This window comes from Moschus berezovskii, chromosome 5 (genome assembly GCF_049115385.1).
Source record: "Moschus berezovskii isolate FMDL1 chromosome 5, NW_MosBer_1.0, whole genome shotgun sequence".
In the NCBI taxonomy this organism is placed as follows: domain Eukaryota; kingdom Metazoa; phylum Chordata; class Mammalia; order Artiodactyla; family Moschidae; genus Moschus; species Moschus berezovskii.
In genome coordinates, this window is record NC_142464.1 from 17,436,519 (window position 1) to 17,580,697 (window position 144,179).

The window sequence follows — 144,179 nt, forward strand, 5'->3', positions numbered from 1 at the left end:
CCATTTCCTCCAACAGAGGATCTTCCCAGCCCAGGGAGCGATCCCACCTCTCCTATGTCTCCTGCTTGGCAGGCAGATTCTTTACCACTAAGTCACCTGGGAAGCCCATATTTTTGTATATTTATCTCTAAAATAACTCTAGGGCTATGGATGACAAGTATAATTTCTTCATTTTGTCGCACAGTGCTATTCTGTGTAGTTTATTCTTTAAAATAAAAGCAAAAATTATGTGAATTTAAATGATTAGTGACTATTATCCAAATTTTACAAGCATAAAATGAAGCCACAGAAAGACTATGAATGAAATTTGTCCAAGTATAAAAACTTCTGATGAATTCTATATTTTCTAGATATTTATGAGTAACCTGTTACTATTAATTCATGAAAAGATAAAGCCTTCCAACATGGGGGAAATGATGATTAAAGAACTTAAAATGCCTGTAGGTTGCCTGCTTTTGACATGGCTGAAATTGTTATTATTTTATTTTAAGCTTTGCACTTGGGTTAAAATAATATATTTGCATGATTTTTTTTAAAAAACAGCATCTTTATTGAGATATAACTCATATGCCACATACTACAACACATAATTATATATACAATGTATAAAATCATGGTCACAATATGTTTATTTCATGTTTTCCACTGAGCATGGAAAGTCAGTGAGTTTAGATGTTAATTTGTAACATCTATAAGTTAATCAGGGCAATAAGAAAGAAAGGCAAATACTACGAAAATAGATAGTGTCGAAAATAAGGCTATGTTTACAGGATCAAGAATGATGTGGACTCAAGAAAGAAGCAGAGCCTCTCCCACTCCTCCCTAAACTTCCTCCTGAAGGGAATTGATTAATTAGTTAATCCCACAACCTCTGTTGAGAAACTGTGCTGTGTAAGGCACAAGCTGGACATCCATGAACAAGACAGAAGTAGTTCTTGTGGTGAAGGAACTCAAAGCTCAGAAGGGGAAAGGAAAATATTGTGATTAGTGGTACAACACAGCTAGGAAGGCGGTCTACCTGATTCACAGTGTAACAAGGTAATAAAAATTATTTTGTCTCATCATACATAAATGCAGCCCTACTCCCATCCTAAGTTCTCATCCTGTCTCCTAACATACGGGTATGGAAGCAGTGGGACAAAAAACAGAAGCAGAACGCTCCCTCATTCACTGTGTACACTTTATGTGTGCTTCCCAGGTCTCAGGTCTGTGCTGGGTGCTGGGGGTACAGGTATCAACGTCTCGAACACCGCGTCTGTGGCGGAGGCGCATGTGAACAGTTATGACGAGCAGTTATGAATTCAGAAAATCAGAAGAGAAGCTGAGGGAAAGGGGCATAACTCACATTGAGGTCTTGATCCAAGAGATAATATCTGAGCGGAGGTTTGAAGAGGTAATGTCAAGGAAAGGCTGAGGACAGAACTGGAACGAAGAGAAAGAAATACTAACACTCACATTTACTGCTGCTGCTGCTGTGTCACTTCAGTCGTGTCCGACTCTGTGTGACCCCATAGACAGAAGCCCACCAGGGTCCCCCGTCCCTGGGATTCTCCAGGCAAGAACACTGGAGTGGGTTGCCATTTCCTTCGCCAATGTGTGAAAGTGAAAAGTGAAAGTGAAGTCGCTCAGTCGTGTCCGACCCTTAGCGACCCCACGGACTGCAGCCTACCAGGCTCCTCCATCCATGGGATTTTCTAGGCAATAGTACTGGAGTGGCCTGCCATTGCCTTCTCCGTCACATTTACTAGAGAGAGGATAATGTAGGAGAAACTACCAGTAGTCCCAGCTGGCTGATGAGATGGTATAATAGGTGGCAAGAGGGAACTCGGGATGGTGTCAAACAGCAAGTGATGAAAGGGCTAATGTTCCAGTCTAGGCTTTACCTTATTTTAAATAGGGAGCTATTGAAAGACTGAGTAAGAAGAAGAAGTGTGACCAAACGTGCATGTTTAGACACATCATTCTTTAAGGAGAAGGGAGAGAGTTCGTCGAGAAGGAAATCCAGAAGCAGGAAGAACAATTGACAGATATGTGGCAATAAGTCAAAGAGGTGACCCTCTGAGGTTAAGACTGTCGTGAAAGAGTGAAGATCCAAGATATACTAGGGACATAGAATTAGCAAGACTGTTTTATGGGAGGGAAGCAGTAAATGCGGAAGAAGTCCAAAATGATCCAGAGTTCATGGCTGGGGAGATTTATTTAATAACAATGTAAATAATTGTCAATAAGAGAAGTAATAAGGAAGAGCAAGTGATTAGGGAAATGGGAACAAGAAACAGCTGATACTGACGGCATTCTATGTGCTAGGGACTTTTCCTCTGCCACAAATTCAGGTGTTGTTTGCTGCTGAATCCTATGTATCTCTCTCCAGCTAAGCTTTCTTTCCTGAGTTCCAGATCTGTATATTCAAATGTCTCCTAGATATTTTCACTTGCATATATTGATGCCATGACGAAACCGAAGAATTCCTAAGTGAAGTCTAGATAATGAAATTAAAGACACTAAGAGAAAAATGTGTGTGAATTTTGTTATTTGTTTAGTTAGGTTTGTTATAGTTTTCACTGAAACTACAGAAAGGAAAAAAAAAGGAAGACATGGGTACAATGAGTTAGGAGAAATGGCAGGATGTGAAGGAGCAGTGGATTATGAACACCAAATTTTTTCAGTAAAGTAAAAGCAAGACCATCCACCAGAACCAATGGGGGTAAATTAGAAAGCTAAAATACTTGAAGGCAAAATGATGAAAGTTTGAAATAACTGCAGAGATGCAGGGAGTTGAGACGGAACAAATAGAATGATGAGCAGCTATCACTGACAGCCCAACTAAAATGAAGAGCCTCCTTTTTCAGTAGCATCGACCTATGTGGCTGTTTTATTTTTGCCCATGTTGCTTACCAGTCCAGGTACAGGGAGAGCGAACACAGGTGGTTGGGTTGATACAGGACTGGACTTTGCTACATGGATGCAGCAGGAAGGTAAAGGCGAAAGTCTGTCAGTATAGGCAACAGGAATTTTAAGTTAGGGATCAAAGTCCCAGACTTATTGTTGAAGAAAATACTCCAGGAAGAACCTTTTAAATTGAGAGAAAATAAAGAGGAACAGTTATGGAACTGGATACCAATAAAGTATAGTAAAATGGGTACTGGAAAAACAGGGAGCTAAGTAGAGTAGAATGCCTCAGAAGTGGAGATTTTCTGCGAGGGTAACAGGCAGGAAGGCCGGGGCCTCCGAACAGAGGAAACAGGCTGCACGGGTCAGACATTTTTAATCTCTTCCTTAAGCAGCAGGAGGAAACAACCACAAGTGTCAGACTTTTCTTCCGTCTCTATACAAAATTAAATGGAGGTTTCTCTTAAAATTCTGTGTTGCTATGACGACACCTGGTTCTGGTTCCACCTGAACTTAACTTTTCTCAAACCTTGAGCTAACCAATGCGTTTTTCTTATGGAAATGTTTTTCTTAAGCTATGTTAATGAAACTATGTGTTTCCTTTGGAATTTGCCTTTCTTCAAAAGGGCTCCACCGAAGACTAACTTTTTTTCTTTTTTCAAATCTTGGGCTGATTATAGCTCAACAAACCAGTATTCACATCAACTGTTTTATGACTGGTAGATGACACACCTCATGCCATCCTATCTCAAATATGCATATTGTGGGAGAGGGGCCTGGTGAAACTCCCTCAGCCTTGAGGTGTCTCTCTATTCTGATTAATAGCTTTCTGCTGTTGCTGCTGCTAAGTCACTTCAGTCATGTCCGGCTCTGTGTGACCCCATAGATGGCAGCCCATCAGGCTCCCCCGTCCCTGGGATTCTCTAACAGACATAAAACATTTGGCTAAAGACTAGCAGGGGGGCACTGTTTCTGCCTCCTTCTGATGTCTATGTCAGAAGCTTTGTCTAGCTCTTTTATACTTAATAAAACTTTATTGCACAAAAGCTCTGAGCAACTGAGACTTGTCACTGGCCCCAGATTGAATTCCTCTCCTCTGGAGGCCAAGAATCCTGGTGTATTTCACAGCTCAGCAACAACATTTCGTTTCCATGATAAAAAGCCCGGATCTGGCTGGAGGTGATGACTGAAGGGGAAGGGATGAAATGGTCAGCTGCTTTGACAACACCAAGCAAATATGATACTCTTTTGTTAGATGGTCTGCACAATATCTGAAAAAGCCTTACTACTAATCCAACCTTCTTAAACAGAAATTCATATTAAGCATGTTGTTGTTATTGTTTAGTGGCTAAGCCATGTCTGAATCTTTTGCAACTCCAAGGACCATTTTTCCAGGCTCCTCTGTCCATGGAATTACCCAGGTAAGAATACTGGAGAGGGTTGCCATTTCCCTCTCCAGGAGATCTTCCTGCCTCAGGAAATCAAACCCACGTCTCCTGCTTGGCAGGTGGATTCTTTACTACTGAGCCACCAGGGAAGCCCGTACTAATGCATGCTGCTGCTAAGTCACTTCAGTCGTGTCCGACTCTGTGTGACCCCATAGATTGAAGCCCACCAGGCTCCCCCGTCCCTGGGATTCTCCAGGCAAGAACACTGGAGTGGGTTGCCATATCCTTCTCCAATGTGTGAAAGTGAAAAGTGAAAGTGAAGTCGCTCAGTTGTGTCCAACCCCTAGCGACCCCATGGACTGCAGCCCACCAGGCTCCTCCATCCATGGGATTTTCCAGGCAAGAGTACTGGAGTGGCTTGCCATTACCTGTACTAATGCATAACCTTCAATAAATCTAGGCCAAGTAGCTGTCATCCTAAGCATAAAGCAATGTCCCAAGATACAACATCCTCTAGGAATGATTTCACTCACATTCTTTAAAATGAGTGTAAAATAAAATCAGTGATACTTTTTGTGTGGTTAAAATTAATGATTTGCATACGGTAGTTAGTATTTTTTACTTTATTTTCAGAAAAAATCTTTGCCATGATGTGGAAAGAAGGAACTTTTGGTTCCCTCTGAATCAAAAGCACTTAAACGAAACTTCTAGTGGGAGAAGCAGTCAAGGATGTAACTAAGGTTCTCTGTGAGTTGACATTTAAATTACTTATGCACAGGCATGAAGCCAGTCTCAGTTTTCCCAGCCCACTCCCTGTTGTTCAGGAAGTTCTATTATCTTAAATACTCAGTTTTGGCCATATATCAGACCGCTAAATCCTATTTTTTTAACCTTTATATAAATGCATCCCTGGATTCAATATAGAACTAAACATAATTCAAAATATCAATACTTATCCTTGGAGTTTTAAATCTACTAAAAGATTCTACCACTATCAGCCTCTATAGAAAGAAAACTTAAGCCTTCCCCAGGCTCTTTTTCACATTTTCTTTCCAAAAATGAGTCAAGATCAAAAAAAAAAGTTTAGTTCCCCTTCCTCCCTGAGGAGGAGTGCTGCTTTTTGCCAGCTGCAAGGCTGAATAAGGCTTGTTGAGTTAAAATGAGCTAATCAAACTTGAGTAAGAACTGGGCTTCCCAGGTGGTGCTAGTGGTAAAGAACCCACCCGCCTGCCAGTGAAGGAGACACTAGAGATGTGAGTTCGATCCCTGGGTCAGGAAGATGTTCTGAAGGAGGCCATGGAAACCCACTCCAGTATTCTTGCCTAGAGAATTCCCATGGATAGAGGAGCCTGGTGGGCTATAGGCCATAGGGTGTCAAAGAGTCTAACATGACTGAAGTGACAGAGCATGCATGCAAGAAGAAACAGTAGATATGTGCAGATGCTTCATAAAATTTTTCTGAAACCTTTATTAATCTTATGGTTTAACTATCTTCATCCATTGGAAGAGAAAAGTTATTGAATCTGAGAAGAGACCTAACTATTGAATTGAGTCAGATGCCACAATTGCTTCATTTGCCACACGTGGTTCCTTCAACTGTCCTGGAGTGGGGTTTAGCCATCCTTCCCTTCCACACTTTTAGGAAGCTTTAGAAGCCACAGCTGATCTGATTCTGGGACCTGAGTTTGGTGTCTGGAATACAAGCTTTTCTGAAATGGAGACTGATAAAAACAGTAGTAACTGCTCAAACCAAGCCCAAAACTGTAGGAAAAAAATCCAAGTGCTATTTGGATAAAACGCACGGCTAGATTTAACCGCTCTAAGAATTGTAGCGTATGACATTCAGTGGTCACATTTCTTGCGTTTTCCTGTAGGGCCTACAGCGGTTTCTCTTTTGCTCTCATGCGCATTATGTCACCATTGCCACAGTCACATTTAACCTACGAGTCGCCGAGATCATCATAGCGCTCACTGTGTTACCGTCATTCTCGAGCACTGCCAGGTCTTTATTTTTCTTCACCAAGTCAAGTAAAACACAATTTATAAACTGTTACTTTTGCTGAAGACTTTCCTTACCAGAACATATTCTTCCCTATTTTAAGATGAAAAAATTCCCATTTCTTTTCCTTCAGACTAGTTAAGAAGCTGGACTTATTACAACTATTTTGCAGATTGCCTAAGCACACAGGTAAACTTAAGAGTGTTAGAGTTTGGTCTTCTACAATTTAGCAGAATAGAATGGCCTCTGCACGCCTGCATGCTAGGTTGCTTCAGTTGTGTCTGACTCTCTGCGACCCTATGGACTGTAGCCCAACAGGCTCCTCTGTCCATGGGATTATCCAGCAGTGGGTTGCCATGACCTCCCTCAGGGGATCTTCCCAACCCAGGAATTGAACCCAAGTCTCCTGCATTGGCAGGTGGGTTCTTTATCACTAGCGCCACCTGGGACACAGAATGACCTTGACATTAGGTGAAGTTAAGTGTCTAATACAAGAAACTTGGCAACAACAGTGGTGAAACTGTGCCGTAAAACCAGGTATTCAGCACGCAGGCACAGACACAGGCTTCTGGGGGAAGTTGCTTGCCTAGCTAATGCAATGCAGATTATATTTGAGAGTGATTAACTGAAGGTCCAAAGGGAAGAGTGTTGTCAGAAAGTAATCTTCCTCAGTATGGTGGTCCTCCCTTCTTCAGAACTTCCCAGGTGTCTCAGTGGTAAAAAAGTCCACCCGCCAATGCAAGAGACAGAGGTTCAATCCCTGGGGTAGGAAGATCCCCTGGAGAAGGGAACGGCTACCCACTCCAGTATTCTCGCCTGGAGAATCCCACAGACAGAGGAGCCAGGCGGGCTACAGTCCATGGGGTCACGCAGAGTCGGACACCACCGAGCAAACACACAGCTCCCTTCTTCACCACACAGCCTTCTGTTAGAACTAACTACTTGTAGCTTCTCTCTGTGCCACACTCCTCCATAACTCATGACTCACCATAGAATCATGCCCTCCAAAAATTCTCTCTACTCACTTCTCTGCCTCTTGAATGTCTATTCATTCTTTGTAATTCAACTAAAGCAAGCCTAGGTGGGACGTTCCTTCACCCTTCTCTATGTCTCAGCAGCACATTCTCCGTGTGTAGATCACAATATATATTCCACTGCTGACTAAAGCTGCTTGCTTGTGGGCTTTGTCTCCTGCAAGTCCGGGACTGGGGCCTCTTCATCCTTCTATTCCCAGGGGCGCACACAGTGCCTGGCACTTTAGAAACACAGAAAACAATGTTTGATTGTGTTTTAATAAAGGCGGTACTTAGAGCAGTGAGATGGAGAGGATAATAAGAATACTGACAAAGGAATGTTATTCTGTGGTGTTGTAAATGAAGATACAACCTTTGACTATGTGTAAATTAAATGTTATAGATCACATCCAACTTAGCATTAGAGATGTCAGTATGGTCAGAATCGACAGCAAAAAAAGTAGGCTACCTGTGATGGACAGGGAGGCCTGGCGTGCTGTGATTCATGGGGTCGCGGAGAGTCGGACACGACTGAGCGACTGAACTGAACTGAACTGAACTGAACCTGTGATGTGACATTAAGAAGTGTTAGAAAAATAGGAGGTAGAAAGTGAATATAAGTAAATAAGTCAAGGATTTTGGATAAAAAGATAATTAATTACAATGTAGTCAGATGGATGTTTTTCATAACAGCTTTAGTAAAGATCTAATAGATATATCAAATGTTCTAGTACACATGAAGCAGAATATTTCATTGTTTATATTAATGAATGAAGCAAATAGAAAACTAAAAACATTGAGGTTTATGATTTAATTATAAAACAGTATGAGAACACAGATATCAGAAAGGAAGCATTAATGTAAATGAACAGATATTTCAGCAGAATGAAGAGAAGCGATAAGCTGGTGTTAAAAGGAATGTAAAGAACAACTGATTTATTAAAGCGATGTATGGCAAAAGCCCAGGTAAGGGGTAAAAATGCATAGATATATCTGGGAAACAGAAACACCAGCCCAAAGACGACAAAGCACTGTTCTGATGGGTGGCAGATGTTTGAGTTAACACCAAAAATCTGTGCTGGAATATATGAAATCTTTCTTCTCCACAGATCTTCAAATCTTTTTCTATGGCACTAACCACGAAGCCAATGGATTTTTGACTTAAAATGAAATAGAGAGTCTACTAGGAGAAGAAGCACCAGAACAAGAGCTGCTGCTACTAAGTCACTTTAGTAGTGTCCGACTCTGTGTGACCCCATAGATGGCAGCCCACCAGGCTCCCCCGTCCCTGGGATTCTCCAGGCAAGAACACAGGAGTGGGTTGCCATTTCCTTCTCCAATGTGTGAAAGTGAAAAGTGAAAGTGAAGTCGCTCAGTCGTGTCCGACCCTTAGCGACCCCATGGACTACAGCCTACCAGGCTCCTCCATCCATGGGATTTTCTAGGCAATAGTACTGGAGTGGCTTGCCATTGCCTTCTCCGAGAACAAGAGCAATTGGAGCTCTTTGATGCTGAGAACAAGGTGTTCTCCTATGCTGAACCAATAAGAGACTTTGGACCGACTGGTAAAGGGGCTTCAAGGGCTGGGACATAGATGAAGTCCAAGGGACAGGTAGCCTTGAACAGTGTTGTGTATTATAGCCCAAAACTAAGCCACCTGCAACTTAAAATTTTTAGTTTACAGTTGAATCCAAAAGCAAAGATTATAAGAAAACCTTGGCATTAACAAATAAACATGTCATCCCATGCCAAACACAGTGATAATGTAACAAATCAGTCAATCTAATTGCATGAGTAGAGGGTTTATATCTTCTGGAGGTGAAGGAAAAGCATAGTAATGCCTTCCTCAGTACTTGCTTAAAGGATTTTAGAACGACACTTTTAAGACTAGAACTTAAAGCTGAGTAGTATAAAGTGATGAGGTAAAAAAACTAGAAGGCTACTATTCATTTTATAGAATAAAATGTTAAGGCAATATGTTACTACGTATGAAATACTACAGAATCTAAAACACCTTTTAAAATTAGACGACTTCCCTCATCTGCTTCTTTTCTATTTAGTTTTCACAGATTCTGTGGTGTAAGGAATTTTAAAATGCAGTAAATATCTAGGGGTAGTTTCTTAACCAGTGACATGAGCAACAGCAGAAGGAAACACAGATGGCTATGGAAAAGAAGTATTTGATCAATTAAATGGAGGAAATTCTGATGTGAAAAAAGGAGACTTTTTGAGGTATTAATTCTTTTGAAGACATGTTAAAGCAGACATTTGAAGCTGGGAGATTAATACAACATACTTGGCCATGAAACAAAATTCTATGTAATCAAACGCTGAACTTATTTACTTTTAAATTATGTGTGTGTATGCTCAGTTGCTCAGTTGTGTCCAAATCTATGCAACCACATGGCTTGTGGTCCACCAGGCTTCTCTGTCCACGAGATCCTCCAGGCAAGAATATTGGAATGGGCTGCCCTTTCTTCCTCCAGGAGATCTGCCCGACCCAGGGATCAAACTCGATTCTCTTGCGTCTCCTGTATTGACAGATGGATTCTTTACCACTGTGTGTCCACCTGAGAAGCCCACTTTCAAAACTGGAAAATAATAATTATTAAATTGTGGTCATCTCCCTCGTTTGAGAAAATAATAACCAGCAGAGAGACGCGTTGTACCTCCCCATCTCGGCACGGACACACAGTTGACTCCCAGTGCTGTCACCCCACTCTCAAGGATCACATCTGCTGCACGTGGACACATCTATGAAATAACAGGACCCGCATGGCTGCAGATGCCTGGATACTGCACAGTCCTGTACTGTTGGCCAAATCCCCTTGACTTCCCTGGGTCCTATATTCAAGACTTTAAAGATCTTTGCTTGATTTTGCCCCTTCCCAGCTTCATTTTTGTGAAGGAAAAAACAAACAAGATAGGCTAGCATTCCAAAATATAAACTGCATGGGTTGGAGGAACAATTCACCCAAAGCATGAGCGCCACTCTAGGTGGATTTGGATCTGAAAATGCTGCCTCCTTCCCAGGTCACCCGTGCTTCACTCTCACACCTCCTATTGCTCCAGGGAAGATGAGCACGTTGCCATCCTAGGCTAAGTTCTTGAATGACTGCCTCCTATCAGGCCTGGGCCTCTCTCTGTCTCTAACCTGACAGCTGGTTGCAGTTCCAGCATCTTCTGTTAATATCAGTGACACGAGTGATGCTAAATAAGTGAGAGTTAAAGAATCAGAGATAAAATGCATCCTGGTGCAGATGATCCTTTTAGAAGTTCCAGTAATGAAATGAGGCAGGCTCTCGCTGGAGAAAGGTCAGGTCTCTATTTGTACAAACCAGTTGTATTAAAATGTTGATTACCAAGTAGGAGGTAAAAAAGGAAATACATGTCTTGACAGTTTAAAAGATCACTAATCTATGTCCCAAACCGGTTCAAAGGGCCCCCCGGCTGTCCCCTGCTCAGTGCAGCCTTCCTCCCAATTCCTCCCAAACCTAAGAGGAAGCACCATCTGTACATTCATCGTTTTTGATAGAAACTACATCCTAAAGGACATTCAGCTAGTGCATGCAAAATATTTTGTAACACAGTTGAACATTTTCTCAATTTGGCCTTCAGTAATGTGGAATGCTTGAACTTCCAATTGGATTTCCATACTCTGTTGAAAAACAAAGACATTATTATACACATAAGCACAACCTATGCACCATAAGCCGGGAACTGTTAAGGCAACTTAGAAACATTGACCAGCAGACAATCCAAGAGAGGAAACTGAAAGCTTGGAAGCAAGAAGATGGGAAGCAGGAAAGGGAAGAAGGCAGACTGTATAATATGTAGTATGAAATCTGTAACTGGAAACCAACACACTCCACTCAAAAGTTAATCATGCTTTCACAAACAGCAAAGCTAACTTATCCATATTCTGGATCTATGAAATGGATTCAGAAGTACATGAGTAAACTTCTTTCTCGTCCTCATCTCCTTGAGATCCCAAATGAAAACTTGTCTGTGTCCAGTGAATTCATTGTAAGAGAAAACGTTATAACTAGGATCCAATTTAAATTTCTAAATCTCAAAATATATTTATTCTAGAATAAATAATAAGATGGAAGTTCCAGAAAGAAGACTATATTCAGAGCAGTAGCTTGATTTAATTTTATAACTATTTCATCCTATTTTTTGCAATATTTTAGCCATAAGTTTTACAGAGGTACATCTGACTTAGTTGCTAAAACGCACTACTTCTTTTGACTATCATTCAGTTTCAAAGAAGTTTTTGTTTTTTAAAATAAAATTTGTTTAAAATACTGCCTTTATTTAAAAAAACAGATGAATAATTATTGCTTTGAGTTAATTTTTATATAATCTAAAAATTTGTTTAGTATAATTTAAATGCTAACTACACACACGCACAGAGTCTTATATATTTTTCCATGTATATAGGCATTTGTTTCTGCCTTTTTTCTATTGACGAAACTTTAACGAGTTGTTCACAGTGGCATATTTAAGCATCTAGAACCACCTTCTTATTCATAAGGTAAACTTATTATGTCCAGAGGGCAGAATCAGAATTGGAAGCAGAATTGACGGTTTTTATATCATAGCCTTGGGCTTTTCTTAATGCCTGGTCTCTAACTAGCAGCTCTTTCGATTCGAGAAAAAAATGTATAGACATCACTCAGAAATATAACCACACATCATCATCAACTTGAAATTTGGATGTTACATTCAATTTACCTAATATGTTTATATCCAAAGTCACCATTTTCTGCTAAAAGGAATACTCATGAACTTCAGTTACAGTCCCATGAGGGTAACTAAAGCAAAATTATCATAAATACATAAATTTTTCCTTTCTAACGTATTAGTAATTTACATTCTAATGCAGCACTGTGCTAAGACTAATATATCCTTCAAATGCTTTGCAATACCTGAGATATTTAATGTTGGTGCTGGGAGAAATATCAATAACCTCAGATATGCAGATGACACTACCCTTATGGCAGAAAGTGAAGAGGAACTCAAAAGCCTCTTGATGAAAATGAAAGAGGAGAGTGAAAAGGTTGGCTTGAAGCTCAACATTCAGAAAACAAAGATCATGGCATCTGGTCCCATCACTTCATGGGAAATAGATGGAAAAACAGTGGAAACAGTGTCAGACTTTGTTTTTTTGGGCTCCAAAATCACTGCAGATGCTGGTTGCAGCCATGAAATTAAAAGACGCTTGCTCCCTGGAAGGAAAGTTATGACCAACCTTGATAGTATATTAAAAAGCAGAGACATTACTTTGCCAACCAAGGTCCGTCTAGTCAAGGCAATGGTTTTTCCCGTGGTCATGTATGGATGTGAGAGTTGGACTGTGAAGAAAGCTGATCGCCGAAGAATCGATGCTTTTGAACTGTGGTGTTGGAGAAGACTCTTGAGAGTCCCTTGTACTGCAAGGAGATCCAACCAGTCCATTCTAAAGGAGATCAATCCTGGATGTTCATTGGAGGGACTGATGCTAAAGCTGAAACTGCAATACTTTGGCCACATCATGCGACGAGTTGACTCACTGGAAAAGACTCTGATGCTGGGAAAGGTTGGGGGCGGGAGGAGAAGGGGACGACGGAGAATAAGATGGCTGGATGGCATCACCGACTCTGTGGACATGAGTTTGAGTGTACTCCTGGAGTTGGTGATGGACAGGGAGGCCTGGCGTGCTGTGATTCATGGGGTCGCGGAGAGTCGGACACGACTGAGCGACTGAACTGAACTGAACAGAACTGAAGACTTCTTAGAGTAGATTTACACTATAATTGGGGGCTCTCTTGGTGGCTCTCTTGGTAAAGAATCTGCATGCAATGCAGGAGACCAGGAGACACACGTTCGATCCCTGGGTCAGGAAGATCCCCTGGAGGAGGAAAATGACAACCTACTCCAGTGTTCTTGCCTGGAGAATTCCATGGACAGAGGAGCCTAGTGGACTATAGTCCATGGGGTTGTAAAGAGTCGAACACAACTGAGTGACTAACACACATGCACACAAATTAGTGCTTTGACTTAGTAATAAATATGTGAGACCTTTTGTTGGGAAAAATAGCTGGCTAAAAATTATGCTCTCTCAGAAGTAAGAAAGAAGCTCTTTAACAAAATTCATATAATTCTTAAACTTTGTCATATAAGATTTAAAAACTTTGTTTCAAATTGTTTTTGATAATATCAATTGCAAATAAGCATTCTCCAATGTGATTTTATATTTACAAACCAGCTGAATTAGAAACTAGAATGAAAAATAACACTTTCAATAATAAAACAGATGACTTGAAGTTGTTTTGTCACTTCAATTTGTTTTTCTCATGTTTAAACCTTGTCAAAGTGGAGTCATTCCATTTCAGTAGCACTTTGGAATCTGGTGCAGAGTTGAGCTATGAAGAGACAGGATACGATGTAACTGTGATGGCCAAATGCACATCTGAAATACCAGTGGGTGAACAGACTCCTTAATAAAAGGTTGGTGGGTGAATGAATAAAACATACTTTCTTAAACAATAACTTTCAAAAACTGAAGGTACAATAATATGAAAGAATATTCATATTCTATTCTATTCACATTCTATTCAGTATGTGTGTGTGTGTATTTGTTAGTCACTCAGTCATATCCAACTCTTTGTGACCGCATGGACTGTGGCCCATCAGGCTCCTCTGTCCATGGAATTCTCCAGGCAAGAACACTGGAGTGGGTTGCCATGTACTTCTCCAGGGCTATTCAGTACATCCATGACTAACACTGTGGATTTGAGGGCCCATTCTGTGCTGGCCATTATGCTAAACGCTTTCAACACACAGTGTTTTAAACACTTAGTATAGTGGGCAGATGGAGAAGGAAATGGCAACCCACTCCATTGTTCTTGCCTGGAGAATCCCAGGGACGGGGGAGCCTGGTGGGCTTCCGTCTATGGGGTCACACAGAGTCGGACACGACTGAAGTGACTTAGCAGCAGCAGCAGCATAGTGGGCAGAACAGAGCATATATAGGTGTGTGTGATATATGTATTCAAGATAAGCCCATGAGGTAACCATTATCATACAAATAAGAAATTAAAAAGTTAAAATTAGTAGATGTTGGGGTAAGTGTTCAAAGTCAGGACCCTCAGACAATTAGAGCTTGATTCCAATACATGATTCAAAAGCTAAATAAATTCACGAGGATGTTCCCGAGGAGGCAATTCATGGACACGCTGTATTATAAGACAAGCAGTAGTGAGTGAAGTCTCTGGTGCACACAAAAGCTTTTTTGACACATACTCTTGCCCTCTGAGTGTCCCCACAGAACCCTGCACATATATTGACTATAGGTGCCAGTACTTATAGTTACTTATATGTCCATGTCTCCCAATAGACCACAAGCTCCTTGAAGGACAGACTGTCCTTATCATCTGTAAATTCCCCTGATATCTAGCTTATTGTCTGGAACAAGGTAGCAACCACAGAATATCAAACAATTTCTACCCCTATCCCTTCATGGAAGCTCCTAAGTTCTGGTGGATAAATATTCTTTCAATTCATTACAGTTGTGTATTTCAAAGGAAGTACTTACCGTTTATAAATAACAATGGTCCACAAAATTTTTAGAACAAGCAGCTGAACTTTTTTTATGTGAATTTCATTATGTTCCACAATGTTTAAATATAATGTCTAATGTACTTAGTTACTGGGCTTCCCAGGAGGCTGGGTAGTAAAAAAAATATCTGCCTGTCAATGCCGGAGACAAGACATAAGAGAGGTGGGTTTAATCTGTGAGTCAGGAAGATCCCCTGGAGGAGGGAATGTCAACCTACTCCAGTATTCTTGCCTCAGAAATCCCACGGACAGAGGAGCCTGGTGAGCTACAGTCCATGGGGTGGACACAACTTAGCGACTGAGCACGCAGGCACGCGTATCTAATAACAGGCAAAGCTGGGAGTACGGCCCTGAAGCAGGTCATCTGGGCGTAAATATTGTCATAGTTTTGGCAGAAACAGGATATGGGTGGGGAAAAAACAAGAGGTTCGTCCTGTCTCAGCAGCACCTCACCACTACGGTTCTGAGTAGGGCAGGATGGCAGGGACAGGTGCCAGACCACATGAAGAGGGTTTGTTTGCTTGTTTTTTAATTGGAGTCCTCAGAGGATCCAGTGTGGTGGATTCCAGTACAGCTGGAGAAGGCTGTTGCATATCACAATATGGAGAGGGGGAGGTGGTAAACATGTGGTTGGGTAGGAGAAGTTCAGAGGGGACTCTTGTAAGGACAATACTTTCAAATCTAAGTTGATAAACATCAGTGGAAACTTTACCAGAAAATACCAACCTTGTACTCAGGAATCTGAGAATGTCCCCAGATTGTAATACAAAGTGTCTACATCCTCAAGAAAGAATCTCCAGCTTTCTTCAATCTTAATCATAAACCGCGGCTTTAACCCAAACATTGCTTCCCTCCAATCCTGGACATCCAAACTCTGCTTCTATGTCTATGTGGAGGGATATTGAGACTTATGGCTCTAGAGGAAAAACGATTAATGTCTTAATTCTCATTTGCATTTGACAATGACCAGTTATAGAAACACTTGCAGAAGTTTTTCTAAAAATAAAATGAATAAATACCTTCATGAAAACTTTACTTTATTAGAGAATCTAGCCCAAGTGTGGAAAATTTAAAATCACTCTATTTACCAAAACTGGCTAACAATAAGCTTACTAAAAAAAATAACAACAACAATGATCAGTAAATAACTACACTTAACATTCTTAATTATGGGACAATTTTATGATCCATGTTGATGTATCTGTAAGGCAAATCCCTCTGTTTAATAAAAATTAAAAAAAAAAAACATTCTCACATGTAACACACTGTTTTCACACTCATATACACATATAAAAGATGGGAGACCTGTCTCAGAAACATGTTTATAAGGGATATACATAATATTGTGAAATAAAATCTGAATAAAAATTTTATTCCAACAACATTTCTCTATTTTTAAATCATGTTTATTGTTTAAGTTCTTATCACAGTGGAGATTAACTTATGCTTAATCATCCAGTGAATGCCTACTGTCAACTTCATCCAGTTCCAAAAAAGCAAAATCAACTCCGTCATACACTCTAAGCCCTGTTGCCACCCCACCACTCATTGCCTGTGTTTTTCTTTCCCTTCAACGGCAATATTACAAGATTGTGAAAAGGTATAACTAAAAGGCTTATACACGTAATACCATTTCTTCAAGTATTCAGAGAGCAGTATATTTGCCTGCATTGTACCTTACAAAACTACTTGCGACATTATTTCTAAGTACAGGAGAGTGGCTCCTGGTGGGAGTGTGATGAAGTTGTATGTCATAGTGTACGACAAGGATTTACAGCATTCTAGAATTTTCACAACTCTTCCCATGTTAGTGAAAGTCATTAGGTAAATGCTGTAGTTTTCTACTTTCAGCTGTCAGACATAAGATTTCGAACTACAAATAAATAAAGCATACACTCAACATGTGTAGTGCAAATGCTAAGTAAACAGAATGACATGGAATGAACTCCTAGATGCCAGTGAGTGTATGGTTCAGTGGGGAGGTCCTGATTTTATGATGTCTGTGACTTGCACCCCATTCTCAAATGAATACTGTCACTGTCCCACGTCAGCCACAATGGATCAAAGAGCCAGAGCAGATTGAAGTGAGGTGAAGGGAGTGATAAGGAAGTGGGAACTCATTTTCACCAATAAGTGGTACAGTTTCTCTGTCACTTCTGTACGTCATGGAAAGTTTGATTTGGTAACCAGATCTCAAACCTCTCAGACAAAGCAGGTACCAATATGGAGAAAAGCAAATTATCCAATGAAAAGAATTATCTCTTGGCACCTATATAAGAGATTGTGTGGCCCAGACACCAAGAGGGGATGAAGAAGGTGGTTTTTTAGTTAAAACTTTGGAAATATCACATCTGAACATTCAAAAATTACATTATAGACAAGTCATCAAACAACGGCCCTGTTTAAAGATGCTATATAAGCAATAGTCTTCAGTACTTTGAACAAAAATCAGAGCTTTGTTGCTTTGTCTGAATTAGATAGTTAAGATAATGTTATTTATTAAAATGAAATAGAAAAAAACTATAAAATTCTCCTAGAGGCAAATTATTGGTAGGGGGGAAATAAAAATAAACTATGACAACCAATTTATACATTTACTTAATTGTATGTTTTTTCCCCCAGAAGAATCCACAGTCTTTAAAAAAAAAAAATTAAAAAACCCCAAAATACAAAAACAGGTGCCATTTATCTTTTGCATTTTCTTCCTCTGCATTCACTTTTAAGGAAAAAAAGTGTTCTTTTGTGGTACTGTTTCTGAGTTCCCACATATGAAGTTCTAAAAGAGAAACATCTGGATCCTAACTGCCTTTCTGTTTCATTCTTAGATGCATTGTACCGTCAACAAATATAACAAGCAGCTGGCTAAAAGTCTCTCATTGGGGAAACATACAAACACACAGACATACACACATACACACACAAACAAACCTTTCTAAGAGAAAATAAACCATTCCTCATCTGGGACACACATATATCAAGACTAAAAACTAAAGTCTGACACAGTCACTTAATTGATTTAAATAATTAAGGCTTCTAAAAGGTTCAGTGCCAAAACTACCTGTATCAGTATTCGAATAAAATACATTTTTGCATTTTAGGTTTGTGCTTTTTACAGCCATCTTACTTCCACAGAATTTCATTAATAAGATCAGATAAGGGAGTGTTAGAATTGTTTACTGATATTTTTAATTTAGTAGTTGTTAGACTAATTTGTAGCAATAAAAATTCAATGGCTGAATAGATTTGTTACTACCAGGTGGGCGGTTGGCTCATTTCACCTTCTTTTCGTGTTTAATGTGGCCATTTCTTTTATACTTGCCATTGAGGATACCATTATGGTAATGTCCATTCACTGTGCTGTGCTTACTGCTTGACCACAGACTTTTGATTCTTCTGCAGATAAATTTTGTCACCCATGACAAGAGGAAGTAAAACAAGGCAGCACCAAGCAAAAGCACGAAGACAATATCCAGTAAAAAATACTGACAGAAAGAGATCTGATGGACGGCGGCACGTAGGTGATGGGCTCCATCATGACGGAGAATGTAATCGATCCAATAAATAGTCCGGTTGACGGGGTGACCAGGTTGATCCTTGTGGATTTCCGAAAGCTTCTGAGCCCTCTGACGGTAGCTACGGAGTGGAGGCAAGACACACATGTCATTTTCCATAAGAACATCACATTTTGAAAAACATTATACTTTTAAAGCCTTGATGTACTCCAATACTTTGGCTACCTGATGCAAAGAACTGAGTCTTTGGAAAAGACCCTGATGCTGGGCAAAATTGAAGGCAGGAGAAGGGGACGCAGAGTATGAGATGGTTGGAAGGCATCACAAACTCGATGGACATGAGTTTGATCAAGCTCTGGGAGTTGGTGATGGGCAGGAAAGTGTGGTGTGCTACAGTCCATGAGGTCACAAAGAGTTGGACACGACTGAGCGACTGAACTGAACTGATATTTTAAAGGACTTCCCAGATGGTGCTAGCAGTAAGGAATACGCCTGCTAAAGCAGGTAGATGCAAGACATGTGGGTTCCATCCCTGGGTCAGGAAGATCCCCTGGAGAAGGAAATGGCAAGCCACTCCAGTATTCTTGCCTTAAGAATACCATGGACAGAGGAGCTGGGTGGGCTAAGTCCACGGGGTTACAAAGAGTTGGACTGAGCATCTGAGCACAGTTTAAAAAGGAAAGCTATAGAACACAGACGAAGGGGTCCCCTACTCTGACACCTTGGATGATCAAACATACTGCTCCAAGTGCCAAGAATTACAGCCAAGACCCTGGATCCTCTAAGGGGTCAGTGCATAAAGGCTGCCTCTGAGCCCACACATGGCAGCATATAGAACCCTAGGGCACTTTTCCAGTCTTTTACATAAAAGAAACATTATTTTATACGAAAGAGTTTTTCTTTATTGTGTGTTCTTAGAATATGGCAATGTTTCTCAATCCAGTGTTATGCTATATATCCTGGGTATTAAGAGGAAAAGCTCACACATTTCCAGATTAATGCCACTTGAAATGCAGGATCAATTAAATGTCACATAAAAATGGGAAAACCTATATTTTGTTTTAAAACTATGCAGGCCAACTCTCAACCATTTGAGGCTCAGTTGTGAACTGGGTTAACTCAAGACACATCAAGAATTTAAGAAACAAGATAAAAGATTCTGACCAAGTCATTCACCTGAGTAAATATATCTTGGCATTTCATAGCTGCCCAGTGCTAGGGAAACCCAGCACCCGGCAGTATCAAGAGCACCCGTTTTGAAATCAGACAGCCTTGGTTTAAGTTCCTACTCCAAAGCTGTATAACTAGGGGTGTATTACTTAAGCTCTCTGAGTTTTAAGTGTCTCATCTCTATAATGGAAACAAGGAACATGGTGATATAAAGTTTTATGAGCATTAAAATGAGATAAAGGACACAACAATTGACAAACTCTAGGGAGCCAAAGGTTCCCATGGTAGTTTCTTCCCCATTTTGGCAGATTGTGGTGGAATATTACTCGAGGTCATACATGGCTGGCCAAATGATTGCTATTTTTATTTTTCAAATGACATTACACACAGGAATCTAAAGGATATTTCTATATTTAGCTTATTGACGACCTACTGGCAATTACCAGCTATTGACAGTATGCTGTGGTAAATATAGCTCACCTGCATTACTATTAGCTGAAAGCTTACCTGGGATTATTGATGACTTTCACTAGTGCTTCATACAGCTCTCCTTCAGTCACCGTCTTCCATTCCAGCAGTATCCCCATGCCTTTTGCCTGTACCCGGGTCATAGTGTCATAATGGTCTCCAAAGAGTGGGATTCCCACCACAGGCACACCATGATACATAGTTTCAAAAATACTATTCAAACCACCATGGCTCAAGAAGGCTTTAATATTGGAATGCCCTAAAGAAGGATTAAAAAAGAAAACCACTTGGGATATTGTATACTATTCTAGGAAGATGTTTTCCAGACCTTTCTTAAGAGTTGGCATTATAATAAACATGCATTTCAGATATAAGATTTTCAAAGACACAGTTTCACTGATTCCTGCTCTGCGCCAATTACAATGTTTATTATAAGCATAATTATCAGATTTGTATAGATCAATTAAAAGCCATTTTAAGTAGTTAACATGTATAGTTTTAAGAAGTATATTACAATATCTTCTCCCAAAACACAAATACCAACTGCATTCAGATAGCCAGTAATTAATAAAAGGTCAATGAACGTAAGGAATGACCAAAAATACCAGAGTATAACCACATTCTACTAAACGCAGACACCCACTTCTGGCTACTCAAGCATTTATCTATATTAAAGTCAAACACACTCTGTAAAAAAACAAAAATGTAAAAATGTGAGGCTGGACTCCAGATGTCCAAGAAACGTTCCTGTGCTTATCCAAGGAGGAACACTGCACAGTGCTCAGTATTCACAACATTCAAGTCATGTCTGCAATATCTGCACTTCTCAATCTTAGGGTCCAATTCTACATTTCAGGAATAAAAACAAACAGGGACAGATAAATACAAAAATTAGTTCTAAGAGATAGGACATCTTGTAACATCTGGTTGTCATGGAGATAAAAGAGATAATTTATCAAAGTTAGTGAGGTATTTCAAACTCCAGATCTCCTTGTAAGCAGAGAGACTTGCATAAAAAACGTAAGACAAAAAAACACGGCACTTGAGATGGGTGTTAGATGGCCAGAAAGAAATTACCGCTTGCAAAAACAGGAGCATTTAAAATAAACACATGTCACGTATGAACCTAGGTCTCAGTGGGGCTCCAGGACTCTCCGCCCCCAACATCTAGCAGGCTGGTCTCTCAGGGTCTCTTGCCCTGACCCACAAGGGGCTTCTCAACTCAGCCCAACTAAGGAATCGGCCCTCGCAGTGGATTTCAAACTTTCTTTTCAGCAGTAGAACTCTTTTTCTTTGAGTGAACCCTGACCACCAGCAAGGCCAGTTGTGAAAAAGTAAAGAGAATTGGTGAGTGGAGAGCAAGGGGAATGCGCTGAGAGAGGAGGGGACAGCGATTTGGTTCCTGCTTCTGTTCCTGGAGGAATCTTCTGAACAGAGTTAGAAACCAACAGAGGATCCACAGAGGTCTAGGCTGGAGTTGAAAAGGATGCTAATCTCAGCAAAAGGCAGAGAGCTGAGATTCTGAGGAACCTGGAGGAGCTGCGAACTTGTGAGGCTCTCTGGGTGCAGCTACACCTTGCTGTATAGCCTCAGAGAAAAAATGGCATGAGACCAATTCCGATTATCCCAGATAGCAGTGTCTGCTGTTGCAGTGAGATGGCTGAGGGTCAAGATACGGAGATATTTAAATTTCATGCTTCCTTCCTACTTTCTACAGCATCTGACATCATAACAGTAAAGATAAGAAACAGAAAAAATGCAAATATCAAAAAAGGTAAATTGTCTTTTTTCCATCATTTTTATAATCTATAGAATAATATTTATAATAAACTAGATGAAAAGGAATTATTTATATTCACTGTTTTATAGTTACAAAATTCAATTTGCAGGGTTTGAGAGGGTCCATTTAGCTTCTAAAAGATACTCTCTAAAAGTCTGTTTTTAAGAATATAACTTTCATCTACTTTCACATAATCTGTTAAGATTAGTACTGTTGAACAAATAAATGAGTTGATATTGCCAAAATCAATAACATTTTTATAATTTCCTTAGGAAGTAATATCTTAAAGGATAACATGGCATTACAGTTTCATAGAGATTTAATGAATAAAGCAACTTACATTTTACTATCTCTGTTTATCAAAGAGAATTAAATTGTTTATATTCAAATCTTGAGATATGCATATAATTGGCATTTTAATTTTGAGTTGAGGATCAGAACCCCAATAAATAAATAAATCAAAAGAAATAAAGTGTTCAAAATTGCCCAGTGATTTAGGGGTAAATTTAGTCAGAAATATTGAGTGCAGCTGGCATATTGAGTGCCAGCAAATTTGGAAAACTCAGCAGTGGCCACAGGACTGGAAAAGGTCAGTCTCCATTCCAATCCCAAAGAAAGGCAATGCCAAAGAATGCTCAAACTACCACACAATTGCACTCATCTCACACGCTAGTAAAGTCATGCTCAAAATTCTCCAAGCCAGGCTTCAGCAATATGTGAATAGTGAACTCCCAGATGTTCAAGCAGGTTTTAGAAAAGGCAGAGGCACCAGAGATCAAATTGCCAACATCCGCTGGATCATGGAGAAAGCAACAGAGTTCCAGAAAAACATCTATTTCTGCTTCATTGACTATGCCAACGCCTTTGACTGTGTGGATCACAATAAACTGTGGAAAATTCTGAAAGAGATGGGAATACCAGACCACCTGACCTGCCTCTTGAGAAACCTGTATGCAGGTCAGGAAGCAACAGTCAGAACTGTACATGGAACAACAGACTGGTTCAAAATAGGAAAAGGAGTACATCATGGTTGTATATTTTCACCTTGCTTACTTAACTTATATGCAGAGTACATCATGAGGAACGCTGGGCTGGAAGAAGCACAAGCTGGAATCAAGATTGCTGGGAGAAATATCAATAATCTCAGATATGCAGATGACATTACCCTTATGGCAGAAAGTGCAGAGGAACTCAAAAGCCTCTTGATGAAAGTGAAAGAGGAGAGTGAAAAGGTTGGCTTGAAGCTCAACATTCAGAAAACAAAGATCATGGCATCTGGTCCCATCACTTCATGGGAAATAGATGGGGAAACAGTGGAAACAGTGTCAGACTTTATTTTTTTGGGCTCCAAAATCACTGCGGATGCTGATTGCAGCCATGAAATTAAAAGACGCTTACTCCTTGGAAGGAAAGTTATGACCAACCTTGATAGTATACTAAAAAGCAGAGACATTACTTTGCCAACCAAGGTCCGTCTAGTCAAGGCAATGGTTTTTCCCGTGGTCATGTATGGATGTGAGAGTTGGACTGTGAAGAAAGCTGAGCGCTGAAGAATTGATGCTTTTGAACTGTGGTGTTGGAGAAGACTCTTGAGAGTCCCTTGGACTGCAAGGTGATCCAACCAGCCCATTCTAAAGGAGATCAATCCTGGGTGTTCATTGGAAGGACTAATGCTAAAGCTGAAACTGCAGTACTCTGGCCACCTCATGCGACGAGTTGACTCACTGGAAAAGACTCTGATGCTGGGAAAGGTTGGGGGCGGGAGGAGAAGGGGACGACCGAGAATGAGATGGCTGGATGGCATCACCGACTCTGTGGACATGAGTTTGAGTGAACTCCGGGAGTTGGTAATGGACAGGGAGGCCTGGCGTGCTGTGATTCATGGGGTCACGGAGAGTCGGACACGACTGAGCGACTGAACTGAACCGAACTGAACTTAGTCAGACAATTCAAACAAAGTTGAAATAAACTGACGGTTTTTTGGCTTTCTGTTTGCCTATGGTTTCCAACAAATGAGTAACTTCAACTTTCTCTGGTTTCTTAGATAAAAGTATAATAAAAGTATACTTTCTTAGGTAAAATATAACACAAATCTAAATTTTCACTGTTTTTAACTTGACTACTTTTAGCTGATCAGTCTAACTAGGTATATCTTTACTCCTACTAGTTTATGCAGTGTTAAGTATATTTTTCAGAAAATCAAAATTTGCGACTGGTCTAAAATTTATAGGCCTAAATGATTACACTTTAAAATGATTTGCCAATAACTGAAGATCTGACTTGTTGATCCGAAATCTAGAACTTAGTACTCAAGATAATATAATGAATCTATTATAAACCACCCATATAAGACACTCAAGTGTAAAATTCACGTTTACACAATTAAAATCAAAAAGCCAAGTAAGCACCCATGGGTCACTGACTTACCAAGCAGGTCATTTTGTGGTAACCATTCTATGAGCCTGGTGTTGTTTCCCAGATTCTTTGGTTTGGTTCCAGAAAACCTGAAATGTACACCAGACAACGAATGTTTCAAAGAATCAAACTTGACTCTTGGCATGAACTATGTGGTTAAACTTTTAGGTTTAAAATAAATGTTACATGATCTTTTGTTGACATTCTTAAGAGAGAAGCATGCTTCAAAACAACAAAAATTTTAGTTACTTTTTCACATTTTCATTGATTGAGGGCCAAATATGAAACATTCTGGATTATATTGAGATCCATGTTCCTTCAGCAATTCTCACAGAGCTGGGGAAAATAGCAACCACATGAACCTCTGCTAGAAAGAACTTTCTACCAGCATCCAGAAGGTGAAAGAGGAAGGCAGGGAGGGCCAGCACTGGGCAGTCACCACTTCCCATCTGGACACCCAGAACCCGAGGAAAGGCTCGAGAACTAGAAGAAAGCAGGAAGTACTCTCCAGCTGGGCCCCAGAGATGGTACTGTGGAGTAAAGATGCAGGCTGTTTCCGGCCTCGGTCTTTGAAACACAAACCATAAAGTGCTCATCAACTGAGAGAATGGCAAGAGCCTGCAATGAGCAGATATAAACTGGCCCAGATAATTAACAGAAGGGGCACTTTCTGGGTTAAGCCTAACACAGGAAACCCAACATCCACTTCATGGCTTAGCCAGGAGAAAATTAAAGGTGTTAGCCCCTCAGTCGTATCAACTCTTTCTAACCCCATAGACTGTAGCCTCTGTCCATGGGATTCTCCAAGCAAGAATAGTGGGGTGGGTTGCCATGCCCTTCTCCAGGGAATCTTCCTGATCTAGGGATTGAACCCAGGTCTCCCACATTGTAGGCAGATTCTTTCCCATCCAAGCCACACCAGAAGAAGTGGGAACTAATTTTCCCACAGTCTGTACAAGGGAGAAAACCATACTCCTTACAGCATACTTGTAAAGGCTTGACACTGTGGGGCTGACCTTGTACACCTCTGTATCCATAACGCTCAATGGCGGGGGCAGGTACTAAATAAACACGCACTAAGTAAGTGTTCAGGGCCAAGTTTAGACACTGGGTTAGAAATTAAAGAGACCGGACTTCCCCGGTGGTACAGTGGATCAAGAATCCGCTTGCCAATGTCGGGGACATGGGTTCAATCCCTGGTCCGGGAAGACTCTACACACCACGGAGCAACTAAGCCTGTTCGCCACAACTGCTGAGCCTATGCTCTCAAGCCCGGGAACCACATGTACTGAGCCCAAGTGCCACAACCACTGAAGCCCGTGTGCCCGAGAGCCCATGGGCGCTCCCCAAAAACAGAAGCCCCCACAATGAGAAGCCTAAACACCACAATGAAGAGTTGCCCCCACTCGCTGCAACTAGAGAATGCCGGAGGGCAGCAATGAAGACCCAGCAAAACCAAAAATAAAAATAGGTAAATAATTTAAAAAAAAAAATTCTAGAGACAGACACGTGTTGGCAGTGCCTCCCAAAAGAAGTGGGGTCTGTTTTGACCAGCACTAACTAGCAAGTCACTGTATTTTTAAAGGCCTGGTCTCTTGAATGAAAGGAATTGAAAGCATTTATAAACAAAGTGGGAGCCCCAAAGGTTCCATGAAATATTTCACCTATTTAATCATTCACCTATCAGTTTTTAATCTCATTCCAACACTGATTTGAAGGAATATAAAGAAATGGCTTCTCTGGTGGCTCAGACAGTAAAGAATCTGCCTGCAATGCAGATCTGGGTTCGATCCCTGGGTCGGGAAGATCCTCTGAAGAAAAGAATGGCAACCCACTCCACTATTCTTGACTGGACAACCCCATGGACAGGGGAGCCTTGTGGGCTACAGTCCATGGGGGTGCAAAGAGGTGGACACAACTGAGCGACTAACCCACACACACATAGAAATGCACGCAATTGTACATTTTTAAATGATAATAAATAACAGAAGGGTCCATGGGGCCACAGAGTCAGACACGACTGAGCAACTGAACAACAACAAAATGAGGGTAACATAAAAATGCACATCAACAAGGACACATCACTATGCACTGTATCTTCTTTTTGTGCTATAGACTAGATGTCCCCATCCATCACAGAGTATTATATAAATTAATCCCTAGATTTCAACACATTAAGAAACAAAATGAAAAGTCAGAGCATTCTGCTAATGTTGCCAGGGTATCAGTGTGTTGTGGTTATTTACACCTGCAGACTAAGACAGAGGATACGGAAAACCAGTGGTGAAGAAGCAATCTATGTTATTACTTTACCTCCAAATCACTTTTTGGGGCAATCTCCCCAGAGCTCCGGCCAGTTTGGTAGCAATGTCTTCTGACAGATACTTGACGCCAGCTCCAAAAGACACCAGGACAAAACCATGCTCATTAGCACCATTTACCCACCTTTGGAGATCCTGCAATTCAAAACACGGCAGTTAATTTTATGAAGGAGTAATACAGTTTAAAATCAGTGTCATCACAGCTCTGTTTTTAAAAAGCACTCAGATAATTTTCTTAAACAATTAGAACCTGAAGAGGATATAATATTTTCTTTTGAATGCTTTTCTTTCAAATATTTCACCTGCCAATGCTAATTAAAATAAGGACAGACAGTTAATTTGGTAAGATTAATAAACAACAACAAAATATCAGTAATTAATGGCCTAAGATCTCAGACAGAAGTAAAAAAAAAAATTGAAACATGTTTAAAATATGGCTAGAGATAAATCTGTATGAGGATACACTTAAAAGATTAGACATATGACAAAAATAAAAGCTACTACCGCAACACCCATCCAGGGAGAAGCTCCAATACTCTGGTCACCTGATGCAAAGAGCTGACTCATTGGAAAAGATGCTGATGCTGGGTAAGATTGAAGGCAGGAGGAGAGGGTATGACAGAGGATGAGATGGTTGGATGGCATCACCGACTCGATGGACATGAGTCTGAGCAAGCTCCAGGAGTTGGTGACAGGGAAACCTGGCATGGTGCAGTCCATGGGGTCTCAAAGAATCGGACACGACTGAGGAACTGAACTGAACTGAGGCTGATTTTATCTTGGTCTAAGCTCTGATGCTGGGAAAGGTTGGGGGCGGGAGGAGAAGGGGACGACAGAGAGTGAGATGGCTGGATGGCATCACCGACTCTGTGGACATGAGTTTGAGTGAACTCCGGGAGTTGGTGATGGACAGAGAGGCCTGGCGTGCTGTGGTTCATGGGGTCGCGGAGAGTCGGACACAACTGAGCGACTGAACTGAACTGAAGCTTGATAATTTTCATTTCTGGAAAGCATACTGTATTATATGCTGATAGGGACACAGAACCATAGGCCTAACAAGTTTTACTGTTTCTCTAATTATTTCTTCAACTTCCACTCACACAGAACAGAAATCATACGTACTGTATAGAGAGGCATCCCAGGGTTCTGGAAATCTCTGAGCAGAAGCTTTCCCTCGTGTGGAAAAACACTAAATTCTCAAACATGTCCATCTACAGCTAATAGATCCAGGGCCACAGCAAATCTGATATTAACTAAGGAAACTGTCAAACTGCAGGAGTTACTCATTTCATAGGAAAACACATTAACGCCCTTCTGCCAGTGCCACTGATTTGTGCTAAAGATGAAGGCAGTTCGTTTTAAGGAACACTACCCTGGCAGCATTTTATTCTGTAGGCACCTGCTTGTTTTTAAGGTAACTCATCCCTCTGACTAAGTCTTTTGTCAAAGTCACTGAGCTTCTGTTTCCCATATGAAAATTCACAAAGCCACAGTGCTTTGAAGAACACGCAATCCCTCTGTAAGGAAAACAAATGCACTGTCCACTGGCAATGCCTATGCCCTATTACAGTCATGGACACGGGACAGCCCCACGCTGCAGTCACAACAGGCAGAGTGCGCTGTCCCGGTTACATCTGGCAGACCTGGGAGGGCTCTGGTTCAGAAAGTTATTGAGATGACTGTGTTGTCTGTGCTTTTTCACGGCACACCACTTTCTGGCATAATTTGAGTTGCAGCTGAGAGGTAAGAAATACAGCATGAAGTGCCATCACAATGGCATCACCCTGTAGCTCAATACGAAGTATTTATATGGAATGTTAGGCCTCTTTATGTCTTGATTTTCTCTGCTTTCTTTCCTGCCTCTCACTTAATGAGATCTGTGTTAGCTGGCTCTATTACACTTTCTCTTAGCAGGGAAGAGGGGACTACATTTTATGCCCCAAATGAATTAGTGAATAGTGTCATTATATGACCAAGAATGAAGATGGAAAGGAAGTACATCCTTCCAGCTACTGAATGAGTAAAATAGGCTATCATTATTTGGGAGGGAAGAAAATGTTATCAAAATACCTCATTTTCCAGGAAACTCTACTTATTAATGAATATATAAAAGAAACAGAATATATCAACTATAGATTAAAGCTTTTAACTTATATGCTACCACATTTATCAAGAATATCACATGTGCTAAAAATTTAACAGTGAAATTTAAAGATTCAAAGTAAGATACACAGCAAACTGATTCAGAATTTTCATTTTATATACAGTCTTAAGATAGGTGTACTTAGAACAAATATAAACATAGCACAGTAGAATGATCTGAAAACATATGGTATTTTCTCCCTATGGTTTGTCTTCAAATAATTTATCACCAACTATCCAATTCTCTAAAGCCAAAAATTTCAGGGCCAATGCTATTTACAAAATTTTTATTTTCAAAAATACTAAACCTTATAGGAAATATAATGCAAAAAAATAGAGGAAAACAACAGAATGGGGAAGACTAGAGATCTCTTCAAGAAAATTAGAGATATCAAGGGAACATTTCATGCAAAGATGGGTACAAAAAAGGAGAGAAATGATATGGACCCAACAGAAGAGATATTAGGAAGAGGTGGCAAGAATACACAGAAGAACTATAGAAAAAAGATCTTCATGACCCAGATAACCACAATGGTGTGATAACTATGAACAAAGACAGTGGAGGTGATGGAATTCCAGTTGAGCTATTTCAAATCCTAAAAGATGATGCTGTGAAAGTGCTGAACTCAATATGCCACCAAATTTGGAAAACTCAGCAGTGGCCACAGGACTGGAAAAGGTCAGTTTTCATTCCAATCCCAAAGAAAGGCAATGCCAAAGAATGTTCAAGTGAAGTGAAGTGTTAGTCATTCAGTCGTGTCCGACTTTTGTGACCCCAATGGACTGTAGCCCACCAGGCTCCTCTGTCCATGGAATTCACTCATCTCACACACTAGCAAAGTAATGCTCAAAATTCTCCAAGCTGGGCTTCAACAGTACGTGAACTGTGAACTTCCAGGTGTTCAAACTGGATTTAGAAAAGCCAGAGGAACCAGAGATCAAATTACCAATATTTGTTAGATCATAGAAAAAGCAACGGAGTTAGAGGAAAATATCTACTTACTGACTACTCCAAAGCCTTTGACTGAAGATCAAACAACAAAGTGGTGTATCACAACAGTTTGTGTGGATCACAACAAACTGTGGAAAATTCTGAAACAGGTGGGACTACCTTACCTGTCTCCTGAGAAATCTGTATACAGGTAAAGAAGCAAGTTAGACCTGGATAGGGAACAATAGACTGATTCCAAATTGAGAAAGTAGTGCATCAAGGCTGTATGTTGTCACTCAGCTTATTTAACTTAAATGCAGAATACATCATGTGAAACGCCAAACTGCATGAAGCACAAGCTGGAATCAAGATTGCCAGGAAAAATATCAATAACCTCAGATACACAGATGACACCACCCTTGTGGCAGAAAGCAAAGAGGAACTAAAGAAACTCTTGATGAAAGTGGAAAAGGAGAGTGAAAAAGGTGGCTTAAAACTCAACATTCAGAAAACCAAGATCATGGGATCCAGTCTCATCACTTCGTGGCAAATAGATGGGGAAACAATGGAAACACTGAGAGACTTTATTTTGGGGGGCTCCAAAATTACTGTAGATGGTGACTGCAGCCATAAAATTAAAAGACACTTGCTCCTTGAAAGAAAAGCTATGCCCCACCTAGACAGCATATTAAAAGCAGAGACATTACTTTGCCAACAAAGGTCCGTCTAACCTATCTAGGTTTTTCCAGCAGTCATGTATGGATGTGAGAGTTGGACTATAAAGAAAGCTGAGTGTGGAAGAATTGATGCTTTTTAACTGTGGTGTTGAAGAAGACTCTTGAGAGTCCCTTGGACTGCAAGGAGATCCAACCTGTCAATCCTAAAGGAAATGAGTCCTGAATATTCACTGGAAGGACTGATGCTGAAGCTGAAACTCCAATACTTTGGCCACCTGATGCGAAGAACTGACTCGTTGGAAAAGACCCTGATGCTGGGAAAGATTGAAGGCAGGAAGAGAAGGGGACAACAGAGGATGAGATAGTCGTATGGCATCACCGACTCAATGGACATGAGCCTGAACAATCTCCAGGAGTTTGTGATGGACAAGGAAGCCTGGCATGCTGCAGTCCATGGGGCTGCAAAAAGCTGGACACAATGGAGCAACTAAACTGATGGGAATAACATTATATGGTCTCACAAGGACTTAGAAGGTCTTTCAGTTTCAGCTGACTCTATGGATACATATAGAAGTACAGATACTTCTTCAGTTGTTTGTTCTCTGTTTTGCTTGATACACAATGAAATCATAAACGTATTTTTCCAGCTTTTCCTATCATAGTCATTAGCCATAAGCAGAATATATTCAAGTATATTGTCTTTATTGGTATATAAGGGACTAGAAATACTTTTATTCATTATGGTTCACTGCCTCCAGGGGAAATACTCAGCATTTTTAGAAGGTAATACTGCACTTGGCTTGCGATTTCCAGGAGGCATTAGTGGTACAGAACACTCTCGTCAAAACGGGAAACAAGAGACACAGGTTCAGTCCCTGGTCAGGAAGATCCCCTGGAGGAGGGTGTGGCAACCCACTCCAGTATTCCTGCTGGAGAATCCCACGGACAGAGGAGCCTGGCCGGCTACAGTCCATGGGACTGCAAACAGTCAGACCCAACTGAAGCGATTTGGCATGTACATGCACCGCACTTGGCTTAATGTGGGGACAGAGGCCAAGGTGATTTCCCAACTCTGTCCTGAGCTGGAGGCAGACGCGGGGAGTGAGAGACTGTTGTGGCCAGAGGGAGGGGCAGGGGCCACCTGGCCACGAGGGGATGGAACCGCTCCCCGCGGTCTCCAATCTGCCGCAAAGGTTCAGAAAAGGTCTGGTGTGACTGATGTCCTGCAAGTACACAGAAGCGGCTGGGTTTGGGGTTTGACTGGTTCAGTGACCCTCAGGTAATATGAGTAGATGCAGGAGCTAGATGCCGAGGGGGTCTAGAATTTGCTCAACTCATGGTGAAGACTCTGCAACTGAAACTTCACTGAAAAGGTTGCCAAAGAGCTAGGAGGCCAGGCATCATCTCAGGTCTAGGCACATGTACTGTATTTTCTAGAGTTTAAGATCCTGTTGGTTACGAAGTGTAAATTGTTTTAATAACAGTTCTTCACAAAACCCTCTCCACCCTTCATAATAAATGCAATTAATATAAAAAAATTCTCCCAATTCCAGAAATTTATCATTATTAAAATTATAGACACTTTAGAATCCCCCTCCCCTGTGGCAAACACTAACTTAAAAATTTGGACCGAGAAAAATAAAACCCTCAAGATATCAACAAAGATAATACACATTTAAGAGCTAGAGTGAACTTATTAATAAAATATACAAGATCCACAGAAAGAAAACAAGAAAACTTTACTGAAGGAGAAAAAAGAAAATCTATTCAAATGGAGAGATGTAACATGGGCTGGGAAGAAAACATCAATGTTATTTAGATGCTGATTATTTTATAAAATTTAGTTCAATGAATTCTCAGCCTACATTTCAAAAGGATTGTTACAGAACTTAAAAATCTGAGCTTACAATTTTTCTAGAAAAGAAAATGTATAAGAAAGGCCAAAAAACCTTTGAAAAAACAAGAGTTTACCCTTCAAGATATTAAAATGCACTCTAGAATCTTAAAGCATCACAATGCATGTCTTCAGTATTAGGAGAAGAGAGAGCCATGAAGTGGCAGACAAGATGGACTGCCATGTGGACAGGAAGTCAGGATCTTTCTATCAGTACAGAAATGAGGCCTTCAGCCACGGGTTCAGAAAAAAGAGTGAGCTAGATCCTTCCGCTAACAAATCAGAGAAGGATTAAAAAGTTAAACAACTAAATTAAAATGGATGAAGTACTTAAAAAAACCCCAAAGATAATTTTATTGCATTTGGGTGGGGAAGACCTTCCTGAGCCAGTCACATACCCTAGAAGTCATAAAGAAAAGGCAGACAGACATGACCACAGAACAATATACATCTAGAGAATGGAAGACGTTTTATCAATAAAAAGCAACAGAACCATAAGTTGATGCAGAGTATTTGTAACACACAAAATAAAGAATTAATATGTAGAACAAAATAATGAGGAAATGGGTAACCCACAAGAACCCACTGTACAGCACAGGGAACTCTGCCAGTGTTCTGTGGCAGAAGGGAGTCTGGGGGCAAATGGACACATGTATATGTGCGGCTGAGCCCCTCTGCTGTACAATGGAAACGATCACAACTTTGTTCACTGGCTATACTTCAAAACAGAAGGAAAAAATTTTAAAAGTACTTAAAACAAATAATGGGGAGCACCCCTGTGCCAAACAACTTGAGAAAATACCTATTTCATGGAAGGAAAGCAGACGACATAACATAGAAGCTGTTTGGCCGCAGATGGATAATCAGAGAAACACAAATTCAAATTGTTTTTATCTCCTGTTCTCCAGCAGTCTGTATAGTGCTCTGTCAGATGCTGTCAGTGCAGTACCACCTGAGTCCCTTTACCTTCAGAATTGAATGCGGCATTTCCCTTTAGGTATTGCTGCTTTATAATTTTCTGTCAACTATATATATATTTTTTGGCCAGAAGGATAAATGTCTTTTCCTAAGTTGTCTCTGAGTTTATTCTCAAATTACTTAGCAAACATTTCCCACTTTAAGATTATCTTTTAAATAGTTCTACTTCATTTTATATTGTTTCTTTAATTTTTAACCTTTCCTCATCTAGACCTTTTTTTTCTTTTTTTGAGGAGAGAATGAGACTGGGATTCGTTTAAACCAAATATCCAGCCTTTGCAACACTCATAGGTATTTCATCTGGTCCTCATTTATTTGAAATGTCACCCTCTCAGTCAATTTTTAAATTCTATTTTTTTTTTTTTTGGCCATGCCTCATGGCTTGTGGGATCTTAGTTCCCTGATCAGGGATTGAACCCATGACCTCCACAATGAGAGTGCGAAGTCTTAACCACTGGACTGCCAGAGAATTCTCTCTAAATTCTATTCTGTTTCACTGAGCTATCCATCCGTTTCTGTGCCTGGTACAAAACATTTTAATATTTGCACTACTAAATATCTCACTACTTTCCATTTATGGACTTTGCTTTTTTAACACATCAATGCATGCAATGCAGGAGACCCCAGTTTGATTCCTGGGTCAGGAAGATCTGCTGGAGAAGGGATAGGCTACTACCCACTCCAGTATTCTTGGGCTTCCCTTGTGGCTCAGCTGGTAAAGAATCTGCCTGCAATGTGGGAGACCTGGGTTTGATCCCTGGGTTGGGAAGACCCCTGGAGAACAGAAAGGCTACTCACTCCAGTATTCTGGCCTGGACAAATCCATGGACTGTCACATGGAGTCCATGGGGTCTCAAAGAGTGAGCAACTTTCACTTTCACCATTTATTAGCAGTACCATTTTTCTTATGTATGTTATTGATATTGATGCATTATGCACAGCATAAACACATCATTTCACATATCATATGAGTTTAGAAATGCATTTGGTCCTTTATACTAAATTGAACTGCACTGGGCTTCCCATGTGGCACTAATGGTAAAGAATCCCCTTGCCAATGCAGGAGATGTAGGAGACTCAGGTTTGATCCTTGGGTCAGGAAGATCCCCTGGAAGAAGAAATGGCCACCCACTCCAGTGTTCTTACCTGGAGAACCCATGGACGGAGGAGCCTGATGGGCTAAGGTCCACAGAGTCACAGAAAGTTGGGCATGACTGAAACGACTTAGCAAATGCAGGACCAGTACTGCATGCATGCTGCCCCACTAGATGGCAGGGCAGAACAAAGCATGGATGTCTGGGCTCTGCAAAGTTTCCCAGACTCTTGGCCATCATCACAGGCCCAAACCACAGCCTATTTCTATGGTTCTTCATGCTTATTGTCCAGGGGAAGAACTCTGTGATTGCCACCATGTAAGTAAAAGCAAAATCCTCACAGTACTATGTCAAATACTCAGCAGAAAAAGGCAACAACAGTCATAGGTCTCACTATATTAGCCTGTGATGGTTTAGTCACTCAGTCGTGTCCAACTCTCACAACTCCAGGGACTGCAGCCAGCCAGACTCTTCTGTCCATGGGATGCTCTAGGCAAGAATACTGGAGTGGGTTGCCGTTTCCTTCTCCAGCTACATTACCATGAATAATTACATTTCTATGCAATTTAACCCATTTAGATACATACTTATATTTTCCTATAATTATAATAATATATTAGCTTTTGAAAAGACAACCTTATAATAAGAATAATCATGTTATCTTCCTGTAGTATTAAATAGAGAAGCTGTCTTAAACTCTTTGTGGAAAAGGGTAGCACAATATGGAAATGTGGATAATATATTTATCATATTCAAGTGCTATATACTTACATATTTGCTTTTTTTAATAAAAGACCATTACGCTACGCATGACGTGTTTTCTGGAATGGCCAGATTCCTTTCCTGAGAGTAATTACACACCACATGCCTTGATTTGGTTGTCAGAAGAATAAGGCAAACAAAGTATATTGCCCTCCGCCTCCCCACTTCCCTCCATGGTGTGCTGGTCAGGACGGGCGGGTACACAGCCTGGCCCTGTGAGTCGGCAGATGCATGTACACGAGAAGTACCAGCGTTACACTGAGGCAGCAAATGGGCCCAGAGTGTAAAAAGTCCAATAACTTTACGTAATGTCTTGACATGGTGAATGTCGAGAAATGGAAGACAGTGGACCAATGGAACACTCAAAGAAGGAGCAGAAAGCAGACTCTGAGACTTCTAGAGAAGACAGTCATTGAGTGACTCCTTTTTTCATACGGTCAGGCCTCCTATCCAAAAACAACGAGAAACTACCTCTTAATTGTACGTATGTAAAGCACACACACCCCAGTTTCAGAAATGTAAATCTTTAAAAGACAGTCACTTCAGAATCAACAGAAGACTATCCAGCGAAAAGGTGGATGGTGCAGGCCCTGCTCTGTCCTGGCTCAGCTTCATCATAGGGATGCAGGATATGGAGAGACCCCCCTCTTCCCCAGAGAAGTCATAAACTGTTTCGAGCCTGGGGACAGATGGGGCTGCCGAGGTTAGGACCAGATCTGTCCTGACGGCAGCCTATGACCCAAACCTACTCCCTTCTCCCCACAAAATAGGAGCCTTGAGAGGGGGCCAGCGCAGTGGAGACACCAGAAACACTGCAGCCTTTGTCAGCCCCATGCGTTCTGAGGCAAAGAATGCCTGGACTGTGAGAGAATCCCACACAGAGACGGGGATGGGAGAAGAGGCGGGTGGGTGTTGGGACCTCTCTTCTTGTTTCCAACACCAGTATCAATAGCTCTCTTTTCCCATTTTAAAGGGCCTGATACAAAGAATGTTCCGATTTGGTCAGGTGGGCTGCACAGAATTGAAATATTCATTCTGCAAAATCCAGTACAAATAAGATAATACTGAACATTTCTGATATAAAACGTTTTAGAAACACCATGAGACATCAAACGTGATCTTGACTACTGCTAAGATAGTTAACCAAGACGTAGTAAACAAAAAACAAAAAAAAAAATGCCACTGAGAATACAGAAGATACCATTCAAACTGGAAATGCACCAATCATTGCTGTCACTGAGTTAACTGGAAAAGCATTTGGTTTAAACCTCCGATTCCATGGTTTGCTGTGTAATCTCCATCAAGTGCCCATTCTCTCTGAGACCCAGCTCTCTCTTCTCTAGAAATTCTGATAATACTTCATAGGGACATTGTGAACATTAGATGAGATCAAAAATATACAAGTGTTTTGTCACATAAAAATTAGAGTGTCATTTTCCCAGAGCAGGAAGTCTGAAAAACAATATACAGATGATGGACTGAAATGATTAGCTACACTGAGAAAAGGAAGAAAAAAAGTCATCTGCACGAACATATTTTCTCTCCATTATAGCATCTCTCTTCTTCATGTTTTTATTCTTCAGAATAAAGCTGATTAAAACAAATACATAAATGAGAAATAACACAGAAATGTTTTATATATAACTGTCAGTTTTTCAGAATATTCAAATGATTTCTAAGATGATCCGAAAGGGTTATGGCACAACTAACCTGAAGAATGACCAGTGTCAGTGACCAATGTCAAGGTGATGGTTCTACTTAAAAAAAAAAAAAAAAACAACTCTCAGAAGATGCCTTCATTAACACAGTGTACATCCAGGAGAATGAAACAGGTACCTAGAAGGGTGTACTCATTTCCACTGAGATTCTGCAGTATCTTTTTTCTTTCTCATAAGGCTTTTAAATTTTTGCCATTACAGTTACAATGAAAAGAAAATTTGAAAACCTGATTTGACTCTGAAGAGAGTTACGTTTCCAAGGTTCTTAAGACCTTCAAGAAACAGCACACAGTCAGGACGTCCCAAGGATGTGATTATGGCAAGGGACTCAGGCACTGTGGAGAGTACTGCGTGTACTTTTTACTGAATGTAAAAAGATGAAAATCTCACCCGAAAAAAAAAATCAGTCCCCAAAAATGACATCTAAATCTTTCTTACGTTACCAAAGGAAATTAAGAATGCAGAGGTTTGGGGAGAATGAGAGAGATCTGAGCATGCTGATCTGCAACAGACAGGAGGATGCGGATGTGGGCAGGGGGATAAAGACGCGGGAAGAGGAGACACTTTTCCTTGCACGTGTGAGTGTAGTGTCCAGATCTGTGATCCCGGAACATTCTTTCCAAAACAATCTGCTGTCAACTAAATATTCACATTTCTGCTGAAAAACAAGGGGTGGGGTGCAAGGCTATCAAATACTTGTTTATTAAACAGTGTCCCAGCAAGTGAGGAGGGTTTCAGAGTCTATTCATGGATTCAGTAAATATTATTGAGGACCTGCTGTGTACCATACCTGGCATTCCTCCAGATATTTGAGACATATCAAAGAATAAATTTATGACCAAAAATTCCCACATAGAGAGTTTACATTCTTAACAACATGGCCATAACCTAACTTTCTACCCTCACCTCCATCAGGTTTCCAAACCTCATCTACTCTTCACTCCTCAGATACAGCCTGCCGTGGGGTGCCTGCCACTTCCTCCTAAGCCCACAGATACTCGTCAAAGTCATGACAAAGGATGGGTTTCCCAGGAGGCACCAGTGGTAAAGAACCCACCTGCCCATGCAGGAGGCGTAGGAGATGTGGGTTCGATCCCTGGGTCGGGAAGATCCCCTGGAGGAGGGCACGGCAACCTACTCGAGTATTCTAGCCTGGAGAAACCCATGGACAGAGGAGCCTGCGGGCTATAGCCCATGGGGTCACAAAGAGTCAGACATGACTGAAGTAACTCTGTGCTATCTCTTCTGTGAGATGTGCTATCTCCCAGGACACAAGGCGCCCACCCTGCCGTGTGTGAGTTCAGGCGCAGGGTTTTCTGTTTTCCTGGGCTGTGAGACAAAGTAGGTGCTCACTACTTACATCTTTGAATAAATCAAGAAAACCAAGAGTAACCTAAGCCTTCAAAGGGTAAGCAATAAATAGCTTTATTTCTTTCATTCAGTAACATTGTCCCTCCCCTAGAATTTGAGCTAACAGAATGTCAGGTATTTTTTTTTTTTAGAAAAGTAACATATTATTTTATTTATTTATTTTTCTTTCTTTTTTTTTTTAAATTTCATTTTTATTTTGAATGTCAGGTATTTTAAAATTAAGTTTAACTATACGTCCTGCCTCGAGAAAATAAAGGGGGGCTTGCCAGCCAGTGTACCTGTTTGCCTTCTTTTCTTCTTGGAAAAACACAGTGAAACTTTCTTTGTCATAATCATAATGCTATGCCACAAAAATCATGAACTCCTTATTGCCAAAATCAGACTTAAATTGAAGAAAGTAGGGAAAACCACTAGACCATTCAGATATAACCTAAATCAAATCCCTTACAATTACACAGTGGAAGTGACAAATAGATTCAAGGGATTAGATCTGATAGACAGTGTGCCTGAAGAACTATGGACATAGGTTCGTGACATTGTACAGGAGGCAGGGATCATGACCATCCTCAAGAAAAAGAAATGCAAAAAAGGCAAAATTGTTCTCTGAGGAGGCCTTACAAATAGCCATGAAAAGAAGAGAAATGAAAGGCAAAGGAGAAAAGGAAATATATACCCATTTGACTGAAGAGTTCCAAACAAGAGCAAGGAAAGAGAAGAAAGCCTTCCTAAGTGATCAATGTAAAGAAATAGAGGAAAACAATAGAATGGGAAAGACGAGAAACCTCTTCAAGAAAATTAGAGACACCAAGGGAACATTTCATTCAAAGATGGGCATAATAAAAGACAGAAATGGTATGTACCTAACAAAAGCAGAAGATATTAAGAGGAGGTAGCAAGAATACACAGAAGAACTGTACAAAAAAGATCTTCACAACCCAGATAATCACTATGGTGTGATCACTCACCTAGAGCCAGACATCCTGGAATGCGAGGTCAAGTGGGCCTTATGAAGCATCACTACAAATAAAGCTAGTGCAGGTGATGGAATTCCAGTTGAGCTATTTCAAATCCTGAAAGATGATGCTGTGAAAGTGCTGCACTCAGTATGCCAGCAAATTTGGAAAACTCAGCAGTGGCCACAGGACTGGAAGCGGTCAACTTTCATTCCAATCCCAAAGAAAGGCAATGCCAAAGAATGCTCAAACTACAGTTTAATTGCAGTCATCTCACACACTAGCAAAGTAATGATTAAAATTTCCCACGGCAGGCTTCAACAGTATGTGAACCGTTAACTTCCAGATGTTCAAGCTGGATTTAGAAAAGGCAGAGGGACCAGAGACCAAATTGCCAATATCTGTTGGATCATCAATAAAGCAAGAGAGTTCCAGAAAAACACCTACTTCTGCTTTATTGACTACACCAAGCCTTTGTCTGTGTGGATCACAACAAACTATGGAAAAATTCTGAAAGAGATAGGAATATCAGACCACCTGATGACCACCTGACCTGCTTCTTGAGAAATCTGTATGCAGGTCAGGAAACAACAGTTAGAACTGGACCTGGAACAACAGACTGGTTCCAAATAGGGAAAGAAGTATGTCAAGGCTGTATATTGTCACCCTGCTTATTTAACTTATATGCAGAGTACATCATGAGGAACGCTGGGCTGGAAGAAGCACAAGCTGGAATCAAGATTGCCAGGAGAAATATCGATAACCTCAGATATGCAGATGACACCAACCTTATGGCAGAAACTGAAGAAGAACCAAAAAGTCTCTTGATGAAAGTGAAAGAGGAGAGTGAAAAAGTCATGTACGGATGTGAGAGTTGGGACTATAAAGAAAGCTGAGCACTGAATAATTATGCTTTTGAAACGTGCTGTTGAAGAGGACTCTTGAGAATCCCTTGGACAACAAGGAGATCCAACCAGTCCATCCTAAAGGAAATCAGTCCTGAATATTCACTGGAAGGACTGATGCTGAAACTCCAATCTTTTGGCCACCTGATGTGAAGAACTGACTCACTGGAAAAGACCCTGATGCTGGGAAAGATTGAAGGCAGAAGGAGAAGGGGATGACAGAGGATGGGATGGTTGGATGGCATCACTGACTCAATGGACATGGGTTTGAGTAAACTCCAGAAGTTCGTGATGGACAGGGAGGCCTGGCATGCTGCAGACCATGGTGTTGCAAAAATTCAGACATGACTAAGCGACTAAACTTAACTGACTGATGCCACAAAGACACAGGAAGGAGGCAAAATTCATGTCTAGTGTGAAGGCCAAGAATACTGGAGTGGGCAGCCTATTCCTTCTCCAGCAGATCTTGCCGACCCACGAATCAAACTGGGGTCTCTTGCATTGCAGGCAGATTCTTCCCAACTGAGCCATCAGGGAAGCCCCGAGTGCGAAGGCAGAGAAGGGAAATGGCTATTGTAAAGTGAGATTCATACAGGAGAAGATTATCCCAGGACATTTCAGAGGAGATGGGAGACAACGGTGAGAAGACTGGGAGGGGACAAGGTGAGGGTCTAAGGCTGAGAAGAGGAAGGAGTGGGTGCAGGTGGGTGTTTATCAGAACCAAAGACTTAGTGAGGGGTTGGGAGAATGTGGGGTTAGCATGATTTTCAAGTTTCTGGCTTGGAATAACTTTATAATCCACCAAGAGAAGTAACCTAAAAGGAGAGGCAGATCTGGGGGTGAGGGGGAAGAGGAGTTTTTATCTGGACATAATGAATCTGAGATGCCCGTGTAATATACATGTGGAGCTATACAGAAAGCAGGGGGAAACAGAAAATTGGGGGAAGAAAACTGGGCTGCAGATACAGCTTTGGAGAGCACTTAACTACCTCAGGGGAAACATATCACCATTATGGACACGTGGTGACCAGTGGCCTCTTTACAGAGAAGTGAGAAAAAGACAGTCTGGGTCTTGAATACGGACAGAATAAATTAGTTACATTTCTGTTTAGAGCACGAGTCAGAATGCGGTCCCCTATTTCAGTGAGCAGGAGGCAGAGAATCCATAGCACCGCACCCAGGGAACCCCACAAGAGGGAAGCTGGGCCCTGTAGTCAATCTGGTTCCTTCAGGGAGGATCCCAAAGCAAATTAAGGACATGGAATAACCATTACTCCGAGAATGAGTCTCCTTAATCTGCTGGCTTTAATTCTCTGGAGGTCCCTGCTAGGCTCCCCATAACCTCTTCAAGCTGAGCAGCAACTGGGCTTCCCTCTAAGTTACTGAATTCGGTGCTGGTAAGGAAGGAAACAACAATGACTTCCTGTTGAACAAAACTAGCACCTGGACTAAAAGGAGACGACATAAAACAAAATAAGGAAGTTTGAGAAAGGGAGTCCCTATCTACTTTTATTTTTCTTAGAATGATTTTCCATTGAAAAATTCCTGAATGAGATATCTGTATAATTCCCTGTGCTATCACTAAATATAGCTTAGGACCATAAAGAAACAGACATGGTGGCTCACTGACAAGTACGTCTTTGCTATATACCTGAATTTAGATAAAACTGATTAACATTCAATGCAAGAGAAAAGTGAAATAGCATGCAGCAAAAAGAAATGGGAAAAAGTTACCTAGAAGCTGAGTATTCATTATTTACTTGTGCAAGAGAAGGATGGGATAATTTTATTCCTTTTACAATCAAATTTTGTTATAAATCCTAACTGCTCTCCAAAGTATTAACAAACCTGTAACTGCCTCACTGGGAAATACAAAACAAAAATTCTAGATAATCTAGTCATTTTTAACTTTAAACTTCCCTCCATCAATTTCAGTATCTGATCAACACGTGCATGCGTGCTAGATTGCTTTAGTCGTGTCCAGCTCTTTGCAACCCTATGGACTGACTGTGAGCTGTCAGTCTCCTTTATCCATGGGATTTCCCAGGCAAGAATACTGGAATGGGTTGCCATTTCATATTCCAGGGGATCTTCCCAACCCAGGGATCGAACCCACGTCTCTTGGGTCTCCTGCACTGGCAGGCAGATTCTCTACCGTTGTGCTAACTTGGAAGCTCACGTGCTTTCTGAACCTCACTACTCCCCATCACAATGGAGCTGCATCCACACCCCTTAAACTTGGGCAAGCTTGTGACTCTCCTGATCATCTGATATAGTTGAAGGTCAAAAAAAGGATACAGATGCCACCTGCTTCTCTCTTGGGACATGCAACCTTGATACCCAATCAACATTCTACAATAAATCCCCACCACATGGAGAGGCCACAAGTAGCTGTTCTAATTAACAGCCTCAAGTACGATCTCAACCACTCATCAGTACCAACAGCCAAACATGTGACTGTCTGTACCTACAACGATTCCAGCTTCTAGTTTTCAAGGTGTCCAGCTGAGGCCTCAGACAACGGAAGCATGGAAAGCCCTTCCCACTATGTCCTTCCTGAATCCTTCATCTACAGGTTCTGCGGGCCAAATGAATGGTTGTTTAACTGTCACTAAGGCTGCCCTTACACCTCCAATAACTAGAATGACTCAACAGATCTTCATTTGGTTAGCTTCTCAAGAGTCACAGGTAGATTCTAAAAATAGGGCTAAGAGATCCACATGAAGTTCCTGGCATAGAATTTTTTTTTTTCCCAGAAAAGACTGGGAGAATAGGAATTAACCGTCCTTCACTGAATACCTACTCCATGATTATCAACCCATCTAAAATTATTTCTCAGAAAAAGAGACAATGAATAAAGTTAAGGCCCAATAATAACAAAAGAACCTGATTCTGAGCCATGGACTTGTGGTACTCATCAACAGTTCAACTGAAAAAAAATGTATTAACCTTGTATTTTTCCACAAGAACACAAAAGAGCAAGATATGGTTCTCTGCCCAGAACATCACAGTCCAGGGCAGACTCGTGGACTTCACTCACTATCGCTACATGATGGTGTCCATTCATTACATGAATACGGCCTTTGCCCCATGTACTCCTTCCATGCGGGGGAAATGGAGACTCAAGAAGTAACTTCAAAACGTTCTTTTACATTAAGTTTCTGTAAATTATAAGTCAGTTTTCTCTTCATTTTAGAGTTGACTTTCCAATGGAAGAGTGTGGCAACAAGCAATGAAAAGCTGTATGCTAACAGTTTCAGTAGAATGGGAAAGAGGAGAGATCTCTTCAAGAAAATCAGAGATACCCAGGGAACATTTCATGCAAAGATGGGCACAATAAAGGAGAGAAATGGTATGCACCTAACAGAAGCAGAAGATATTAAGGAGAGGTGGCAAAAATACACAGAAGAACTATACAAAAAAGATCATAGCCCATATAATCACGATGGTGTGATCACTCACCTAGAGCCAGACATCCTGAAATGTGATGTCAAGTGGGCTTTAGGAAGCATCACTACGAACAAAATGAGTGGAGGTGATGGAATTCCAGTGGAGCTATTTCAAATCTTAAAAGAATATGTCGTCGAAGTGCTGCACTCAATATGCCAGCAAATTTGGAAAACTCAGCAGTGGCCACAGGACTGGAAAAGGTTGGTTTTCATCCCAATCCCAAACAATCGCCAGTCCAGCTTCGATGTATAATACAGGGTGCTCGGGGCTGGTGCACTGGGATGAACCAGAGGGATGGGATGGGGAGGGAGGTGGGAGAGGGGTTCAGGATGGGGAACACATGTACAGCCAAGGACAGATTCATGTCAAAGTATGGCAAAACCAATACAATAATGTAAAGTAATTAGCCTCCAATTAAAATAAAAAAAAAGAAAGGCAATGTCAAAGAATTCTCAAACTACAGTATAATGCACTCATCTCACACACTAGCAAAGTAGTAATTAAAGTTTCCCAAGGAAGGCTTCAATAGTACGTGAACCATGAACTTCCAGATGTTCAAGCTGGATTTAGAAAAGGCAGAGGAACCAGAGATCAAATTGCCAATACTGTTGGATCATCAATAAAGCAAGAGAGTTCCAGAGAAACATCTACTTCTGCTTTATTGACTATGCCAAAGCCTTTGTCTGTGTGGATCACAATAAACTGTGGAAAATTCTGAAAGAGATGGGAATATCAGACCACCTGACCTGCCTCTTGAGAAATCTGTATGCAGGTTAGGAAACAACAGTTAGAACTGGACCTAGAACAACAGACTGGTTCCAAATAGGGAAAGAAGTATGTCAAGACTGTATATTGTCACCCTGCTTATTTAACTTATATGCAGAGTATATCATGAGGAATGCTGGGCTGGATGAAGAACAAGCTGGAATCAAGATTGCCAGGAGAAATATCAAGAACCTCAGATATGCAGATCTGCAGATTCTACCACCCTTATGGCAGAAAACGAAGAAGAACTAAAGAGCCTCTTGAGGAAAGTGGAAGAGAAGAGTGTAAAAGTTGGCTTAAAACTCAACATTCAGAAAACTAAGATCATGGCATCCGGTCCCATCATTTCACGGCAAATAGATGGGGAAACAGTGGCTGATTTTATTTTATTGGGCTCTAGAATCACTGCAGATGGTGACTGCAGCCATGAAATTAAAAGACACTTGCTCCTTGAAAGAAAAGCTATGACCAACCTAGACAGCATATTAAAAAGCAGAGACATTAATTTGCCAACAAAGGTCTGTCTAGTCAAAGCTATGGTTTTTCCAATAGTCATGTATGGATGTGAGAGTTGGAATATAAAGAAAGCTGACCTAGATGTCTATCTGGAGACGAATGGATAAGAAAGCTGTGGTACATATACACAATGGAGTATTACTCAGCCATTAAAAAGAATGCATTTGAATCAGTTCTAATGAGGTGGATGAAACTGGAGCCTATTATACAGAGTGAAGTAAGCCAGAAAGAAAAACACCAATACAGTATACTAACTCATATATATGGAATTTAGAAAGATGGTAATGATAACGCTGTATACGAGACAGCAAAAGAGACACAGATGTATAGAACAGTCTTTTGGACTCTGTGGGAGAGGGCGAGGGTGGCATGATTTTGGAGAATGCCATTGAAACACGTATGTTGTCACATGTGAAACAAATCACCAGTCTAGGTTAGACGCATGATACAGGATGCTTGGGGCTGGTGCACGGGGATGACCCAGAGGGAGGATAAGGGGAGGAGGGAGGTGGGAGGGGGGTTCAGGAAGGGGAACTCATGTACACCCGGGGCAGCAAAACCAACCAATGTAATGTTGTAAAATAATTAGCCTCCAATAAAAAAAGAAAAGAAAGCTGAGTGCTGAAGAATTGATGCTTTTGAACTGTGGTGTTGAAGAACACTCTTGTGAGTCCATTGGACTGCAAGGAGATCCAACCAGTCCATCCTAAAGGAAATCAGTCCTGAATATTCACTGGAAGGACTGATGCTGAAGCTGAAACTCCAATACTTTGGCCACCTGATGCGAAGAACTGACTCACTGGAAAAGACCCTGATGCTGGGAAAGATTAAAGGCAGGAGGAGAAGGAGATGACAGAGGATGAAATGGTTGGATGGCATCACCGACTCAATGGACATGAGTTTGAGTAAACTCTGAGAGTTGGTGATGGACAGGGAAGCCTGGTGTGCTGCAGTCCATGGGGACACAAAGAGTCGGACACGACTGAGCAACTGAACTGAACAGTTTTAAAACCGATTGGAAATACATTGATAGTTCAATAAAATACTATGTCAAAAAATTCCTTGGAAACTAAAGAATCCCTTCCTAAATAAAAGAAAAAAAATCTACCTTTTTCTATTTTAATACTGATATTAGTTTCCAGATTATAAACCTAATAAAAGAACAGTAAATGCAAAAACTAGCTAAAACCAGTCTAGTTCATTTCACTTTCAGCATAAATCAGTCAATTAGATCCTTCCAGGTCAACGGCAGTATCAGAGTGCACTGCAGTCAGCTCCTCCCAAATGCTGAAAAAATACATAAGACGCTAGACAAAGACCGACACATGCAATAAGCTGCAAGCAGTACCTCGGGGGTGTTTCCATTAACTCCTGTGTCTTTCCATGCTGACCATAAATGGAGTGCATGGCCAGAAAGAAGGCAGGAGAAGTTTTCGGTTTACTTTTGCTGTCAGCTTGGGGTAAGAGACTATACAGACGAGAAAACGAAAAACTGACCCACCGCTTTCCCTCCATCTCTCACCCCCTGTAGATAATCTGTTTCCATAACTCGCCAGGAAGTACATCTCCCCCTGTGCAACAAAGCCAATGACCCAGAAGGGCCTGGGCTACAGTGCACTGATCCTTGGATGAGGAGGTGAGTCATCCCAGGAAAAGCATTTCTACCTGGGGCAAAAGCATGCAGGGCCGTGGAAACAGTGCCTGCTAGACTGTGTAATCTTCCACACACTTCCAGGTACTACCCTACATAAAGACAGTTTACAAAATAAACCTCACTCTCTGCTTGGATAGAGAAAAGGAAGATCAGAATAAGATGAAAATCCTAGCTGGGCCCAGGAAAGGCTACACCAAAGAAGGAAAATCAAGAGAAAGTTGAGTGGGGTTGCTCTGCCTCTCAGCCTCCCTCCAGGCACTGCTCTGACAGAAGCACTCCCCCAGGTCAACCCAATACTTGGATTGATCTGTTTGTCTAATTCACCAATGTCATGAGTTCCTTCCACTGATACAGTTAACTACTGGGCTTCTAGAGAAGCCTGCAGTGGAAATCTCTGAACAAACAACTCCAAATTCCCTTTCTCACCAATTTTCTTTTTATGCTAATGCCTGGGCCTTCTCAAAAGTTTTCTGCCCAACCTGAACCAGTATATTTTAAAAGTCTTATACAAGTACTCTCCATTCAGGGCTCAAGTTCTCACTTTCTCTTAACTTTACCCAGGAGAAAAATCTTAAAATTGTCATTGACAATGCAAGGCCAATCTATTTCGCACTTCTAACATTGAACCACATCAGATCATTCCACATTTTCTTAGCCTCTTCCAGCCTGCCATGGAAGGCTGGTAACTGGGTTTTCTGTTCTTGCTGCATCAGGGTACTTTCATTTTTCCAAATTCAGCATATGTTTAAGGGTCAGAACAAACGTTATCTTCTACATCAACCTTTGATCTTGCTAAGTTTAAGAATTTATTCTTTATCTTCTTTGATAGTGCTTTATATCTTTGGTATGGTACCGTCCACATCTGAACTTGTTATAAAATTATTTGTATACTTATGTCATATCCTTTAATAGACTATAAATTCCTTAAATACTAAAGTACCCAAAATAGTGTATTTCTCATAACTCATCTAAACTCAATAAACATTCACTGAATATATATCCATCTGATGAATTACATTATATTTTCATTACTGTTTTGCTAAATCAAACCCATGCAAACATCCATTGGCTTATAAATGGGTTTATTCTTAAGGCTCCTTTACAAATCTTTTTCTGAAATCTATTGATTTTCACAAAATGCTATTGTTATAGGCAGTAATTTAGGATAATTGAAGTTGACTTCAGTATTCAAAGATATTATGGATCAATTATTAATTTAAAAGACAGTTGGGAGATACTGAAAGAACCTAGCTGTGATGGATATCATTTTCCAGTGGGAATTTTGAGACAACAAATTTACCTTCTCTACTCCTATTCTGGGGATCAGTGACTGATGAACTTGCTGTATCTATTTAAAAAAATCATCTCTATGTATATTTTAAAACTAAGTATATTAAAGAGTTTATGAATCTGAAATATGATTGTAAAGAGGGGACATGAAGGAAAACCATAACAGCATCTCAGCAGAGAGCAGAAATGACATATATATGGAAAATCAGCCAGTTCTTATTTATAATTTTGGAACTGTCTCAAATTTTACATAAAATTAAAAGATGTGATACTTTTATCTTATAAAAGAAAAGCACAGCTAAAGAAAAGAGGTTAAGTAATACTTCTCTTAGACGTAGGTTCTTCTAAGCATTCTCAACTAAGAAAAAATGGAAAGAATAAAGACTTGCCAAATCTTTTAAGGCAAATTGTTCACATATTTTCCTGATACACATGATTTTGTTCACTATGTGACTTCTAAAGAAAACTTGTATGATGATTATCTACTAGAGTAAAATTAGAAAAGGGATAAACAACTTTTTCCTCTAAGTTAACAGCTTCAAGAGAGTTTGTTGGCAGAGATCTCAACTGTCTCTTAAGTCTAAGACTGGGCAAACAGAACAAAAGTACAGAAGAAATGCTGAATAAAGCAGAGATCAGATCAATTTTTCCAGGATCAATCAAATCATATTATGATGAGTTTATCCTGGATTCCTGTTACCTGACAGTTGATTCTGACTGAATAACCCTCAAAATAAACGAAAAACCAACAACCAAACATCACAAAACATAACAAACCAAACAAAAACACCAAGAAAGAAACTATTTTAATGGAACTGGAAATCACAGCCATAATATTAGACTAAGTATGACAAAAAAATGAGAATATACATATATTAATTTTGTACACCCATGGCTGATTCATGTCAATGTAGGCAGAAACCACTACAATATTGCAAAGTAATTAGCCTCCAAGTAAAATAAATAAATAAATTTTTAAAAATTACAACAAACTTAGGAAAGAAAAAGGACGAATTAACTGTAATTATAGGTAGTAGCTGTATACAGACAGCTTCAAAGCATAGCATCCTTAATATAAAGTAGCTCATACATAAGAGAAATGTGAATGTGGGGATATTACCAACAATTGTCATTTTGTAATACTGCGATCTGTTCCAGGAGAAGACGTAGATAAGGTGATAAGAAAAAGGATTCCAAGGTTGGCCAAGTGCCAGTCATTTGGAAATAATACAACTCCAGAGGTAACAAACATGACCATATAGCTGGGTCACAGTGAAGAATTCAGCACCTGGGAGAAGAGGAACCAGTGGTCCCTACGCACATCAGGTCCTCAGGGCAAATGCAATCTCCAGCTCAGCCTGGGAAAGATCTTTGTGTGCCAACCCAGTGAGGTTAAAACAACAACAACCAAACACAAGACCCACTGGTCCAAAACACCGCTGCTTTTAATTCACAGTTCACATACCACTGTAAGTCAGTGTTTATTGAATTTAAATACTCACATATAAAAATCTGTACTTCTCAAAGTGAGGAAACACCCAAGTGTAGGAAGGAATACACACACCATAGAGTCATAAAATAAATACAACATCCTGTAATGTTAATTTTAATAACAAATAATATTAATTTTTTTAAATAATAAAACAAATGAAGGTATAAGATTGTAGGAGAGACTGCTAGTTGCCTCAGTTCAGTCGCTCAGTCGTGTCCGACTCTCCGCGACTCCATGAATCACAGCACGCCAGGCCTCCCTGTCCATCACCAACTCCCGGAGTTCACTCAAACTCATGTCCACAGAGTCGGTGATGCCAGCCAGCCATCTCATTCTCTGTCGTCCCCTTCTTCTCCTAGCAATATCTATTTTCTCAACTTCCTTAGTAACAATTCCCAGCTTTTAGCTGGGCATATTGTAGCCCAAGTAAAGAGGACACTTTTCAGCCTTAGGTGAAGCTGAGCATGAACAGGTAAGCAGCCAGTGTTCTGGACAACGAGATGCCTGTGCAAGTAATGGGTCTGCAAATGGCTGGCATAAGGCAGCTGTCTGGATCATGAGGACCAGAGCTGCACTCCAGGATGGCAGAACGATGGCTGGATCCCTGCTGACCTCTCACAGTTGCCAACTTCGAGATTCCTTTTTGTGACACAAAAATAAACTTCCATTGGGTCTATTTATTTGTTTTCTGCTTTTGCATTAAACTATAATTAAAATATAATTCTTAAGTAATATAATTATGAAAAAGGATGCAAAATAGGAGACTTCAAATAAACGTCCATGCTTCTGACTTACTGCATGCGCTTTCCCAGCATCACCAAGGTGCACAAACTCATGACTGCAGCGTAGATCTGAGAAACAGTGCAGTACAAATTATTATAGAATGCTAATTTCTGGATCATTGGGTTGCTTTAACACTAGAATGCTCTACCTGTACTATATTATCAGTCTCTAATACCACAGTGACCAGGAGTTGTACCCAAAAATCAAACATCATGCCAGCATCATAAATTCTGAACAGCTAAAACTCATATTGTCCTACTAAGCCATCTGCCAGCTGAAGAAACTAAAGAAAGACGTAAACCAATGGCATGAAATCAGAAGCAAGCTGGCACTGAGTCCCAGCCTTAAGTTCCAGTGCTCTCTATTACAAAACTGCAGTCTATGAGACAATGCAAAGACTACTGTAAAATCCTCAGAAGAATAATGCTATGTAAATCAAAGGTATTAATCCAGGTAATCCATAAAGAATTTTTTTTACTTGCTCAATGAAAAGACACAATGCTGTACTATGTCCTACAAAACCGCATTTTACCTCCCCTTCTGCAGTACACTGGAAGGCAGTGAAAAACAGGAAATGAAAAAAAAATCAACTTTCATTTTGCTCCTGGTAAACACTGTGTTTCCTATTTTTCCCTTTTAATTATTTTTTTTCTTTAATTTTTTTTTGGCTTTTGTGCATATGTATTAATCCACCTGAAGCACAGTCAATGAAGCTTTTTAAAATGTGCCAACTGCTTCCTCTTCATAAGAAAGGCAATTCCAAAGAATGCTCAAACTACCACACAACTGCACTCATCTCACATGCTAGCAAAGCAATGCTCAAAATTCTCCAAGTGAGACTCCAACATATGTGAACCAAGAACTTGCAGATGTTCAGCTGGATTTAGAAAAGTCAGAGGAACCAGAGATCAAATTGCCAACATCTGTTGGATCACAGAAAAAGCAAGAGAGTTCCAGAAAAACATCTACTTCTGCTTTATTGACTATGCCAAAGCCTTTGACTGTGTGGATCACAACTAACTGTGGAAAATTCTTCAAGAGGTGGGATTATCAGACCATTTTACCTGCCTCCTGAGAAAACGGTATGTAGGTCAAGAAGCAATAGTTAAAACCAGACAGGGAACAATAGAGTGGTTCCAAATCGGCAAAGGAGTACATCAAGGCTGTGTATTGTCACCCTGCTTAGTTAACTTATATGTAGAGTACATCATATGAAATGCCGGACCCGATGAAGCACAAGGTGGAATCAAGATTGCCGGGAGAAATATCACTAACCTCAGATAAGCAGATGACACCACCCTTATGGCAGAAAGCAAAGAGAACTAAAGAGCCTCTTGTTGAAAGTGAAAGAGCAGAGTGAAAAAGCTGGTTTAAAACTCAACATTCAAAAAATAAGATCATGGCATCTGGTCCCATCACTCCATGGCAACTAGATGGGAAAACAATGGAAACTGTGACAGACTTTACTTTCTTGGCCTCCAAAATCACTGCAGATCATGACTGCAGCCATGAAATTAAAAGACGCTTGCTCCTGGAAGAAAAGCTATGACAAACCTAGACAGCATATTAAAAAGCAGAGACATTACTTGGCCAGCAAAGGTCCTTCTAGTCAAAGTTATGGTTTTTCCAGTAGCCATGTATGGGTGTGAGAATTGGACTATAAAGAAACCTGAGTGCTGAAGAATCGATGCTTTTGAATTGCAGTTGTTGGAGAAGACTCTTGAGAGTCCCTTGGTCTGCAAGGAAATCCATCCAGTCCATCCTAACGAAAATGAGTCCTGAATATTCTCTGGAAGGAACGATGCTGAAGCTGAAGCTCCAGTACTTTGGCTACCTGATGCGAATAATGGACTCATTGGAAAAGACTCTGATGCTGAGAAAGATTGAAGGAGGGAAGAGAAGGGGATGACAGAGGATGAGATGGTTGGATGGCATCACAACTCAATGGACATGAGTCTGAGTAAACTCCGGGAGTTGGTGATGGACAGGGAAGCCTGGTGTGCTGCAGTTCATGGGGTTGCAAAGAGTTGGACACAACTTAGGGACTGAAGTGAACTGAACTTCATGACAAAATTGGACTAAATACATGACAAAATTGGACTAAAAGTACACATATGTCAAATCTCATTCTAGTGTCATAATGGAAGGATTAAAAGAAGACCTTTCCCCAAAACTGTTACATACAGCCTAAGTATTACCTTGGATTTGATTTGACTGAAAAGTATAAAGAATGCAAAACAGGCCATCTGTGTGCCTGAAGATACGTGTAGGTGATGCTACTAAGCATTCACGTTCATGATGCCATCCTGTCTCCTCACCACAGATATGAAGTGCATACCCTTCCTTTTCATATCCTGTCTTATATAATGAAGATAAAAGGAATCAAACCAAGAAATATTCTGTTCTAAATGCCCAGGTATCGAACAGGCAAGGGACTTTGGAAGAATAGTTAAATTCATTGTATTTTAGATTTTTGATGGTAGAAAACGTCCCCAGTTGGCAAATCAGTGACGCAGAACTGACAAAACTGGAATTGTAGTAAGTAAGAACGTTATGCTCTTCATGACCTGGGCTATCTGCTTGTTTTCATTTGTCTCCACAGTTCTGTCCTGTAATAAGCATGAAGATGAAATGAAATGGTGCCTGTAAGTCACTCAGCACCATGTCTCTTCATAGGAAGCCCACACCAAGTGACATCGACCGGTATTATTTTCAAGGAAACTTGGTAGTGTTGATGTTTATTCCCATTCAAGAAGTTCTACAATGGTTTTCCTAATACTTTTGACTAATTCACAGACTTGTTACTTTAACTGCTTTTTAAATTTAATTTAATTACTCATTAAGTTTTTTTCCTCTATACAGTCTGAATTCCTCCCACAAAGTCTCCTTTTTCACTTTCAATTTTTAAACATGGTTAGGAAGCCTGTATCTCTGAGTCTTGTGTATTCCGCTCAGTTGCTCAGTCCAGTCTGACTCTTTGTGACCCCACAATCTGTAGCCCACCAGGCTCCTCTGTCTATGGGATTTCCCAGGCAAGAATACTGGAGTGGGTTGCCTCTTTCTTCTCCAGAGACTTGTATATAGTGGGTGTTTTATAAATGCTTAGTTAGAGTAGAAGCTGAACATGACTTTAATGAGCTAATAACCACATTAGCAATATTAATATGTAAATATGTGTTAGTTGCTCAATCATTTCCAACTCTTTGTGACCTCATGGACTATAGCCCACCAGGCTCCTCTGTCCATAGAATTCCCCAGCAAGAATACTGGAGGGGGTTGCCATTCCCTTCTCCAGGGGATCTTCCTGACCCAGGGATTGAACATGAGTCTCCTACATCGCAGGCAAATTCTTTACCATCTGAGCCACCAGGAAAGCCCATATGTATTATGTGTTAAGTCTCAACAACTAGTTGTTTTCATCTAAACAACTAACATAGAAGTTACAAATGCATTCACACACCCAACAGAGATTCACTGGGGACCTACTATGGGTATGCCAAATACTGAGCTGTCAGAAGGAAATAAATTTGAATGATTGATTTGTTTCTGAAATGGTGCATTATTCTACAATAATGTCACAAAGAAGCTATTTAAAGGTCAAGAAATATTAAACTCACTCAGGAAAATCTGATAACATTTTTTTCTAATCCCTATAAGTACCTTTATATCAGTACCGAATGGAATACCACAAAACTACTTCTACCTGTTATGATATGGCTTAGGACTTTCTTTTGCCCCCAAGAATTTTCCCATCTAATTGTACCAACTGTAGTTAGGTGTCACCTCCCTTACCTAGGTGCTTTATCACTCACCAGTACCGTGTAACTATTAAAATTTAAACTTAACGTTTACAGTATTTGTTTCCATCCTCCGGAACACAAGTGCCTAATGGCCTCGAAGCTGCTCTCAGTGCCACTGCCATCGTCTTGCATCCAAAACTGTTTTTACAACTTAATGCTTAAACCAAACAGTCAGAGCGAATGTGACTGCGCATCTTAAGCACTGGCTCCTGCCATTTCACAGTTTTTACCTTGGACCTTCAGCCACAATTTCACAAACCAAAACACCATTTAAAGAGAAAGAATGAAACCCAAGCTTCTTTGTTTTCCTTTTAAGCACCCCCACCTCAAACTGATTTTCCATTTTGGAGGAAAAATAACCCTTTAAAGGGCTAGTTGCTTCTAATTTTATTCTGATTAAAGCATGATGCTTATCAGAGATCACAATCTCATCTTAGAGGCACACATGTAATATACAAAAGAAAAGCATGATATTTTTCATTAAAAATAATTTCTCTAAATGCAAGGGGAAAAATAGTGATTTTAGAGAATTTCATTCTATTAATTTTTTCTATAAGTTATCTTTTTGTGGGATTTAAAACAGCATAAGCTGTTTTTTTTTAAATAAATACATTTTTCTCTTACACCAACAGAAAGTCAAACAGCAAGCTTAGAGTCTGTTGCTTACAAACTAAAGTAGCTTTGAGAAAAAGAAAAGAGAAATAAATGAAATGATTTTTTATTTACTGACTTGTTGAGTGCTAGTTTATTCAGCTGTCCATACTGGGTGAGTCATTACAGCTGCTCATTCAACTGAAAATAGAAGGGTGGATTCAGGAAGCAAAATATTCATAGTCTAATAAATTGGTAAAAAGAATAGGTTTAATAAAAGAATCTCATATTGAAATTCTAACAATACAATTCTAACTAAAAATATAACAGAATATTTTCCTTACTATGACTTTAAATAATGTGCTTTACTTACTCTACTGCCCTATTTAAACTGCAAAACCTAACTGTAAGGCAGACAGTTTCCCCTTTTTACAGACGAAATACGTGCTGGCTCAAAGTCCCAATATCTCGAAGATACAAATGGCTTAAACAATTCCAACAAAGTAAGTTTTAAAGTAAGTTTTGAAAAAGTTCATGAATATTCTGCCAGCCATCAGTGTACCTGATCTCACAATTCTATTTAAATCCACGGGGTCATGCTAACAATTGACTACTACTCAGTGTAAAGGTACCAGTAACTTCATATAGACTACCTTATAAGACATAATAAGTCTATTTCCTCCTCTTATTGATGTTCATTTCCCTTTAATAAAATTACCATATACTGCAAAACTATTAAATTTAATCTGATAACATTTCAAATTCCCTTTTTAAATTATTAGTCATGTTGTAATATCTTTCAGCACACAGATGGATGGAAAATGACTATGAATTTTTACTTTTACTGTCAAATGCAAATGAAGATGAAAAGATTGATTTAGGCAATGGAGAAATGGAGACCCTATGATTTCTTCAAGTTTAACTGCATCTATTTTAACTTCCAAAAATCTAATAAAATTCCAGGTATGCAAGGCTGGTTCAAGATTAAGAAATAAAATAATCCATCACATCAACAGGCTAAAATTTTTAAAAAAAATCACAATGAGGATATCAATATATGCAGTAAAAGACATTTGATAAAATTTAACACCCATTCATGATAAAATTAGAAATAGAGAAGTAAATAGAGAAATATAGAAGTACCTTCTCAACTTGAAAAAGAATAGCTATAAAACTCCATACAGTTAATATCATACTTAATTGAAAGAAACTAGAAACTTTCCAACTAAGATCAGGAACAAGACAAGGATGTCCCCTCTCACCTCTCCCTTTCCACACTGTATGGGAATGCAGTGTGCTAAGATAAGAAAAGGAAATAATCATATTGATTGGGAAGGAAGAAATAAAACTGTCTTTGTTCATAGATGACATCATGATTAGAAAATCCAAAAGAGCCAGTAACAACAAAAAAATAAAAACTCCTTGGAACTAATAAGTAACTATATCAAGGTTTCAGGATACAAGGGTAATACACAAAAGTCAATCACTTTCCCATATACCAGCAATGAACAAGGGGAATTTGAAATTAAAAACACAATATTTTTAAATTAGCATCTCCAAAAAATTCTTTGGTATAAATTTATACAAATATATATTTGTATTATACATATATACATATTTGTATTATACATATATATATTTGTATTATAAATATATATATTTATATGTATATATATTTATATATTTGTGTATATATAATATATATATACAAATATATATATATTATACAAATATATATACAAAAATACATACAAGATTTAAATGAGAGAAAGTACACACCTGTGATGAATGAAATCAAAAAACTACAGAAATAGAGTGGTACTGCATGTTCACAGACAGACACAATATTTTCAAAATGTTAGCTATTCCCAACTTAATCTAGATTCAGCGAAATCCAATCAAAATTCCAGCAAGTTCTCTTGTGGACAGCAACAAACTGATTCTAAAGCTTATGCTGTTGCTGCTGTTTAGTTGCTAAGTCATGTCTGAATCTTCCCAACTCCATGGAGTATAGCCTGCCAGGCTCCTCTGTCCATGGGATTTTTCCAGGCAAGAATACTGGAGTGGGTTGCCATTTCTTTCTCTAGGGCATCTTCCCAACCCAGAGATCGAACCCAAGTCTCCTGCTTTGCAGGCGGATTCTTTACCACTGGTGCCACCTGGTCTTTATTCTGTTAAAAGACCCAGAATAGCCAACATATTAATAATATTAAGAAGAGGAACAAAATTGGAAAACTGGTTTCCAAGTTACTGGGAGCTTTCTAATGTAAGTTCCCAAGACTTACTTTAAAAGCTATAGTAATCAAGACAGTATGGTATTAGCAAAGGAACAGACCAATAGGTCACTGTGACAGAACAGGCAACCCAAAAATAGACGCACAAACTGCCCTTTGACAGAGGAGCAAAGGCAGTACAATGGAGCAAAAACATTCTCTTTAACAAATGGTGCTGGAGCAGCTGTATATCCACATGCAACAAGATGAATCTAGATATAGACCTTATACCATTGGCAAGAATTAATTTAAAAATGGATCACAAGCATAAATGTAAAGCATTTATCCTATTATCCTAGATGATAATTTATCCTATATTATCCTAGATGATAATATAGAAGAAAACCTAGACAATCTTTTGGTATATTGATTTTTAGATACAACAACAAAAATATGATCCATGAAAGAAAGAACTGATAAGCTGGGCTTCATTTAAAATTAAAATCTTACAGTTCTGTGAAAAACAGTTTCAAGAGAATGAGAGGACAAGCTGCAGCCTAAGAGAAAAAAGAAAAGACACATCTGATAAAGAACTGTTATCCAAAATACACAAAGAATTCTTAAAACTCAGTAATACAATGAACAATGTGATTTTAAAATGTGACAAAGACCTGAACAGACACCCTACTAAAGAAGATATACAGATAGCAAAGAAGCGTATGAAAAGACACTCCACTTTACTCTATTGAGGAACTACAAATTAAATGATGAAATACCACTATGTGCTTATCACAAGCCTCCTCCAGGGGATCTTCCCAGCCCAGGGATTGAACACAGGTCTGCCACATTGCAAGCAGATTCTTTACCATCTGAGCCACCAAAAGCCAGACACTGACAGTACCAAATCCTGACAAGGATGTGGAACAAAAGGAACTCACATTCATTGCTGGTGAGAATGCAAAATGGTACAGCCACTTCGGAAGACAGTTTGGCAGTTTCTTATAAAACTTAAAATATTCCTACAACTGAATCCAGCCACTGAACTCCGTGGTATTTACCTAAAAGAGCTGAAAACTTATAACTACACAAAAATCTGCACATAAGCATTTATAGTAGCTTAATCATAATTCCCAGACTTGGAATCAAACAAGCTGTCTTTCAGTAGGTAAGTGGATAAACAAATGGTGGTACATCCAGACAAGGGAATATTACTCAGCATTAAAAAAGAAATTAGCTGTCAAGTCATGAAAAGACATAAAAGAATATTAAATAAATATTCTCAAGTGAAAGAAGCCAATTTGAAAAGGCTACATACTACACGATTCCAACTATATGCCATTCTGGAAAAGGCACAGTGGCAGAGACAGCAAAAAATGATCAGTGGCTGCTAGGACTTGGTGGGGAAGTGTGACTAGGTGGAATGCACAGGATTTAGGGCAGTGAAACTATTCCATGTAACACTACAGTGATGAACACACTTCATTATACATTCGTCAAAACCCACAGAATGTGCAGCACCAGGAGTCACCCCTAACGTGAACTGTGACTGTGTGTGATTATGACTGTCGAGGTGACACAAGCTTCATCAGCGGATACAGATGTGATACTCTGGTGGGGGATGTTGACAACGAGAGAGCAAGGGGCTCACGAAAATTCTCAATTTTGCCGTGAACCTAAAACTGCTCTTCAAAACTGTCTTTAAAAAAGGGAATAATTTTTTTCTCCATCCTCCTCTCTCATTTTCTATGAATTTACTTCAGTGATTAATCTCTCATTTTATAAATCAGTAAATACTGTCAAAACACTTGAGGTCTTCCTCTCATTGTAACACCAAACATACAAATGGCCAGCAAGATCAAACCAGTCCATCCTAAAGGAAATCGACCCTGAATATTCATTGGAAGGAATGATACTGAAGCTGAAGCTCCAATAATCTGGGCACCTGATGTGAAGAGCTGACTCATTAGGAAACACCTTGATGCTGGGAAAGACTGAGGGCAGGAGAAGCGGGCAACACACAGTGAGATGGTTGGTGGCATCATGGGCTCAATGGACACGAGTGTGAGCACACTCTGGGAGACAGTGAAGGACAGGGAAGCCTGGTGTGCTGCAGTCCATAAGGTCACAAAGAGTAGGACAAGACTCAGGGACTGAACACGTGAATAAAGCTATAACTAACCTCCACTGGGGGCTTCCCTAGCGGCTCAGTAGTAAAGAATCTGCTCGCCAGTGAGTAGACTTGGGTCCTATACCTGGATCGGGATGATCCTCTGGAGAAGGAAATGGCAACCCGCTCCAGTATTCTTGCCTGGAGAATCCCATGGACAGAGGAGCCTGGTGGGCTACAGGCCACAGGGTCACAAAGAGTCAGACACAACTTAGTGACTAAACAATCACAACAATATCCATTGAGGTTTGTACACACCAAAATATTACTTTTTTCTTCTTTTTAACTAATATTACATTATGAAAATTTTCTATACCAAATAGTTTAGATAAGACATAGCTTTTTCATCACTCATATGAATTGGAATCCATGACTGGGTCACGGAGAACAGTCACTAGACCAAAATTTAATATAATCCAAATTCAAGTTTGTTTATAGCAATAGAAATAAAGTGAGATTGAACAAAGAGGGAAAGGTTTTTTACATGATCAGAAGAAAGGGAAGGAATAAACTAAAAATGATGCTGTATTTTAAAGAAACATTATTATCTATGAATACAATCCGACTAACAGTGGGGTTTTGTGGTTCCTTTTTTAGTAACTAATTATCACTTGACAATGATTCATTGCAAATTTTTAGCTCAAACTTCATCCTTAGCTCTCTCAAAGGTTATTAACTTAGCTTTTAAATTTAGAATTTTGCCTGTCGTGTTTGAACATAGTGACAGTCAAACGTTTACCAGAATTTCTCCACAGAAATTACTCTAAGATTGACAACAATGATTAAAGTGCCAGAAAAATCAGGGCTTCATTTTGAAGGTAAGATTATCCTGTTCTTTTGGTGATATTTTCTAAAATATATCTTTGAATTAAACATAATCAAGAAATATATGACTCTAAGATATTGTACAGATAAATATATTTATATAATAAATAATCATTTTAACTTTAAAATTATTTTGAAAAATATTTTCTAATTTATTTGGGATGGCAGCTAGCAGTGACTGGAGTAAATAAATATAAATGTATTCATCCTGAAGAACGTTACAGATGTAGAAACCTGAGGAAAGTTTCTCATCTAAGGAACACTCTTAGGAAATTTTCTAATATCTCTTTACATGAAAATGATCAATCTATGAGATCAAAACAGTGAAAACCAAAGGGCAGCAAATGCCACATGAAAGCATAGTCAACAACGTGTTTCATGCATCCAGTAAAGCACCTGTCACCTCCCTTCCAGCTCACTGCTTACCTGTGATCCCCTTTTCTTCCCACCAGCTCTGAAGACAGTGCTAGGCAACCAAGGAAAAATAAGTCTACATGTGCCAGGTATTAACAACTTATCATGCTTATTTTTATAACGGAATTATTTTTCCTATTTCATAGATAAAAATGTTGAGGTTCAGAGAAATGAAATAACCTGCCCAATAAGCTAAGACTAGCAATAGTGAATCCGTGATTAAAAAATAGATTTGCCTAGCCTTAAAGCCTGTGTCCATTCCAGTACTGGTGGGCTCCTTACATCAGGTTCTATCAAGATGGTTTCCAAAAGGAAGGGTACTTGGATCTTATGGGGAAAGTCAAGGGACAATAAAATTTTCAAAAAAGGGAAAGCAAAGAGATGGTAAAGACTACAGGGCACACATTCTTCACTCCATATTAACAAGAGGCAGGCAGCCTTTCCTGGCACTACTTTCTGGCTGTACACCTTGGCATGACAGGGATCTGAAAGTCCTCATTCAACAAGAAAGCCAAGACATCAGAATGCCCAGAGGTCAGGTTTGGAGATCAGTGTCTTCCAGGTTCCTTTGACGCAGGCCATGGTTCACACACTACTTGCCTACGACATTTAGAATGACATCTAACTCAATAAATATCTGCAGACAGAACTGATGAATGATGGATGATATAAGAGAATGGAGTTGACACGGAAGGTGGCAGAGAGCTAGAGACTGCTGTCCTTTACTTCCACTTAGGGTTTTCTTTCACAAGTGGAACAAGCATGGAAATCCCAATGGGCAATAAAACTGAGCGATTACATGTAAGACCCTTTGGAGATTTAGGGACTATGTTGTTTTACTCTGAATCCTTAGCATCCTAAAGGAGTACCCTGCACAAGGTAGGAGCTCAACAAGCACCGCTCAGGAAGTGAGTGAACAAGGGCACAGGCATGAAGGACGGGGTGTTTTCTTTCACAGGGATGACGGGTGTTCTCAGCTGAGATGCCCATCAGGTTAGGCAAGTCTATGAGCCCTAGAAATCCTGGGTGAGCTCAGGATGGAAGTTTAGGAAGATCTTCTGCAATGAGAGATGTCAAAGAATGGCAGCTGGACCCGGGCATGGCTGTGCTGGTGGCAGCCAACCTGTAAAGCTTAGTGAAACCGAAAAATGACAGACAAGCAGCCAGTGGGACGGAGTAGCTCTCCAATCAGCAGAGAGCACTCAGCATGAACCAGAGGTCAGAATGACCTAAAGTGTCAGGCACAGTGGTGTCAGGAGGAGGTCCTTGCTCCCTGCCAAATGAGATGAGTTTTAAAATGTGCCTCGCACACGGCGACCTTCAACAAATTACTATGGAAAGAATGCCAGAGGAAGGAAAAGAGCTGCAGAAGGAAGGAGGGAGGGAGGGGAGGAGGGAAGGAGAAATGAATGCCCCCAGATTTGCTACTCCTTAGAAAAAGCCTTAGCTCTGGGTTCCCGGAGGGTCTTATTAAAGTCAGTGGTCTTACCCTGTAAGCATTTCCATAGCACAGATCTAGAAAAAGGGCAGCGGACTATCCTTGGGACTTCCAATTAAAAAGCTCTTAATGGACACTATCTGCAATTCCTAGGTTCTAATGCCACACTCTTTGGGTCCCTACCCATGTTTTCCATCATAGCACTTCCAAATGTCATTTAAGGTGATTAGAAGTTTAGTATCTGTCTTCCCGTGACACTTAGGTGCCCTGAGGGCACAAGCTCACTTTGTTAAATCTTCTATTCCCAGGAGCTGACAAGGTCTCTGGATTTAAGAAAGTGCTTCATGTATATTTGTTAAATAAATGAATATTTATAACGTAATTTCTAAGTGCTGAGATCTTAAAGATAAATGCTTTTTTAGTGGCTTTACATGAATAAAGCAAGTACCGCATGTCATCCCCTATGTCTTTTATCAGATATATTCTGTGGAAAAACTGATTTCAAGAAATGTGGGTATTTTAAAATGCACAGTATTATTCTGATAGAAGAGATGTATGAAGCTACATATTTTAGCCTTTAATTTTAAAGATTAGTTTAGCCCAGGCTCTGCATTTTGCAAACAAATGTGCATGCTAAGTTGCTTTAGTTCTGTCTGACTCTGTGACACCCTACTGGACGGCAGCCTGCCAGGTTCCTGTGTTCACTGGATTCTCCAGGCAGGAGTACTGGGGTGGGTTGCCATGCCCTCCTCCAGGGGATCTTCCCAAGCCAGGGATCGAACCCACATCTCTTCATCTCCTGCATTGGCAGGCAGGTTCTTTACCACTACTGCCACCTGGGAAGCCCCTGCAAATGAATACACTGGGCCTATCTTGATGAAGTAGTTCTGGATCCCTTAACTTAAATTAAAATAGAAACTATCTGAAGCCTGTTGTGAATTTGCATCTTTCTGAGTGTTTTCATTTACATGACAGCGAAAGCATACTGCTGATGGACGGGCTCATAAACGGTGCTAGGCGCACTTACTCTTTGCTTATACAGAGACTTCTATAACATATGAGCTCAATTATGTCTTCGCGTCACTGTAACACATGACGTCCTGGATCTGCAACACTAACAGCCAAAGGGCTGTGCTCTTGGAGTTATTCATATTCTTCTTCTAGCTGTTTGGAAGGGTATCCTTTTTCTATCAGATTATTTAACTGCTACTTTTCATGATTTTTGGCATGCCAACATGAAAAACTTACTTGCTTTTTTAATATTCCAGAGTCTTAGAAATAAAATAACTAAGCTGTTTCAAAGGTATATAATTAGAATGAATTCACTGTGAGGGAAGAAGGTCTAAGGGCATCTACTGTGAGTCGAATACATGAATTTTAGTTCCTGGACATTTTGGCATTTATCGTGGCTTCCCAAATGTCTTTTTGACTGAGATTTTAGCTCCTGGTTTTCATCCAGATAAGCAATACTGCCAGAAAAAAGCCTGTTTGTTACCGCAGTTGGTAGGAAAAACGCACTAAAACTCTGATCTTTGGGTCTCCACTAAATGTTCTCTGAAAAATGCAGCTCATCTTAATATGTTTTTTTTTAATTCATAATGTATACTTCCCATATAATATCTCAATTATCTTTTACTTTTATATAATACTCTGTCATTTGTAGAAAACAAATACTATTTCAACAGATCTTCAATGAACATTTTTTGATATAGACAAAAACATCATTATCCCTCTCCTTTTGCAAACAAGATAAGTGCAACTGGCAAGTCTGGGTGACAAGCCCCAAGATGACAAAGTTAGTAAGTGGCAGACATGGGACACTTCAGTCTCTCGAATCCCAGAAGTTTTCCGTTACTACAAGGACACAGGTTTAATAATGTGAATTACTGGAGTAGCGCTGGTCTACACCAGCTCAAAGCAAACAACCACAAAAAACTAAGAAGTCGGTGTTTGCTGAACTTCAGAAAATCACTACTTCAGTACTCTCCCACATGCATGGACATGTTTTCCACAAAATCTGTGCCATTTAAACATTTTCAATGCATTTAAATATTTTCTGCACATCTTAACTTCTCCACATATTATTTGTCTGGCTTACTTAATCCATGGAATCTACAAGACTGTTAAGCACCCACTATATAAGCTACATGTCAGACCCCACAACATTCCTATTACCTCTTAACTCATAAGGACTGTGAGATCTGATGCCATAAAAAGCTAAAATTGCTGCACTGCCAGGGTAAGTTAGACCCTTTGAGAGTATAATCACCCATGGGAGTGGGTAATAAGAACTGGTATTAGGGACACCCAGAGTGTACCCTCTCGTTGTCTGGAACCATTATCTTCCCCTTTTCCTAACCAAACTAATTATGCTGCTGATATTGATTCTTCTGATGTATGCCTTACTGCCACTAGACCTTCGATATCAGTATAAAATATTCACCACTCCCAGAAAGGTAATACGCTAAATTGCTATCAGCCATTAACACAGCACTGCATAAATTAGTCCTCCTCTACACTACAGCTAACTAACTGCACCTAAGGTCTGGAAACAAGGTGGCTTTAACAAAAGAAAAAGAGAAGGGGACTTGGGAGCACTGGGCAACCTGAGCCTGAGGAAGGCTGACTGAAGGGGCTGCAGCGAAATTCAAATTAAGGCAAAAGGGCAAAGGGGAGCACGGAGAAGGTCTGCGTCTTTAGTGCAATGCGGGTGGATGTCAGGTTGGGAGGGGGTGCTCCTGAAAGGGAACAAAGTAAGGAAAGTGAAGAATTGAAAGAGGAGTCAAAAAGCCACACGTAAGCTTGACAGTCCTGACTAAGGCTGGCCATATTCTACAGAGATTACAGAGTACTGTGAAAGGGTGACATTGATAAAGCATTCCCAGCGGGTTAAAACATTTTGCTAAAGATCACCTACTTTCCATACTCAGCACAAATGCTTATTAATGAAAAGACTACTGCGTAAAGATCATTTATTTATGTTTCTCAAACAAAAATGGTATTGTCTCAACTCCACTGGGATCGCTTTGTCCAGTGCGATGCTCTAATTAGCGATTCTTAGCATGATTAAATGCTAAACACACAGCTGTGTGAGGCTTCAGCTGGCAGTAACCAGTAGTGCCTAATACTGACTTTTAAAAGAGAAAAACAAAAGTACTCAAATACTGAATATAAAACTTTTGAGGCCCTATTCAGCTGAAAGAAGTAAAGTTATCAATAAAGGCAGTGATTATGTACAACATGTGCAGAAAGCTAACAGCTATGTAGTATTTTTCATGTCTGTTAAAAAGCTATTTGGACTAGAAAAAAAATTAAACCTAGGCTAGGTAGCTGGTTTGTTTTAACCCATAAATAACATACTATATATGATTTCCATTAAATCATCACAGTTTAAAAAATATTTTATTCCTAAGTAATCCTAGAGGGATAAACTATCTATATTCAAAAATTATTACAGGCAGCCCATACATTTTTTGATAAAAAATGAACTTTTCAGTGTTCAACTAAAAATAAGTTGCACATAATAAACTAGTAGATCAATAGCTTCACTTTTTATCTTTACCCAACTTTAATTCTCGTAACATCTAACACTTCTCTGCTGCTGCTAAGTCGCTTCAGTCATGTCCGACTCTGTGCGACCCCATAGACGGCAGCCGACCAGGCTCCGCCGTCCCTGGGATTCTCCAGGCAAGAACACTGGAGTGGGTTGCCATTTCCTTCTCCAATGTGTGAAAGTGAAAAGTGAAAGTGAAGTCGCTCAGTCGTGTCCGACTAGTAGCGACCCCATGGACTGCAGCCTACCAGGCTCCTCCATCCATGGGATTTTCTAGGCAAGAGTACTGGAGCGGCTTGCCATTGCCTTCTCCAAAAGAGTTTAAAACAATGGAGACTTTTCTATAAGAGAAAAGTGATCCAAACTGCATGTCAGCATAAATTTCTACCCTTTAAATCTGTAAAGATGCATTAAATAAGCTTCATTTGAAGTTTCAGTCATGAAGTAAGTTACTTTTAAAAATTCAACTGAAATAAGTTGTAAAAAAAATAATAACTTATTTGGTGAGGCATTTTTAACAGAACATAAGTTTGTGTTTGAACTCCGGGAGTTGGTGATGGACAGGGAGGCCTGGCATGCTGTGATTCATGGGGTCGCGGAGAGTCGGACACGACTGAGCGACTGAACTGAACTGAACTGAACTGAAGTTTGTGTTTAGTGCCTCAGATGACTGATTATTAATCTTATATGTATGTCTACATATAACTAACCCAAGTTTTCCTGCATCTAAGTTTTGGCAGCAAAATGGCCAAATTCCCTCATTTTACTACTCTACATAATATTCAACTAAGTATGAACTTTACCAAAATGAAATCAAGTTGCAAAGGCCTGCAGCATTTTCCTACGATTTCAATCTTTGCCTTTGAGAAGAGTATTTTACAAAATCCATTCACAAATTTTCATAAAAAAGCTAGAAGATATAATCTTTGAAGAAAGAATAAAAACAAATTATGTGCATGGTTTGAGGCACATAAAATTCTCCTTAAGATTCCAGTACAGGAAAGTATTCTTCAATAAAAGTGGTAATTCAATTATATTCCCAAGGGAAAAATGCATCTTGTGTATTATACAAAATAAAACCAAATGATGATTTGAATTTTATCAGTTTTTTAATTTTAAAAATTTAATCAGTGTTGAAAAACACAAAAATTATTTCTCTTAATAACTATTCTTTATGATTTACCAGAAAAGTAAAGGTTCACCGTATGTAAATTGTAAATTCAATCCTCTTCTGTACCTATGCCTCGTCCATTCTCTACAAGCCTCCACTTTAATGAACTAAGACTTAAAATACACCTACAGAGAGGTATGCTTGACTTTGATTCTGTCAACATTAATTCCACCAAAAATAAAAATGTTTTAAGTTAAGAATATAAGTCTGGATTTTAACGTACGTATGGTGCTCAAAATGTTCTATTTCCCACCATCAGTGAAGTGGAAGAAGACTTTAAAGACCAGTTCAGCCCTCATCCACTCACCCACCCACAGCTTGGAGACAAAGGAAGGGGAGCCCACTATGAGAAAGTGATCTCCCCAGGGCCTAGCTGGACACTGAATATTCACCTGACCTCTGACGTGGAGGCTAGGGGTGCCAAACATCCCCACTGTCAATAAGACCAGTATAATTTATAGTTAGCTCTCTGTAATTCTGATTCCTCCATACGGGCCATAAGAGGAGCCACCCAGTTCAAACTCCTATTGTTCAAGGGTCAACTGTATATATTCGTCTGATTCCGAGAGGTGCCCTTTCAACTGTACCAGTGGAATGATGTAGCAGACGCGAGGCTGATTGTTAAAGATAATCACATAAGGACTTTGCTGCTATCATCTACTTGTTATTGCTGTTGTTTAGTCACTAAGTTAGTCCGACTCTTTGCGACCCCATGGACTGTAGCCCTCCAAGGCTCCTCTGTCTGTGGGATTTCCCAGGCAAGGATACTGGAGTGGGTTGCCATCTCCTTCTCCAGAGGATCTTCCCGACCAGGGACTGAACCCACATCTCCTGCATTGGCAGGCAGATTCTTTACTACTGAGCCACTGGGGAAACCCCAAAGAGATCACAGGTTCTTGCATATTGATTAAGCAATTATCTACTTAGCAACAACTGAAGCTGTCCAGTGATATAAACGACCACATATATATGCCGCCCACTAACACATGGAACGCCTGATTCGGTAGCAGTGATAACTGATGGACTTCCCTTCCAGAAACACCCATTCCTTGGATCCTAAAACATGACTTTTCCCTGGTTATGCTTCACATCTCAGGTGATGACACTTCCCAGAGTTCTTGGAGGCTCCACTGCCTTTAACCAACCACCTGGTAGAGGCCCGGGGACTCAGACCTAAGTCCTCTGCTCTTTCTATACGTCTCTGTTACTAATCTCATTTTTTCCCACCACTTCGGTACAGTCTCCTTGAAGATCATCCCCACATTTGAATAGCAAGTCTGGCCTTTCCTGTCAAATCCACGTTCAGAAATCCACAGGTTTCTCAAATTCAGTGTGTCCCAAGCTGAACAATGTGTTTTCCCTCAAAAATCTGTTCATTCCCTAGACTTTCCATTCAGCAAATGCCCCCTATTGGTTATTGAAGCAGGAAACCTGGCTGTTTGAAAGTGTCCCCACTCCCCAGACTGGACCTTAGTTAATTCTACCTTCCAGTGCACTCGGAATCATCTCTCTCTCAGCACATCCACATTCATCAACCCACCTCCTTCCTGAGCTACAGCAACATGCACTCAACTGGTCCTCCCAGCTTCTTGCTTTCTCTTCTATAATACTATCTTCACAAAGCAACCAGAGGGAGTCTTTCTAAATGCAAACCCCATCAGGTTTTAACTCACTTGGTGAAATCCACTGGCCCAGGTGGTAAAGAATCCACCTGCCAATGCAGGAGACACAGCTTTGATGCCTAGGTTGAGAAGATCCCCTGGAGGAGAGCATGGCAACCCACTCCAGTGTTCTCGCCTGGCGCATCCCATGGACCGAGGACGTTAGTGGGCTACAGTCCATGGGGTTGCAAAGAGTCAGACATGACTGACTAACTAACACTTTGACTATTCAGTGCAATCTATACCCCTTGTAGGGACAGGCTCTTTGCTCACCTCTCCAAACCCAGCTGAACCACCTGCCCAAGCCTCAGGCCTTCAGTGCTTCAGCTTCACAGATCTTTCAAAGTGTAAGCGCCTCCCTATCTGGGGACAGGTGGTCCCCTGCCGGGAAAGCTTTCCACCCTTTGGCTCCACCTTCTCCTGAGACCCTACCCAGTCACCGTAGAAGATTCCCTGTTCTCTATTCATTGCGCCCCACTGGTTTCCTTGCTGGTAGTTCAGCATCAAAATTGTACATCTTATTATCCATCTACATCTTTTCTAGTCATTTCTCCCCTTAGACTATAAGCAGCACTTGATGAAGGTAAAAGAGGAGAGCGGAAAAAGTTGGCTTAAAACTCAACATTCAAAAAACTAAATTCATGGCATTCAGTACCATCACTTCATGCCAAATAGATGGGGAATAAAATGGAAAACAATGACAGATTTTTCTTTTTTTTGGACTCCGAAATCACTGTGGACAGTGACTGCAGGCATGAAATTAAAAGACACTTGCTCCTTGGAAGAAAAGTATGACAAACCTAGACAGTGTATTAAAAAGCAGAGACATCACTTTGCTGACAAAAGTCCGTATAGTCAAAGCTATGGTTTTCCCATAGTCATGTACAGATATGAGAATTGGACCGTAAAGAAGGCTGAACGCAAAAGACTAGATGCCTTTGAACTGTGGTGTTGGAGAAGACTCTTGAAAGTCCCTTGGCTAGCAAGATCAAACCAGTCAATCCTAAAGAAAATCAACCCTGAATATTCATTGAAAGGACTGAGGCTGAAAATGAAGCTTCAACATGTTGGCCACCTGATGCAAGGGGCCGACTCATTGGAAAAGACTGATGCTGGGAAAATGGAGGGCAGGAGGAGAAGGGGGACAGAGGATGAGATGGTTGGATGGCATCACTGATTCAATGGATGTGAGTTTGAGCTAACTCAGGGAACCGGTGAAGGACAGGGAAGCCTGGCGTGTTGCAGTCCATGGGGCTGCAGAGAGCTGGACACGACTTAGCGACTGAACAGCACAAATGCAGAAACTGTGATTTTCACTTAACATTGCTAACCTGGCGCCAGGCACATACTTGGCACTCAATAAACATGCACTGAATATATAACTAAAGAGCCATCGATCCCTTCTATGAGTGGCCATCCCTTTGTGTTTTGCAAAACGTTTGCTCTGTCACACACAAGAAGTTCTCAATGGACTTTCCACTGAAAAAGAAAACCTTAAGCTGGTTTAACTGTTCCTCACACTGCGCTGACAATGGTAAGCAAGGAAATTATTAGCCTCAGGATTTTAATAATATTTATCAAGTCATTTGAGCTGCTTTTTACTGATAAAAGCTCTGGGAATTTACCATTTTAAAACATTTTATCCCAGTTGTGCTAAATAACCTGGGCAAATGCACCAGCTTTTACAACTTGAAATTATATTAATTCAAAATATATGTATAAGGCCCTATTTGCAAAGCACTGCAGAACTAGCTATGAAAGTGGGTGGGATATAAATGATGACTAAACTGGGAACCCTGTTTTCAGAGTTTCTTCCACTACTCTTTCTGAAAGGTCTTCAGTTTTTCAGAACCTAGTGATTTTCTTAGAGATCTATGCAGCTGAAATCTTTTCAGATACTATCAAAAGGACTTTTCTCTAGATCTAATTGAGCATAAAGCAATTCAAAGCAACAGACAATTATTAAGTAGTTACTATATTCAAAGAAGTATAAAATCAGGTCAGCTTACTTTGCCAGGTTTATTCTTACTGTATCATATATCCAGAGGGAAAAAGAGAGAAGCATATGTCATTATTCATGACATTAAGTTTTCCCCTCTTGTGTTTGACATAACTCTTCCAAAAGTCACTCTGACAAAAAGTCATCCATATGAAATAATCTAAGAAAATGACCATTTAATAGGCACTCTTCTCTTTCAGGTGGACAAACATTTTAAGGAAGAAAGCAGCCATGCTTCCTCTGTCTCATGCCTCTCTCTCTTACAGCACTTTCTAAAACAAATGCTCTGTTAAAAGGCTAATTAACTGACTGCATTTATACTGATAGAATCAGAAATCTTGACTCTCCTACTAACAGTGATTCCTGTAACAGCGATAAATGCTGCTTTACAAAAATACACCTGGACAGAAAGCCGAAAGACAGCGGCGGAGGAATGTGTATCCCGTTCTGGTCCGTGCAGTGTGCAGCTGGCGGCACAGCGGGGTTTTAATCGTGCAGAAGGTCTCCTGGGCTGCAACTGCTCCATTATCAGGGTTTAAAGAACAGGCCTTCCAGCACCAGCAAGCAGGGTTCCGGTCTATACAGTTTTATCACTTTCACTTTGGTGCCCAGTTCCTACCACTGAGTACGGGCACTGTGAGTGCCCTTGCCACACTTGTCCCTGTGCTCGGTGAAATGATGCTTCATCCACACTGTGTGAGGAGGAGCTTTCTAGACTCTATGATTTCAGGGGAATAAGAATATATTCTGGGTTAAGAAGTACCTGAAAAAGTCTACCCCACTACTTGAATGCCTATCTCTCTTTGGCTATCTGTCCTGTTTTCCTGCTACAAAAATACCCATTAGAAAGCCATTCTTGGCCCAGGACAATACTGGGTTTATCAGGCAGGGACCAGTTCTGGCTTATGTGCATGTTCAGGGTTTGCTGATTTATAAGAGAGATGCCTTCAAAGTAAAAAGATAAAAGGGGTTGTCACAGTATCAAAAGTACAGATTTCCCTTGAACAACATGGGTTTGAACTACATGGATCACTTATACACTGATGTTTTCCAATACTAAATACTACGATAGTACATGACCCATAGTCAGTTGAATCCACAAATGAGGAACTTTGAATAAAGAGGAACTGTGTACACAGATACTACTATAAATTACTCGTGGATTTTGAGGGCACAGAGGGTCAACATCCCAACCCCTGTGTTGTCAATGGTCAGTTGTATTTTCTGAATAAGCAAGCTAATATAAAGGCTGACTCTAAAAACCAAACTCTCAAGATATATTGACATCTTATAAATACAAAAAAATGTTTGATGGGTAGTCAGCATTTACAGAATGCTATATAGTAAATAACACTCTGCTTGTTACTAGATTTTGGGCAAAGGATTGCACATAAAAGCTAAAAGTATCTTAGCACATGATTTCTTAGAATTTCAGAAAAAGGCATTTGTGTAATATGACTTTAAAATCACAGCCTGCTTTGATCCAATGCTGTATATTAACCTGAGATAAAATATTTTTAGAGTGTTATTAAAAAAAAAAAGTGGTGGAGATGAAGGAAAATAGGGAGAAGAGTTAAAGGATATTAGTTCTGAAGACCTTAGCTGCTATTAACATGGCTGCACATGGATGTTCTATTTTGACCTGCTTCCTGGAGCGAGGCCTGATATATCAACAGCATCATCATAATTTCACAAAATAAAACTATAAGGTAATGATTTCTCCAGACATACAATGGAATCCATGGCTCTCCTAGTCCCTGAAATCTAGACATGTATATACATTTATGGTGGTACAATTTATACTGAAAGCAATTTTCTAGAAGAGAAAAAACCCTATAATGATAAGGAAAAAATTATTCTCAGACAAAATAGATTACATGCTGTAATTAAAACGTAGAATTCATGCAGACCGTCTGAATCTAGGTCTGTGGTTCCCGTAGTGTGGTCAGTCCTTAGACCAGCAACAGCAGCCTCACCGTGACCTAGGAAATGTCACAAAGGAGCAGGCCCATCTCAGGCCTCCGAACTGGCCCTGCGACCCATGTTTTAACAAGAATGTAATGGGATTCTGATATAAACAATACTGTGAAGACTGAAAGAATCAGACAGAAGCGACAACCTGCACAGCTTACAGAGATCTAGGAAGAAGTAAGGATAAACACTGAAGTTGACTGCAGAGTCTGCACCTCAGATCTTAGAAGAAAATTGCAAACTTTTTTTTTTTATTTGAAGGTCATGTCTGACTTTTTGTGACCCCATGGACTGTAGCCTGCCAGGTTCCTCCACGGAATTTCCCGGGCAAGAATACAGGAGTGGGTAGCCATTCCCTTCTCCGGGGGATCTTCCCAAACCAGGGATCGTACCTGGGTCTCCTGAATCGCAGGCAGATTCTTTACCATCTGAGCCAGCAGCACCGGGTTATCTAATCTAACAATCCAGTGCAGCAGGGTCAGAGTGTGGAGGAGAATCTGGGTAGAATCTCTGGCTGGGAGGCAGGTATTTACTCCTTAGGTCCGACAGGAACGAGAAGCACAGAGGAGAAGGAACAAGGATGGAGCCTGCAGAACAGGGCTGGAGTTGCTGCTCCTCCATTTAAAGGACTGAAAATCCACAGATAACATCACTGAGCTGAAAGAAGCCAGCATCTGGAAGCACCGGGAGGGCACTCCCTGAACAGGACATACCTGTCAGCTTCTGCTCATTTCTTAAGGCTTAATTGTCTAATTCCCATACAGTTCACTTGCTATGTTCCTTCTACTTCAGTGAGAAAGAGGATGAAGGAAAGGGAAATAAACATCCCCAAGATGGAGGGAGAAGGACCAAGGGCCAGCCCCTGAATGAGATGGGGTGATGCCACAGACACTTCCTCCACCTCTGAAACCATTCTTCTGTTTGCCAGGTGGAAGAGAGCAGGTGAGAGTGATTTAGTAACCAGAGCTCATCTTCAGTAATGAGAGTTATCGGAACAATAACAAGAACAAGAACTATCCCCACCAGGCACTGCCACGGCTCTCATTCCCCGAAACCCTCTGAAGTAAGCACTGCCACCCTCATTTTAAGGAGGCTGACACCCTCCCTCTCCAAGTCTTATTAAGGCCAAGATTAAAGCCCAGGGCCATTTGGCTGAAAAAACCCATGTTTTTCCATCTGGCTACTTGCCACAGCCCCTGGACATTTTGGTATAAAAAATTCCGTAAACAAAACTATGAAATGGGTAGCTTGTCTCCAGAGCCACCACTTCCTCAGAAGCTCAGGCTCACTCGGTCCTTTCTGTCAAAATCTGCACTCAGGAATAGATCTGACAAACTCATGGACAGTAGCGATTTGCATTTCCAAACTAGAACTGTTTGGCTTGGAATGAGAGTATTTGTGAAAAATATTATTCTAAAAACTGGAGCAACTATTTAATTGTGAGAATTACTATTTGTAAAAATGATCACTTAAAAAATATTTTCCTTGACATCGCCACTGTTGAACATCTAAATGAACAAGTCTGCTGGGCAACTTGAAGCTTAAATACTCAATAGCAGAGGAAGAAAGGTGTTTAAAAATTATGTCAGACTGCACTTTCAATTATATTTGGGTCTCTAAACGTATCAGGAAACTCTTTCAAGCCTATAATACTTACAGAAGCAACTGATAACCTAGTCAAAACTACAGTGCTGCTTAGAGAACAGCCGTATCAGTGAACTAAACAGGAACTTGTTGATAGTTGCAACACTGCCCAATTGACTTCCTGGATAGATTTTCATTTAGGTAATCTGGTTTCTTACTACAAAATAAAGACAAAATACAGGATCCACCTACAAAACTTCTGCAAGAAATATCTGCAACAGTTTACATCAATGAATTACCACGGTGGCGTGAGTGCTCGTTCACTCAGCCCTGTCCGACCCTTTTGTGAACCTCTGGACTATACAACCCACCAGGCTCCTCTAGTCAAGGGATTTTTCCAGGCAAGGATACTGGAGCGGGTTGCCATTTTCTCCTCCAGGGGATCTTCCCAACCCAGGGACTGAACCTGTGTCTTCTGCATCTCCAGTATTTGGCAGGTAAATTCTTAACCACTGAGCCACCTAGGAAGCCTATAAATTCCCACAGGGAATCTATTATTTATGCCCAACTATCATGTTGCAGTGAATCTTTCAGCTAAGAATTAGTAGTTGAAATTAAATCATCCATCTCTTCCAAATGTTATAGTTCTCAATCTTCTGGTCCCTGCATAGCTACCAATATAGCACATGAATAAAGACACCCTAAAAATTATTTGTAGGTGATGGCATCCAAAATTAAGAACCAACTATAAAACATAGATAAAATTATACTTAAGAGGACAATTTAATCAATATAAAACAGTAGTTATAATCCTATCTCTAGCTTTATATTTCAAGAAATAATTTATAAGCAACATACTACTTAAATAGCCTTCAGTTCAGTTCAGTCGCTCAGTCGTGTCTGACTCTTTGCGACCTATGGACTTCAGCATGCCAGGCTTCCCTGACCATCACCATAATTTTCCATATTAGCTGCAACTCTGGATCAGTCTGTTAGCCCCAGTGACTGTGGTCCGATAACAGCCTAGACATTCATTCACTCTTAGGGAAGTCAGCTTTGCATTTCCATATGTAATAATAAGGAAAGGCTTCTAGATGGCTCAATGAAAACTACATGTAAAAAGTCACTGTTTTGCTCCTCAGTTTTATTCTTCTCATAACCTGATCTGCTCACAAGTGGGTTAATCTAATGAATCTGTTGCACAATGTCTCTTTCCCCACCCAAACTTTCTCTGTGAGGGAGTTCTGGCAAATGACAAAATGAACAACAGTATCTCATGACCCTGTCCTTGGTCTCTGGCTCTTTCTTATCTGTGTTCATCTTTTTATCTTATCTGTATCTCTCCCCAGGACTGTTTCCCTAATTTAAGAAAATGTCTGTACAAATGGTGCAATGAAAATGCCTTTCTCACCCCCTAGCCTGGCAATAAAGCCCCTCTGCAGTCAGAGAAGGCAATGGCACCCCACTCCAGTACTCTTGCCTGGAAAATCCCATGGGCAGAGGAGCCTGGTGGGCTGCAGTCCATGGGGTCGCTAAGAGTAGGACACGACTGAGCGACTTCACTTTCCCTTTTCGCTTCCATGCATTGGAGAAGGAAATGGCAACCCACTCCAGTGTTCTTGCCTGGAGAATCCCAGGGGCGGGGGAGCCTGGTGGGCATACGTCTATGGAGTCGCACAGAGTTGGACACGACTGAAGCGACTTAGCAGCAGCAGTCCAACCAAAGGAGGGTCATACCGTCCCAAGCCATCTTAACACAGCAATAGTGCCTGAGCACTACTGGCCCTGTTTACACGCATATCTGGAACACAGGAGGGACCTTTTAGCTCACCAACTGGGTAATGAGCAGTGAGATGATCACCTTTTCTCAATATTGCATCATTAAGCAGCTATCTTTCACTACAAGAACTTGGAATGTTAGGTTACTTAATGGCTGCAATGGCATCTGAACATAAATTTGGAATAAACAAATAATGGTTATAATATTAACAATATTAACAATAATATTAACAATTAGTATTATTAATTAATAATTAATATTAACAATATTAACTCACAAATTCAGTGAGTTATACTCACTGAATCACCTATTTTTTGGCAACGATTTCTATTTGATGCATTTCATTTAATTTTAAAGTTATTGAATGACTACCATTTTCCAAGCACTCAGGATACAGAGGTTATCCACCTTGTTGTCTACCCTTAAAGGCATCCACACCCTAGCAGGGGAGAAAACCAGGTGAAAAGCCAATAATTAAGATACAATCTGTTAGGTGCAACATTAGTTCAGGGCTGTAGAAGCTGAAACGTGGCAGAGTTCAGCAGCTTAGCAGGGCTAGACCACTTTCTGCCAATGGGAAATCATCTAAAAATTATCACCTCAAACGTGTGAATTTTAATAATCAAAAGACTCCCTAAGTAAATGTACTATTCTTTGGGAGTATTACTGTTATTACTTCCTAGTCAAACTACTAAAAGCTATAGTCACCCCCTATTAGATGTTATTATTTATTTCATCCACATTTAATACTTGAAGGATCTAGTCAAATGGGGAACTATTTACAGACTTGCTTCCTGGCGGAAGTAAACCTTTAAAAAAAAAAACAATCGTTCCTATGTTCGCTACCACACTGTAATGATAGAGATAAGCCACAGTATGGCTACAGTCCAATCTAAACCTCTTCCTCTAAAGGTCACTACTCCTGTTGTAGGCGGTCGGTAGTAAATAGCACGATGAGTCAGGCACATGCATTTAGAAACCATTCCATTATCAGTGCAGACAATTTCTTCACTCTATACCAAGACAACATTTTGTAATCAAAAGGACTTGGATTCCGGCTGATTTCTATCATTAAATCTCTGAAGCACAAGTGTTAGTCTCTCTGTCAGGTGCGACTCTTTGCAATCCATGGACTGTAGCCTGCCAGGCTCCTCTGTCCACTGGTTTTCCTAGGCAAGAATACTGGAGTGGGTTGCCATTTCTTTCTCCAAGGAGGGGTACAAATGGCGTGATTTGACTCTCATATTAAGTCCTCACAATCTTTGAGCTATCAAATAAAGATTAGTGAAATTGTCTCTGCGTAGTTTTGAATACGTTGTGCTTAGTCGCTGAGTCGTGTCCAACTCTTTGCAAGTCCGAGGACTGTAGCCCACCAGGCTCCTCTGTCCATGGGCTTCTCCAGGCAAGAATACTGGAGTGGGTTGCCATTCCCTTCTCCAGAGGAACTTCCCGACCCACAGACTGAACCCAGGTCTCCTGCATTGCAAGCAGATTCTTAACAGTATGAGCTACAGGGAAGTTCCTTGAATATGCTATAAATGTGTAAATGAGTAAAATGAGTAACGAGAGATGCAGGCATCTTGACAAAATATCTAATTCATAGCAAAACAATCCACGTTTCACCTGGCTGTACCACAAACTGTGTGGCCTGGAAGAGACACTCAAATTCTTTTAATTTCGTATGTGACAAGTGAATGGATCACTTCCTATATTTTGAGGCGGAAAAGTGGAGCTGAACTAGATGCTCTCTAGAGTTACTTTAGGCTCAAACATTGTGAAAGCTTCTGAAAAAATGTCTTTTAGACATTTTCTCTACCTTTTCACCCCAGGCTGTGAAGAGAAATCTCACTGTCAAATCATTTCTAGACATCTGGAAAACTTAATCCACTGACAGTGTAAGACACCAAGGCAGTTAACAATTAAACTGTTATTAGTGAATCATGTGTTCTAAGAGGCCACTTGCTGAGCTCTATTATCTTACTGTCACAACTGTGACCTGTAAATAATACAGGCATTTGAGAAACTCATTAACTTTTAGAACGCTGAGGTACAGTTTATTGTATCAAACAAATCTACTAGAGAAATCTCAATAGAAATGCACGTTTTCCAAAGCATATAAAACCTCACTAGGGCAGGGAATATATGAACGAAAAAGACCCACCATTCTTCAAAATTCTCCCTATTGAAGGACTTTGTAAATGGAATACTGGAATGAAAATGGCCCTTCACACTTTATAACCTCACAGATTTTCAATGATAATAATATACTTATCCCTGATGGTTCAGTGGGTAAAGAACCTGCCTGAATGCAGGAGACTCAGGAGAGGCGGGTTTGACCCCTGGGTTGGAAAGATCTCCTGGAGGAGGAAATGGCAACCCATTCCAAAATTCTTGCCTGGAGAATCCCAGCAATAGAGGAGTCTGGTGGGCCATAGTCTCAGAGGGCCATAGTCTAACAGGATGCAAAAAGTCAGACATGACTGAGCACACACACACAATATACTTATCTAGGTTCACATACATAACACATACTCATGCCAGATGTGTATATCTCTGAGTGTGACATCTAACTGTCAGAGCCAAAGCAATAATTGTAAATAAGGAGCACATATTCAAAAGAATTACAAAATGCCCAGAGAGGAAAAAAAGAACAGTTCAGTTCAGTTCAGTCGCTCAGTCGTGTCCGACTCTTTGCGACCCCATGAATGACAGCACGCCAGGCCTCCCTGTGCATCACCAACTCCCGGAGTTCACTCAAACTCATGTCCATCGAGTCGGTGATGCCATCCAGCCATCTCATTCTCTGTCGTCCCCATCTCCTCCCACCCCCAATCCTTCCCAGCATCAGAGTCTTCTACAGTGAGTCAACTCGTCACATGAGGTGGCCAAAGTATTGGAGTTTCAGCTTTAGGGAAGCCCACAAATTGGGTCAAACCAGTGCCAAACTAGAAATCATGGCAAGACAGAAAACATCCTGGGTAATAACATTATAGGAAGTTCCAAAAACCACACAAAAGATGCTTTTAAAGTAAAATAAAGTATACACTAACCCAGTTTATCTGCATGGTATATGTTCCAAGACCCCCAGTGGATGCTTGAAATCTTAAATATACACCATGCTCTTTCCTACACATACATACCGATGATGAAGTCTAATTTACAAATCAGGCACAGTAGGGTATCAATAATATTAACTAAAAATGAAATGGATCACAATACACTGCAATAGACATCATATGGATGTGGTTTCTCCCAATATCTTATTGGGCTCTATTCTCCCTTCGTGTGACGACATGAGATGAGACACGGTCAGATGGAGTAAGGCTGAATGACACACACGTTACGACACAGAGTTAGGCTACAGTGGGAGGGTCATCTGCTCCAGGTGACCCTGGATCACGGAGCCATGATGATGTCATTGGCAGGAGGTCAGCAGCAGACCACGTGGATGGATGGGGATTCAGGGCAGCATGGAGCAGGACCGAGCTGGACCATGTAAGATATCATACTTCACTACTCAAAACAATGTACAATTTAAAACTTACAAATTGCTGATTTATGGAATGTTCCAATTAATATTTTCATACTATGGTTGATCAAGGATGACTGATAAGGAAGGACTACTGCAATGAAACCATAAGGACCCATGCTATTTTGCTAAGCATACAACAGTGTTCTGTACTTACAGTTCAAGCTGCTACAATACAGGAAAAATGAACATCACTAATTCCTTCTTCCGTATAAAGAGGGGAGACAGTATTCAAACAAAAATTCAAAGGAACAGGCAAAATGGCAGTGCTCTGGCTGGGAAAAGATGAAGACTTGAAGGGAGCAGGGCTGATATGCCTGACATTAGGAATGGTTCAGTTCAGGTGGAGATAATCTTGGTTCCGGGACTTTCAGAAGCTATTCCTGAAGTTTGATTTTAGATACCGATGGCATCACCGACTCTGTGGACATGAGTTTGAGTGTACTCCGGGAGTTGGTGATGGACAGGGAGGCCTGGCGTGCTGTGATTCATGGGGTCGCGGAGAGTCGGACACGACTGAGCGACTGAACTGAACTGAACTGAACTGAGGAAGGGGGTAGTACATCACACAGTGACTCTGAAAGAGACTAATTAAATTTTCAAAGTGGGCTTGATAATGGCTGAGACAGCCTGAGGTTAACATTTCTCCTTACAGCTGGCATCAGAAAGAACAACAGCTCGCTCTCACTGACTTCAACAGCGGGAATCTAGGGTTTACGGATCAAAGATCTGGCACGTTCTATCTCTTCATGTTACATGAAATATATCGAAGTGTTATTTATTAAATGTGCTTCTAATGCAGGTGGGAGAGAAATCTACAGGCTATATATCCCAATCACCTTATTTCCCCAAGGGAAAATTCTGCCCAGAGATTGTGCTTATGTGACACCTATAGGAGAAAATCTAGACTGACTCTTCATGAAGACTCTGGCAGATTTCTTTAAATGCAGTGATCAGAGTTGGAAATGAACACTTTGACTGTTGTTGTGAGTGACTGCTTTAAGAATTTTAACAGTAGAAACTGTTGCAGTAGAGAAAAACATAGAACAGGCCCTAACACTTCTGATAAATGCCATCAAAGGTTGAGTTTAAACCCAGAGTCAACCTGAGGCCGGAAATTCCCCCGCAACAACAGATATGCATTATGGCTCCTACAGGTTTTGAAATACCTAATTGAAAAAAAAAAAAAAAAAGCCAAACTAGGATGAAGAATAGAACACAAGTGAATTTGCTGACAGCTCAGCCAGAAAGAAGAAATTAGGTTTGACTTGGAGAATAAACAGGTTTTGTTAAAATGTAATTAATTCCATCTCTGACATGAAATCACAGTGAGACATGACTTCTTTAAATAGTTTTACTACCTTAAAATCAGCATCCTAGTCTGATGGAAGTTACTACCTCATTTTCATTGTTGGACATAAACTTTTTAGTGGTCATGACTGCTCAATGAAGAACCACTACTAACATTGTTCTACTTATTGAGTTCACAGGACCTAACCTGGACGGAGAGACTTGTGTTTGTGCTTTCTGGGGGTGATCAGAAGGAACACTGTGTTTAATTAAAAGTGAAATCACTTACACTCATTAAAATGAACTATCTAACTCCATTCCTCTCAGAGTTATAGCTTAATCAAAAATCTAATTCTCAGAGAGTCTACTGACCATATGGCATAGTGGACTCTTGGTGTTACGGAAATGCTCATTCAAAGCAGGAATGCGCTCCAGAGGAGTGGGGCACCCACAAATAAAAAGACCTTGGCAGGCTCTGTGTCTTAACCACTTTTTAGAATAGCATCTATTATCCAACAATACCCAATCCTCTCTCTTCTAAAAATCCAAACTGGCAAATTGACATTTATATTAAAAAAAGATTACCAAGGAGTTCAGCAAACCTTACTTCTGGTAGTGGGCTGGCCGGTTTGGTTAGGATTCCTCCTACATAAACAACATTAGGCAGGGTGGGTCTCGGGAACTCCAGGGCTACGTCTGTACACAGCATCCACAAGCTGGACCCATGGACCAAGTCATACATGGACTTCTCCGGCAGCAGGTTGTACTTCTGCATGATCCGTTCATATTTGGGAAGAACCAGAAAGCTGATCCCTATTCTGGAAATGAGGTAAACGCCGGTGTTTTTCATCCTTTGCAGCAGGTTCATGTGGTCTGTGAGGAGTGAGTTAAACTCTGGGACGTAAGCCAGGGGTGCAGGAGCGCCCACTTCAGCAGGATACCAAAGGCCGGTTGAAAATACAGCATATTTAACCCCCAAGAGATGAGCTATGACAAATCCACACATGTCATTAGGGTCCACCAGCAGCAGGTCAAACTTCTCCTTTTTTAGACCCTGAATCAGGGCATGGTTGCCAACCATCATGTCACAGTTCTTGGTATAGTGATCCAGTATGTCAAACAGTTCGATTGCTGTCAATCTCCCAGAGAAAATATTCCGCATTTTGGACTGCAGGAAAGCATCCGAGGTGGTACTGTTAAAGATCCCTGGGTAGCGCTGGAGGCTGTAGTGATTAGATGGCGCGATGTCTCTGCCTTCAGAGAGGAGGAACACTGTGTGGTGGCCTCTCTCGTGCAAGGCCGAGGCTAGTGTCTTGAAAATGTACATATGGCTTTCGAACATAATTGGCGGCACGATGATGATTTTGGCAGCCTTGGCTATCCCAACAGCACTCCACAGGAGCATGAAATACGGAGTGTAAGACTTCATAGCTGAAATGACAACCAGAAAACTGCTTAAAACAGACTGCAATCCTCACCATTCAAAACCATCACAGAGATGCTTTTTCACAGGATCTGATGATCCAGTACTTTGCCTAAGGATGGCTTTAAAAAATTACCCCAGTATATGCTCTGCCTCTTCATTTCTGAAAGGTGTCTCTTAAAATATAGAATTGACAGTAAGACTGGCATAAATTGAAATATATTTAAAGTGTATCAGCTTTGGAACAATAGAGAATTCATTTTTGTTTAATTTGAAATGAATCCTGTAAGACTGAATTTGAAAAGAAAACTCTCTTCATTGAATAAGAGCTATAAGCCATCTATGAAACACTTGTTTATCTTCTAATTGAACATCAATGTTAATCCCAGGAAGAAGAGCCAAGACTTCTTATTTTGGGGTCTATCAGCATGTATGTCTCTTTTTAAATCATTTTATCACAGCAGTAACATTCCCCAATTATGAATAAAGCATACCAAAGAAAGATTATGTATCAGAAAAAATCATTCTTTCAAGTAGTAATTCTATAGAAAATAAGTTTTTCCACAGGAGAAAAAAATGACCTTTAATGTGACTTTCTCCTTTATCTAAATATCCTTAAGTATCCTGGCCAACTCTGTTTATGTATTTATATCAGTTTGCTGACGCATTTCAGGGCATTATCTAAGAGAGAAACCTTTAATACAGAAGTTCAAGAGGGTTAACTGGATCTCAGTAAATACTTGTGAAAGAGACGGCTGGTGAGTGACTGTGTCCTTGACTACACTTCCTGTGTTGTACTTGTAACTCAGGTGCAAAGGACAAGTGCACAGGATGGCTAATGTTTCTTCCACTCTTCTGCTTTAATAAAGAATATACAATAGTTAGAATCACCTTCTACCATTTTTTAGAAATACCTATGTGGGCCACTGAATATGGAAACTTGCCCTACCTACCCAATATAATTTACATTTAGATTCTAAATTAGCCTCCAAATAGGGAAAGACCTAAACAATAATTACCCATGAGCAACGGACTTTTCTCCTTCAAAGAACAACTCAAAATAGATTTATATGCAATCACCAAATCAATATCTGTGTCTACCCATCATATATTAACATCCTGCTTGTACAAATTCCTGCCATTTAACACAGTTTAAACAACTATACCTTCTCAACATTCAAACACTGCAAGAAACCTAAAAAAAGAAGAAATCAATAGCAGGCAAACGATAGATTCTTCCAATACCAAGATTAAACTATAAAATATATCTCCAGATACTTTTCAAACCAATTCCAAATGATACTATATCATTAAGTTATCATTACTATAACAGTAAACTGAAATAATATGTGTTATAAACATATGAAAGCCCATGTTAAATGTTGCCTGAATTAATGTGAGGCCTTTAAAAAAATAATTTGGAGCAAACACTGTTTCTATAGCAATGAAGTTTATTCTATAATTACAATGTCAATGAAAGGAGAAAATTAAGTAGCCAATCTTGGAACAAACCTTCCAGGTCTTTATTCTCCTGTGTTGTCTCTCCAAATGTGGCTTTCTGGTATACCCTTCTGCCAATGGTGGTTGGGGTTTAGTCACTAAGTCGCATCCAACTCTTATGACCTAGCAATTGTAGCCTGTCAGGCTCCTCTGTCCATGGGCTTTCCCAAGCAAGAAAACTGGAGTGGGTTGCCATTTCCTTCTCCAGCTTATTTTCCCAACCCAGGGATCAAACCTGGTTCTCCTACTTTGCAGGCAAATTCTTTACCAACTGAGCCACCAGTGAAGACCAGCCTTCTGCTCTTGTCAAAAGAGGAAACAAATTAGGAATTTTAAATAGACAAGTTATTAATTCTAAGGATGAGATCTATGCAGAAAAGTTATTTCCGCTGAACTGCCCACTGCTGTGACTAATAGGGCCTGTTACTACTGGCATGTCCAAGAAGACCAACAGCATGATGGACCGATGTTAGGCAACTGCTCTGCCAACTGTATTTCGCATTTAGCTGAGCAGATGGTGAGCATACTCAGCTCCTTCAGCTGTATTTATAACTGTTACTTTAACATAAATCACTAAGAAACAAAAGATAACAGTAGGAAATCACTGCATTTCTTAATTTTTTCTTTTAGTATTTTAGTAATTACTGCAAAGTAAAAAGAAATCACACAAAATGACTGTTTAATCACAACTGCTTGTGTTCCAGAACCACACGGTCCAACAGAACTACCTATGATGATGAAAATGGTCTATCTCCTAACCATCCAATATGGGAGCCTCTGTTGAGCAATTCCAATGTGATTAGTGTGACTGCTGCTGCTGCTAAGTCAATTCAGTCGTGTCTGACTCTGTGTGACCCCACAGACAGAAGCCCACCAGGCTCCCCCGTCCCTGGGATTCTCCAGGCAAGAACACTGGAGTGGGTTGCCATTTCCTTCTCCAATGTGTGAAAGTGAAAAGTGAAAGTGAAGTCGCTCAGTCGTGTCCGACTCTTAGCGACCCCATGGACTGCAGCCTACCAGGCACCTCCATCCATGGGATTTTCTAGGCCAGAGTAATGGAGTGGCTTGCCATTGTCTTCTCCGTAGTGTGACTGAGGAACTTCTAAACTAGCATTGTACTACACGTGTATGTGTGTTAGTCACTTAGTCATATCCGACTCTGCAACCTCATGGACTGTAGCCCAGCAGGATCCTCTGTCCATGGGATTTCCCAGGCAAGAATATTCGAGTGGGTAGCCATTCCCTTCTACAGGGGATCTTTCTGACCCAGAAATTGAACCTGGGTCTCCTGCATTGCAGGCAGATACTTGACCATCTAGGCACATAGACTCTGTACATGTAAATTATAAAACTATTCAGAAATGCCAATATTCATATGGTAAAACTTCTTCTAAAAATAATGTCTATTAGGTCATCATATGTCTTCATGAAAAAGAACTGATTAGCAGCAAAGAAGCATCATTTGCACAAGGGCGTCATTCACTATTAAAATACAAAGTTAATTATGAAGGATTACAACAGCACTTTAATCTCACAAATATCACCGTTATGGATAACAGAATGACTAATACAACTACCAATAAATGGTATGATCCTTGCTAGTCCAGAAATATCACAATGTGTCAACTTAAAAGTTGGACTTCATTAATATTAAAATCTTCTCTGAGAGAGATAATATCAAGAGAATGAAAAGATAGGCAACACACTAGAAGAAACATTTGCAAAATACATATATATAAAAAGGATTGCTACCAAGATATGTAAGGAACGAACTCAAATCTCAATAAAAAAAAAAAACCTGATTTAAAGGAGCTAAAGATCTTAATTAAATTGCTTATTTAACTTATATGCAGAGTACATCATAAGGAACGCTGGGCTGGAAGAAGCACAAGCTGGAATCAAGATTGCCTGGAGAAATATCAATAACCTCAGATGTGCAGATGACACTACCCTTATGGCAGAAAGTGAAGAGGAACTCAAAAGCCTCTTGATGAAAGTGAAAGAGGAGAGTGAAAAGAGTGGCTTGAAGCTCAACATTCAGAAAACAAAGATCATGGATTCTGGTCCCATCACTTCATGGGAAATAGATGGGAAAACAGTGGAAACAGTGTCAGACTTTATTTTTTGGGTTCCAAAATCACTGCAGATGCTCATTGCAGCCATGAAATTAAAAGACGCTTACTCCCCGAAGGAAAGTTATGACCAACCTAGATAGTATATTTAAAAAGCAGAGACATTACTTTGCCAACCAAGGTCCGTCTAGTCAAGGCTATGGTTTTTCCCGTGGTCATGTATGGATGTGAGAGTTGGACTGTGAAAAAGCTGATCGGCGAAGAATTGATGCTTTTGAACTGTGGTGCTGGAGAAGACTCTTGAGAGTCCCTTGGACTGCAAGGAGATCCCACCAGTCCATTCTAAAGGAGATCAATCGTGGGTGTTCATTGGAAGGACTGATGCTAAAGCTGAAACTCCAATACTTTGGCCACCTCAGGCGACGAGTTGACTCACTGGAAAAGACTCTGATGCTGGGAAGGATTGGGGGCGGAGGAGAAGGGGACGACAGAGAATGAGATGGCTGGATGGCATCACCGACTCGATGGACATGAGTTTGAGTGAGCTCCGGGAGTTGGTGATGGACAGGGAGGCCTGGTGTGCTGTGATTCACGGGGTCGCGGAGAGTCGGACACGACTGAGTGACTGAACTGAACTGAACTGAAAGATCTTAATAGACATCTCACCAAAGAAAATACAGATATGAAGTAAACAGATGAGAAGATGCTCCACATCATATGTCATGAGGGCAATGCAAACTAAAACAATAACGGGGACTTCCTTGGTGACTCAGTGGTAAAGAATCTCCCTGCCAATGCATCTAGGACCATGGGTTCCACCCTGGTCCGAGATCAGAACCACTAAGGCCACGAGTCGCAACTACTGAGCCCGTGCTCCAGAGTCCCGGAGCCACAACGACTGGAGCCCTAACAGCCTGTGCTCCCCAACAAGAGAGGCGACCCCAGTTTGGGCATGAATATTCATAACAGCTTTATCTATAATTGCCAAAACTTGGGAGTAACCAGCACACCACCGAAAGTCAGCGGAATAAATAAAAAACTGTGGTACATCGCTATGGTGGAATATTACTCAGCACTGAAAATAATGAGCTCTCAAGCCATGAAAAGAGAAGGAGGAAATTAAAGTGTATCTTTACTAAATTAAAGAAGCGCGTCTGAAAAGGCTACATATGGTATGATTCCAATTATTTTACCTTCTGTAAAAGGCAAATCTATGGAGACAGTAAAGATATTGGTCATTGCGGATGGTTGCAAGGGAGGAAAGGATGATCAGGTGGAGCACAGGGGATCTTCAGGGCAGTGAAATTATTCTGTAAGACTCTACAATGGTGTATAAATGTCATTATACATTTGCCCAAACCCAGAGACTATCCAAACACCAAGAATGAAACCCATAAAGTAGGGCTCCCCAACCCCTGGGCCGAGAACTGGTACCCGTCCAGGGCGTGTTAGGAACTGGGCCACACCAGGAGGTGAGTGACGGCCCAGTGAGCAGGTGAAGCCTCACCTGCTGCTCCCCATCGCTCACATAACCACCTGAACCATTTCTCCCCACCCTCAGTCCTTGAAAAAAAACATTGGCTTCCATGGGACCAGTCCCTGGTGCCAAAAAGGTTGGGGACCACTGCTGTAAAGTATGGACTTGAAGAGATGCTGAGGGGTAAGTATACGTTCATTGATCATTAACAACGGCCCACTGCGGTGCCAGATGCTGACAATGGAGGAAGGCGTGCACCGGTGCAGGGGGAGGATATGTGCACTTCCTCTGTGCACTTCCTGCTGTGAACCTAAACTGCTCTAAAAAGTAAAGCTTATTATTTTAGGGAACAACTTAAAGCAGCCTGAAAAAATGAAAAGACACACCGAGGAAACCAGAATTGAAAGAGACACATGTACTCCAATGTTCATCACAGCACTGTTTATAATAGCCAGGACATGGAAGCAACCTTGATGTCCATCTGCAGACGAATGGATAAGAAAGCTGTGGTACATATACACAATGAAGTATTCAGTTCAGTTCAGTTCAGTCGCTCAGTCGTGTCCGACTCTCCGTGACCCCATGAATCACAGCACGCCAGGCCTCCCTGTCCATCACCAACTCCTGGAGTTCACTCAAACTCATGTCCACAGGTTCAGTGATGCCATCCAGCCATCTCATTCTCTGTTGTCCCCTTCTCCTCCCGCCCCCAACCTTTCCCAGCATCAGAGTCTTTTCCAGTGAGTCAACTCGTCGCATGAGGTGGCCAAAGTATTGCAGTTTCAGCTTTAGCATTAGTCCTTCCAATGAACACCCAGGATTGATCTCCTTCAGAATGGACTGGTTGGATCTCCTTGCAGTACAAAGGACTCTCAAGAGTCTTCTCCAATACCACAGTTCAAAAGCATCAATTCTTCGGCGATCAGCTTTCTTTACAGTCCAACTCTCACATCCATACATGACCACGGGAAAAACCATAGCCTTGACTAGACGGACCTTGGTTGGCAAAGTAATGTCTCTGCTTTTTAATATACTATCTAGGTTGGTCATAACTTTCCTTTCAAGGAGTAAGCATCTTTGAATTTCATGGCTGCAATCAGCATCCGCAGTGATTTTGGAGCCCCCAAAAATAAAGTCTGACACTGTTTCCACTGTTTTTCCATCTATTTCCCATGAAGTGATGGGACCAGATGCCATGATCTTTGTTTTCTTTTTTTATTATTATTATTTTATTATTTTTTTATGATCTTTGTTTTCTGAATGTTGAGCTTCACGCCAACCTTTTCACTCTCCTCTTTCACTTTCATCAAGAGGCTTTTTAGTTCCTCTTCACTTTCTGCCATAAGGGTAGTGTCATCTGCATATCTGAGGTTATTGATATTTCTCCCGGCAATCTTGATTCCAGCTTGTGCTTCTTCCAGCCCAGCATTCCTCATGGTGTATCTGCATATAAGTTAAATAAGCAAGGTGACAATATACAGCCTTGACGTACTCCTTTTCCTATTTGGACTCAGTCTGTTGTTCCATGCACAGTTCTGACTGTTGCTTCCTGACCTGCATACAGGTTTCTCAAGAGGCAGGTCAGGTGGTCTGGGATTCCCATCTCTTTCAGAATGTTCCACAGTTTATTGTGATCCACACAGTCAAAGGCTTTGGCATAGTCAATGAAGCAGAAATAGATGTTTTTCTGGAACTCTCTTGCTTTCTCCATGGTGGCCACAGGACTGGAAAAGGTCAGTCTTCATTCCAATCCCAAAGAAAGGCAATGCCAAAGAATGCTCAAACTACCACACAATTCCACTCATCTCACACGCCAGTAAAGTCATGCTCAAAATTCTCCAAGCCAGGCTTCAGCAATATGTGAACTGTGAACTCCCAGATATTCAAGCAGGTTTTAGAAAAGGCAGAGGCACCAGAGATCAAATTGCCAACATCCGCTGGATCATGGAGAAAGCAAGAGTTCCAATACAGTATACTAATGCATATATATGGAATTTAGAAAGATGGTAAAGATAATCTGTATGCGAGACAGCAAAAGAGACACAGGTGTATAGAACAGTCTTTTGGACTCTGTGGGAGAAGGCGAGGGTGGGATGATTTGGGACAATGGCATTAAAACATGTACATCATCATATGTGAAATGAATCACCAGTCCAAGTTTGATGCACGATACAGGATGCTTGGGGCTGGTGTACTGGGATGAACCAGAGGGATGGGATGGGGAGGGAGGTGGGAGGGAGCTTCAAGATGGGGAACACATGGACACCCGGGGCAGATTCATATCAATGTATGGCAAAATCAATACAATAATGTAAAGTAATTAGCCTCCAAATAAAACAAATAAATTTTAAAAAAAAGAAAAAGAAAAGAAACCAGACAGTTTTTAAAAAGGGATGTGGAAGCATCAAATGTGATGCAAACATAATTAAATGGAAAATTATACCCTAGAAAAACAACCTGCAACATACATAATAGACATTTAACCTCTATAAGCACTTTCATGAAGCCATTGTTTAAGGCAGGAGAAAGAAGACTGTTACTAACTGCAGACATTTGAAGATACCTTAAATCCCCAACAATTGGAAACTGGTTAAAATAAACCGTGATTCACTCATACAACAGCACCTAAAATAATCCTGTAAAATAATATTTAATAGCATGAAAAGATATTCAAGATTTACTACTGATTAAAAATTACGTTTTTACTATTAGGTTTTAATTAATTAAAAATTAGGTTTTCTATTGATAAAAATCATGACAAATTCTGGGCTGGAGGAAGCATAGGCTGGAATCAAGATTGCCAGGAGAAATATCAATAACCTCAAACATGCAGATGACACCACCCTTATGGCAGAAAGTGAAGAGGAACTCAAAAGCCTCTTGATGAAAGTGAAAGAGGAGAGTGAAAAGGTTGGCTTGAAGCTCAACATTCAGAAAACAAAGATCATGGCATCTGGTCCCATCACTTCACGGAAATTAGATGGGGAAATAGTGGAAACAGTGTCAGACTTTACTTTTCTGGGCTCCAAAATCACTGCAGATGGTAATTGCAGCCATGAAATTAAAAGATGCTTACTCCTTGGAAGGAAAGTTATGACCAACCTAGATAGCATATTAAAAAGAAGAGACATTACTTTGTCAACAAAGGTCCATCTAGTCAAGGCTATGGTTTTTCCAGTGGTCATGTATGGATGAGTTGGACTGTAAAGAAAGCTGAGCGACAAAGAACTGATGTTTTTGAATTGTGGTTGTTGGAGAAGACTCTTGAGAGTCCCTCTGACTACAAGGAGATCCAACCAGTACATCCTCAAGGAGATCAGGCCTGGGTATTCATTGGTAGGACTGATGTTGAAGCTGAAACTCCAATACTTTAGCCACCTGATGCAAATAGCTGACTCGTTAGAAAAGACCCTGATGCTGGGAAAGATTGGGGGCAGGAGGAGAAGGGGACAACAGAGAATGAGATGGATGGATGGCATCACCGACTCAATGGACATGAGTTTGACTGAACTCCGGCAGTTGGTGATAGACAGGGAGGCCTGGCGAGCTGCGGTTCATGGGGTTGCAAAGAGTCGGACACGACTCATAGACTGAACTGAACTGAAAAATTAGGTTACTAATAAGCATTATCATGTAATGTGCTCATGCTCAGTTGCTTAGCCGTGTCCTACTCTGCAACCCCATGGACTGTAGCCCACCAGGCTCCTCTGTCCATGGGACTTTCTAGGCAAGAATGCTGGAGTGGGTTGCCATTCCTCCTCCAGGGAATCTTCCTGACTCAGGGATCAAACTCAAGTCTCTTGCATCACAGGCAAATTTTTTACTGTTGAGCCATTGGTGAAGCCCACCACATGAAGTATCACTTTATATAAGACACATACATATAAATATTATACACAGTAATGATAAGCACCAAAGGCAGGGTTTTTTTCTGGATAGTACAAATTATGAGAGATTTTAATTTAACTTTTTCTAGATTGGTCACATTACTCTTCTCTTAATAAAAATAATGAGTGTTATTTTTAAATAATGTGATAAAAAGATTTCATTCACAGTAAAATACCTTTAAAATTAACTAAAAAACATATATGTTGGCTATTCTAAGTAAGGCAAGTCTTTCCCTGAAGATATACATGAAAAGAATACTAAGCGTACAGCAATATCATATTATTTTAATGGAATACAATACTCTAAAAAAGTCACTCCTTGCCATATGATAAATAGACTGAGTAAATTCATCTCAAAATTCCAGTGAATGGCTTTGTTCTGTCTAGAATTTGTCCAAACTATATCCATATTACAGCATGCTAGAAGGGAGATTTCACTTTTGAAAATGAAACAGTAATGACTTGGGACAGCCAGGGGAAAATTTTGTAATTAAAACACTATCTGGGCCCCTCCTTCAGGGTTGGCCCACCCTCATGCCTCAGGGGTGTACCATCTTTTGTTGACCAAATAAAATTCTGAGCTGTAACCGAGCTGTTAAAATTTAAAAAAACAAACATATACATGTAGCACATATATTCATAATGGAAATGGGATATTACTCAGCCATAAGAGAAACACAAAATAATGCCATTTGCAGCAACATGGATAGACCCAGACATTATCATACTACGTGAAGTAAATCAGAAAGACAAACACCATGACGTCATTCACATGCAGAATTTAAACTATGACACCAAGGAACCCACCTACAGAGCAGAAACAGACTCAGGGACATGGAGAAGAGATCTGTCGTTCCCAAGGGGAGGGGTAGTGGGAGAGGGATGGAGTGGGAGGCTGGGGTTAGCAGATATAAGCTATTATATACCGAATGATAAACAAGGTCTTACTGTACAGCACAGGAAATCATATTTAATATCCTGAGATAAACCACAATGGAAAAGAATATGAAAAAGAATGTGTGTGTGTACATATATATATATATATAACTGAATCTCTTTCTGTGCAGCAGAAATTAATACAACGTTGCATATCAACTATACTTTAATTAAAATTAAAAAAAAAAACACTATGGAACTCATCCAAGAATCTTAATTCAAATCAACGGTGGCCTGTAAGAATTTCTTGAACATAGCATGAGATGAAGACCACAAGTAAATGAGGAAATAACTCACTCAATGTGAAGTATTATAAAATGGCTCTACATGGGAGAAAGAAAATCACTAAAATCTTTACCTCAGACTTTCACCAAAGTAAATCAGACTGATGATTGTCAAAAAAATTTTTTTTCTAATAAAGTCATTAAGAGTGTTGAGCCTTAAATGGTCTCTGGAAAGAAAAAGATAATTTTGAGTATAAAAAAAAAAGGAAAAAAAATCACTATTATTAGATTTTATTACATAATCATTAACTATTTTTGGAATGTTTAGAACATCTGGAGCAGAAGTTTCCAGTCCAGGATGGCTAACTGAACACAGGTGTCTCCAGTCCTTTCTTCCTAAAGCTCCTTTGGAATTACAGTAAAGTCTATTAAAGGGAACAAATACCCCAAATCTCTAAGAAGCGACATGAAGAAGTGAGGGGTGGGCAAGACAACATGCAACAGTGGAATGGAGTTTGGGCGCTGTGTCAGTGATCTGATAAATGCTTATCGAGGGATACAAAAGAATGAAAGAAGTCCCGGCCCAAAACACACAGAGGAGGCTGCAGCAGAGATGAAAATTGCTTCCAGATGGCTGAGAGCTTAAGAGGACACTGCAGGAGCAAGAGATGAAGGGAAAGCACTCTCAGGGAAAAGCAGGGGCTGTTGCATTTACCCCCAAAGGTAGAGATGAAGACCAGTTCTCCAGAAAAAGTGGGCCATCTGCCTAAAGAGGAGTTAGAACTGATGACTAAGGGTAAAGCCCTCCTAACGTTGGCATGTGGTGGAGGCAGAGGGCCCCTCACCCGTGGACCCCAGAGGCAGCACCAGGCGCTAGACATGCCACCCTGCCATGTGCAGTGTGGACTCAACCTCCCAGTCAGTCTTAAGGAGCTCAAAATTTGCAAAATGACTGAAAAAATGAAACTTTTTCATTCATGAAATTAGAAAGGATGTCATTTTTAATAAGTCTCAGTCCCTGCAAAGGTACAAAGTAGTTTAATGCAGCTGGCAAAAATGTGCTTCGTGTTAAGTCATGTCAGTCGTGTCCAATTCTTTGCAACCTTATGAACTGTAGCATGCCACACTCCTCTGTCCATGGAATTTCCGAGGAAAGAATACTGGAGTGGGTTGCCATTTCCTTCTCCAGAGGATCTTCTCAACGGAGAGAATGAACCCATGTCTTGCATTGTCAGGCAGATTCTTTACTACCCAGTTCAGTTCAGATGCTCAGTTGTGTCCTACTCTTTGCAATCCCATGGACTGCAGCATGCCAGGCCTCCCTGTCCATCGCCAACTCTCGGATTTTACTCAAACTCATGTCCATTGAGTCAGTGATGCCATCCAACCATCTCATCCTCTGTTGTCCCCTTCTCCTCCTGCCTTCAATCTTTCCCAGCATCAGGGTCTTCTCAAATGAGTCAGTTCTTCACATCAGGTATTGGAGTTTCAGCTTCAGCATCAGTCCTTCCAATGAATATTCAGGACTGATTTCCTTTAGGATGGACTGGTTGGATCTCCTTGCAGTCCAAGGGATTCTCAAGAGTCTTCTCCAACACCACAGTTCAAAAGCATCAATTCTTCGGTGCTCAGCTTTCTTTGTAGTCCAACTCTCACATCCATACATGACTCCTGGAAAAACCGTAGCCTTGACTAGACAGACCTTTGTTGGCAAAGTCATGTCTCTGCTTTTTAATATGCTGTATAGGTAGGTCATAACTTTCCTTACAAAGAGCAAGCGTTTTTTAATTTAATGGCTGCAGTCACCATCTGCAGTGATTTTGAAGCCTCCCCAAAATAAAGTCTGCCACTGTTTCCACTGCTTCCCCAATTATTTGCCATGAAGTGATGGGACCAGGTGCCATGATCTTAGTTTTCTGAATGTTGAACTTTAAGCCAACTCTTTCACTCTCCTCTTTCACTTTCATCAAGAGGCTCTTTAGTTCTTCTTCACTTTCTGCCATAAGGGTGGTGTCATCTGCACATCTGAGTTTATTGATATTTCTCCCAGCAATCTTGATTCCAGCTTGTGCTTCATCCAGCCCAGAGTTTCTCATGATGTACTCTGCATATAAGTTAAATAAGCAGGGTGACAATATACAGCCTTGATGTACTCCTTTTCTTATTTGGAACCAGTCTGTTGTTCCATGTCCAGTTCTAACTGTTGCTTCCTGACCTGCATACAGATTTCCCAAGAGGCAGGTCAGGTGACTTGGTATTCCCATCTCTTTAAGAATGTTCCACAGTTTATTGTGATCCACACAGTCAAAGGCTTTGGCATAGTCAATAAAGCAGAAGTAGATATTTTTCTGGAGCTCTCTTGCTTTTTCGATGATCCAACAGAGGTAAGCAATTTGATCTCTGGTTCCTCTGCCTTTTCTAAAACCAGCTTGAACATCTGGAAGTTCACGGTTCACGTACTGTTGAAACCTGACTTGGAGAATGTTGAGCATGACTTTACTAGTGTGTGAGATGAGTGCAATTGTGCGGTAGTTTGAGCATTCTTTGGCATTGCCTTTCTTTGGGATTGGAATGAAAACTGACCTTTTCCAGTCCTGTAATACTGCTGCTGCTGCTGCTAAGTCACTTCGGTCGTGTCCGACTCTGTGTGACCCCATAGACGGAAGCCCACCATGCTCCCCCGTCCCTGGGATTCTCCAGGCAAGAACACCGGAGCGGGCTGCCATTTCCTTCTCCAATGTGTGAAAGTGAAAAGTGAAAGTGAAGTCACTCAGTCGTGTCTGACCCTTAGCGACCCCACGGACTGCAGCCTACCAGGCTCCTCCATCCATGGGATTTTCCAGGCAAGAGTACTGGAGTGGCTTGCCATTGCCTTCTCCGTGTAATACTAGTGCCATGTAGAAATTTAAATAGGCATAAATGTTTTGAAAAACAACTGGCGCATTATTTTACATTTATGAAACGATCCGAAATCAGAATTGCCAACATGTATCTACAAAGATATTCTCTGCATTCACTTCTGACAGCTAACAGCCAGAAACCACTAAGAAGCCAGCAGTAAAGGATTGATCAAAGTATAGCGCATTTTATAAAGGAATGGTATGGGGTGGGAGGTAGGGGGGAGGTTCAAGAGGGAGGAGACATATGCATACCTATGGTTGATTCATGTTGCTTTATGGCAGAAACCATCACAATTTAATTTTGTAAAGCAAGTATCCTTCAATTAAAAATAAATTAATTTGAAAAAGTATAGCATATTTTACTATGGAAAACTCTAGCACTATCAAAAACCATGTTTTTAAAAATGATTTTAATTTGAGAAAATGCTTATAATGTAAGAAAGCAAGAAACAGAATGTATATATATATATACATATATGCACTTTCCAGGTATTTCAGTGGCAAAGAATCTGTCTGCCAATGCAGGAGATGCAGGAGACATGGGTTCAATCCCTGGGTTGGGAAGATCCCCCAGAATAGGAAATGGGAACCCACTCGAGTATTCTTGCCTAGAAAACACCATGGACAGAGGAACCAGGCATGCTACAGTCCATGGAGTCACAGGGAGTTGACACAACTGAGCACACACACGCATACACATATATATGTATACATAAAATGATTACAGGGCTTCCCTGGTGACAGAGAAGGTAAAGGATCTGCCTGCAGTGCAGGAGACCTGGGTTTGATTCCTGGGTCGGGAAGATCCCCTGGAGAAGAGAATGGTAACCTACTCCAGTATTCTTGCCTGGAGAATTCCATGTACAGAGGAGCTCGGTGGGCAATGAGGTCCATGGGGTCGGAAAGAATCGGACACAACTGAGCAACAACCACTTTTACTTTCACTTTCAAAATGATTATAGTAACAACAAAGTAAATATCAAAACTCTTATCAGTAGTAAATTTGGATTGTCAGATTGAGTGATTTTGTCTCACTTTTCTAGTTATATATTTCCGGACTTCTGAAGGTTTCCACCAAGAATACATAATATTTATACCATACTCATTCAACGCACATGCCACTTGAGCATGTCTTACTCTCATTTTCCCCCTGGAGTCAAGTGTGTTAAAACATCAGTCTCTATTTATCGGACTCCACTTATTTCCTTTGGGAAATAATAACTCTGATTGCAGTCTACCACGGACTCCACCACAACTCTGCCTGAACACTCACTGTCAAGGGCACTAAATATCTTCTGTGTGTGTACTCAGTTGCTCAGCTGTGTCCAATTCTTTGTGACTCCATGGGCTGTAGTCTGCCAGGCTCCTCTGTCTGTGAAATTTTTCAAACAAGAATACTGAAGTGGGTTGCCATTTCCTCCTCCAGGGGATCCTCCCAAACCAGGGATTGAAACCTCATCTCCCATGTCTCCTGGATTGGTAGGCAAATTCTTTATCACTGCACCACCAGGGAAGCCAAACTACCTCCTAATAGTCACTGAAATGCCTTTCTTTCCAGGTACTTATCTGACTAGGCTTCTCTTTCACATGAGATACTACTGAGCCCTTACCTGCTCCAAATTCTCTCTTGGCTTCTGAGATGCAACTATTACTTGACTGCACCGCACTGCCAGAATACTGACGAAAATCCCAAATTCAAAGCCTTTAAACAAACTCTCAATCCCCAACCCAGGGATGGAACCCAGGTCTCCCGCACTGCAGACAAATTCTTTACCATCTGAGCCACGAGGGCAGCCCCAATGGACATGAGTCTGAGCAAACCCTTGGAGAGAGTGAAGAAGAGGAGTCTGGTGTGCTGCAGTCCATGGGTCACAAAGAGTTGGACACGACTTAGTGACTGAACACAACAAAACATATTTCTTGTTGCCTATCAGTCCACCCTTCCTTCTTTATATAAAATTTTTATATAAAAATTATTTCTAGGGCCGTATTCAAGATAAGAAACAATGCTAGTCTTAATAAGTGTGCCCACCCCTCACCATATGAAAACCATTTAACATTTAAGTATGAATTAATTTGGGCAAAACAACAAGAATATCTGGGTGTACCTATGTGTGAGAATGTGTTAGTCGCTCAGTTGTGTCCAACTCTTTGTGACCCCATGGATTGTAGCCCATCAGGCTCCTCTGCCATGGAATTCTCCTACATGTTGCCTCTATAAAACACTCATTTGCAAAAGTGATCCCTGCAAGACCCCATAAATGTCTATAAACCCCTTAAGAGCACCAGAAAAAATTAATTATTAATAGCTATCTTTTCTTCCTGCTCCTAAGCAACAATGGTTAACAAAGGCAGAAATTTCACACAAGAACACCCCATCATATCACTAAGATTTTAAAAGATAAGCAACAGACTTTATAAATCCATATTGCTCACACTTTCTCAAATATCAGAGCATAACACCATGCTAGACCTCCAGCAACCTTTCTATTTCCATCTACTTATTTAAAAAGAAAAAAGGAGGGTGTATCACTTTTGACCACTTGAAAGAATCATTTCTCTGTTGTTTTTTTTTTTTCTATTTGAAGTTGGATCATTAATAACTCTGAACTAAACATACATGAGGATGAACTATATAGGAAAAAAATATGAAAAACACATAAAACAAAATTAGAACTCAGGTTTTGACAGCCTATCATCCGAGCAGCTCAACAATTCATAGTCTAACATTCTAAACAAGAATTAATCAAAATCTTTTAGTGATAACAGAAAAACAAGGGCTAAAAGACTCTGATGCTGGGAGGGATTGGGGGCACGAGGAGAAGGGGATGACAGAGAACGAGATGGCTGAATGGCATCACCGACTCGATGGAGGTGAGTTTGAGTGAACTCCGGGAGTTGGTGATGGACAGGGAGGCCTGGCGTGCTGTGATTCATGGGGTTGCAATGAGTCGGACATGACTGGCGACTGAACTGAACTGAACTGAACTGAATGGGAAATTTAAGATCATGTCTGTACTCGGTGAATTGGGCTATTTAGAAAAGCAAAGTGAGTGATTTAGTCATCAACGCAGATCATATAGTCTAGCAAGCTGCGTAGCAGAATTTCTTCATGCTTTTAAGTTTCCTTGGCATTGAGGATTATGTGGAAGGCAATAAGAAGAGAATATGTGTCAATCATGACTGCCACCACAGGTTGACCGTGGTACTATATAAAATACTGTCAAGTAATTCCATTCTCTTCTAAGCACCTTCTACAAGTTAAGCCTCAGAAAATGCCATCCAGTAAAACAAAAATAAGAAAAATAAATCCAGCAAAGTAAAAACCAATTGGGGATCATTAATAGGGCTTTTAAATAAATGCAAATTTATTTTAAAAGTCTATTTTCCTGTAGCATAATTTAAGTTCCAAAAGGGTAGAAATTATAGAAGTTGATAACAGTTTTATTCCTATGGCCTGACCATGTGGTGCTCAATAAAGATTTATTAAATGAATGACTGTGACTGTGATTCTGAACCAGGATACATAGTTGGACCACATACACCTCGACCAATGGGCTCTTTTTTGTCCTTTAATCTGAAATGAATAAACTCGTAATTATATTTATTGCCTCATTTCTGAACAAAATTCTAAATCAAAAGCTTTGCCCGAGGCACTGGAGTTAGCTACCCACTTCAATTATGAAGAGAATTTCTGGGCTAATGGGCACTGCAACTGGAAAAAGTTATCAAGTCAAAGAACAGATTTCATTACTGCTTTTCCTTAAGTCTAGGGGTGTTTTTCAAGTTATTTGTTAACTTCCTACACATTCACAGCAATGTTGTAAATGGCCAAGCAAATGACCATTTATTAAATAATCACAATATGAAAGGAAACTGGATGCCATAAACAGGCATATAAGAGATAGTCGAGGCATATATTTTTCTTCTCTTTTCTAATAATGGAATCCCCTACTTTAGCTTGGCTCATAGCCAAAAAGACTAAAGCCATTTCCCAGCCTCTCTAGGAGCTAGTTTAGCCACAGAAGTTAGTTCTAGCAACCAGGATGGGATAGAAGCAGAGCGGTGCGTGCAATTTCCCATTTACACCCTTAGAGCTTTCACTTTTGGTCTTTCTGCCCGACTGAGGACTTGGTAATGATTAACATCCTGGACCACAGGACAGAAGCACAAACCAGGAAACGTGTCAGAACAAAGACACTTAGCACTGTGCCACCAGAGTATCAGCCCTGTCTGTTCTGCCCACTGTAGCCATTATCCGCGAGGAAACTCCTGATACCGCTCTGAAGTCATTGTTATTCATAGACTGTTTCCAGCAGTAGAGTGACCAACCACCCCAGAACTGAGGACATTTCCAGGATGTGGGACTTTCAGCGCTAAAACTGGGAATGTCCTGGAAAACCAGAAGGAGCTGGTCATGCCACAGTTTGAAACCTACATCTTAACATAAAACTCTCAGTAAACAGCAGCTCGTAAAGAGAGGTGTACTGTGTACTATGTACCTTCTCTGCATCACAGGCTTTATGAGCGTTATCTCATTTTATACTGAGATAAGACAAAAATAGCTGCTCCCATTTACAGATGAGGAGAATAAGACTGAGACAAGAAATTACCTAATATATTGCAGAGCTTCATATCCATTTTTAATCCACTTTCATCCTACCATTAGAAGACAGGAAGAAAGTGAAGCTGAAAAAACATACTGTGACTGTGGCCAAACTGGGGGAATACTCAGCTTTATTGCCATAGAGTTGTTAAAGAGCCCAGGTTTAAACATTTCTCTCTCATATGTAAACAATATCTTGTGTTCTGAAGTCAATTATGACCATCTATTACAGACTTGTTCCAAATAGGAAAAGGAGTACGTCAAGACTGTATATTGTCACCCTGCTTATTTAACTTATATGCAGAGTACATCTTGAGGAACGCTGGGCTGGAAGAAGCACAAGCTGGAATCAAGATTGCTGGGAGAAATATCAATAACCTCAGATATGCAGATGACACCACCCTTATGGCAGAAAGTGAAGAGGGACTCAAGAGCCTCTTGATGAAAGTGAAAGAGGAGAGTGAAAAAGTTGGCTTAAGGCTCAACATTCAGAAAACTAGGATCATAGCATCCGGTCCCATCATTTCACGGCAAATAGATGGGGAAACAATGGCTGACTTTATTTTTCTGGGCTCCAAAATCACTGCAGATGGTGATTGCAGCCGTGAAATTAAAAGACGCTTACTCCTTGGAAGGAAAGTTATGACCAACCTAGACAGCATATTAAAAAGCAGAGACACTACTTTGTCATCAAAGGTTCATCTAGTCAAGGGTATGGTTTTTCCAGTGGTCATGTATGGATGTGAGCGTTGGACTATAAAGAAAGCTGAGTGTGGAAGAATTGATGCTTTTGAACTGTGGTGCTGGAGAAGAGTCTTGAGAGTTCCTTGGACTGCAAAGAGATTCAACCAGTCCATCCTAAAGGAGATCAGTCCTGGGTGTTCACTGGAAGGACTGATGTTGAAACTGAAACTCCAATACTTTGGTCACCTGATGCGAAGAGCTGACTCATTGGAAAAGACCCTGATGCTGGGAAAGAATGAAGACAGGAGAAGGGGACAATAGAGGATGAGATGGCTGGATGGCATCACTGCCTTAATGAACATGAGTTTGCGTAAACTCTGGGAGTTGGTGATGGACAGGGAGGCCTGGCGTGCTGCGGTTCACGGGGTCACAAAGAGTTGGACACAACTGAGCAGCTGAACTGAACTGAACTGATTTGTCTGGATATGCACAGCTCAACTACAGAAATGGAAACTACTCAAGGAAATAAAACATTAGCAATACCATTCAAAAAAACCAATCCTGCCCTTGGGACTCTGATGAGCACCACAAGAGTTGCAGGGAAAACCTCCACTTGAAGGAGAAGTTATAAGGAATGTTTTTGTGGTCCTTTATTGTTCTTGTTGCTGTTACAGCGCTCCAAGCAAGCTGCACTTGCCACTTTTCTACACTCCCAGCACCTGCAGTTATCTCTTTCCAGACATCTATAGTGCAGGTGGTGAAGCTGTAATGAGAAACCCAATGCTGTTCGCTTATCAGTGATAGCTGGCCCAGATGCACCTGGGATCCTTCTCTGTAATCAGCAGGTGGGAAACTAAGATGAAAAAAAAACAAGAAAATAGAAAAGAAAAACAGGATAATACGGATACCAATAGACATGGCACTCAGCACCTAGTACAACATATGTATTCAATGTTCAATGATGGCAATTAAATTTAATTATATTAAACACAAATTTAATCCCCTAATGAAATGATTCTCAAATGTGTGCATCCAAATGAAACACCTACAGTGCTAACTAAAAATGCAGATTCCACAGTCTTTTCAACATACAGGCTATTATGAAGTCTGGGAGAAATCCCCAAATCTGCAATTGTAAGAAGTAGCTGGGGGTTTTGATGAATTCAACCATCAGACTGAGAGACAAGGATCTCACACTTAGTCCTTATCTGCAATAAGAGATACACAAGTGATGCAGTGGATGTGTGGATCTGAAATCTAAAGATCTCCTAAAGCTCAACTGTCCTGGGGATGTGAAAAAGAACAAGGCCCATCCCCTGTTCCTGAAGAACCCAGAATAAACAAATAAACACTCCCCAAATATTTTAAATGTCTTGTGATAAAGTGCCTGCAATATCTCAGGAACGAATGGATACAGTTTTAGTAATTTATAAGGACGTGCAGTACCTTTCCATTTTCATTAAGTTTAATATCACATATTCTACTTTCCCATTACCACTAAATTATACAAATTATAATTTGAAATATTAGCTGATTAGTAAAGTATTTCAATGTCACTTTAGATATATAATTTAAATAAATGTCAACGTGTATTTAAAATTTTGGTGTTTTGGGTATGTGTCATATTTGAGTAACCTGATTGTCTTTACAGGCAGTTCACATTTCAAGTTGTTTATATTATGATGGTAAAATTGTTGTAAGTGACCCTATCATGATGTCCCTACAATTAAAGGAAAACACACACACACACACACACACACACATACACAGCAAGCAACTATGGATGCCCAAATCCACAGTCCTGGTAATTTAGGCCATGTCATTTAATTTCTCTGCACCTAATTTCTTTCACCTGCCAGTGAGGATATTAAATTAGATGGTCTGGAAAATTGCTTATAGTCTAAAGCTTATTGAAAAATGAGGTTAAGAATAGGTTTAATGTGATTGAAATGATTTGAATCATAAAAATAGTTAAGACCAGATCAATGGATGCTGGAAAAAAAAACAAAGAATGAAATTTACCCTGACTTTAAACTTTATGTTCTAGAGGATCTTTACTGTGAAGACAAATTTCACAGGGATACTGTTAAAATGCAATTATGATTCAGCATGTCTGGTGTGGGGCCCCAGATGATTTATCTCCGACAAGCTCTCTGGTGACACAAGATGCTACAGGTATGTGCAGTCCGCTGTAAGCAAGCAAGGATGTAAAGACAAGAGGCAGAATGAAGAGTAAAAAACATGATCGATAAAGCCGTCAGTGAGCCAACACCACCAATAACCTACTGGAAAACAAATGATTTTTTAATCACACACAAAAGACAATTTGCTTAAAACAATTAAAGGACTGGAGGAGCCTGGTAGGCTGCAGTCCATGGGGTCGCTAAGGGTCAGACACCACTGAGCAACTTCACTTTCACTTTCATCCACTGGAGAAGGAAATGGCAACCCACTCCAGTGTTCTTGCCTGGAGAATCCCAGGGACAGGGGAGCCTGGTGGGCTGCCGTCTCTGGGGTCACACAGAGTCGGACACGACTGAAGTGACTTAGTAGCAGCAGCAGCAACCTAATATACTTTTTTTTTTAAGGAATTGATATGTGTGGCAGGCAGCCAATCTGCCAGCACAGGGCGACCCTCCAGTGGCTCTTAACTGTGAATGGACATTATAGTCACAGGGGAGCCCAGGAAAACCAGAGACACCCTAATACCTGCCACCCCCACCCTACATCAGTTAGAATTTCTGGAGATGGGGCCTACCTAGGTCTTAGCAATTTTTGTTTTCTTTTTAACACTGCCCAGGGGATTATGCTATTGAGAACCATTGGAGAAGGAAATGGCAACCCACTCCAGTGTTCTTGCCTGGAGAATCCCAGGGATGGGGGAGCCTGGTGGGCTGACGTCTATGGGGTCGCATAGAGTCGGACATGACCGAAGCAACTTAGCAGCAGCAGGGTTACATTTATACAAAGTCACAGTAAAATACACAAAAGTAAACTAATCCAACCCACTTCCTTTTTTTAAATTAACTTTTAATTGGAAAATAATTGCTTTCTAATATTGTGTCGGTTTCTGCCATGTATCAGGATGAATCAGTCATGGGTATACACATGTCCCCTCCCTCCAACCTCACACCCCATCCCACCTCTCTAGACAGACACAGAGCAGCAGCTTTGAGCTCCCCGTGTCAGATAGCGAGTCCCCACCCGCTATCGATTTTAAATACGGTAGTATATATGTTTCGGTGACACTCTCTCAATCCGTCCCACCCTCTCCTTCACCTACTGTGGCCACAGTGCGTGCTCTATGTCTGCGTCTCCACTGATGCCCTGCAAACAGGCTCATCAGCACCATCTTTCCAGATTCCATATATATGCGTGAATATATGATACTTTTCTCTTTCTGACTTACTTCACTCTGTACAATAGGCTCTAGGTTTATCTACCTCATTAGAACTGACTCAAATGGATTCCTTTTTATGGCTGAGTAATATCCCATTGTGTATATGTTCTGCAACTTCTTTATCCACCCATCTGTCAATGGACATCGAGGTTGCTTCCATGTTCCAGCTATTGTAAACAGTGCTGCAATGAACACTGGGGTACGTGTGTCTTATTCAAGCATGGTTTCCTCAGGGTATAAACCTAGTAGAGGGATTGGTGTGTCATATGGTAGCTTTATTCCTAGTTATTTTAAGGAATTTCCATACTGTTCTCCATAGTGGCTATATCAATTTACATTCCCACCAACCCACTTTCTGGTATTGTCTTTTAATAAACTGAGGAGCTTGTGTGTGTGTGTATGTGTATGTATATGTGTGTGCTGGCAGAACCAAGAATACTTGAATATTCCTAAATAACCAGTTAGTATATAAAATACAGTATCATAAATTTAGGTTATAAAAACTAGCCAGGAAGTGTTAAGCAGGGAAACATTTTGAAATTCATATTGAACTTTTCTTTTGTCCCTAAAATGACTAGAAATTATTCATTACATGAGAAAATTGGAAACGATTATATTTATCATAGATCAGTGGTTCTCACACTTTAGCAAGCAGCAGAATCATTTGACGAGCTTGTTGTAACAGACTTATAGGTCTGTCCACCATTTCTGTTTCCAGAGATCTGGGAAGCACATCTAACAAATTTTCAGGTGATGTTTCTAGTGGTCCGAAGATCATTTTGAGAATCATTAATAGAGGGAAAAGTCTGCAATTTTACACACACGCACAGATGCAGCATGGGTTTCTTTCACTGCTAGGCTGGCACAGGTATCCCCACACTCATGTACCGTGTGCTCAACACTCGGCCAGCAATAAGGAAACTCTGTTCTGACGCTGCTCTCATCCTTAAACAAATGAGGAAAGTTTCATACATCATACAACTGGTTCTGTGTGACGCTTTAAGTTCCGATAGGTATTTGCTTTCTTAAAAAACTGACATTTGATTCATGTTTTAAAATGTTTCATTAGGGCTTTTGTTAACTCTCATTCATTGGGATTTTAATTAGCAGAATACCACAGTCAATGAGGAGGAAATTCAGATCAAGTTTTCATCTCCTGCCACAATGGGACAAAATCACACGTAGGGGAAGAAAGCTTTTCAATACTCATCACCCAGAGAATCTTAAAGTTTCAGAAATGTACTAGGTTCACAAAAGACCATGGGATAATTTTCTCCTACTTATTAATAATATCCTTTCTTTAATATCACTAGTTTAAATTGTAAACATTATCTACATTAACATTATTAAGAGTCAAAAGATAAATCCCCATGTGATATTTTTAACATGTTTTCAAATAAAAAATGTCTGACCAAATATAACCAAAAACAAATTTAAAATAACTCTGGATATTTCCCTATTTAATTCCTTGAAAGTCCTGGAGAATGAGAAAATAACACATTCCCCAACTGTAGTCTCATAAAATGCTAGTGAAGTCAGAAAGAGAAGTTTGCTATGAAAGTATCAGATAAAACTGCAAAGTTGTATTAGTCCCCAGAAGAGGAAGATTTTGGTAGGTTCTACAGAAAGACAGAGTGCATTCTCTGAGACTCCCTTGTTAACAAGTGAAAATGTAGTTTTGTGGCTTCTAAGCATCTAGGATTAGACCTGATGTTCAACAGAACGAAGCAAGGCCAGAGAAGGCTTTTGTACATCACTGCCATTGTTAACAGTCTTGAAAACATAATATAAATATGCTTAAACATTGATACTTAATACATTTGTTATGAAATGATGCCAAATATGCTTTTTAAATATGTATTTCATTTTTTATAAAATAAATCAATGTCCCAATTTCAAAACTAAAGATAACTGAGTCCAAACCCTTTCATTTGTAGAGAAAGGAACAAGGTCTCAGGCGGTGGTTGCCAAGCATCACTTGGCTAGTTCCTAGTTACTCATTGGCAGAGTCGGAACTAGCACTCAGGTTTCCTGGGTCCTAATTCAGTATCTCTTACCTGCACCATAAAAAGACTCTCCAAAGTTGCCACTGCCACATGTCAGATAATAGGCTTTTTTTTTTTTTAATTCTGGGGTACACAAAGCAAATCAGCAATCTTCAAAAACCTTTCAATGTTATACCAGTTTTTAAAAAACCACTGTATATTTTGGCTCTAAAGCAGAAGCCATCTAACACATAATAGGCTGCTTGTGAATGAATGGTTGGATCAATTCTTCTCTGTTACAGACGCTCATCTCACAAACCTCCTGGAATTCAATATGTCTGGTTCAAAATGTCTCTCCCCTTCCATGCCCTTGTGAGCAGAGTAGGGATCTAGGAATAGGGCTGCATTTGCTTAGGATCAAAATGGCAAGCTTTACCGGTAAAAATACTGATGAGAAAGCATAAAGCATCTGGGCTTATACAGAGTCTGGGCAACTGTTATACAGGATGATTTGAATAAAATGACCAGATCCTACTCTAGAAATGGGCAGACTCCACCGCCCTCCCCTCTCCACACACACCCCTAACGCATCCTTACCTGACAATGTGTAAGCCGATCACTGGGATCACTCTTCTGAGCTCACCACAAAGGCAGGGACATCATCTTCAGAAAGGAAGACAATGTAAGCGGAGAGAAAGAAAGAGTGGGACAGTAAAAAGAAGATGCAGCACAGCCAGAGGACCTTGTTTCTGCATGCTTTTCATTATTTAGAAATTTGTACAAAAAGTACATTCTATTCTCAGGCACATGCTCAGTGAAAGTGAAAGTCACTCAGTCATGTCCAACTCTTTGTGACCACCGTCCATGGAATTCTCTAGGCCAGAACACTGGAGTGGGTAGCCTTTCCATTCTCCAGAGGATCTTCCCAACCCAGGGATCAAACCCAGGTCTCCTGCATTGCAGGCGGATTCTTATCAGCTGAGCCACAAAGGAAGCCTATGTGCTCAGATAAAGTCTAACTGATCAAAACAAAATTACTTCTTAAAGCTCACATGAATTATTTAAAACTGGCAAATAACAGAGTTAGGCATCAGTTCTTATTAACAGTCTTACTTAACTTGTCAATTTCCTTTTTTGTTGTTGCCAAGGAGATTTCTTAAGATCTAGTCTTATTCCTATTGCTGCTCCTACTGCCTTGCCCATATGACATGGAAGAGGAGATGCTTTGAACCAGAAAACTTTGGTATGAGGGAAAAGAACTCATCCTGTTCTTCTGGTTAATTGATATAAAAGGTCTTATCAGGGGGTCAGGGAGAGAGGAAACAATTTGATTGCTTAAGTCAGAGCTTCCTAATATGTGTAATCATTTTCTCCAACTACTGTTTCTTGACATGAGACATGTCTGACTCAGTCGTGTCTGACTCTTTGTGACCCTTGGACTGTAGCCCACCAGGCTCCTCTGTCTATGGGATTTCCCAGGAAAGAAGACTGCAGTAGGTTGCCATTTCCACCTCCAGAAGATCTTCCTGACCCAAGGATCGAACCTGGGTCTCCTGCATTGCAGGCAAATTCTTTACCATCTGAGCCAGCAGGGAAGTCCATATTCAAATATAAATACAAATTAAAAACTAAATATGCTTAATTATCTGTGTCATTATTTCCTCTTATTAGTCTTTCCTAAAATTAGCTGTGAATGCACTTCCATCCATTAAAAGCCCTGGGTAAATTTTAAAAGAAAAGTCTACCAAACCATTATATATTTTATAATAAAGAGTTTAAAGACCTATAATATGATCTTTCTACAGACCAAAACTTTTCTTTTTTTTGCTGTCATAACTAAATGATACAACAGTGTATGCAGAATGATTCATTTACAAAGAAAGAGAATGTTTCTAGTTTGGATGATGTGGTTTTAAAAAAAAAAAAACAGGAAAAAAGTATCAATATACATACAGCATTTTAGGGAATTTACCTCCTTTCCTGCTCTGAGTCACAGAAGGTATCATTCAACCATGTGTAAATATCTTATCTCTGATTAGTATGTTTGTCCAAGGCCTTCTGGGGAAACCCAGAGTGAAAGTCCACCCTCTAATTGCACACACTCTTCTCAGAGGGAGAATTAACACAACCAAGTGTTCAACTAGCACAGCCAAACACAGAAATGAAAGGCAAAGGAAAGTAACAGAAACAGGGACACAACAGTTGGAGTTGGGACTTGAGTATCGAAACCATGAAGGATGACAGTTTGCAAGCCCAGAGGGAAAAAAGCAGGTAAGGGATATCCTGACGCAAACGCCTAGAGAGATAAACGGAACCCAGTGAACAGAACCGTGCAGGGGACAAGAGGAAGTAGACAAGGGGGATCAGAGGGGAGCCCGATAACAGGGCGCTCTGAGAGCCAGCATTCCCAGGTGAAAACGAAGGACCAGGAGCCCGGGGCCAAACATTACGCCTGTCCTGAGGACCTCAGAGTGCTGTGTCTCCATGGTTTGGAAGATGTGACGACCTACTGGACAGGCTTCCCCACACGGCACAGTGGTAAAGAATCTGCCTGCAATGCCAGAGACCCAGGTTCGATCCCTGGGTAGGGATCCCCTGGAGAAGGGAATGGCAATCCACTCCAGTATTCTTGCCTGGAAAACTCCATGGACAGATGAACCTGGTGGACTACAGTCCAAGGGGTCGCAAAGAGTCGGACACAACTGTGTGACTAACACTACTGGACAGGCAATGCTCAGGGACTGAATGACTATAAAATGATAGAATGTACAAAGAGGCAATTTGCAAGGTACAAAAAAGCTGTATGAGGGTAAGGTTTTACTACTGCTCAAAGGAACTGAGGATTTCCAACATAAAGGTAGTATTCAAGACGGTAGGTACATTTGGCCACCAACGTTCCTAGTAAACCTCAGCCCTGAGCCAGTAGTGTTCCTTCTTTTGAATGTGGAGGATCACAGGCGTTGGTTTTTATTAAACTCATGCTCAGATCAATACTATGGTTTTCTGCTACGGTGCTCCAGGCTCACACAAAGCCCACACAGGCCACTGAAGCACTCATTCTCTTCTGCTTTTTTTTTTCTTCCCCTCCAATGTAGTCTCCTTTCCCACTCTCCATCTTGCTCTAATTCCCTGTTTCTTAGCTACTTCTCCTTCCAGTTTCTCTTCTGATCACTTCAGCTCTATTAAGGTATTAATATATTCTCACAAATGCCACTGAAGTATTTTCAAAACCAGGAAAAACAGTCAGTGATTAGCATTAATATTCCTTAAAATAGCTTCACCCTTGATTTCATGCACAAATTTTGCTGCCACCCCCAGCTGCCCCCGCCCCTTTCTAAACAGACATGCAAACCTGTCTGACTAGTTTTCTTCTAAGTCCAGCTCTCCCGACTGGATGACAGTACAAATGAACCACAGGTAAGCAGCACAAATGCAAAGGCTATGTAAAGCACACGGCCTTCAGAAGGAGAAGCCACAGCGAAGGGTCTGTGCCATCCACCCAGTCTCAGGGCAGCTGTCTCAAAGCAGGAAGGCAACATCACTGAAAGGCTCACTCTATTGCTAGTCAAAAAAAAAAAAAAATCCAGTCTATGCTTCTCTTCTGAACAAGGGATATTACAATGTGGTTATGATTGAGAATCAGATTAAGCCTTTATCTTCCAAGTTTAAGATGGTGGATATGACTCTATTATTTACAGTGTGGTACGGAGGTGTCCTCGCGTTTCGCTGCTGTTGTGTGTGTCCACTTAAGTCCATTAGGAAAGTTTGAGCTTGCAAAACAGATTAATCAGAATGAGATTTTGTTTGAGAGAGAGAGATGTACATTGAGATTGCTTGGGGTGTGTGTGTGTGTGTGTCTATTAGTCGCTCAGTTGTGTCCAACTCTTTGCGACCCCACAGACTGTAACCTGACAGTCTCCTCTCTCCATGGGATTTTGACAGCAAGCATACTGGAGTGGATTGTATTTCCTATTCCAGGGGATCTTCCCAATGCACGGATCAAACCCATAAATCCTGCATCTTCCTCATTGGCAGGCAGAGTCTTTACCACTGAACCATCAGGGAATCTGAGATTGTTTTAAATGGGTACATTTTAAATATGATATGCTTTAAAATCATTGTCCATATTTTTGGACTGTCAACTACTTCAAACATATGGAAAGGTATAAAGATTAATATAAAAAAATTTGTATACCCATCACCTATATTTTAGAGTTTAAATTCTGCCTTACTTTCAAGTGTTTTGAAACTTTTAAATTCTACAAATATGATTCAATTTATAAAAACTAAATTTTATATAACTTTTCAGGAACATGTTATAAAAATCAAGGCATATCTGCACACTTGATTCTATTGCTTACAATTTTTTCTTAATCCATGAGAACATTTTGTTTAAGCTAAAACATCTCACGTGGAGTAAAATCAGCCCCATGGTTATTATTAAAGCAAGTTATGGCCAATATACAGCTAAAAAAGTATAACTTGGTGTCTTGAAAACGTTTCAAGTATTAAATTTCTTTAAAACCTAAATGAAAAGTGTGAAGTGATTTTACACGTTTGTATTCATAATACTCTCAAATGAGGCAAATATTTACCAAAGCAGTTACAATATAAATTTATTTAGTGAAAGGGAATACTTCTAGGTGCATTTCTGTTATCTCAATCAAGTCAAGGGAAATTATACCTCCAATACAGTGATTGTTTCCATTATTAAAAATTCAGACAAACAGAAGAGAGTTATTAGCAAAATACACAGTATCTCTGAAATGTTCCTAACTACATGTTCTTTCTACCTAATCCAAATGTTTTACTATTTATAGCCAGAGACTGAGAACTGACCCGACTGTCCTATACCTTCTGCCATTCACAAACCCAAAAGTCCCGTTTTCATCTGGGCTCTGAACCCCTAAATGCTGACCTCATGTCTAAGTCAATTTCATATATATGCGTTAGTATGCTGTATTGGTGTTTTTCTTTCTGGCTTACTTCACTCTGTATAATAGGCTCCAGTTTCATCCACCTCATTAGAACTGATTCAAATGTATTCTTTTTAATGGCTGAATAATACTCCATTGTGTATATGTACCAAAGCTTTCTTATCCATTCATCTGCAGATGGACATCTAGGTTGCTTCCATGTCCTGGCTATTATAAACAGTGCTGCAATGAAAGAAAAACACCAATACAGCATACTAACGCATATATATGGAATTTAGAAAGATGCAAATGATAACCCTGTATACGAGACAGCAAAAGAGACACAGATGTATAGATCAGTCTTTGGGACTCTGTGGGAGAGGGTGAGGGTGGGATGATTTGGGAGAATGTCATTGAAACACGTATGTTGTCATATGTGAAATGAATCACTAGTTCAGGGTCAATGCATGTTATAGGATGCTCGGGGCTGGCATGCGGGGATGACCCAGAGGGAGGATAAAGGGAGGAGGGAGGTGGGAGGGGGGTTCAGGAGGGGGAACTTATGTAAACCCGGGGCGAATTCATGTCAATGTATGACAAAACCAACCAATATAATATTGTAAAATAATTTGCCTCCAATAAAAAATAATTACAAAAAATAAATAAATAAATAAGTCAATTTCAATGTGGCAGCTGTCATCTCTGTAAGGGAGTCCTGAATGGGACAGTATAGGGTCCAAAGCTGAGTTTGTGAATATACAATACGGAACTTTCAGAAGTCTTTGAAAATCACCTGCATTGGCCACTATGGTTTGCAAGAGTGGGACCATACACTGAGACGGAGTTAGCACAACAGACCAAAACTCAACTCCAAAACACAGAGGTCCCGATAACAAAAATGTAGGTAAAGAATTTCAGGGAAAGAAGGTCATCACAGGTTAAAAACTACATACATAATGGACTTCAGTTCATCTTAAAAATACTGAACATTTCATTTTACTCAAAAAACATTTATTGGGTGTCCCAAAAACTATGTACTATTCTTCATGCTATATAAACAAATGATAAGGAGTAAATATTGATAAGTATGTTTTGAAACAGACTTCTTAATTTGAACTAAAAAAGAATAATAATCCATTAATTAATCACCAATATGCCTAACAACCACTCAGCAAACAGTATGCACTATATTATTGTTTATTGGTTCCCAAATCAGTTCATATACATAAATATTTTTTTCAAAGTACCCCCTAAATACATGGCAAAAATATCCATATACATATTAAAATAGAAACCTAATTTCAGATGTTTCTAATATAGAGCACGACTTCATCCAAATAGAGAAAATCCTAAGGAAAAAAGTAGATATTTTAAAATATCACTATGGTCAGCTCAATTTTTTAAGAAATCTATGAATCAGTCCCTCCTTTACTACACAGGTTAATACCTGCTTTTCACAATCTTGATTTTTAAGACACCATTTGACATGGAAGTGTCATCTGAATCAAACATTAAATTATATTTTGTTGCTTTAATATCACCTATCTTTTTGTTTGTTTGTTTTTGTTTTCAGAGTCTTTTAAAATGAATAATCTTTGGCCTTACTGGATTACCTGAGAAACTAGAACTCACTTAAATTCACTTAAATATCAAGAAACTTTAAATGTCAAAAATGTTTATGATTTGATTACCAGATGCTTTTAAAAAGCAGCAAAGTTGCTATGGACCCACCAGGCTGGTGGGAGCATGGCCTTCCCTGAGGATGCTAACTCCTCTCCAGAGCTCCTGACCCAATCCCACCCACGCCCCTTCAGGAACAGGTTGCAAAGTTCTCCCTTCAAAATTTTCAATTGCCCCTATTATACTGGCTTCTTCCCCAAAGGTTAAAAATATAATCAAGTTTCCATCTTAAAGTGAAAGAGTATTCACTCAGCGGTGTCGGACTCTTGGTGTGGCCAGGCCTGTAGCCCACCAGGCTCCTCTGTGCATGGGATTCTCCAGGCAAGAATACTGGACTGGGTTGCCATGCTCTCCTCCAGCGGATCTTCCAACCCAGGGACTGAACCCTGGTTTCCGGCATTGCAGGCATATTCTTTACCATCTGAGCCACCAGGGAAGCCCCTTTAAATAGATCTTTTAATCAACCTCCCTCAACCCTGAAAAGGAGTACTGCGAAAAGCAATAGTATCTACAGACCGCTCAATCATCAAATCCAAGTTCTGCTTCCATACAGGGCTTTCCTAGTGGCTCAGACGGTAAACAACCTACCTGCAATGCAGGAGACTTGGGTTCGATTCCTGGGTCGGGAAGACCCCTGGAGAAGGGAATGGCAGCCCATTCCAGTATTCTTGCCTGGAAAATTTCATGGACAAAGGAACCTGGCGGGCCACAGTCTAATGGATCGCAAAGAGTTCGATATGACTGAGCTTTCCATAAAATCAGCTAGCACTTATTGAACACAAACCAGTAACCTTCCAGTCACTGAGCTTGATTTACCTCATTTGATCCTCACAGTAGCCCTGGGAAACCACACTTTGATCTTCATTATGTAAATAGGAAAGGGAACTAAGCTCTGAACTAAGCTTAGTTCAAGATCACAGAGACGGGCAGGGGCAGAACCAGGACTGTCTAATACCCACCCCCCCGCCCCCCGCGTCTTAGTACCAGCTCCTCATATCTTGAAATTCTTCCTTCCTTCAGTTGCTAAAAACAACTCTCCCTTAATTTTCCTCCCAACTTGCATTTTACCTTCTCTTTCTTTACTACTCCCTATATCTTCACCAACTCGTAGATTTTAGGATCTCCCCAGGCCTCTAATTCCCTCTTACTCTCTGAACCTGCCTTAGAAGATCCACTGACTTCCTTTTTTTGGCAACAACCTGTACGTTGAAAATGGCTAAAGGAGTCCACCCATTCATCCACCCATTTATGTACCTACCTATCCAGCCAGAAGACTCTTGAGAGTCCCCTGGACTGCAAGGAGATCAACCCAGTCAATCCTAAAAGAAATCAATCCTGAATATTCACTAGAAGGACTTATGCTGAAGCTGAAGCTCCAATACTTTGGCCACCTGATATGAAGAGCTGACTCATTAGAAAATACCCTGATGCTGGGAAAGATTGAAGGCAGGAGAAGGGGACAACAGAGGACGAGATGGTTGCATGGCGTCACAGACTCAATGGACATGAGTTTGAGCAAACTCCAGGAGATGGTGAAGGATAGGGAAGCCTGGTGTGCTTCAGTCCATGGGGTTGCAGAGTCAGATATGGCTGAGTGACTGAACAACAACAAATGCAGCCCAGACCTCTCAGCTCAGAACTTGTGTGCAATGATCCACTGAACACTCATTTCCAGCTGGATTTTCTATAAACACTTTTTATTCTACATTTCCAAAACTGAACTCTACCATCCTTTGTCCTCGAACCTGCTTCTCCTTTAAAGTCCCTATCCTGTCCTCCCATACCACCCACCATCTAACCAGTCATCTAATCCAAGAGATTCTAGCATCTTAACATTTGTGTGACCAAGCCCTTTTCTTCATCTCACTGCCACCATATTGGTGTAAGGTCCTCAACTTCTCTTAACAAGATCACTTCAATATCTTCTGACTTGTTATTCCTGTCTCCCAACTCAGATCAATCCTGCTAGACAGCTGTGAGAGCTGTCTTCTCATCACTCTTTAGTTTAAAACAACATTGAAGAGAAAATGGTCTATGCATCTTAGGATGACAAACAGTCTTCCATGGTCTTGCCCTTAACTGGTTACCTTCTGATTACCTTGTCTGGTTAACCTCTGCTGTTACCTTCCCTATGAAGCCTAGTGTTCCGTCCCCATGTAGAACTGGCCACGTCCAAATGCCTATTTAGGGCATGCTGGATATCTCTATCACAGCACTCTCAGAACATACAGCACTATATTAGAACTATATTGAAACTAACTTGCTTTCTGTCTATCTAATCCTCTTAAACCCAGAGTCCTCCCATGGTCTTCATGTCTGCATATCCCCAGTGTATGAGACCACAGTGCCCAATGCATAGTATGTATTTAATAAGCATTTATTGAAAGTAATAAGTATTTATTGAAAAAAAGAAGGATGTCTGTAAAATGCTTTGGATCAGGAAGATATGATTACCACTGTTTTCAAGACTAACTAAAACAACTTTATTCAAATTCATTTGATTACGTAGCCCCTCCAAACATGGGTATGCAAAACAGTATTGAAATGATTCACCAAGCTTCAAGTATGGGAAACAGGATTATCAAATCACACTATTCCTGGCTTTCAGAGAAGAGAAATATTGTCAACATTGTGAACAGCTAGTCAATTTCAGTGGCAGGAAGTAGGATGTAAAATATCATCATATATGTATCCTTACACAAAGATAACCTGGGGCTGCCATCAGAAAAGTAAACTCTTTTATTAAAGGGTTGCTTCGATTTCAGAAAAGCAAAGATCTTCCAGAAGACTGAAAGTCTGAAATTAAGACACCCTTCTAAAGATCTCATATACAAATTTTCTAAGTGTTTTAAAAACACTTTAAAACCACTTATATAGAAGCTACCCGTCTAGGAGCCTCAGCAACTGAGCTCACTATACAGCCCGGAAACAAAGGATGAGAACAGCATGTATCTGTCACAAATTACACAGGCTTTATACCAGAGCAACAGCCCACATCATTGCAGAAGCAAAAAAGATAACAGATAATACAGCAGTAGGGCCCGCTTGCAGTCTGACAGCAATAGAAAACGATAGCTGATAACAGAAAGAGGACCCAGAAAAACCACCAAAAAAAAAAGAGAGAAAGAGAATAGTACTTATGTCTCCATTCTAGTATTTCAACTGGGCAGGCTGAGACCATTTACCATAAACAAAAACAACTCTATACACCTCAAGAAATAGCACTATTCAATTCTTTATGAATTCATGTTCAAAAAGATAATCCAACAAAAAATTTAGCTTACATCCTAGGACCAACTAAGGGGAACATTTAGACATTGCTTGTTTTAATAGCTAAATTTTTAAAGTTTCAGTAATGAATGGTGTGAGCGGTCAGCTATTTAGAAAATGTGCTTATGTAAATATGCAACAACCCAGATTGTGTCAAATAAATGTGGTTTCATTACATATTGCAAAAACAATCCAAAGTGTCTTACTCTTGGTGTACTTTGGAAACTTAATGTGAATTAAACAGCATCAAGTCAATATTATCTGATAAACAGGTACATAATAACCTTGAAAAGGAGTCTAAGAATTGAGAGTGTGGTTATTTTTTTCCTTGGCCATCAATATTTACATAGTAATTAAGCTGATGGTTATTTATAAGATACCATGAAATGATTTAAATAATTTAAATCAAATGTGAACTATCAAACTCTTCACATCCAAAAAAGACTTTACAAAAGACAAATTATGTTAGAAGTATTTTCATTTACTGCATTGGTTTACTTATTCTAATATGTGCACCAGGCATTAACACCATAAGCATAAAGTTCTGGAAAGTTTAGATATAAGAGTTTGATCTCTGCAGTAGTATTATCTACAGTAGTATCACTAAGAGAAAGTCACAAGTACAGTTTTTACTCAATTACACCCAAGCTACTAATATACTATCAAGCTATTACTAAATGTCAGGGCATTATGCTTCACTGTAGTTTTTAAACAGACTGAGCAACTGAACTGAACTGAACTGATAGCAGTAAATCACAAAACACAATTTTACCTTGTGGGTGGCAGGCAAAACAAATAATACTCCAGTGTTTTTTTCTGGAATTATCTAGAATAGTTGAACAGAGACATTCCAAAAGCAAACCTCAAACTGCCTGGAGATAAGTTTCTATAGGAGAAAACTAGTCCACTGTTTCTCTGAGACAGAAAAAAACATAGACTGATTTATGATTGGATTCAATGAATGCAAAGTGCGGATTCCCTCACTATACAATATTGATGTGCATGACGCTACAATTAATTTAAAAATCTCCAGGGAATAAAATGTGATTACTTCTAATACTATTTAAATACCATTTAAAAAGCACTTTCCCTCCTTTCTTCAAGTGGCCTTTTTTTTTTTTTCTGGGAATAAGTGGAAATAAAGCACACCAATTACACCAATTCTGAGTGGAGACGTTTTTCTCTGAACACGAAATTATCAGATATAGAAACAACAGCACACTTGGCATCTAACCAAACTACCACATCTTCATGTCATTAATCTTGAAAAACTCATTATACAAGATGACAGCCTGAGGGAAACGGAAGGTTTGGAGTAGCGTTTTTTTCCTACCTTTTCTGGATAGAAGCCACCTGAAATAAAAGGCTGCCTTATCACTGACACTGATTCATAACAGAGGTGACTCTTGGTTGAAAATGAAAACGCTACCCACTCCTCACTGTTGTGATACGCCCTCTTTAACACAACCCAGCCGACTGAGTCAGTCCGCAGACTTTGAGAAGTTCTCTCACTTTCTTCCCTCCTCGCCCCCAGAGTTGCTTTAAGGTGATGGGAACCCGCGGTGCAGATACAGAGGTGGTCCTTTCTTAAGGAAGTGCTGCAGAGTGGCACGTTCCGGTACTCAGCTTCAAAACCCCTCAGCTAAAGCAGTGAATTTACACACACAGACTGAGTAAAGCCCTCGCCAGCCGGGACCGTCCTCCCGCCGGGTCGCACGGCCTCATCTGGCGCCCCCTGCGCGGCTGGCCCGGTCCCGCTCCGCGCCGCACATCGCAGGCCCCCTCGCCGCGCCTCCGCTCCACGGAAGGCGCCCTACTTCCTGCAGCGCGTCCTTCTCCTCTCTCACCCGCACCCGCGTCCCCAGAGCAAGGGCACGCCACACGGTCCCCGCCTCCGCGCGGAGACCCTGCCACTACTGTGCACTCGCCAGGGTCGCACCGGCTGGCGGGCACTGAAAGGCCCCTGTGTCGGTGCGTGTGCAGCCCCCAGCCACGCCCTACTCCCCACGCACCCAGCTCCAGTTCCCCCTCGAGGAGAGGACGAAGTGGAGGAGAGCTGGAGAGTTTTCGAAGAAGCACCTCCCGGGCCCCCATCCCTGGCTGGCAGCGGGCTATGGCCTTGGGGTTCCGCGGTGCCCATCCCTGCAGGGTCAAGTGCAAAGTCCTTGGCCAGATCCGCGCCGGGCTGTGCCCTCAGCCTGCACGCGCGAACTCGAGAGGCCCCTCACTCGAGAGCCATATGGGAGGCAAGGGCGCACAGGCGCGACTGGGGCAGCTTGCAAAGATCTCCTTCACACCCCTGCGCCCCAGCTCACGGTCTTAACTCCCACCCACCCCCAGCCCTTAACTCCCTCAGCCCAAACGCAACTGCACTTTCGCTTCCCTCCCCGCCACCCCGGGATCGCAGCCATTCGCCCAGCACTCACCTCCGGATCAAACAGCGCCGCGCTCCCCTTGCCTACCCGCCCCCCTTCCGCCCGCTGAGCCGCGTGGTCCCTCCGCTCACCTCGGCTCTCGGCTGCTGCGCGTGAGTTTGAGTGTGTCTCCGCCGCGTAATCGTATCTGGGGACAGAAGGGACCCGTGTTTGTGTGCCGGATCAGGTGTCGCCGCCTTCGGTGGCTTTGGGTCGTGAGGGAGGCTGCAGAGTTAGCGTGTTCGCGTAGGACGGACTTTCGGGACTCGAATTGATGGCAAAGCTTTCCCCGGGCCCTCGCTCGGGTGCGCAGCGCGCCTGCTCCTCCGCGGCTCCCCGCAGGCGGCCGGGCCCCCCCAGCAGCCGCGCCCCGCCCCGCGCGCCGCGCGCCGAGCCGGAGTGCGCCCCTCAGCTCCCGCGCCGGGCTCCGCAGGCAGCGACGCGGGCCGCCACGCGCTCAGCCTCGCCTCACGCGCCTGGGGCTGCGAGCGCCTCCTGCTCCCGCGGCCGGGGCATGGATGCCGACGCGCCTTCGTGCCGCGCGCTCGCGGGCTGAGCGAGGCGCAGAGTCCCAGCGGCGGGATGCTCGCGGGCGGGCGGCTGGGGCGCGCAAGCCTCGGCTGCTGGAGCTGCGCACCCTGGGACTGGCACGTGGCCCCGCCCCCGTGCCCCTGCGAGGCGTGCCCTGTGCCCGCGTTGCCACCTCCCGACTGGCCCCCGTGCCCGCCTTTTTCCGTCACACCAGCGCCGCTCGAATCTGCGCGGTGCGGTGGGAGCGCGCCTGCCCTAACTTCCCCGCCTGCTAGTCTGCCTCCTTCTTTCCGACCCCACGAAAAAGTTTAACTTGGGCTGGGAAGTGAAGGAGATCAGTGAAGGAAAGGAGCGGGGCGGTGCTCAGGTGATCAGCCACCTGCCTTGCAAGTCAGAAAGGGTTTAGAAAAGGCGAATTTGGGAATCTTGGAGAAAGGAAATGGGGTTGCTGGGCTCAGGAACATCCCTGCTCACAGACTCGTGCTGAAAAGAGCCATTTATGCTTTGCTTGGTTGAGTCTGTGGCGACTTTATCTTGACTGATCTATGTATCCAGCAGCAGATCTTTGCCGAGTTGGCGTCCAGGCCAGAAAGCCAGGAAGCAGCTTTGCATACCCAGGCCTGCTGTGGTATCTCACCTTCCCGCCCCTCTTCCCCAGGCCGAGGCCAAGTACCTTTTAGAGTCTGCTCTTAGAGTGCTGTCCTCCCGGGAACCAGGAAAGTCTAATAGTTGTTCTCTTTTCCTCTGAGCATGATTGGCTATGTATTCAATGTGCATATATACGACGTAGCTTTCAGAAAAGCTAAAAGTCATGCGGGGTGTAAGCTGCAGAAGCTAAGATGCCGCCGCTGCACATAAACGTTATACGTTTCAACACCAAACAACGGGAATTTTTAAAAATGCCAAGTCAAGCTGTTCTTTGCTTGCTCCAAACCGAATTTCAGAAATAGGTTGGGACTTTGTGCCCTTAGAAAAGAAAACGGAAATTATGTTTTATTGTGCATAGTATTATTTAACATTAAAAAGGAGGGGGAAAAAAACTAACATACATTGCTATTAGCATTTTATTTATGTTTCTATGTTTAAGTACCTGAGTCCAAAGTTCATTGATAGACTTCTAAACGTGGATTTCAAAAAAGAATGTGTTTACCTTCTTTGCAGATTAGAAATTTGGAATATTGTGAAAACACAGGGGATATTTTTTCAGTCTTTGTACCTGACCAAAAGAGATCACTGACCTCTATAATCATTTTCCATTTAATTTCATTAGAAAAACCTAAAATGTAAACACGGATATCAATCTGACATAAGAGAATTTAAGCATTTACCTTAAAAGCTCCCCTCTCTCAGCTGTCAAGCTTTAAGTAATCGTTCAAGCAGTCGCAAGCTACTTTTTGGATAATGCATTTGTAAATTATTGGTTAAAAAAGTACTAGAAATTAAGCAAAAATACTCAATTTTATGAAAAATTTTTAAGAATTTGTATCACAATCCTTTGCTTAATAAAGTCATGTAAACTGACCATCAAGTAACATTTTTGTTAGACTTTTGGAAAGAAAATGTGTTGCTCTAGTATGTGGGGATATATCCATGTTTATTGTTTCTTTGTTTTATCTATTGCCTACCACACTCTTTATATAATGATTATTGAGTTTCTCACATCTCGTGGGATGCACACGAAGGACATCCCATAACTTAAAATATGTTAAGTCAGTCATTGTATACGTACTTGAATTGCATTTTTGGAGCTTGAAATTATTCAAAAAAAAGTTGGTGAGTCTCTTTCTCTCCTTTTTAAGGATCTACCGGCATTTAACACTTAATGTTATTCACTGAATGGCTGGATAAAGTAAATGATGAAAGCATTTGCTACTTCTCTTGAAGGATGAATGCATATTTCTCATATTTAATCCATTTTCCAAGTTCCCATCCAGATTCACATGAAATTCTGCTCATTAGCTTTAGTTTATAGAATGTTGAATAGCATATCTGTAGTGAGGAAGTTCCAGCCGCCCTGAAGTATGATATTAAAATTCTCTCATTATTTCAGTAGACCAAGTGTATCAGTATACTCAGTTGTTAATTTTTTTTTAATGTTCATGATTCTTCAACCAGTTGGGTCCATATGATTTTATTGGGATATTAAAAAAATAACTTATGAGAGATGCTAGCTTAGCCTGGTGATTATTAACCATGAACTATGGAATTTTAATCAGTTATGAATGGTACAGTTTTATTTGTCCTTGTAAGGTAGGCGATATAATATAGACTATAAAAGAATGGGAATAAGTTTAATCATGGGGAGAAATATAATGGCTGTACATTCCAACACTCCCTTGCTAACTGTCCCAATTATCTGAATATATCATAGTGGGGTATCATATGAGTGAAAACATCACTGACTTCGCAATTAGATGCTTGAGCTCTGTTGAGTTCCTAAGAAATGTGACTATCTATTTTAGAGCTCTGAGGAACTCAGAAAGTCTGAAGGTACATAAAACTCTTTAGGCCTAATTTGATCCTGCGCTCCATAATATTAATAATAATAATGATTATTATGGTTTCTCCTTGAGTTTCTAAAGTGTAATTTCAGGCACAATGCTAAGTTAATAAGACTGATCTCATGTAATGCTCATAAAAATCCTGGAGGTAGATAATATCATTTTCCCTGTGGAAGGTAGAGTAGTAGAACACTGGGGAGTCAAACATGCAAGCTCACCAAGGGAAACTGACAAAACTGGGAATTGAATTCTGAATCAAAGATCATGCCCTGAATCACTATTCAGACTATCTCATAGTGCAGTTTTAAGACTTGGTCATAGAAAATGTTGAAATACATAAAGGCAGCCTGGACATTTGGGGAAATCTTGGAATTCAAGAAACACGTAAACCCAGTCTGTCTTGCTGCATCTCTTTTATCCCAAAACAGCTGCTAATAGACAATCACATTACAAACATACCTAGTGATGAGAGAGGCTTAATTTTCTGTGTATCTACTTTGAAACTGTGGCCATTATTTTGATTAATTCCTATTTCCTATGAACTCTGACTTGTTGTAAAAACACTAAACCTGAGGGCAAACAGAATGAAGATCATGTGGAGTCCATATGATAAAAACAGGCACACTATCGCATCTTCACCTTCTCCTTTTGGCTCTTTCCTTTTTCCTTTCTCATCATCTCCTATTTTCTTGCAAACATCTGCTTCCTGCTTTCAGGTTTAACTATATACTCTATTTAGTGTCATATCCCATTTTTAAAATACATACCTTTTTTTCATTTTTTATAAGCTTAATACATTCAGTTTTCATCTTAATTCTCTTTTATTATGCATTATAGGCTTCTTTTAAAAATGCTGATCTGTGGGTCAAATTGTAACAAAGAATGATTGGAGGAACAAAGATTTCTAGAACTGTGGAAGTGATGGGGAACTTCTAGTCTCATAAAAAAATTAATCTTTAAGTTGTCTAAAGGCATATCTGATATAAGGGCAAGTCAAAAGCTTATACTTTTAGTAATTTTGGTTACATGATAGACATCATCGGAGAAGGCAATGGAAACCCACTCCAGGGTTCTTGTCTGGAGAATCCCAGGGACTGGGGAGCCTGGTGGGCTGCCGTCTATGGGGTCGCACAGAGTCAGACAACTGAGGCGACTTAGCAGCAGCAGCAGCAACAGATAGACATCGTGTAATTTATTCTGTATGTCCTTATTTATTTATTGTTTATTCTATGTCTTTCTAAAGCAATATTTATCTTCGTGATTAGAAAATGCCTTCAATAAAACTTTGCTTTCTCATCTATGTTTATTGTTGTTTTAGTCATTCAGTTATATCTGACTCTTTTGCGATCCCATGAACTCTGTCCATAGGATTCCCCAGGCAAGAATACTGGAGTGGGTTGCCCTTTCCTTCTCCAGGGGATCCTCCTGACCCAGGGATAGAACCCACAGCTCCTGCATTGGCAGATGGGTTCTTTACTACTGAGCCACCAGGGAAGCCCTCTCTAATCTATACCAGTCAGTTAAAATCTCTTAAAATAATTTCTAACACTTCATGATAAACTCCATTCAAAGTTAGTTGTGGAAAATGTATGGAGATAGAATATCTCTTTTAAGACCTTTGGCCTTTCAGAACTGGGAAGTTTGCTATTCTGTATTCCTATGGAGCCCTGTATTGAGTCTCTGTCAGTTATACCAACCAAGATTTAAGAGAGTATCAGGTGGTACTACATGACAGCAAAGCTAAGCCAGTGCCACAGCAGCTTTCTTCTGCATTCATCTTGCAGGAATTAATTTTTACAGCCATTCTGAATATGTCTAAAATATATCCCCCTGGTACCATGGTCTGTGAGCTTCCCAAAGGAAACATTAACTTATCTGCCTAGTCAACTTGCATTTATTGAGGACATTTAAGAACACCAGAATCAACATTTTTTTAAGGATTATATCCTCTGCCTTTTAATATAAAGAACCAATTATTTTCAGAAAAGAAATAAGGGACTCGCCCTGGCAGATTGATATAAGCAATATTTTGTGACCCTAATTTCATATGGTTATCTTAGAATCATGGTGTTTAAATTGTCACTTTCTCAGGTCAGACTTTAACTCTCAGGTGAAACTATTAAGTATATTTTTGTTCATAAGCGTCAGCCCTAAGTGTAACTCTCCCAAGGTCTGCAAAGAAAGAGGGTTTGTGTATCAGTGAAAAACAAGATACACTAAGGACTTTGCCCCTAGTGTTCAGATCATTACATTATAGTGTGTATTTTATTTTATGGTTGGAATCCTGTTCTGAGTATCTCTTTTCTTGCCTTATTTTTCATTCACTGCCTCCCTTACTTTTGTGTCATAAAGAACCATAGTGTAATAAATTGTCTGATGAAGCATCCCTTACAAAGCCAGGTCGGGGAAACCCTAGTCATTGACAGTGCTATTTCTATAGTGTGAAGATATGAAGATTGTGTGGGTCCTTCCAGAGTATAATTAGAAATTGCAGATATAGACTACTTTTAAAATTGTTTTTAAAATGTGATGGCAAAGTTTTAAATGCCCCCAGTTGTATTGACCAATTCCCTATCCTTTCACACTAAAAATAATCCTCTTCTTTAACCATCTTCCCCAAGCCATTTAGTTAAATACTTCTTTACCATTAAAACACACCAAGGTTTCAAAAACCTGTCCTAACCCTAATAACGTAGACATTTTTGATGGGGTAAGTTGGCTTTGTATATTTATGCTTTCGCAAAACCTCTCTGTTACGAACAAAAACTTATACCTGATAGAATATAAAAGGATAAAATACTTGATATACATAGAGGAAGTAAGGAACAAGGTGAACATCTTCCTGAGCTAGGGAAAGAACAGAAATGCAAAGCAGAGAGCCAAGCTGGGGGCAAGAGTTGTGTCTTCTGGTACTGGACATCAGTGGTGGTTTGGGAGCTGAAGGTGCTTGTAAATAGACTCCAGCGTGATCCATGATTCTCACCTCCTGACATCATGCTGTCTGTAATTCTTTCCCTTTGTGTGTGGGTGGGACCTTGACTTGCTTCTGGTCCCTATAATATGGCTAAGAAAGTGAAAGTGAAAGTTGCTCAGTCGTGTCCAGCTTTTTGTGACCCCATAGACTGTACAGTCCAGGGAATTCTCCAGGCCAGAATACAGGAGTGGGTAGCCTTTCCCTTCTCCAGGGGATCTTTCAAACCCAGGGATAGAACCCAGGTCTCCTGCATTGCAGGCAGGTTCTTTACCAGCTGAGCCACAAGGCAACCCCATAAATGGCAAAGGTAAACAGATTTTTAAAATGTAGTTAAGGTCCCAAATCCGGTGATGTTGAATTAATCAAAAGGGAGATTATTCTCTGTGTGTATGACTTTAAGGGTATCAGTGGAAAACTCTTAAAAGAAGTAGAAGGTCCTTCTTGAGAGCATAGACCCTCCCTGCAAGCTTGATGAAATAACCGGCCATGTGGGGGAAATCCTTGTGGCAAACAGCTGAGGGCAGCTTCAAGGACCTAAGAGTGGCTTCCAACCAAGAGCCAGCAAGAAGCTAGGGTCCTCAGTGATGCAGCTGCGGGGGAATGAACTCTGCAAACAACCTAACGCTCCCCCTTTGTTTTAACGCAGTCTGAAGAAACTGATTTTACCTATTTATTTATTTTAGATTATTTTAACTGGAGTGTAGTTGCTTTGAATGCACTTTAAAGTCTTCTTCCCCAGCCAAAAGGCTACTTGGCCAACACCCAGTGTGTAGCCTTGAGACTCCCTTGTCATCAGACCCAGGTAATCGGTCTTCACATTCCTGACCCAGGACTGTTAGATAGTAAGTGTATCTTGTTTCAGTCTGCCAAGTTTGTGGTAATGTGTGATCCAGCAATAGATAATAGTTCAGTACTCCATTCAGGAAGAGAAACTAAGGGCGAGGCCAGGACTCCCATGAATGTGAGTGGAATCTGAATGAAAGGCTAAAAACCTGGCTACATAGAAAACAATAGCTAAAGCGGGTGTGGACTCCAAACTGGGAATCAAATCAAGCTGCTCACTACTTCTAGTTGCATAAAGTGTGCTCCCCCAACATGTCCCCAGAGAAGACCTTAAAGCGCTGTTATCAAACTTGGTTCTAGATTGGTGGGTCAAGAGTGCCAGGTGAAGCCAATCACAGGCACCTTTCTTAGACAAGAAAGGCCAGACCAAGGGAAAAAGCTGTCCTTCTCCAGTCAAGATAAAATGTATTCTAAAGTCACAGGAAGAACTCTAAAGTTAAGAAAAGCAAACAAAAACCTCAGTGCTCCAAGCACAGATTCTTTGTAAACTGTATTAATTATATTATAATATTAATTTTATGGAATTACTTGACAAAGCTTTTAAAATCAAAATTACAAATTCATTTCAAATTTATAAGGCAAAAATATCTCAAGAAAAATTTGAACATGAAAAAGGAAAAGAAATCTTGAAAGTTCATTGTAAGGAATAAATTCTACACATCTGTGAAGAGAAATTAGTAAATCTAAAGATTGTTCTGAGAAATTTAGGATGGAGGAGAGAAAAACAGACACATGTAATGTACATGCCAACATTAAGAGACCGGGAGAACGTATTAACTCAATTTTACCTGTAACTTGAGTTTCAGAAGAAAAGAAAGGAGGAACTATAAAAAGAAATAAGAAATAAATTAGCTAAGAGTTATCCAAAAACTGAAGAAAAGAGATTCTCAGATCTTAGTCCTTAACTGGTGTCTGATTGTTACTAAACAGAGCAAATAACACCTGAGAGAAGAGACAGCTTAAGCAGTGATTGAATCCTGAAGAGGTTTTGAAAAACTCTCATGTATGATCCACACAATTATAAATAAATACAGAAATGCTTATTTTAGAAAATCTTCAGTCTTATTTTCACAGCTTATAACCCCAGTTTAATCTGGAATAACACATTAGTAAACATCGTGACGTAACCTCTAATAGAGGGACATTCTACAAAATACTTGGCATTTCTCAAAACTGTAAAGGTCTTGAAGAAAATGACCTAAGAAACTACTAAAAAAGAGAGGAGCCCATGGAAATATGATGATTAGATGTAATGTGTGCTGGATAGAGTCCTGAAACAGAAAAACGACAGTAGATAAAAAATAAGAAAACTTAAAAGGATTCCAATTTTATTATTTTAAAGATTAATTTTGATGCGAATCATTTTTAAAGCCTCTATTGAATTTTTTACAATATTGTTTCTGTTTTATGTTTTGGATTTTTGGCCACAAGGCATGTGGGATCTCAGCTGACCAGGGATCAAACTTGCACCTGCTTCATTGGAAGGTGAAGTCTTAACCATTGGACCATCAAGGAAGTACCTCCAATTTTTTTTTTTTTAATAAATGGCACAAAGCATAATACCAAAAACATTAACAGTTAAAATTTCACCAAATGAAAAAATACTATAGAATACACAGTTGCAAAAAGCTACGTTAAGTTATTTTACAACTGCCTCAGGCTGCAAAAAGAAAAAATACCCAATGTCATACCTAAGTTATCCCTCTCTCAATATAATGCCATATATGTTATAAACCATGAGCACCCCATCAAAAGACGGGAACTGCTTTTGTTAATTCATATATATATATATATATATATATATATATATATGTGACTGTATCACTTTGCTATACACCTGAAACAAACACAACACTGTAAATAAAATATAGTACAATATAAAATAAAAATAAGTAACAGACCTTTGGGGCTTTACACCGAGTCTTTAGAGTTCCTATCAGAGGGATAACAGCATCACAGCCGCAGTGAATCCTCGTGAAGGAGGCACACGAATGACTGGATTACAAGAGTTACAGGAATGAGAGCTGCTCACTTCCCAGAAACTACAGCTCACAGAAAACCAACAAAGGCACGAGATACAGACCATTTACTTATGAATGTGTAAAACTCAAGAAAGTCCACATTATTCCTACAACATGTTGAAAGTGCTTCAGAATTCACACAATACTAATTTTCTTTTGGTTCTGGTTAAATTACATATAACAGTTTATCACGAATGGTAAAATCTGTAACTCTGTTCAAAGTTTTAAAAGATTACTTAAGAATGGTTTCTTGTATTTCTATGCCACCTTTATAGTTCTGGTTTCTCATTTCTTAATTAGTAAATTCAGCGTGCAGGTTCTATCCCAGGCTAATTTATACACTTACAGGAGGAACGTCCTCTTGAATCCACAGAGTGTTGAGGTGAGGAGCCCCCAACCACGTCAGATTCGTTTTACATATGATAATATACATGTTTCAATCCATTCTCCCAAACTATCCCACCCTCGCCCTCTCCCACAGAGTCCAAAAGACTGCTCCACACATCCATGTCTCTCCTGCTGTCTCGTATACTGGGTTATCGTTATCCTCTTGCTGTATTCCATTAATGAGGTGGATGAAACTGGAGCCCATTATACAGAGTGAAGTAAGCCAGAAAGAAAAACTCCAATTTTATTTTGATCACCAGCTAGATTCAGAATTAATCGATTATTTTATTGTTTTATAGTACAGATGAGAAAACTGAGGCAATTTGATTGTAGGCATTTGTATAGTTCTAGTAATTTTAGAGATAATAGAAGTTTTAAAATCATTGTAAATTGTGATTATAAGTTTCTATGAAATATCTTAGAATTAACCTTGATTTGAATTCTGTAGTTAAAATGAAACAGTAACAATATGATAATTGTAGTTAATTACATTTGCATATTATCAATGTTAATATCATATTAACAAATGCATATTATCCTTTTTTTAAGAGTGTTGGTGCTCAAGAAAATTATTCTAAAGTCTGTCTGAAAGGATGGACGTAGGAGAATATCCATATGTGAAAACTAATAATCTTTAAGTGTATTGCACAAAGTTGTGCTGATGTTCATTTTAATCATGTGTTGTGGTGGTGGTTTAGTTGATGTTGTGTCCAACTCTTTATGACCCCATGGACAGTAGCCCGCCAGGCTCCTCTGTCCATGGGATTTCCCAGGCAAGAATACCGGAGCAGGGTGCCATTTCCTTCTCCAGGGGATCTTCTCAACTGAGGGATCAAACCTGCAGACCTGCATGTCCTGCTTTGCAGGCAGGTTCTTTCACCGCTGAGCCGCCAGGCAAACCTTAATCATATGTATAAAGCTGAATTTATGTCTTTTAGGATTGACCGGCTTGATCTCCTTGCTGTCCAAAGGACTCTACAAGAGTCTTCTCCAGCACCACAGTCCAAAAGCATTCATTCTTCGGTGCTCAGCCTTCTTTACGGTCCAGCTCTCACATCTGTACATGACTACTGGAAACGCCATAGCTTTGACTATACAGACTTTGTCTGCAAAGTGATATTGCTGCTTTTAATACACAGTGTAGGTTTGTCATAGCTTTTCTTCCAAGGATAACTATCTTTTAATTTCATGGCTGCAATCACTGTCCACAGTGATTTTAGAGCCCAATAAAAAAATATCTGTCACTTCTTTCACTGTTTCCCCATCTATTTGCCATTAAGTGATGGGACTGGATGCCATGAACTTAGTTTTTTGAATGTTGAGTTTTAAGCCAACTTTTTCACTCTCCTCTTTCACCCTCATCAAGAGGCTCTTCAGTTTCTCTTCACTTTCTACCATTAAAGTGGTATCATCTGCAGGAATACATATGTGTGTGTGTGTGTGTGTATACATAACACATCACTCTGGATGTGTCAAAGTGATGTATTTTTATCACAAAGACCGCCCCCCAAGGTTCATGCCTTTCTTCAAATTGCTTAACACATTTAATACCATATAAATGTATGAAGAGCTGGAAATCATACTAAATTGTATATTCCTGAGGAACTGTTCTTTACCTCTACATTTCTCAGAAAGGATGCTTGGCACATGCTTATTATTTATTGATTTAATCTGGAAGGGGAGAAAAGTATGTTCTCCTGGCCATCTATTTGTGTGACTTTGTGAAAATAATTTTCCCTTTCTGAGTCTTTTTTTCTCGTTTGATTATTGAACAATGTATGGTTATTCTGTGTACCCTATAATTGGTGTCAGTTTGCATGTGTGTACTCTCTACTGAAATTAAGGCATCGAGAATCTCTGTGTCTCCCAATTATTCTCCTTAGAGAGAGTTTCTCCTCAAAATACACATACACACATATATAGAGACATTTATATTTCATTATCCTTTCCCTGTTGACAAAGAATATTATAAAAATAGTCTGATGACTCTAAATAAAGTTTGAGTACACAAAATGTAAGGATTATCATTATTTCTCATTTATATATGGATGCGTTCTTCTATTTAATGCTAATTTCATGCAAGGTACTTTTCCCCCAGAGAATACTAGACAGCTTTGAAATCATTGTTTCACTAATCATTTGTAGACTTCTTAGAGGTAGTTGATGATAAACATCACATGTATTTTGTAAAGAAATAATGGTCTAGCACAAGGTATGACTTATTAGCTCAGAGAATAAGAGATCATTAAAGGCGTATCTGCAAGGGAACTAAGAGAGCTAGGTTTTCTGGCCAATGATATTGGACAACAAATAACATACATGAAAACTAAAAACAAAAAATTATCTTTTATAATCAAGGTGTTGTTTCAACTGTAAAAAGAAAGTCAGGATATCTAGGTTCATTTCACATTGAGACAATAACTCCACCAAGATGTTCCTAGCAATAGTTCTTTGATCTCTGTCACAGAACAGATGTACAATCAAAACCAGGGACCAAGAAGAAAAAAAATGTGATGCAACAGCCTTGGCTGCATCACTGTGTCACTGATGTATGTCGAAATACAGAGCTATCCATACATAGATGGCTCAGACAGTGAAGAATCCACCTGCAGTGCAAGAGACCCGGGTTCCATCCCTGGGTTGGGAAGATCTCCTGGAGAAGGGTAAGGCAACACATTCCAGTGTTCTTGCCTCGAGAATTCCATGGACCGAGGAGCCTGGCGGGCTACAGTCCATGCAGTCGCAAAGAGCCAGACACAACTGAGCAACTAACATTTTGACTTTTTTGTATATAATAGAATTCTGAAAGAATAATGTATGCATATATATAATAGAGATATAAACTGGATTATTATCAAATGGATTAACAGAATACAATCCACTTCCTTCCCCAGTTTGTAATTCTATTCTAGTTTGTCAAGATACTCAGTTAATAATTCAGGGCCCCAATGGAAAAGTAAAAGTGAAAGTCACTCAGTTGTGTCTATATAGTCCATGGAATTCTCCAGGCTAAAATACTGAAGCCTTTCCCTTCTCCACAGGATCTTCCCAACCCAGGGATCAAACCCAGGTCTCCTGCATTGCAGGTGGATTCTTTACCAGCTGAGCCACCAGGGAAACCTAAGAATACTGGAGTGGGTAGCCTGTCCCTTCTCCAGCGGATCTTCCCGACCCTGAGCCAGGGTCTCCTGCATTTCAGGTGGATTTACCAACTGAGCCATCAGAGTGGGTACTAATCTCACCAGACAGACCCTGAGCCATAACAGTGCAAAACCATAGAGCTGTACTTTCTAACAAATATATATTGAGCTTTATTTACTCAGCACTGCACTAAATTCTCTAGAAAGACTGAATAAAATATATGGCATTGTCTTAAACCTTTCAAGATACAGGATTAAACATTTTCACTGTGCAATCTGAAGACCTCATTATGTTCCAAATGCTAGCTTTTCCATTGGTGTGAAACCTTTTGCTTGTAAGTCCTTTATTTTTAACTTTATAAAGTATATGGAGTGCCATGTTCCCTGCAAACTTTGCCTAGCTAACCTACTCGGGCCTCAGATTTCTCTTCCTTAGAGAACATCCTCTGAGACTTTATTGAGGTTCGTTACCCATGTCTGTCATAGCCCGATACTTCCCCTCTCCTGGCCTTTATGCTGCTTTATTGTAATTGTTCAGCTGTCTCTGTCGTCTGCTAAACTGTAAATTCTACAGTGACGGGGACATGGCACATAATGGGAAGGTTACAAATTAATGGATGACAGTAGATACACATTCAGAATCTTACTTCTTGAAACGTGCATATTAACTTCCAGGTGCATGTATACTCAGTCACTTCAGTTGTGTCCAACTCTTTGTGACCCCATGGACTGTAGTCTGCTAGGCTCCTCTGTCCATGGAATTTTTCCAGCAAGAATACTGGAGTGGGTTGCCATGCCCTCCTCCAGGCGATCTTCCCAACTCACGGAAAGAATCTGCATATCCTGTATCTCCTGCTTTGCAAGCAGATTGTTTACCACTGAGCCACAAGGGAAACCCAATTTCCAGGTATGTTACTACAAACACAAGCCTTCCCAGGTACTGAAGACTCATAAACCATTGAAGACCACTGATCTGTAGTGTAAGTCGGAAGTTTTTACTTGGAATATACCATTATATATCTTGCTATATAATACAAATAAAATTTATAATAGCTAACATTTGTCACATACTCATCTGTGCTTGTATGATAAGTTATTGAATTTACTTCTCACAACAGTTCTTAGATGTTAACACTGTTCCTGTTTGATACCTAGGGCAAATTAATTTATCAAGTATAAGGAACCAAAGATCACATAGCTATTAAGTGATGGGGCCAGGAACCAAATTAGGGCAACCTACCTGTCTCCTCCGGAGAAGGAAATGGCAACCCACTCCAGTGTTCTTGCCTGGAGAATCCCAGGGACGGGGGAGCCTGGTGGGCTGCCGTCTATGGGGTCTCACAGAGTCGGACACGACTGAAGCGACTTAGCAGCAGCAGCAGCAACCTGTCTCCTCTCGTCTACCATGCAACACTTAATGCTGTGCTTTTTTTTTTTTAATTTATTCTTTAATTGGAAGAAAATTGCTTTACAGTGTTGTATTGGTTATTGCCATACAACAAGGCAATTCAGCCATAATTATACATTTATCACTTCTCTCCTGAGCCTCCCTGCCCTCCCCCCACCCCACCCCTCTAGGTCATATTTGCAGGGAAGGAATGGAGACATCAATATAGAGAATGGACTTATGGACACAGTGGGGGAAGAGAGTGGGCTGAATGGAGAAAGTAGCATAGAGGTACATACACTGCCATGTGTAAAACAGATAGCTGGTGAGAAGTCGATATATTACACAGGGAGCCCAGCCTGTCATTATGCTTTGACCTTGTTCCCTGTGCTTTGTTATTCTCAGGCTGAGAAGCCATGTTTCTGTATCTCCAGCTGGATCTATGTTAATCTCTGCCAAGAGGGGTGTGTGAGGGTAACTGGAAGGTTGGAGGAAGGGGCATGTGTTTTTCTGTTTTCTGTGGGATTCCCACAGGCATCTTGTCTGCTTGTATGTGCTATGGACTATTCAGTTCAGTTCAGTCACACAGTTGTGTCCGATTCTTTGCGACCCCATGGGTTGAAGCACGCCAGGCTTTCCTATCCATCACAACCTCCTGGAGTTTGCTCAACTCATGTCCATTGAATCAGTGATGTCATCTAGCCATCTCATCCTCTGTCATCCTTTGCTCCTCCTCCCTTCAATTTTGCCCAGCATCAGGGTCTTTTCAAATGAATCAGTCCTTAGCATCAGGTGGCCAAAGTATTGGAGCTTCAGCTTCAAGCATCAGTCCTTCCAATGAATATTAAGGACTGACTTCCTTTAGGATTGACAGGTTTGATCTTCTTGCAGTCCAAGGGACTCTCAAGAGTCTTCTCCAACACCACATTTCAAAAGCATCAATTATTCAGCACTCAGCTTTCTTTATGGCCCAACTCTCACATCCATATATGACTATTGGGAAAACCATAGCTTAGACTAGACAGACCTTTGTCAGCAAAGTAATGTCTCTGCTTTTTAATATGCTCTCTAGGTTGATCATAGCTTTTCTTCTAAGGAGCAAGCATTTTTTAATTTCATGGCTACAGTCACCATCTGCAGTGATTTTGGAGCTGAAGAAAATAGTCTATCAGTGTTTCCAGTGTTTCCCCATCTATTTGCCATGAAGTGATGGGACCGGATGCCAGGATCTTAGTTTTATGAATGTTGAATTTTAAGCCAGCTTTTTCACTCTCCTCTTTCACTTTCATCAAGAGGCTCTTTAGCCCTGGGCTTTAGCCTTGAAGGTTTGTCATTCCATCAGAAGTGCATTCTCTATCTGCATGAAAATCCAGTTTGTAATTGTCTAACTCTAGTAGAACTAGATTCATTAAGCCCCTCTCCTCAGAGATCCTGGTCCCGTGCTCATGAGGTCCTTTCCTCTATGGTTCTAAATTTCAATAACTTCGTCTCTTTTCCCCCCTAGTACGTATTAGAGATGAGGGCTGCTTGCAGTACTTGAAACCTCTAAGAAATTTAGAATTCTACTTCCTGTAACTTAAATAACAACTTTACGCTTCTGTAACATTCAAGCTTCTGTCCCGACTGAAACTTGACCTGTACAAGGTCATATGTACAGTTATTAAGTGATGGTCAGGAACTAGACTGAAAATACAGTTCCTGCACTGCCCACATTCTGGCAGGGTAGACTGAGATTAAACAAGTGGGTACTCTATGAAAAGTATGTAACTTTGGGTTGCTTATTTCTGAGTGTTTTTTGAGGGGGTCTTTGGTGGAAATGATAAAATACCTCTTAATGTACAACTGGATGGTAAAGAATCAAAACTTTTAGTTTTTTTTTTAGGAAATGAATTTATTATCTCAATCAAGTTTGTGTTACACAGGAACTTTGCAAGATTAAGGAGCTACAAAGTGACAATGTATTGATAACCCTTGTTTGCTGTTATTTAGTCACTAAGTCCTGTCTGACTTTTTACAACCCCATGGACTGTAGCCTGCCAGGCTCCTCTGTCCATGGTATTTCTCAAGCAAGAATACTGAAGTGGGGTGCCATTTTCTTCTCCAGGGATCGAACCTGCGTCTCCTGCGTTGGCAGGCGGATTCTTTACTGCTAAGCCTGCTTTACCAGGGAAGCCCACTGACAACCTTCAGTTCAGTTCAGTCGCTCAGTCGTGTCCGACTCTTTGTGACCCCATGAACCACAGCACGCCAGGCCTCCCTGTCCATCACCAACTCCCGGAGTTCACTCAAACTCATGTCCATCGAGTCGGTGATGCCATCCAGCCATCTCATTCTCAGTCGTCCCCTTCTCCTCCCGCCCCCAATCCCTCCCAGCATCAGAGTCTTTTCCAGTGAGTCAACTCGTCGCATGAGGTGGCCAAAGTATTGGAGTTAGGCCACGTTCCAAAACCTAAGTGTCTATACATAGTTTAGGATATTTGCCGAGTTGCTTTCAGTCACTAAGTTGTGTCCGACTGTGGGACCTCCAGGCTGTAGCCCACCAGGCTCCTCTGTCCTCCACTGCCTCCCAGATTTTGCTCAAATCCACATCCATTGAGTCAGTGACGGTGATACTATCTCATCCTTAGCTGCCCCCTTCTACTTTTCCCCTCAGTCTTTTCCAGCATCAGGGTCTTTTTAAAGTTGGCTCTTTGCATCATGTGGCCAAAGTACTAGGTTTCAGTACTCTGCCTTCTTTATGGTCCAATTCTCACATCCATACATGACTACTGGAAAAAACCCTAGCTTTGACTATTTGGACCTTTGTCAGCAAAGTGATGTCTCTGCTTTTTAATATGGTATCTAAGTTTGTCATAGCTTTTCTTCCAAGGAGAAAATGTCTTTTAATTTCGTGGCTGAAGACACTGTCTGCAGTGATTTTGGCGTCTGAGAAAATAAAATCTGTCACTGCTTCCACTTTTTCCTCTTCTGTTTGCCATGAAGTTATGGGACTAGATGCCGTGATCTTGGTTTTTTGTATGTTGAGTTTAAAGTCATCTTTTTCACTTTTGTCTTTTGCTCTTACCAAGAGGCTATTTAGTTTCTCTTCACTTTCTGCCATTAGTTTGATATCACCTACATATATGAGGTTGCTGATATTTCTCCAGACAGTCTTGATTCCAGATTGTGATTCATCCAGCCCAGGATTTCACATGATATACTCTTTCCTGATAGCTCAGTTGGTAAAGAATCCGCCTGCAACACAGGAGACCTGGGTTTGATCCCTGGGTTGGGAAGATCCCCTGGAGAAGGGAAAGTCTACCCACTCCAGTATTCTGGCCTGGAGAATTCCATGGACTGTATAGTCTACGGGGTCACAAAGAGTCAGACATAACTGAGCAACTTTCACTCACTCACTCTGTATATAAGGTGCAATTTCATTGACTCAGGAGTCATATTTACCTTTCAGTGTAAATATGTACAGTTCTCACAACCCATACACCAAACGCTTTGAAAAGGTTACTTTAGTATTACTAGAGAGTGGCTGAATTTGACTGTGGGAAAGATGCTGTGACTAGAGGAAATGAGAGCAGGGTATTATTTGCCTCGTGTGCTCCCATAATTCATTGTCTTCTCTTGTTCTCCATGCCATGTGGGCGTGCTCAGTTGCTAGGTTGTGTCTGACTCTTTGCTATCCCATGCCAAGCAAGTTTTAATCCTGTAGTCTGCAACTTTTGCTGTACCCAGACATCAAGCAGGAGGCTTAGAAATGCAAATTTCTGAGTTGTTAGTGTATAGATTTTTGAACTGCACCTTCCCAGATTCATTCAAAAGTTTCTGGGGTGAAAGCCCACTTGGTCATGATGTATGATCTTTTTAATATGTTTTTGGATTCTGTTTGCTAGAATTTTGTTGAGGATTTTTGCATCTATGTTCATCAGTGATACTGGCCTAAAGTTTTCTTTTTTTGTGGCATCTTTGTCTGGTTTTGGTATTATGGTGGCCTAAGAGAGTGAGTTTGGGAGTTTACCTTCCTCTGCAATTTTCTGGAAGAGTTTGAGTAGGATAGGTGTTAGCTCTTCTCTAAATTTTTGGTAGAATTCACCTGTGAAGCCATCTGGTCCTGGGCTTTTGTTTGTTGGAATATTTTTGATTACAGTTTCAATTTCTGTGCTTGTGATGGGTCTGTTAAGATTTTCTATTTCTTCCTGGTTCAGTTTTGGAAGGTTATACTTTTCTAAGAATTCGTCCATTTCTTCCAAGTGGTCCATTTTATTGGCATATAGTTGCTGATAGTAGTCTCTCATGATCCTTTGTATTTCTGTGTTGGCTGTTGTGATTTCTCCATTTTCATTTCTAATTTTGTTAATTTGATTCCTCTCCCTTTTTTCTTGATGAGTCTGGCTAATGGTGTGTCTATTTTATTTAACTTCTCAAAGAACAGCTCCTAGTTTTGTTGATTTTTGCTATAGTCTTCTTTGTTTCTTTTTCAATTATTTCTGCTCTGATTTTTATGATCTCTTCCCTTCTACTAACTTTGGGGTTCTTCATGTCTTCTTTTTCTAGTTGCTTTAGGTTTAGAGTTAGGTTATTTATTTGACTTTTCTCTTGTTTCTTGTGGTAGGCCTGTAATGCTGTGAACCCTCCCCTGAGCACTACTTTCACTGAATCCCATGGGTTTGGGTTGTCATGTCTTCCTTTTCATTCGTTTCTGTGCACATTTTGATTTCTACCGTGATCTGTCGGTTATTCAGAAGTGTGTTGTTTAGCCTCCATATATTTGTATTTTTTATAGTTTTTTTGCCTGTAGTTGACACCTAATCTTACTGCATTGAGATTAGAAAAGATGACTGAAATGATTTCAATATTTTTGAATTTAGCAAGGCTAGATTTATGACCCAGGATGTTATCTCTCCTGGAGAATATTCCGCATGCCCTGGAGAAAAAGGTGAAATTCACTTTTGGGGCGTGAAATGTCCTATAGATATCAATTAGGTCTAACTGGTTATACATCATGACCAAATGGGCTTTATCCCAGGGTTGCAAGGATTCTTCAGTATTCACAAATCAATCAATGTGATACACCACATTAATAAATGAAAGCTAAAAACCATATTATTATCTCAATAGATGCAAAGAAAGCCTTTGATGAAATTCAGCATCCATTTATGATAAAAGTTCTCCAGAAAGCAGGCATAGAAGGAACATACCTCAACATAATAAAAGGCACATATGATAAACCCACAGCAAACATTATCCTCAATGATGAAAAATTGAAAGCATTTCCTCTAAAGTCAGGTACAAGACAAGGGTGCCCACACTCATCACAGCTATTCAACATAGTTTTGGAAGTTTTAGCCACAGCAATCAGAGAAGAAAAAGATATAAAAGTAATCCAGATTGGGAAAAAAAGAAGTAAAACTCTCACTGTTTGCAGATGACATGATCCTCTATATAGAAAACCCTAAAGACATCACCAGAAAATTACTAAAGCTAATCAATAAATATAGTAAAGTTGCAGGATGTAAAATTAATACACAGAAACCCCTTGCATTTCTATACACTAACAATGAGAAAACAGAGAAATTAAGGAAAAAATCCTATTGACCATTGCAATGAAAAGAATAAAATACTTAGGAATAAATTTACTAAAGAAACAAAAGACCTATATATAAAACACTGATTAAAGAAATCAAAGATGACACAAATAGATGGAGAAATATACCTTGTTCATGGATGGGAAGAATCAATCTAGTGAAAATGGGTATGCTACCCAAAGCAATCTATAGATTCAGTGCAATCCTTATCAAGCTTCCAATGGTACTTTTCACAGAACTAGAACAAATAATTTCACACTTCGTATGGAATCACCAAAAAACCTCGAATAGCCAAAGCAATCTTGAGAAAGAATAATGGAACGACGAATCAACCTGCCTGACTTCAGACTATACTACAAAGCTGCAGTCATCAAGACAGTAGGCTACTGGTACAAAGAGAGAAACATAGATCAATGGAACAAAATAGAAAGCCCAGAGATAAATCCATGCACCTGTAGATACCTTATCTTTGACAAAGGAGGCGAGATTATACAATGGAGAAAAGACAAGTGGCCCTGGGAAAACTGGCAAACCACCTGTAAAAGAATGAAACTAGAACAATCATGAATACCATACACAAAAATAAACTCAAAATGGATTAAAGATCTAAATGTAAGACCAGAAACTATAAAACTCCTGAAGGAAAACATAGGCAGAACACTCTTTGACATAAATCACAGCTAGATCCTCTATGATCCACCTCTCAGAGTAATGGAAATAAAAGCAAAAGTAAACAAATGGGACCTAATTAAACTTAAAAGCTTTTGCACAGTGAAGGAAACTATAAGCAAGGTGAAAAGACAGCCTTCAGAATGGGAGAAAATAATAGCAAATGAAGCAACTGACAAAGAATTAATCTCAAAAATATAAAAGCAACTCAATACCAGAAAAATAAATGACCCAATAAAAAAAATGGGCCAAAAAACTAAACAGACATTTCTCCAAAGAAGACATACAGATGGCTAACAAACACATGAAAAGATGCTCAACATCACTCATTATCAGAGAAATGCAAGTCAAAATCAAAATGAGGTACTATCTAACACCCAACAGAATCAGTCAGTTCAGTTCAGTTCAGTCACTCAGTCGTGTCCGACTCTCCGCGACCCCATGAATCACAGCACGCCAGGCCTCCCTGTCCATCACCAACTCCCGGAGTTCACTCAAACTCATGTCCACAGAGTCGGTGATGCCATCCAGCTATCTCATTCTCTGTCGTCCCCTTCTCCTCCCGCCCCCAACCTTTCCCAGCATAAGAGTCTTTTCCAGTGAGTCAACTCGTCACATGATGTGGCCAAAGTATTGCAGTTTCAGCTTTAGCTTCAGTCCTTCCAATGAACACCCAGGATTGATCTCCTCTAGAATGGACTGATGGGATCTCCTTGCAGTACAAGGGACTCTCAAGAGTCTTCTCCAACACCACAGTTCAAAAGCATCAATTCTTCAGCGATCAGCTTTCTTCACAGTCCAACTCTCACATCCATACATGACCACAGGAAAAACCATAGCCTTGACTATATGGACCTTTGTTGGCAAAGTAATGTTTCTGCTTTTTAATATACTATCAAGGTTGGTCATAACTTTCCTTCCAAGGGGTAAGCGTCTTTTAATTTCATGGCTGCAATCAGCATCTGCAGTGATTTTGGAGCCCAAAAAAATAAAGTCAGCCATTGTTTCCACTGTTTCCCCATCTATTTGCCATGAGGTCATGGGACCAGATACCATGATCTTTGTTTTCTGAATGTTGAGCTTCAAGCCAACCTTTTCACTCTCCTCTTTCACTTTCATCAATAGGCTCTTCAGTTCCTCTTCACTTTCTGCCATAAGGGTAGTGTCATCTGCATATCTGAGGTTATTGATATTTCTCCCAGCAATCTTGATTCCAACTTGTGCTTCTTCCAGCCCAGCGTTCCTCATGATGTACTCTGCATATAAGTTAAATAAGCAAGGTAACAATATACAGCCTTGACGTACTCCTTTTCCTATTTGGAACCAGTCTGTTGTTCCATGTCCAGTTCTGACTGTTGCTTCCTGACCTGCATACAGGTTTCTCAAGAGGCAGGTCAGGTGGTCTGGTATTCCCATCTCTCTCAGAATGTTCCACAGTTTATTGTGATCCACACAGTCAAAGGCTTTGGCATAGTCAATGAAGCAGAAATAGATGTTTTTCTGGAACTCTCTTGCTTTCTCCATGATCCAGCGGATGTTGACAATTTGACCTCTGGTGCCTCTGCCTTTTCTAAAACCTGCTTGAACATCTGAGAGTTCATGGTTCACATATTGCTGAAGCCTGGCTTGGAGAATTTTGAGCATGACTTTACTAGAGTGTGAGATGAGTGCAATTGTGCGGTAGTTTGAGCATTCTTTGGCATTGCCTTTCTTTGGGATTGGAATGAAGACTGACCTTTTCCAGTCCTGTGGCCACTGCTGAGTTTTCCAAATTTGCTGGCATATTGAGTGCAGCACTTTCACAGCATCATCTTTCAAGATTTGAAATAGCTCAACTGGAATTCCATCACCTCCACTAGCTTTGTTTGTAGTGATGCTTTCTAAGGCCCACTTGACTTCACATTCCAAGATGTCTGGCTCTAGGTCAGTGATCACGTTATCGTGACTATCTTGGTCGTGAAGATCTTTTTTGTACAGTTCTTCTGTGTATTCTTGCCACCTCTTCTTAATATCTTCTGCTTCTGTTAGGTCCATACCATTTCTGTCCTTTATTGAGCCGATCTTTGCATGAAATATTCCCTTGGAATCTCTAATTTTCTTGAAGAGATCTCTTGTTTTTCCTATTCTGTTGTTTTCCTCTATTTCTTTGCATTGATCACTGAGGGAGGCTTTCTTATCTCTCCTTGCTATTCTTTGGAACTGTGCATTCAGATGCTTATATCTTTCCTTTTCTCCTTTGCTTTTTGCTTCTCTTCTTTTCACAGCTATTTGTAAGGCCTCCTCAGACAGCCATTTTGCTTTTTTGCATTTCTTTTCTATGGGCATCAAATCCCTTATGATTTAAGGGACCCACCAGAATCAGTTCAGTTCAGTTCAGTCGCTCAGTCATGTCCGACTCTCCGCGACCCCATGAATTACAGCACGCCAGGCCTCCCTGTCCATCACCAACTCCCGGAGTACACTCAAACTCATGTTCACAGACTCGGTGATGCCATCCAGCCATCTCTTTCTCCGTCGTACCCTTCTCCTCCTGCCCCAACCTTTCCCAGCATCAGAGTCTTTTCCAGTGAGTCAACTCGTCGCATGAGGTGGCCAAAGTATTGCAGTTTCAGCTTTAGCATCAGTCCCTCCAATGAACATCCAGGATTGATCTCCTTTAGAATGGACTGGTTGGATCTCCTTACAATATAAGGGACTCTCAAGAGTCTTCTCCAACACCACAGTTCAAAAGCATCGATTCTTCGGCGATCAGCTTTCTTCACAGTCCAACTCTCACATCCATACATGACCATGGGAAAAACCATTGCCTTGACTAGACAGACCTTGGTTGGCAAAGTAATGTCTCTGCTTTTTAATATACTATCAAGGTTGGTCATAACTTTCCTTCCAAGGAGCAAGCGTCTTTTAATTTCATGGCTGCAATCAGCATCTGCAGTGATTTTGGAGCTATCAAAAAGTTGACAAGCAATACATGCTGGAGAGGGTGTGGAGAAAAAGGAACCCTCTTACACAGTTGGAGGGAATGCAAACTAGTACAACCACTATGGAGAACAGTGTGGAGATTCCTTAAAAAACTAGAAATAGAACTGCCACATGACATAGCAATCCCACTGCTGGGCATATGCACCGAGGAAACCAGAATTGAAAGAGACACGTGTACCCCAATGTTCATTGCTGCTCTGTTTACAACAGCTAGGACATGGAAGCAACCTAGATGTCCATCTGCAGACGAATGGATAAGAAAGCTGTGGTACATATACAGTATTGAATATTACTCAACTATTAAAAAAGAATGCATTTGAGTCAGTTCTAATGAGGTGGATAAAACTGTAGCCTATTACACAAAGTGAAGTAAGTCAGAAAGAAAAACACCAATACAGTTACTAACACATATATATGGAATTTAGAAAGATGGTAAAGATGACCCTATATGTGAGACAGCAAAAGAGACACAGATATAAATAACAGACTTTTGGACTCTGTGGGGGAAGGCGAGGGTGGGATGTCTTGAGAGAATAGCATTGAAACATGTATATTACCATATGTGAAATAGATGACCAGTCCAAGTTTGATGCATGAGACAAGGTTCTCAAAGCTGGTGTACTGAGACAACCCAGAGGGATTTGATGGGGAGGGAGGTTGGGAGGGGTTTGGGGATCGGAGGACACATGTACAACCATGGCTGACTCATGTGAATGTATGGCAAGAACTACCACAATATTGTAATTAGCCTCCAATTAAATTAATTTAAAAAAAGAAAAAGGTCTGGAGTGTAGCTTACTACATTTTTAAGAATAACTAGAAGGAGAAGGGGATGACAGAGGATGAGATGGTTGGATGGCATCACCGACTCGATGGACATGGGTTTGGGTGGACTCCAGGAGTTGGTGATGGACAGGGAGGCCTGGCGTGCTGCGGTTCAAGGGGTCACAAAGAGTCAGACATAACTGAGTAACTGAACTGACTGTCTGATTAGTTGGGAATTGCTGATGCAAAACAGTCATTGCTTCAAATGTTAGCTAGGTGCAATGGAGAGAGAATGAACCAGAAAAGTGTGATATGGATTCAGGATCTGGAACACAATGTAAAGTAAACCCACATGGGTTCTGAAAACATCTTGGGAAGATGATCATCTGAAGTTCGACACACTCACCTGATGATTAGGGAACTTTGTGAAGCAGATCCTTCCTGGCTTTATCTCCGAGGGCTGCTGCTGCTGCTGCTAAGTCACTTCAGTCGTGTCCGACTCTGTGTGACCCCATAGACGGAAGCCCACCAGGCTCCCCCTTCCCTGGGATTCTCCAGGCAAGAACACTGGAGTGGGTTGCCATTTCCTTCTCCAATGCATGAAAGTCAAAAGTGAAGTGAAGTCGCTCAGTCATGTCCGACCCTCAGCAACCCCATGGACTGCAGCTTTCCAGGCTGCTCTGTCCATGGGATTTTCTAGGCAAGAGTACTGGAGTGGGGATCTCCTAGGGCAGTGGTTCCCAATTCCTCCTGCACCATAGAATCACCTGGGGGAATATTTAAAAATCCAGATATCCAGGTCACACAAGATCTCTAGGGTTTAGCCCAAGCCTGAGTATTTGTTCTTGGAATATAATTGACATCAGTTTCAGATGGACAACACAATGATTCAGTGTTTGTTGTTGTTCTTGTGAAATGATCACCACAATAAGTCTACTTAACAACCATCATCATGCATAGTTAACAAACCCTGGTTTTCTTGTGAAGAGAACTTTAAGCTTTACTCTCTCAGAAACTTTTAATATATGATTTGCTATTTTGTTGTTTAGTTGCTGAGTTGCATCCAACTCTTTTGTGACTCCATGGACTGTTGCCCACCAGGCTTCTCTGTCCATGTGATTTCCCAGGCAAGAATACAATATGGTACTATTAACTATAGTCACCATGCTGTACAGTCCATCCTCATGACATTGATTTTATAACTGGAAGTTTGTACCTTTTGGCCTGCTTCACCCATTTCAACTGACTCCCTGCTTCTGAACTTAGATAACTGCCAATCTGTTCTTTGTATCTATGAGTTATTTTTCATTTGTTTGTTCAGATTCCACGTATAAGTGAGTTCAGATGGTATTTGCCTTCCTCTGTCTGACTTATTTCACAGACATGAGTATTTTTTAAAGCTCCCCAGTGATTTCAATGTGCAACCAAGGTTGGAGTGATTAGAGAATGATCCCGGAAATCACGGATGGTGACCAAGAAACAGTATTTTTCACAAAAGCTACAGGTGGTTCTTATGAAGACAAAGTTTGGAAGTTATTAAATTTTATATACAAGGATATATTTCAAGTTATTTAAAGAAATAGCCATCCACATGTGACTAACTTTATAATATATAGTTCATAATATACATAAAGTCTCTCTTTTTGAAATTGATTCTGCCATTTCTTAGTTCAACATGCCTGCCTTTAGTTGCAATTGATGACTGCTTTAAACACTCACACTGTAGCATTATCACCCTTATATTGTGAAATAAGGACTAAACACACAGATGACAAGTTATGACCTTAATAAGATTGATTGTTTCTTGACTAATGTGATGAAATATTATTCCTTAAATGTGTTTTAGGGTATGGGGTTAAAATAGCTTTTCCTGGAAAACTTAACATTGATTTCTATCAATCCCTTTAAAAGTCAGAGTGGAGCAACTTGTTCCCAAGAAGAAAAGTTCCACTCCACCTTCCAGAAACATAAACTGAAACACAATGTATGTCTCTCTGAGTATAACAGAACGGAGGTTATGTCTTAAACTGTAACTAAGCAGGCAGAAGGTTACTTATTAAAATATCTTAGTGATACCCAGTACTATTGCCTAGAAAATCCCATGGATGGAGGAGCCTGGTAGGCTGCAGTCCATGGGGTCGCTAAGGGTTGGACACGACTGAGCGACTTCACTTTCACTTTTCACTTTCACACATTGGCGAAGGAAATGGCAACCCACTCCAGTGTTCTTGCCTGGAGAATCCCAGGGTCAGGGGAGCCTGGTGGGCTTCCGTCTATGGGGTCACACAGAGTCGGACATGACTGAAGTGACTGAGCAGCAGCAGCAGCAGCAGTAATATCCTACAAAACAGACACCAGGGTGGCACCGTGGCTTGAGTCCATGAAACCTTGACTATGGTTTCTGCCATCGTGTTATACAGCCATCTCACAGAGCCATAAGACCTCGACTCTGAGCTGGACAGCAGAGACCTCAGTGCAGTCTAGCTGCCCCGCTTGAAAGGAAAGGAAAATGATGAACAAAAAATAACTGATTTCCCTCAAGTCAGCACCACTAGTTAATGCCTGGTCTCCATGTCTCCTGAGTGGAAGCCCAGAACTCTTAAATGCCCCGGATGCTATGTTCTCCTCTAAATCATTCACCTGTAGACTAGCTGTTACTAAACACTCTAAACATTAGTAATTTGGGGAGATCTAACACTCTTCCTCATCCACCTCTGAGGAGTAAAAAACAAGCAATGTTCTCCTAGGAAGATGGAGCTTTGACTGTGATTCAATAAGCCTCTGTATGGTGACTTTTCAATAGATTTTCCATCTTTCCTTTCCCTTGAGTCTTTTAGGGGTAAGAACAAGGCCTGAGTCAGGAAGATAATTACATGAGCAATTTATTAAATTGTGTTGTAGCCTTTAAAGAGATTTCATTTTCTTTTGACCCTTGTTTCCTTATATCTCCCTCATCTTACTTCTACTGTAGCCACTGTGATGTTAACACTTCATGAACAGGGAATGTGTTCCTGGAATTGGCCTGTTTTTCATTTAGGTCAGAATTTCTCCAACTGGTATGTACTCTTTGACGTCCTAGAATTCTCTATGCGAAATCAAAAATAACTTGAG

The 144,179-nt window shown here is 40.5% G+C and overlaps 1 protein-coding gene across 1 annotated transcript; it reads right to left on the reverse strand.

Annotated features, from left to right (window-relative positions):
- Positions 1–15,950: 15,950 nt before the first annotated feature.
- UGT8 (UDP glycosyltransferase 8) lies at positions 15,951–117,843 on the reverse strand. The gene is made up of 6 exons (XM_055434527.2): positions 117,385–117,843; positions 80,526–81,349; positions 26,550–26,692; positions 24,249–24,325; positions 20,081–20,300; positions 15,951–18,524 (listed from the first exon to the last, which is right to left on the reverse strand). Exons 2-6 carry the CDS (start codon positions 81,345–81,347, stop codon positions 18,161–18,163), a joined length of 1,626 nt encoding a protein of 541 aa, XP_055290502.1. The 5' UTR covers positions 81,348–81,349; positions 117,385–117,843; the 3' UTR covers positions 15,951–18,160.
- Between the last annotated feature and the right edge of the window lie 26,336 nt (positions 117,844–144,179).

Excerpts from the sequence above, each read along its gene's own strand:
- UGT8 (XM_055434527.2), bottom strand. The coding sequence starts at position 81,347 with ATGAAGTCTTACACTCCGTATTTCATGCTCCTGTGGAGTGCTGTTGGG. Across the intron at positions 24,326-26,549 it reads CCCCAAAAAGTGATTTGGAG|GTTTTCTGGAACCAAACCAA; the intron begins GTAAAGTAATAA and ends TGTACATTTCAG. Across the intron at positions 18,525-20,080 it reads AAAGTCATCAATAATCCCAG|CTACCGTCAGAGGGCTCAGA; the intron begins GTAAGCTTTCAG and ends TCCACTCCGTAG.